The sequence below is a fragment of the Saccoglossus kowalevskii genome, chromosome 22, assembly GCF_978046115.1.
Source record: "Saccoglossus kowalevskii chromosome 22, keSacKowa6.1, whole genome shotgun sequence".
NCBI classification, from domain to species: Eukaryota; Metazoa; Hemichordata; class Enteropneusta; family Harrimaniidae; genus Saccoglossus; species Saccoglossus kowalevskii.
The window spans coordinates 15,113,251-15,257,429 of record NC_140662.1 but is presented as its reverse complement, the minus strand read 5'-3'; the positions used below and the strand labels follow the sequence as shown (position 1 = coordinate 15,257,429).

General features: G+C 35.8%; 2 protein-coding genes and 8 long non-coding RNA genes across 14 annotated transcripts in view; 1 reads left to right on the top strand and 9 right to left on the bottom strand.

Annotated features, from left to right (window-relative positions):
• The window catches only part of LOC146729039 (uncharacterized), a 4,485-nt gene extending 260 nt beyond the window's left edge, over window positions 1-4,225 (bottom strand). The window contains exons 1-2 of the long non-coding RNA XR_014928178.1: window positions 4,141-4,225; window positions 2,628-2,819 (exon numbers count right to left, since the gene is read on the bottom strand). This is a non-coding gene — a long non-coding RNA (uncharacterized LOC146729039). The remainder of the gene's footprint in view (window positions 1-2,627; window positions 2,820-4,140) is intronic.
• Window positions 4,226-8,679: 4,454 nt separating this feature from the next.
• Window positions 8,680-12,885, bottom strand: LOC102809014 (uncharacterized). The gene is made up of 4 exons (XR_438497.3): window positions 12,632-12,885; window positions 11,378-11,557; window positions 10,432-10,509; window positions 8,680-8,811 (listed from the first exon to the last, which is right to left on the bottom strand). It is a non-coding gene; the product is annotated as an uncharacterized LOC102809014 (long non-coding RNA).
• An 11,853-nt stretch (window positions 12,886-24,738) lies between these two features.
• LOC144359873 (uncharacterized) lies at window positions 24,739-26,733 on the bottom strand. Of its 2 annotated transcripts, none has more exons than XR_013422095.1 (3): window positions 26,655-26,733; window positions 25,740-25,906; window positions 24,739-25,007 (listed from the first exon to the last, which is right to left on the bottom strand). It is a non-coding gene; the product is annotated as an uncharacterized LOC144359873 (long non-coding RNA). The 2 variants fall into 2 exon arrangements; XR_014928211.1 differs by lacking the exon at window positions 26,655-26,733 and adding an exon at window positions 26,084-26,105.
• Window positions 26,734-29,726: 2,993 nt separating this feature from the next.
• Window positions 29,727-44,704, bottom strand: LOC144345905 (uncharacterized). The gene is made up of 3 exons (XR_014928292.1): window positions 44,497-44,704; window positions 42,858-43,057; window positions 29,727-30,233 (listed from the first exon to the last, which is right to left on the bottom strand). It is a non-coding gene; the product is annotated as an uncharacterized LOC144345905 (long non-coding RNA).
• A 13,285-nt stretch (window positions 44,705-57,989) lies between these two features.
• LOC146729038 (uncharacterized) lies at window positions 57,990-72,666 on the bottom strand. Its single transcript, XR_014928219.1, has 3 exons — window positions 72,544-72,666; window positions 70,905-71,104; window positions 57,990-58,245 (listed from the first exon to the last, which is right to left on the bottom strand). It is a non-coding gene; the product is annotated as an uncharacterized LOC146729038 (long non-coding RNA).
• A 13,126-nt stretch (window positions 72,667-85,792) lies between these two features.
• On the bottom strand, window positions 85,793-101,352 carry LOC146729037 (uncharacterized). The gene is made up of 3 exons (XR_014928212.1): window positions 101,231-101,352; window positions 99,574-99,773; window positions 85,793-86,292 (listed from the first exon to the last, which is right to left on the bottom strand). It is a non-coding gene; the product is annotated as an uncharacterized LOC146729037 (long non-coding RNA).
• On the top strand, window positions 92,624-96,178 carry LOC144345904 (uncharacterized). Its single transcript, XM_085496099.1, has 4 exons — window positions 92,624-92,749; window positions 93,270-93,356; window positions 94,070-94,271; window positions 96,093-96,178. The coding sequence occupies exons 1-4, from the start codon at window positions 92,624-92,626 to the stop codon at window positions 96,176-96,178; spliced, it is 501 nt and encodes a 166-aa protein (XP_085352225.1).
• A 2,621-nt stretch (window positions 101,353-103,973) lies between the features above and the next one.
• Window positions 103,974-106,254, bottom strand: LOC146729036 (uncharacterized). Of its 2 annotated transcripts, none has more exons than XR_014928241.1 (3): window positions 106,165-106,254; window positions 105,237-105,403; window positions 103,974-104,289 (listed from the first exon to the last, which is right to left on the bottom strand). It is a non-coding gene; the product is annotated as an uncharacterized LOC146729036 (long non-coding RNA). The 2 variants fall into 2 exon arrangements; XR_014928242.1 differs by lacking the exon at window positions 106,165-106,254 and adding an exon at window positions 105,581-105,620.
• A 10,387-nt stretch (window positions 106,255-116,641) lies between these two features.
• On the bottom strand, window positions 116,642-120,375 carry LOC100371626 (uncharacterized). 3 transcript variants are annotated; one of them, XR_013421492.2, is made up of 3 exons: window positions 120,220-120,375; window positions 118,643-118,815; window positions 116,642-116,818 (listed from the first exon to the last, which is right to left on the bottom strand). It is a non-coding gene; the product is annotated as an uncharacterized LOC100371626 (long non-coding RNA). The 3 variants fall into 3 exon arrangements; XR_438423.3 differs by having other exon boundaries at window positions 118,643-118,820; window positions 120,220-120,357; XR_014928171.1 differs by having other exon boundaries at window positions 118,643-118,841; window positions 120,220-120,308.
• An 11,629-nt stretch (window positions 120,376-132,004) lies between these two features.
• LOC102805452 (transmembrane protein 26-like) overlaps window positions 132,005-144,179 on the bottom strand; it is a 12,333-nt gene continuing 158 nt past the window's right edge. Inside the window, exons 1-3 of the mRNA XM_006813211.2 lie at window positions 144,147-144,179; window positions 133,803-133,971; window positions 132,005-132,778 (exon numbers count right to left, since the gene is read on the bottom strand). The exon at window positions 144,147-144,179 is cut by the window's right edge and continues 158 nt beyond it. Coding sequence (XP_006813274.2) covers window positions 132,005-132,778; window positions 133,803-133,971; window positions 144,147-144,179 — 976 coding nt within the window. The remainder of the gene's footprint in view (window positions 132,779-133,802; window positions 133,972-144,146) is intronic.

The following is a 144,179-nucleotide window of genomic DNA, read 5'->3' as shown; positions in this document are numbered from 1 at the left end:
TCTACCGATTTCTTCTAATGTGAATTTTCGTTTTCATCTTATAAAAAGAATCCCACTAGCGATTGTGCACAATAGTAAAGTGTATTTTTATGTGATTATATTGTATGCATATACATAATACATTTACACGAGGCATAGCTTCAAATAATGTATTAGTCAAATAAAGAGTTTTTGTCCCGGGGTTCTTAAATATTGTGGTACAGACGATATTCATTATAGTTATTTTATAAATATTCGCCTAGTGTTTCGATATTCTCCAACACAAATACTGCATTTAAATTTTAACATTTATGTGGTAACTCTGGAATATATTATCCCTAAGTTGTCTCACAATGTACATGTACACATGCATACACACATAATAAAATAAAAATGGAATATAATGGAATGATACCACAGAGTGGGAAGGTGTTGAGACAAAATAAAATATGACATAGAATTAAAATAATGGCTCGATGAATTTTAACGTATTGATGCCTGTCACTTGAGTAAGATCTAAACCATGAGTGAAAAACGTCGGTGCTACCAAAACGACTTTGACCAACCATCCAACCAAGATATCAATAACGATATTAATATTAATATCAACATTATAAAATCTAGCACTTTAAAAAAATTTAAATTTTGCGGTCATATATAGGCATCATTAAATCATTAAGCACTTTAACAACAACTGTTTCAGTAGTAAGAACCCCTTACAGGCAGACTGGAATATTATTTCTGTCGTATTATTTTCATTACGACCCAGTCATTGATTTGCTATCAATCTGTCAATTAATATTGAAACAAAACTCAAATGAAATAGCGGGCAATGGTTTTTAAACAATTAATCAGCGCCAAGGATCTTTTTTAAATATTTTGAAAAAATAATGAGAAGTATGTTTGCAAGGCCTAATGTTGACACTCAATTTCATTGTATTTAAGGAATTGTCAGTAATATGTACTATACTATTTTAAGATATATTCGAACTAAATCTCTCGGTATTTTTATGGGTTGTTTATCGGCGTTTATTATTTATTTCATACAGTATTTTTCATCATAATTTGTATTTTATACACTGGCTACTTTAAATACCGTTTACATTTATATATGACGTTCACAGACAGTCTGCCAATGTAAGTGATACTGGGTATCAATTCATGAAGATAAATCGCAGTGAACATTACGCATAATCTGCCTAGTCTATTCAGCAATGTACTATATGCCTCCGTATTTGTTCACAGTCTAAGAGATTAAAGAAACATTACAGTTTGGCTATATAGTATTTGTCAATATCTTTTGAACATAAAATTGCCGATTTTTTTTGATGTGGTGTAATGTGTTGCATTATTTAGGAGTTGATCTATAAATAACCACATTTTACTAATGATTGGACATCGTTGTTTAGTAACTGATTGACCAAATTTGGTATAATGCTGGTCATATATATTCCAGTATTTCCTATATTATACACATTATATATACAAGCTTATCTTGTACTATAATAAAAATACGTATATAAATATATTTGCCATGTAGTGCAAGCATGAACAATTTGGAAACAAATCAATATTGTTATAACCAATATGACAGCACCTCACAAAATATTTCTACCGATCCATGGAATTATTTCAACATTGAATTCTACATTAAATGTTTTTCACTCTGAATTGTATACCTGAATATTATATTAAAGTGGAAGGGACGTCGTCTGCGCACGTGCGGGAATTGAGTCCCAAGCGACGATAACAACACACGCTAAAACGGGTAGACGCTTGTTTGTAAACAATGACACGCTTTGGCCATATGGCGCATGCGCAGGTGACGACTCCCCCGCTTTAATCTTTTTTATACCATGCGCCATATTTTGAGATTCAATTGTCACAAAAAATGGCAAAATTATTTTCCGTTCTCCATTTATCATTAATATCAGTGTTGCCAATTGTTAACACTCATTGCATATGGTACCACAATTTACTTACATGAACCAATACACTATTAGCTTAACTATATAGTTCTTATTTTCAATTTTGGGTTATTTATAAATAAATTCAATAATATCAAACGGTGTTATTCCCATTTATGATTATATTTCAGATTTGAATTCCCCAAAAATCTTTTCATTTGATGTATTACATGAGTTTTCAAAAATTAAATCATTTATTTACATAAATATGCAAATTAGGTAATTTGACTGTAATTGAAATTGACAGGACTAGCAGAAGAACACTCAGTGATCAGTAATATTAAAAAGTCTGGAAAATTCTGCAATGGAGAGGGGATCACTTATTACTCCCTCAGGGTCATTTTGGTCTGTTTTTCTCAATCAAACCCATCCATTATTACATTCATAGCATTCAAGTGGGCCCATTTGTTATTATATGTATCTGTTTTTTATAGTGCAGTAACTTCTCTATAAGTTGATCTTTCTTTGCTGATATAAGTAAACTGTAATGACATACAAACAGGGGCGATAATCATCGTTTTATAAGAATAATTTGAAGATGATGCAAAACCCATTACATTATGCTGATCAGTTGGTTAAGGAATACAAAAATATATACAATACATTGAAAGGCTTTTTCGAAATGTGTTCTTGTTTTTAATTATATCAGTTTGTTTGACATACAAAACTACAATTACTCACATGAGATTGCTCACTGCTGCTCGGAGGCCCGTTCGTCTTCGTCTTCTTCTCCAACAACCACCACCATCAATGAACATGGCCACAATGAGTAACACGGACAGAAGCAACACTAGTTTCTTCATATTGTACAGACAATGGCACGATGTATGAATAACAGAGATAAACGAACAGTGGCGTTTGGTCTTTGCTTTCCTTTTTATAATGAGACATGTATGGGAATAAAGACATAATAAATATATGATATACAAAATGGCTCGCTTTGACACTGGAACGAGTAGAAAGACTGAACATAGACAACTCACATATGTACAATTTGATAAATCAGTGCCTAATCTCTAAAATGGAATTGTGTTCTGGTATTTAAGTATAGAAGTAACAACTTATACTTTTTACTTCCTTAAACAAACAGAAATCTTTTATAGCCATCTCAAGGTAAATGTGAATATTTATTCTTGGACAGCTAGTATTTTATTAGTTTTCTGAGGTTTATTCCATGATTGTGCCGATTTTATTCTGTGAAATGTGAGTTGATATAATGCTTAACATTATATTTACTTGTCATTACTTCACATATATTTGTAGCTATCATGTTCAGTTGCCTGCTCCTAATAGTTGATGTTGTTGCCTGCTTCTAAATAGGCGTAGCTGATGTTAATCTTGGACAACAACCCCCTACCCTCATCAGTGTGCATGAGATGGGAGCACCCAATAATGAAGCAGGTTGAAGACTGGACGTTCAACCTCATTACACTCACTTGCTGTGACGGTTAATGTTGTTTATTCCCCAGAATTTATGACCAGTTGACATAATGTGCAATAAAAAATATCATGTCTCCATACTTTAAATAAATGAAATATCACAACAGATATATTTTGAAAAAAAAATATATTTTTGAAAGGCCTAATGTTATTCTAGGGATTATCAGTAATCTCTACTATACTATTTTAAGATATGTTATAATTAAATCTCTCTGTATTTTTGTGGGTTGTTTATTTATTTTATAAAATATTTTCATCATGATTTGTATTTAAAGTATTTACACCATTTTCGTAAAGTGAACAATACATTCCCGGCTTTCACACTTTGATGACATGCCATCAACATGACTAGGCTTGTGTGTGGAGACATGATTGTTGAAGCCATTTCATGTGCCCATGGTTATATTGTAAAACTACACAGGGCATATGATACACGCGATTATTCGAAGGTCCAGAATATTGTTTTATTATTGTTACACACATATTAAATCTAACTTCTGGAAAACAGGCATAAAGGACAAAATCAAAATTGTAAATGTTCGACAACTATGAATACCCCCCAAAAACAAACACTTTGATGATTATTTACAATGCCATATGGGTGTATTGTGAGTATCAATCACAGTCATGCGATTTTTTAAGTGATAATAACCCCGTCTGATATTGCAAATAATGCTGAATAAATTAGAGGCGAGCGAACACACATTGACTGAACAACAATTAATATCTAGGAACAAAAATATTGACTGCTTACCTGTTCTATTAAGTCTATTTGTTACCACTCAGTGCTGTGGGATAGCAAAGTAACCCTTATAGTTTCCCTTGATATTAATTATGCATGCAAGCGAATGACGAGTCTCGGTTTTAATGATAGGCGGAGCATGGCTCAGTTCACTTCTTGTTTAGAGGTCTACAAAATAAATGTCACTGATCTATGTGCTTTTTCCACTGTTCGTTCGTGCCCGTGATCAGCAGGTATTTTCAGTGTTTTAACCAGTGACCAACATCAAAGCGTATTTATTTTCACTACGGTCATCGTAGTAGTGAATAAATTGCGCATTGACGTGTCCTTGGAATCCGTGATTGGCTGGTTGCTTCGTGACTTGCATGGAATGTCAATAATTTTCTGTTCAGTATCAGTGGAAAGAAAACATGTAATGTATCGTGAGGGCGTTTACAAGCGTTAATACTTGGTATATTATTATACAATAACGCACACGCAGGCTATGCTAATTAGTTGCTGGAAAATGTCAACAAATTAGTTAATTAATTTTTCGAGGTATCGTAAACATTCATTCTATTGTAATGAGTGAACCTGATTTTATTATGGATATCGCCGAAGAAGACTTGTTCAGTAAACTGTTATCAAATATCCATGGCTAATTAGATCATGCTATACCAACCGCAATCAAATCTAAACTAAACCAAACAACCGATGAAGTCGTAAAATCAAAACTATTTCATAATTTGTTTGAATAGTATATGGCTCTAAATTAATATATTAACTTATAATGATATATATGCATCATAAATATGACTGTAACAGGATCCAAAGATCAATAATAATGTTGTCGTTTGTCGCTTGGTGGCTGTGGTCACTAGTATACAACATGACGAATGCTATTATTAAAGAGTAATACACATCATTCAATGTTATGGAGAATAAACACAGAAAAACGCAATATTACTACGTTTTACTGGGACGATATCACGGGTAAATCATACATATTCAATCGTAGATGACAAATATAAGACATATCATGAAATACGAGGGGGGGTCAATAAGTTCACGACCTCACTATGAAACAAGGGGCGGAACTTCTATTCTGGAGTATAACTTTATACTATACTGTCTTAAGTCACTACCTATGAAAATGCAAATTTAGGTATTCATTAATTAGCACGTGGTGGCCATTTAAAATCAGCAGGTGAGATGAAAATCACAAAATGTATGTGACAGAATCTCGTGCTGAGATCAAGTATCTCTATAAAGAAGGAATGGCTACCAAAGAAATCCACATGGTCACGACACTTGGTCACTGTAAAGAACTGTAAAGAAGTGGGTTGCTAACTTTAAGCGAGGCAAGGAGAGCACGAAAGATGACCAAAGGTCTGGACGCTAAAATTCTGCGACCACGGACAATCAGGTTGAGGCATCCATCGCATGTTAATGAATGACAGACGTGTCACTATCCGACATATCGGGCATTCACAAGGCATCAGTTATTGCGTAGTTCAAAATGTTTTGTCGAACACCTCGTATTTGATTTCAACCAGGGTCCCGCTCTTCTAAACTCGGTGTTCGATATAATCATGTTCATGTTCAGGGAGTATGTTGATACATGTTATTTCAACAGGTGAGAGAAATTATCCATGATAAAGATTATAAGGTAAAGTCACGAAATATTATTGAATGTCTATCTATCAGATCACACATCAACACATAGAGGTGTCCACACAGAGACAACTACTAGAGTTAACTAGCAATCTGAATAGTACAATCTCTTAGATTCTGGTACTATATTCAATGTGATGTGGTTCATTACATTCAAATATCTTTCAATTATATATTATATTATCCTTTCAAATTGTCTTCGTCGCCTGTTGTTTTTATCAATCCATTTGAGAAAACGTAAATGGTCTGAAATTTTCCATACTCATAGTCCCTAAAGTTAAGTGGTGCACCTTTCAATTAATCAGGTGGTTCGGTGACGGGTGTGAACAAGAACAAAGCACGAAGACAGAATATTCCTGCTGTTTAATCATAACATATACTAGTATATTCTTCGTTCTTCTGTTTAAAGTAAACCCCACCCTAATCTTTAAAACGAAGAACAAGGACCACACGTTAATATTCAAATAAATACATTTACATTTTCATTTATCGCTAAGCATGGAATGAGTTGATTTAAATTTATTTGACATTGTCCCAAATCATGTCAATTCGTCTCATACATCTGTGATAGTATTTTTGATGTTTCAAAACTTTTCACTTTGGTAACCGGGATTTGATTGTTCTCCACGTTGGACTCACATAAACACGCAGAAGCTTAATTCGTGTCACATTCGATTCTCCGACTGACTAGAGCTTTTCTTCCCGAGACAGCTTCAAAGCACTTTTATTACTTGTCAACCATTAGAGTATAAGAGACTTTGAGGTTTTGCCTCTAAACAAACAGCCAATCACATGAAGGTTTTACACATCATAATACAATTGATTAATCGTCACTATATTAGGAAAACCACTATCATATTGTCAACGTCAGTTTATATATTTATGGGCGCTAATGGTCTTGTAATAACATTCCACAGTTGACATTAGTATACATCATTAGTTCTGGACTACGACCAAGGTACCGCATAAGTTTGAAATCGCAAACTCATGAGAATGTATCGACTAATCTCAATCAGTCCTGTCATCTGGCCTCATCATTTAACCATTATCAGTAGATGTCATGGCAACCACCATTAAGCCGAAATATAAATCATGATACATCCATGGCGGATAAGTACGTCACATAAGTTTATCATTCTGGTGTATGCACCATGTGTAAATTGTAGTTTACCATAGTGAAATTACCACATTCACTTCCATTCATATCAGATGCAAACTTATGTCGACGTCTATTTTTTTTCTTCGTATTATGTTAAAATTTGTTTTAATAAACACGTGGGTTGTATTCACTCTCATTATCGCCGTTCATTAAATGAGCTAATTTTAAATTATTTGACATTTAATGACATCGTGTCAAATCGTCTCATACATCCATGGTGGACAGCTACGTCGCACATGTTTATGTAGACCGTAGTATAAAATGCTTTCACATAATATTATCTGTATAAAATTGTCACATTCACACACATTCCTATCAGGTGCAAACCTATGCCAATGTATATTTTATCGCAGGCGCATTTTGTCATAATTCATTTTAATACAAACATGGATCGCAGTGGAATAAATCATTCACCCTTATTAGCGCCATTCATGGATCGAGCTTGTTTCAATTTATTTGACACTTCGAAATCTTATCAAATCAGCTCATACATCCATAGTGAATAATATATAGTTGTTTATTAGTCTCCTTTTACACCATGTGTAGGCTGTGGTATAGATGCTTTCACATAACTCAACCCATAGTGAAATAACCACAGTCACTCCCATTCATGTGATCGTGTTAGATATGATAAAACTACCTCAAACAGCCCTCTACAAAAATGTATGAGTATATACATATATACATATTATACATGAACCTAGGGAGAATACTGTGTGAAGCAAATAATTTAACGCATGGTGATACATTGTTAAATCAAACAACTCAGCTCACAATACCCACCTATGTTAATTATCAAATTAAAATTATTTACTTGACATTATCTTAATATGCGTGTTCAGTTGTTTTGCTCGCAATAGCCGTGGTTGATGTTAATATTGGACACCCCCCTATAATATCATGAGTGCGCATGGGGTGGAAACATTACATCACCCAATGATGAAGCAGGTGGAAGCAGGTGGAAGCAGGTGGAAGACTGGACCTTCAACCACATTACACTCACTTCCAACAATGATGGGAATATAGTGTTTTTGCTGTGACGGTTAATGTTGTTAATTCCTTAGAATTTATAAATTTATTTATGAATTTATTTTTGTGAGGCCTAATGTTATTGTATTCTAGGGATTATCAGTAATCTCTACTATACTATTTTAAGATAGGTTCCACTTAAATCTTTCTGTATTTTTATGAGTCGTTTCTCTGTATTTTATACTGTAGTTTTCATTATAATTTGTATTTTGAGTCTAAACATTATTTTCTTAAAGTGAACAATACATTCCCCACTTTCACAAGTTGATAAAAATGCCCACCTACTGTATGTAACATGGGTTTGTATTGATTGAAAATGAATGCTGTATTCTCTTATCAATCTTCCCACAACAGTTGCCATCAATATGTGTAAGAATTCTTTAATGTGCGTGACCTAATCTCAGTGTTCTCAGTTCTCAGTATTCGTACTTTGCAATTCCCTTGTAGAAAACTAATCTTTCGTGGTATAGTTTATTCGGGTAATGTCTGCAAAACCGGATATTAATCCTCGTAACTAATTAAAATAAACTTCTATCTCAAAAAGCCTTGGCTAATTAGATCATGCTATAACAGCTGCTATCGAAACGGCGAAATTTGGGAATCAAAATGATTTTATATTTTGAGACTGTCTATTTGCAAGTATTGTTTATATTAATTCAATCTACCACCACGACTTTAAATAATAACAAAACCAATTGATGCACAAGATGCAGCTTATGAAGCAAGACTTTATTGATTGAATCTACAAACTATACAAGGTAAACGAGGTATGTTTAAACCAATAAAGACATGAGTATTGTTATGGTTCCAAGGCCTGTATCTCGCCTTCACCTCGTTTATCACTGAAAAACAATGACAAATTATTTAGTAATGGATTTTATTTGAATGTAACAGAAGGTTTAATGTTTGTGAATGTATTTGACAAACCTATATCTATGCATGTGAATGATTAACTCCAACAATTTGTATTTGCATAAATATAGCTTCAAATATTTTTTTTCGGTCAAATAAAGATATTTTGTCATGGAAAATTTAATTATTATGGTACACACATAATTCATGACAGTTTATAAATATTCATTGATTGTTTTGATATTCATTAACATAAATACTTCTAGTCTACTTATTCATTTGGTGTAGTAATTTCGGAATATCATACTCATGTTGTTCAACACTTCATGCACACTTGGGCACGACGATGGTATAAAACATCACATTCCTCAATGATACCTAAAAAGGTGTGCACACAATATAAATTTACCTAGGACAGATTTGTAGGGACATCGAATATTAAAAGATGGCTAGGTGAATGTTCCTCATTAATTGTAACGTATTGTTATGTGTGGAAGTGAATGAAATACATCGGTGATACTCAAGCAATTTTTCGACCAATCATTCTCCCAGAAAATTAATCAACTAACAAACAAACAAACAAAAAACAACCAACCAATTCAATTATCAATCAATATATCAATATTTAGAGTTATAAAATCCAGCACATGGAATAAACTAATATCGAAAATGTGTGCATATCCATGGGCATCAAAAAAACATTGTGTATTTCAACAATACGTTCAATACTTAGAACAATTTACCAACAAATTCTTCTCAGTAGGATCCAGTCATTGATTTGTTATTACTCTTTCAATAAATGAGTTTGACTATACTCTGGGGTATCATATAAGAGAGTTTGTATTTCTCCATATCTTTTGAACGATAGATGCAAAAAATTGCCGATGTTTCTGGTGTGGCATAATGCATTAGTTAGGCGTTAATCTATAAATATCAGATTACCTGATGATTACACATATTACTTTTGTTTATGACTGACGCAATTTTGTCTGATGCTGGCCACGTTTGCTTCAGTATTTGTCATACTTTATATAGGATATATCATATTGATTTAGGTTTCGTGATATTTAGTCTATAATTATGTACATTAATTGTATTTTCGGGGGCGTCGCTACGTCACAAGACGTTCCATGTTACTAAGACGCGCAGCACTGTAGCACGAATTTCTATGGGCTCTGCGCGCGCTGTTGAGGAACGCGGAACGCCGAGCGAAGAGCCGGTGAAAATTCAAGAAAACAACAGGAACTCAACTTTGAAGTAATTCTGAACAATGACATTTAAATGCGTTACACACGCATGGGTAATCTTGTTACACTGTTCAGGGGAGTCTTAACAACTATTCCGAAGTACCGTTTTCTGAGAGTTTTCGGCTTTTGTATTCACCGCGATAGTAGCCATGCGGTGAAAAATGCCCGGATGTCCGCCCGAGAATATAATAGTACACCATATGTAGTCTAATATTGATACATTTTTTATATTTGTGTGATTATTGGTCAAGTTTGATATATGATTGATCTTAGGCTGGCCACATTCAGTCAAGGATTCAATCACTTAAGTTCATGCTGCCAAATGCAATAGAAAACATAAGATTATAAGCATTGTTTGCTTACGAGATCAAGTTCTGTCCAGAAGGTAACACAATATCATCCTGGTTTATAAATTGTATTTCGTCATCTTGTTTTTTCTCACTGAAAAACAAAGAAATATTATTAGTGATTGCTTTCATTTGTATATAACATTCTATAATATACTTCTGACAATTTTTGTTATTCATCTCTTGAAAGAAAGTGTAATGTTTGTGTATATATTGCTCATATTTGGGTGATTATTGATCAAGTATCACATCTAATCAAAGATGCTTAGCTTATACACATACATACAAATATTTGCCATGTAGTGTAAACCATGAATGAACAAAAAAAAGGAACAATTTGAAAACAAATCAAATTCAAAAAACACCTCCAAAATTGCGTCTACTGATCCATGGATTGTATTCTATATTATTTCGTTTTTCATTTCATTTAAAGTCTGAGAGTATGTATCTGAATTTAAAACAAATTAAATTATACAAATAAGTTATGGATTTAATGGATTACGAACAACTTTTAATACAAGTTTTAATATTTTTTCAAAACATTATGGAAGATTCAAACAAATTTAAAATACCAAGGTAACTGGCTAATATATATACTGTGTAGTCAGTTTCATGCAATATTTATTACGTTGTTCAATCTGAATTGTAAATGTAAAAAAATATTTTGATCTTAATAACACATATTTGACAGTGTTAATCTATTTCAAGTCATATACATACAAGTTATGCGGCTATCATGCTCCATATTTTTAATTATGCATTGACAACAACAATATCAGTGTTGACAATTGTTAGCAAGCATTGCATAATGGTCCATAGTTAACTGACATGAGCCAATGTACACTATTAGGTCAGAGTCCAGAAATATAATACGCATATATTAAATTTTCTTATTTTAAAATTTAAGTAATTTATGAAATAATATCAAAACGTGTTATACATGAGAAACCACAGTTACTTACACGATGTCGCCCGTGAATGATCGGAAGTTTCGTCGTCGTCCACAAGTACCACCATCAATTAACATGGCCACAATGAGTAACACGACCAGAAGCAACACTAGTTTCTTCATATTGCACAGACAATAGTACGAAGTATGATTAGCAGCGATATACGGACAGTGGTTATTGTTTTTTGCGTTCCTGTTTATAATGAAACATGTATGGGAATAAAGACATAATAGAGATATGACTTACATGTCGGCTCACTTTGACATTAGAGCAAGTAGAACAAACTGACGACTCCTAGATTTACAAGTGTATAAATCAGAATCTAGTCTCTGACATAGAATCATGTTCTTGTATTCAAGTGTAAAACTAGCAAATTATTCTTTCTATTTTCTTACTCAAACAAAAGAAAGTCTATTATAGCCATCTCAAGGTAAATTTGAATGTTTATTCCATGACTGCACAGAAGGTATACTGAGAATTTTACTGTTGTTTATTCTGTTGAATTTATGACGAGTTGACATAATTTGTTGACCTAACAAACATCATATCAGCATATTTTAGCAAACGAACAATATATCATAATATTTTGGGAAAAATAACGAGAAATATGTTTGTGAGGCCTAATATTGTCCCTCAAATTATTTCATTGTATTTGAGGAATTATCAGTAATCCCTACTATACTATTTTAAGATATGTTCTAATTAAATCTCTCTGTATTTTTACAGGTTGTTTATTGTCAAATGTTATTTATTTTATGCAGTATTTTTATTGTAATTTGTGTTGTAAATCATTACATCATTTTCCTAAAATGAACAAAACATTCTCGGCTTTCCCAATTTGATGAACATGCCATCAACATGACCAGGCTTGCGTGTGAACGCATGATTGTTGAATCCAGTTCATGTACCCACGGCAACATTGTAAAACTACACGCGAATATTTGAAGGTCCAGAATATTGTTTTATTATTGCTGCACACATATTAACTTCTGAAAACCCGGTCAGGCATAAATAACAAACTCAAAAATGTAAATTTTCAAAAACTATGAAAACAAGAAAATACGAATAAGTTTTTAGGATTTTTTAAAATGCCATATGGTTGCATTGTGAGTATCAATCACAGTAATGCGATTTTGTCATGTGATAATAACTCCGTCTAATATAACAAATTGCAAATAATGCTGAATAAATTAGATATACACACATTGACTGAACAACAATTAATATTTAGGAACAAATCAACAAGAAAAACGTTTGACTGCTTACCTGTTCTATTGAGTCGATTTGTTAACACAAAGTACCATGGGATAGCATAGTAAAGCCGTCATCTGTAACACGGATCGCTATTGGTTGAATACGGACATGTATATTTTATTCCCTATTCGTCCGTGTCACAGTAAGAGGTTCTCATGCCTAATTTGTTACTATAGTAATTTAAATAAGCAAACGTCGAAGGTGTGTTTAAGAAATGCCGCAGGAATTTCAGCCAGAATTTCAGGCTAGAGGCCTGAGGACTGTTCACTTCTGCACAGTTTCCCTTGATATGAATTATGCATGCAAGCGAATGACGTCACTCGGTTTTAACAATAAGCGGAGCATGGCCCGGTTCACTTCCTATTTAGAGGTCAACAAAATGAAGGTCACGGATAAGGTGGGAAACGATTTCCCAATACTTCCCGTTTAGCTCGTCCACTTTTCACTGTATCCGACTAGTTTCATTGAGGGCGCAGTTCTAGGTGCCAAAGTCAAGAAGTGCGTCAGAGTCGTAGCATACAATATACAATGGATGCACAGCCTGGCTTGTATTCCCTCACCTACCAACCACCCCTTCATTAAAAGCATCGCCGAATCCGCAAAGCAACTGATCGGCAAACCATGATTCACAGCATTGTTGAACTCTTTAAGCATTCTGTTTTTTTACTTGACATCAGAGATTTGTGTACATTTTTACTAGCATTCGCTGGTTTCCTTTGATACAGTAACCTTATAAGCATTAAGAGATTCGTTATGTTTTCTTTAAATCGCATATTGGTACACATGTATTACTTTTAGAGCTTGTAGGAATGATCTGTATAAACAGGACAGTATCGTCAATATTGCTAGCACTGGTAATTCCACTTGGTGCCCAGTAGCAAAGTTGATCCAGTATCTCAGTGTCGTAGGTATCCCTGACGTGTCAGATTATTTTATTTTTAGGCCGTTATATTTATCAAAAGTTGTTTACATGTCAACAGAAATATTAGCTATTCACAAGTAGGAGAAATTATTAAAGCTGCAATCAGCATTGGCGAGGTCCAAGTAGAATTATCAGAAAAGTTAACTGCAGATACTCATTGAAATGGGGTGTTGATACCAATACCCCTGCATAATGAAGTGTAAACATGTTCAATATTTCTTTATATTCAACATCAGCATAACCATGTGACTGATAACAATTTTGGGGGTACAATTAGGGTGTATTGCTTATGCATATTTATGAGGTTACATGATCATGTATGGCCATTTCGTATGTCAGTCACATCTTTTGTTTGATGTCTTCATCATGGCACGGGTTACATGTTCCGTTCTCCAACAGTGTTACAGATATGACAGTTATGCATATTAATGAACTCACATGACCATATATGGTCATCTGTTATTTTAATCAAATCTCGTGTTCAACATTGTCATAATAACACAGGATTCATCTTACTAACTGCACCAGTGTTTGAAACATGACAGTTATGCATATTAATGAGCTTACATGACCATATACGGTCATCTGTCATTTAATCAAACCTCTTGTTCAACATTGTCATAGTAACACAGGATTCATCTTTCTAACTGTAAATGTAATGAGTTAGAAGCCCACACCCCATGGGCGCCCAGCCACAGAACCTAGCCATGTGCCATTCAGTTGAAACAATGTATCTTAAGATTAGAATGCACGTACAAATTTTCACCCCAATCGAACCAATACAATACATGTAATTGCCCATTTCCCGTTTTCACAAAATCCAAGATGGCGGCCAAACCATGTAAAGAATCGAAATTTTATTATTTTTTTCATATAAAGCTATGACCAGACATACATATTTATTTAGTTGATCTGTGGAAGCAATTTTGAGAAACAATTTCCTAAACATTTGATCTTTTTTTCCTATAATCCAAGAATGCGGCCAAATCACGCGACTTATCGAAAATATAATATTTTTCTGATATGCAGCTATGACCAGACATGTTAAATACAAAATCGGCAGTTAATTGATTGAAGCACTAATGAAAAAGAAATGTGCACATTTTTGGTTATTTTTGTTTTATTTGTTTTGTTTGATACAAAATGGCAGCAAAACCACTGGATTAACCACTGGAACATTATGCCAAATTTCATGTCAATCGGTCTGCAAATTTATGAAAAGAAGATTTTTCAACCCAGTCATTGATATTATTTTGTTTTGACAATAAATAAGCGCCAAGGATTGTTTTAAATATGCATTTTACACTAGATTTGAGAGAAATAGGTTTTACCACGGGTTGGGATTAGTAATTTGTTGTCTATAATTATTCACATTGTTTGTGTGTAGTGATACAATATAATTTGTTTACTAGTCAATAATAATGTATTGGTCAAATCGTGTATATTATCGTCCATAATTGGCTGATTATTGAGCATGTTTGTTATATAATTGGTATAAAACTGACTGCATTCCATTCAAAGATTCAATCAAGTTGCATACGTAACAGGGAACATACGTCTAACAATATGAGCATTGTTTACTCACTAGATTACCATTGAACAATTCTCTCTAATAACTATTTTTTCTTCATATAAATATATTTGCCCTATAGTGTCAATCCAAACATGGGCAATCAAAATATGACAGTACCTCCTACAATGTTTCCACTGATCATATTTTTTTGAAATCGGAGTGTGAGACCATGAACTTGTACCTTATTTTATTTACTCTTCTTTATTCCTTTTATTTATCTTGTATGTAACATTATTTTTAAACAAAATATAATGTATGCTGTCCTTTACAAAGTATCAGACTCAATACATTTGATATGATCAGATATTGGAGAAGCGCCCTCAAGTGGTGAACTATTTACAGGCTTCATCCCGATATGGCGTCATTCTATGTAGGTCAGTGTTGTTTTCATAAGCAGATTGAATTCAGAGAACACTTGGATGTAATTTTGAGGATCCCATATCTCATATTTTTCCCAGTTATTTATATTTGTTGATATATGTGTTTAGCTTGTATTCCAATGTATAGCGTACTGTTGTCACTGACAACCCAAATTATTATAGATTTATTTAGACATTTCCGGATGAATGATCTGCTGGCACAGTGATGCCAGGTAGCTAAAATGCATTGGAATGCATGCTTTCTATTCCGAAACTATGATTTTGTGACCATTAAATACATGCATATTTGCAGTGCAGATTTTCCACAACCTGTTAAGTGAGAATTCTTTATTAAAGTATTTTCGGTATTTTTACTTTTGACCTCAATATGGCGTCATTCTATGCAGGATTTGCTATTGGCGATGGCACAAGCCAATAAATAACGTCCATTACCTCCAGACCTCTTGAAGTCCTATGTCCGTTATTTATTTATTTATTTATTTATTTATTTATTTATTTTATCACGTGATCACAGGAAATCTGCAAAAAATCACACAACGCAGTCACATCCCTGAATCTGCACCACACATGGATATATTTCAACATTGTATTCCACAATAAATGTTTTTTACTCGATATGTTGCATGATGTTTTTGATGCATGGAATTGTATACCTGGATGTTGACCAAATTAAATCATATACATTAGTGACAATCCGCAACGTTTTTCTATTGCAAAACATTATACAAGATCTGAAAAAAATGCTCGGATGTAATAGCGTGTGGTAAATCCATGCACACAATGGGCAAATATATACGCAGTTTCATACAGTTTTTTGTATTCGTCCAAAATATCAGTTTCTTATTCAATCTGAATTGTATAGTTAACAAATTCTTTGTTCTTAATAACATATATTTGACACTTTTAATCTATATTATATGAAGTCATGTGCATATGTTTAAAGTATGCGGCTCTCATGCATCATCATTTGAGAACTTAATATTCAACTTAGACTCATGTTCTGGTATTTAATTATAGAACTTGCAACTTATTCTTACTACTTTCTTATTGAATGTTTATTCCATGATTGTACCAGTAGTATTCTGAGAATGCACAGCAAAAATGCTATATTCTCCCTCTCTTCACACCGGGGGTGTTTTGAGGGTGAATATTTGATCTGCTACAATTCGATGCGTTATGGGGAATTATACTTTAATGAAAACAAGACACACGCGAATGCTTTCACATTTATTTTACTGACTGTAATGTGAGCATTAGCCTATTTAGCTAAAAACAACACAGACATTTCTAAGAAAGTTATATTCCTGTTTTTCACAACAGAAAAGAGAGAACAATCTATAATATGCAATGCATAGTAGGTCTCTGGTGTCATTCATTTCGATACGTAACACTCTTCCCCATCTCATTCCTAAATTCATCTTTATAGTCCAGCAGATAAGACCCCAAAAAGCATGGAATTGTTCAAATTGTGATAGAAGCATGAAATTTGGTACAGGTGTTTATTTTGATATGGAGATTCATATTCCATTGAGACCCACCGCAGATCTGGCCTGTGAAGACTGATTTTTGGTGTAAAATATTACATTTTGGTAAAACATTATGATAATAACAAATATATTGTTTAGTAATGTTTAAATTGTAGTACACTCATGAAATTTAGTACATATATACATTTCATATAAAATTTGAACTATCATTGAGCTCACATTTAAAAGCTATCTTTTGGGGCAAAAACATCAAATTTTGCTTCAAAAATATGAAAATAACAATAAATGATTTACATATGTTTAAATCGTTTTAGAACCATACAATATAGTACAGGTATGCACTTATTTCATTGAGAGCAATAGCGGACCTTGTTTGTGATGACTGATTTTTGGTTTTAAAAAATAACATTTTAGTTAAAAAATACAAATACCAGATTTATAACTGCCTTTCGTAATATAGAAGCATGAAATTCGGTACATACATGAATTTCGATGTGGCAGTGCATATGACACTTAAACATGCATTTTACTCTCCTCTGAAAAGTGGGTTTGGGGTAAAATGTGGAGAATAAGAAACTAGATGTGTTTTTTTATAATTGTTCAAGTGTTATAAATTTCATTTGTAAACTTCATCTGTAAATGCAGATTTGTATAGCAATGCGACCTAGGTAGGGGTGCATTGGTGTGCAAATGAGAGTTCCGTGAACAAATCATTGTGTAAGACAAAAAATAACCTGAATATAATAAGTATAAACACCTAGAAATTCACTAACGTTTTTTTTTGACACAAAGTCAATATATAAGCATGTTGGACAATAACATCTTGAACTACTACATGTATATATAGTGAATAATAATAAATATAAACATATTTAAATGAAAACGCAATCCTGGTTGTTCCAAAAATGATGCCATGCAACAAGAGCATTCATATCAGTTCTACAGTTGATTGTGTCATCTTAGCATGACACTATTAATATTAGCGCCATCCAGAAGAAACTGCGCGTGCGCTTAGTTCCCATGGGAAACAGGTTTGTGTTGTAGTCTCCATGTTATCAGACGGATAAGGAAAACCCAGTAAAACAAGAACGTTAATGCACTGCAGGACATTAGTTGGTTGGACAGATTTAGTCCAGAAGTATTCCATGTACATGTATATTGTACCATAACAAATAATTTGGTATATTCTTACTTACTTTTACTTGTAGGTGGAGATACATTTTAAGTTAGATATCACTACATAACTGGAAAGTAAAATGGAACTAGAATCCTGTCCAAGTACAAGTAGCCAGCGAAATAGTCAAGATAGCTCCATCCAGTGGCATGTATGTGTCTTGTGTCAAAAACAGTCAGATGAAAAGTTAATTTGTCAGTCTAACCGCAAAAATAAGCAAGGTTCAGGATACCATACACTGTCTGAGAATTTGTCTGGTTTTCATAAACTAGGAAATGTACCTATGAACATTAATATAGCTAAACTTGATGAAGGTCAAGGAATTGAGGCTACCTTGAGAAGAAATGATGCAAAATGGCACAAGTCATGCTACAATAATTGTAGCACCCTCAAGCTCCAAAGAGCACAGAAACGAAAATTAAGTGAAAGTGTTGTAGCACATGCAAGCCCTGTAAAAACCCGTGCCAGCATGGGATCATGGGTTTCTAGCGGAAATAGGGATACAACAGTGTGTTTTTTCTGTGACGAACCTGGAGGATCCTTACACCGAGCATGTACCCTTGACTTGGACCACAAGGTAAAATGGTGTGCCACAGAATTAGGAGACAGACAGTTATTGGCTAAATTAGCTGCTGGTGACATGCATGCATTAGATGCCGACTACCATTTGAAATGTCTGGTGGCTTTGTACAACCGAGCTAGGCGCAATTGCAAGCAAGCCAAGTGCAATACAAAGCAAACGTTAATGGAAAGTATTGCTTTAGCTGAGATAGCGTCATACATTGAAGAAACTAGGACTAATGGGAAGACACCAGGTTGTCAGACTTGGCGAAACTGTATACTTCGCGATTGGAACAGAATGGGGCTTATGTTCCTAACAGAGTTAACTCTTCAAGACTGAAAGAGCGACTGCTTTCTCAAATCCCCGATCTTAGAGCATATAATGAAGGTAGAGAAGTCATGCTTGCTTTTGAAGAGACATTGGCACAGCTTTGCAATTCGCGCATCTGAACAGATCTGACACAGAAGCCATGTATTTATCAAAGGCTGCTACTATTGTGAGGAGGGAGATACTCAAGAAACAGAAATGCTTTGATGGCTCATTTGACCCTGAGTGTCAACATAATGCAGTATCTGACACATTACTTGCTCCTATAAATTTGATATTGAAAGGACCTGACATACACAATCAGATAGGCAAAGAGAAAGTTGATGCGGCTTTAATATTGTCTCAACTAATCATTTTCAATGCTGTTAATCGAGTGAGATCTCATAGTACACATACCAGGCATCCTGCTGACAAGGAAACTCCTCTAGCCATTTATCTTGCATTAATGGTTCATGCTGAAACTCGAAAGAGAACTCTCGTGGATAAGCTTCATAGACTAGGACTATCAATTTCTTATGATAGAGTTCTTCAGATATCAGCTGACATGGGCACGTGGTTTGTCCACCAAAACTAAAAAAGCAGATATTTACCACTGAAGCAACAGATAATATTGATCATAATTCTAGTTCACGTACATCCAAGGACTCATTTCATGGGACAGCCATCTCTCTAACCCAGCATCCAAGCCAAACATCACAGAGAATAGACAGGCAACTTGTTGTCATCAACCCTGATTTAACAAAACATAAAGGAGTGTCACAGCTTCCAAGATCATATAATGATGTACAACCCGTCTTTCTTGCAAAGGGGAACCAGTATGCACCTATGGTTGATGGTCCAGTAAAACCCCAACCAAATCTTGTTACAGAGGTCCGAAAGTTAGACTATAGATGGCTAGAAAGAGTGGATGAGCTTTTGAAGAAAGATAATCTAGAAGATGGTGATTATGTTTCATGGTCTGCATACAATGCATCAATACAATCATCTTGCTTTAGAACAATAGCTAATACAACATTACTACCACTCTTCCACGAAACTGCACATTCACCAGCAATGATGCTGCACTCAATGAAAGTCATAAAAAACTCAGTGGAATACCTCAACCCTGTACAGACTCCTGTTGTGGTCATGGATCAACCATTGTATGCCATTGGCAAACAAAATCAATGGCATATTACTGACACATATGGGGAAGACAAATACATAGTGATGATGGGAGCACTGCACATTGAAATGACTTCCTTGAAGATGCTTGGGCATTGGTTGGATTGTAGTGGGTGGACAAGTACAATAGTGCAAGCTGCAATCACAACCCCAGGAAAAGCAGATGCAATTTTGAAGGCCTCGCTTGTCACACCTTCTCGCTATGCTCATCAAGTAAGTGCATGTGCACTGTATATCCTACAGAAAAAAGCATATATAGATTCTGTGAAGGCACAGAAGTTCTGTGTTTCACTACGTGAACAGGGAAACAGTCTAAAAACACCCTAACTTCAAATTCTGGTCCACTACTTTAAAGTTTTAGCTTACACTGCTGGATTTTGTAAGGTCGCAAAGAGTGGGTGACTTTTCCTTATATGTTCAAATACTTTCTGAGATAGTTCCATGGATGTTTGCACTGGAAGAGAAACATCCTGCCATTTTTGCAGAGTTCAAGTCTGGAAAGTTTGTTGTAAAGAAAACTCACCATGCTTTCTCATTAATAGCTTTAGACCAAAATCATGAACAAGAGAATGAAGTAATTAAAGGTGATGGGGGAGCTGTTGGTTTGACTGAGAACCCAGCAGCTCTAAGACGCTGGATGATTGCCAGACCAGATGTTGCAAGGGCTGTGAAAGAGTTTGAAGCTACCTTTCTTGCGCCAAAGATAAATGATTTCCATCACCATGAACAGGTTTCAAGTGTGCAAAATGCTTTTGCCAGAGAAGTACATGACCTTGTCTCTGTTATGGAGGAAATGGGTAACCCTTTCACAGAAGATAGCACTGATCTGCTGGTGTTAGACACCAAGGATATTATGCCTGAAAGTGTTGTTAGGTCAATTAATTGTGCCGAGGATTTGGGGCAGTCACAGTATCTTAAATATGTGGATGAGAGACTTCAAAAGTGTTCAACTCCCATCACAGACATAATTTCCAAGAACAGTTTGCCTTTGTTTGGAACCCCACAGAAAACTCGGTCAAGAATGAAAACCCAGATAGCCTCATTAAAGAATGACTGCAATCTTTTTTCCAGATTATATATTGCATGTCAATCCAGAGATGGAAACCTCAAAGAGTTTTTTAAACATGAGAACCATGCCTACCCTCCAGCACTCTCTTCCCAGGGAAAACTACGAATTGGTCATAAATCAGATTTACTTAAGTGTATGGAAATGGATACAGTATCTGACCCTCCAGATGTAGATATGAAAGTAGTAGATGGTGCTGTCATAGTCAACATGCTTCTGCCAGGGAAATGTAAGACATTCGAGGATTATGCAGGATCAGCTTTTCTTCTCCATATTAAGAAAGAAGCACAACCTGTAAAGCGATTGGATCTTGTATGGGATCGATACATTCCCAATAGTTTAAAACAAAGCACAAGAGATACAAGGGGGCATGGTGTCCGTAGACGAGTTTCTGCAACTTCAGTCATTCTAGGAAATTGGATGAGTTTTCTGAGGGTGAATGAAAACAAAACTGAACTTTTCACGTTTTTGGCAATATATGTAACTGATAATACAATAGATGAACTAGAAGTAGTCAGCACTTATAACGAAGATGTTGTTAGTTCAACTCCTATTGATACTATTGACATTGCACCATGCAACCACGAGGAAGCGGACACCAGACTCCTTCTCCATATAGCACATGGAGCAAAGAATGATCACCAAAGAATTATGATAAGAACTGTTGATACCGATGTTTTAGTACTAGGTATTTCACATTTCCACGGGCTAGGCATTCGAGAACTGTGGTTGGACTTTGGTACTGGAAAACATAAACGATACATTCCTGTCCACATAATAACTAATTCATTAGGGTTAGAGAAATGTGAAGCACTTTCATTTTTCCATTCTGTAACCGGGTGTGACACAGTTTCTGCCTTCTCAGGTAGAGGGAAGAAAATGGCATTTGAGACATGGAATGTAGATCCAAATGTGACTCCGATATTTCGTGCACTCTCTAACAGACCAATAACTATATCAGAGGAAGATCTCCAAGCAGTTGAACAATTTGTTGTTTTGCTGTACAGCCGAACACTGCCTCATAGCCAAGTCAACAAAGCCCGTCAAGCCCTGTTTTCTCAAGGTAGAAGATCTATAGAGAATATTCCACCTAGTCAAGCTGCCCTAATAGAACATGAGCTGCATACCAGGCTGGTCATGTCTGGGGACAGGCCCTTGTTCCTATTCAAGAACTTCCCCAGCCCAAGTAACTGGGGTTGAGAATCACCAGACAATTTGTGGATACCAACATGGACTACCTTACCAGAAGCATCCAAATCATGTCATGAACTGATTCACTGTGGTTGCAAACAAACATTCAGAGGTAACTGCAAATATTACAAAGCAAGTCTTCAATGTACTGGACTTTGTTTCTGCGCATGAAATTGTCACCAAGACTGAATTATGATAGGTAATTTGTTTGTTTTGATAATTTTTGACCAAAATGTGATATTTTACACCAAAATAAGTCTTCTTGGATCAGTTACAAGATGGATGAGCCAATGAATTATGAGTCTACATATAAAAGTGTATACCTGTGCAAGATTGTATGTTCTAAATCGATCTAAACTTTTGTTAATCATTTATTGTTATTTTTATGTATTTTGAACCAAAATTTGATGTTTTTGGCCCAAAAGATAGCTTTTAAAGGTAAACTCAACGATAGTTGTAATTTTATATGAATCGTAACTTTGAAATGTATGTATTTACTAAATTTCATAAGTCTACTATGATTTAAACATTTGCAAATTACTTATTTGTTATTTTCAAAATTTTTGACCAGAATGTGATATTTTACACCAAAAATCAGTCTTCATCGACGAGATCCGCGATGGGTCTCAATCGAATATGAATCTATATGTAAAAATGAACACCTGTACCAAATTTCATGCTTCTATCACAATTTGAACAATTATTCACTTATCCGCTGGACTAAAATGTAAATGTCGGAATACTCAAAAAACGAATAAGATTTGATGATTATTTGCGATGCCATATGATCGTATTCTGAGATAACGCACATTGATTGATCAAAAATTAGAAACTAAATAAAAAACACAAATACAAATATTAGACTGCTTACCTGTTGAAAGCATATATAGGGTTGATTTATTATCACACATTATCATGGGATATCACGTTTTGTTTTGTTTTACGGTACAGACCAAAGTTATTGACTTTAACGTGTTTTGTGATTTATCTGTATTTTGAAAACACAATATGGATGACAGCAACACAGACTTTATTGATAATTGTTTTTAAACGTGTGATATCAACATTTAAAGCTAACACAACATACACTTAGTAGACCAGTTACTTCAACCCTTATATCAACCTGCTTTCATAATAACCAACACACAGTTTCTAATATCTGAAAAGTGAAAATCTGTGTAATGCATGGCGGAAACTATGCCCTGTTGGGTGAAGTCTCGGCAAGACTATGCCGTAGTCTGTTTGACTACAAGCCCCACGCCTGTTACATTAAAATCAACCATAAAAAAAACAAGACCCAACACGTAGCCACAAAAAAATTCTATGTATTTAATATATGGAAAACACAAACTACTATGTAATGTTTAATTTTCAATACTCATTAACGTCACCATAAAGTTTGACGAATATGTTTAATGTCTAATAGACAAAGGGCAAATCATCACTGAGAAATACATTTACAGACAAAACCAAAAACACAAAATGTCATAGTAGTCTGTGGATAAAGATGAATTTAGGAGTGGGTGAGTGAAGATTGTATTGTCCTGAAATGTGGCTGGAGACAACTTAGCATTTCCCAACATGCATTGTAGATTATACATTTTACTCTTTATCTGTTGTGTAAAATAATTTCCACATATTGTTACTACCATACAATCGTGAACATAGCTTGATTCGCCTTCATCATGCGTAGTTTTGATTTAAATGTAGTCATTATTTTTTTGAAATTTCAAATGACCGAATTGAAACTATGTAAAAACGTACTATCACTGTCTAAGTTGCCGCTAAATACACCAGTAATTACCCGTTCTTTCAACACGTTTGTCATCTGAATCTAAATTTAGATTTTGTTTTTTGCTGCCATTCTAAGAGTGACCTGGACTATACTACCTCTGGTTGTCATTGGCTCTGCTTTTAATACTGTGAGAGTGTTTCCAAATGTTGTATAATTCACAGGAATTTGCTAACGCATGATAAAACTATCAATCAATCAGTGAAATTTGTATAGCGCTCTCCAATACCAAGTATTGTTCAGAGGCGCTGTACATTGATTGTTGTCAAAGGCTTTGATACATATGTGAGCTAGGGCATAGTAAGTAACACTAATAGGGGCCATGTTGAATCTTGCTCGGTTCTATATGCTGCGCTTGGATGCCTTTGCAGCATATACACCCCTAGCGAAGTAGACATTATAATATGACAGCAAGTTTGTGTTAATGTGCAATGTACAACAGATGAATGGTTACTAATCATTGCTAAAGAACTCATTCAGATTATGATTAGCATAGCATTCATTTAATCCCTCTTCGAAAAATTAGAACATTTCTGAAAGCAAAAGAATGTAATAATATACCGACATGATATCTGTTTTTAAATCTACAATGTTTCTCAACATATAAGGTATATTTATGTTATATAGACCTTTTATTGTTTTCAATTCTCTACTTCTTTAGAGAGTGACATAGTATCATCCTGTTTTTCCGCCTCACACGCTTGTACGTTTGCTTCATCTTCGATGTCCGCGTTTTCATATCTTTTAGAACTGAAAAAGAATTTATTGTTCATACATAGTTTGTAATTTTATTCAACTTTTTTCAATCATAATTCAAGACAAATAAAATGCGAAAATATAGACAACATTGCTATTTTTCTGTAATATTGTGTAGACTGTAATTGTGGAAATTATTATTGAGTATGCATATAAAATAAATTTTTATATAAGTATTTCGAAATATATTACGGAATTTTCTTGTAACTATCAGTTGTTTTCTTGTTTTACCAAATTTCATAATGCAACTTTGAAAGGACTAGACAGACACGGCAATTCGAATCTCTGACGTTATAGCAACATAAATAATATAATTCTGAACGAAAATATTAAGCATACTATAATACGCCTGTAATTTATAACAGTACCATATTCACAGATACCAGGGCGAATCCATGTCGTTCTGTCATATTCTCAACATATTATCTCTGCACTTATACAGTTATTTCCAGGACGTTATGTTGTTAGTCTGTACTGTGACGTACTATTCATATCATATTCATGTGAATTATAATCCAGTGAAATTACAAAATATCACCTCTCTGGTAGGAATAATACAGAGGTCATGCTATTTTTGGACTAAGATAATCGGTTGCTGTTAGAATAATGAGAATTGGTAACATTAATTTAGTAAACTATTGTTTTTCAATTGAAATCGTATCAGCGAACCTGATTTTCTTGTGGATTTAAGTCAAACAGGAATAACACGGGGAGCCATTTACTTACGGGAAATTTAATGGTCTTCGTCGTCTTCTCCTACAATCACCATCATCAATAAACAAAGTCACAATAAGTAACATGATCAGAAGCAGCACGAGTTTCTTCATATTGGAAAATAGTACGATGTAGGAAAAACAATTGCAATGATAGAGTGATTTTGTCTCCCTGCTTTCCTGGATAAAATGATAAATGTACACGAAAGAATACATAATTAACATTACATTAATGTGTTGGCTCTTTTTACATTGAGAACAAACAGCTAGCTAATGCTTCTACATTAGTATTGATTTTTCTTATCGGACATATGTATGTTTCAACGAAAATATGTTTGTTTGGTACAGATTTATTACCGATGTTTGTCAATTTGTGACGATTTGACCCGATCCGACAAAAAAAATGTCGTACTAACGTTCACACCATCAAAGGGGGGTACATTGTCCACTTATTCCACCACTAAAGAGCGCCGTCAGTTGACTAAAGGTTCAAACTAGTAATCAAATCTCAAATCTCTGTGTTTTTTATCGCAATTATTATTGATTTTGAATGGATGTTTTAGTCGTTATTTTTGTTTTTAAGCCTACACATGACCTGCTTCAAGGCATAGTATATTTCTAACGTTACCAAGTTGTCGATGTGCTAAAATACTGGGCCTATGTGTAAATGCATGATTGTGCAAACAGCTGGAACCAGCTCAGGTGAATTTTGTACACCATATGTTCGGAATATTGTATTATCATTTACAATAACTGACACTTGTTTTAAGAAGTATTGTGCGAATCCATACAAATTGCGAACAAACACTATAATACAAATAAAGTCTGCAAATGGTAAATTGCAAACAATACTAAAGAAGAGCAAATTCACATTTTTAACCTTAATCACCTAGAAACAAATCTACTGCAAATAAATTATATTGCTTACCAGTCAACGCGTTATATCGAAATGATTTATTAACACGTAGATCGTGTGATTTATTTACCCTAAGATAGCCCATAATAGCAAATACCTTGTATGTAACACGGCTTTCTATTGGTTGATTATGAATGCGTAGCCTTTATCCGCCTAATATTAATAATTCGTCTCATAAAATCTGCCATAAAGATGTGTAAAACAATGTTTGTGCGGCAACCATTGTCTCCATTCTTAAACGAAATTGTATCCAGATATTCTCGTTGGGCATACGAGAGATGATATGTCGTCAGTGACGCATGGATTGCCATACCCTCGATAGCTGAGGGAGGTCTGACGTACAGAGTGACTTAATTTACTCGTGAATATGCCAAGGTGCTATCTTCCGACCAATGAATGAGTTATATTCACAACATTCGGTAGATGCGGAGAATAAGTGAAGTTGTATGCCATCGACTCAAAGTTCGACTAGTTAATGACATATTCTGTATTGAGGGCAAGATTGTGATTTTGTTTGGCTAAATTCATTGGATTTAGAAGTTAACCTCGTGAAATTATTACCACATAAACTTATGCTTATTCATTGATTTCACCAATTTTATTCTGTGGCCCGTGACTGTCGTTTTTTGTGAGATTTATCACGAGTTGACCTGAGGTCTAACAACGAAAATTTACACCTTCACACCACCTTTTTCACCACTTTGTAATACTACTGATGATCGCCCTCTGTTGACGAATAGATTGAACGTATGCGTAAATCAAAACAAATGAAACTTTCAAAACAAAATTGACCATTTCGTTTTTTGCGAGGCCTAATGCTGGCTATAGATTTTCTTGAATTTGAAAGATCAAAAGGTATCTGCAATTTACTATTTGAATATTCGTCTGAAATAAATATCTTTGAATTTTTTGGGGAAGTATATCAATATTTTTCTTGAACAGTTATATTTCACCATAATTTGTATTTTAACAATCTACTTTGTCTTCTTAAGGTGAACAACACATTCACGAATTTCACAAGTTGGCATCAACATAAATGGCCTTGTGTTTAAATACATTAGTGTAAAAAAGTTGGAGCCTGTTCTGGCGAGCATATGGCAAAACTAATGGTAATTAATCAAATCTCAAGAATATTGTTTTATTATTTGTATACCTATATTACAACTAATTACAGAAACCCATTCAAGGATAAATGTTAATTTCTTAAATATTGAATAATATTTACAATGCCATATTGCCGTATTTTGAACTGAGTATCTATCACAAGATTACGTTATGTGATATTAACTCTGTCTAATATAGTAAATTGCAAATAATGCAGGATAGAAGCGCACATTGACTGACAGTTAAAAATAACATTGAAACAAATTCACAGCAAATATTTTTGAACCTGTTAATAAATGTAACACGGATTTATATTGGTTGAATATGAAAGTGTATTATTATTATTCCTCCCTTGAAAGTTGCCATAATGAGTGCCAGCTTAAGATGTCACGTGTCTTGAATATTACTTTGCTACTGACACGTTTCCTGTAAGTTCTCTGTCGCCCAATACATAACCTGAGGCATTTCGTGCAAATGCCTATTTAGTATACTAACACATACATTAGGCCTGAGGACTGTTGACAGTCTTCGACAGCTACTATGTTATAAACTTACGTCTGCCTGAAATATCCGAATGTTAACATCACGAATGATCCCTTGTAGAATAATTATTGTGATAAAATCGGTCTTCCTGATTACTTGGAAGCATTGAAAATTGCAACATTTGAATGCCGAGAACAAAATATTCACATGATGCAGATGAGACGAGATCGCGATAAATCTGTTTGTGGCACCTAATATTGTGTGCATATACATCTAAACTGTAAATCTTTGATTTCGATGAGGAGAATTCATGTTCAAGGTAATTATTATTATATTCTTAATTCCATGGTTGTAAAACATTCCACCAGCAGGCTAATATATGCATCCTAATGGTTTCGTCTCAGGTTCAGTCATAATGGTTTAACCTTCTCATATCATGTTTCTAGTTACATAACGACTGTCAGCATCCTTTATTCTAGGTTTGTGTCGTATTGCATCAAACCCAGCAAATAGAAGTGTGCATGGAATCATGGAAAGAATCAGTGTGCATTGCCGTGTAATTGCCAGTTCATACATATTTACAACTCTGGAAGGACAATTGGAATCTACCAGGTGTGCTTGGGATTTACATAACAAAGAATGCTTAAGATCTACTGACTTGCCTGCCTGGGGCTGCTGCTGGCAAGACCACATTCTGATTGGCTCATGTGCAAACCCAGGTAGTGTACATGAATCTGGAGCATTCATGCATATAAATAGGCAAGACTTGAAAAGAGTCATCAATTTCAACATTCTGGAACTGTGAGTTATCACCAATGCACACTTCCCTAGGCAATCCGCTGCTTCAGTGAATTTATTCATTGTATTTTTCTGTGCTTTGTTCCTTGTAATTATTTTGAGAGGTATTGAAGCCAGGAGCTTGGTGTATGTGTATTTCATTTCCAGCACTATTGTCTTGTCTACCCCATTGTAGCAGTGAAAGAACCCCCTGTCTAGTGTGAGTTATGTGGGTGCTTCTCTCAATAGCAATAAGCAGGCCTTATACTGTGACAATGATAATGCAATAAAATATTATAAATAATCACCTATTTCGATATTCGTCAACACAACCATTGCAATTATATCCCTCTGCGTTGTTCATTAGCAATGAATATTGATATTTGGCGGACTTTTTTATTGTAATTATATATATAATTTGTTTTGTTTTTAAGTCCTCGCCTTGTTTGCTTCAGGTGAATAATATATTCCTAAGTTGTTGATGCATGATTTCGCAAGCAGCTGAAAACAGCCAGTTCAGTACATCGAATCTCATTGAAGTATTATGACACTATTGGTGTAATAAGTATGGAATAAGTTATGACACATCGGTAACTCAAAATCCACCCGTGGACACGAGTAGGATGATTTCATTGGTACGCAATCCTCGGCACGGCAATTCCGAGACACAGCGTACTGTGCAACACGCATTTCGAAAATACTACTGGAACACGAACAACGTAGTGGAAGAATTGTTTAATGTACTTGACCTAATCTCAATGTTCTATTTAATTTCGTACTTCCATGTAATCCCTTCGTTGAAATATCTGTTATGGCCTAGTTTCCTTAAGTTCTTGTCTGCATATATGGACATTTTCTTCGGACCTCGTCGTAAACGTTTATCTCAAAGAGCCCTGGCTAAATATATCATGCTATAAAAACTTCCATCGAATATTACATTAAACAATACAGTGAAGTCGAGGAATCATGTGAAAATGGTTTTATAATTTGAGACTGTTTGTATAACTAGTTTTACCACTATGACTTAATGTAATAACAACAATAGTTTGTGCATGTTTGTGACAGCATGCAGAATAACAATTGGTATAACAATCTAACATCTATTCAGAATTGACGTGACATGTAGAACGACATGAATATTGTTATCGTTTCAAGATTTTGCCAAAGGGTGACATGGTACTCGTATCATCCTGGTTACCAACTCCAACGTCATCTTGTGTTTCATCACTGAAAAATAAAAAAAAAAGTATTATTAGTGCCGGAATTTATTTGTATGAACTATCAAATCTCAAATATTCTACCGATTTCTTCTGATGTGAAATTTCCTTTTTATCTTAAAAAACGAATCAGACTAGCGATTATGCACAACTGTAAAGTGTATTTATGTGATTATATTGTATGCACATACATAATACATTTACACGAGGCTTGGCTTCAATTAATTTATTAGTCAAAGAGTTTTTGTCATGGTATTCTTAATTATTATGGTACAGACGATTATCATTATAGTTCTTTCAAAAATATTCACCTCATGTTTCGACTTAGATCAACCATCCAACCAAGATATCAATAACGGTATTAATATCAACATTATAAAATCTAGCACTCTAAAACAATAGATATTTTGCGATCATATATAAACATCATTAAATCATTATGTACAAAAACTGTTTCAGTAATGAGAACCCCTTACCGACAGACAAAAATATTACACGGCATGAAATCACGTGTTTCTGGTACGGTTACACAACGGTTACATGGCGGTTTGCAGTAAAACCGCCACATAACCGTCGGACTATGAGGGTGGTATATCCGTAGCGTAACCGTCAGGCGGAATTGCTACGTTTGCCGTCCATTCAGTCCAACCTAAATCAACGGCAATTTCTGAAAAACCACAGATTTCCGTTCAACGTTTATAACGTATACTTTTAAATAACCGCTGATTAAGTTAGACGGAAGAAACGTAAATGCAAACATATATGCCAATTTACGTTGAAACTGAAACAACATATACAGCTGGGTAACCGATCATTACGTGAACGGTTTCCGGCGTATTCTTGTGTTCTTCCACCTCAAGTACGCAGAGTACGCCCATTGTAAATTACATTTTTTTTGACATTTTCCGGGAACTGCCTTATAATATTTATCCTTACATGGTGTGTACAACTGTTGACAATTTTATTGTGCATTAGCCAATATATAAAATTATTCCATATTCGTATATAGCGCCCTCGTACAGCTTGTTTTTAAATTGCTCGTTGAGTACAATTACTCCCGCATCATGATCCCGCCATCAACGACAAACACAGTCTTGGCTTGAAGATGATGTACCCCCAGACGTGCTTAGCTTCAATACATCGCGCTTCTTGTACGTCTTTATTAGATCCAATTTATGACATTTCAAAAATCTAAAAAAAGTCTAGTTGGGCTATGATAGAACGAAGTTCCGTCATATTTTACGTTTTGGAAAAAAACGTGTAAGGTGCTGCACTTGAACTCAGCCAAGACAGCTCACACTTGTTAATACATTGTTTATAATCACGTGTGTTACTTCTACGTGATAAGTGATATTTGTTTTGTCTGATGTGACTGAACTTATAAACATACTGTTGATTAACCTATGATTAAAACACACAATGAATGTTTCTTAAAACCATTACTTTCAAAAAATAGAAAAAAGAGTGTCAGTGTTAGTACATGTATATTGTAGTACGTAATCCTTCTCAGCCAAGTCACTTTCTAGTACACATTAGTGGCGTTCACGTTAGAGATCTACTTGAACGCTCGGCACGAATCGAAATCAGTGGTCGAACCGAAATCGGAAACAGTAGTAATAAATGAAATGAATGCAAACTGTCGTCGGCGATGAATATTCATGTGCTGCAACCGGTATTTTCTTGCAATGCTACATTGACATAAACAAAAAAAATCGATTCTTTTAAGCCGTTCATTGCACGGTGACTCGTAATAAATATTATAATAACAAAATGAATTAATTTCAATATGTTAATTATTGTTTTCATCATATGTGTATCGCTTTCCATGTTTGGGTCAACTAACAGATCAACGAATGACAGCGTGATTTCTGCACGAGCCGAGTGGGTCCCGATGTGGGCCTGGACAAACGTTAACCCAGTGCTGTAATTCTCTCCATATATGAAGGCTAAAAAATGTCGGCACACAATGTGCATGTAATGTCAATGCAATGTGCCTGTTCAAAATCATGGATTATCCGATACATTGATAAAAACTATAATGGTCTAATTTAGGATGTGGATCTACATGCAAGTGCCAACTACGTTGGTTGCTATGAAATATGTGTGGTATAACCAAGATCTGATTGGCCTAGAACCGTATACTATACACAAGTTATAACTGAAAGAGAGAGACTATTCCAATTCCGTCTGAGGGAAAAAAAAACAACGAATAGAAAAATTGTAATTAAAATGTTCGTTGGTAGAAACTACATACATAATGCTTTATCCCGATGCATATTTCGTCGAGAGACCATTTCAAAAGTATGATGTGAATTGGCAGTGCTGAGCACCCTCCCCATAAGAATATAATTTTTTGCTCCACATTTATTGTAATATTACAAATTAAGAAATCCGCTGCAATTAATAGTTGGTGGTTTGGTGATGTTAAATGGATAAGACTCAATTCACACACCAAGAGGTATCATTCTTCAGTTAAGCAATGTGACAGGCTTCAGTCGAATACTGGTGGAAGTTTTGACCTGCTCTTAAAACACGTCTTTTATTCCAAATAAGCGATACGACGACAGAATTGGTTCGGTGCCAGTTGGTAATGAGCTGATAATAATTAGTATTGTGAACACGGCGACGCGTTTTTTCTACATTGTACGTTTAACCATGGAGCTCCATGGTTTAACATACAGCCTTACAGGCTTGCTTGAGCCAAATGGTGGAGTATGACTGAATCCAAGTTGCCGCATCGTCGTACGCCATGGCTCCGGCCTCTTTTACGCGAAGCCTACACAGATTTATTCCGTTGAGTCTTGAAGCGGAAATAAACTCTAGCGGCGAGAATGAGTCTCTGACAATAGTGTACATTAGCTAGCTTTAAGTTTACAGCATTCCTTAGTTGGACAACCAGAATGCATTGTTCCATACAATTACTACATAGCATCCGGTTTAACATCGAGAAAAATTCATTTTTTTCAAGTGTATATGCAGTCTGCTATTCTTTTTTTTTTGTAAATTCTCTCCCTGTTAAACGATTAGACGGGCATAACTTGGCATGTGCCAAGAAGCGGACCCAAACAGTTTGAAGGTTCTCAAACTCATTTCGACGAAGCAACTCATTGCTTCCAGCGTCTTTTTCGTTACACTATTCAATCATGAGAATGTAAAGTATGAATTGGGAGCAAACTGTGACACCAAATCTAGTCGTTGTATTGTTATGCTTCTAAAATATTTTTTTTTAAGTAAAATAATCTAAATAGAAATATTATGTGTATTTTTGTATGTGGAAACATGGCTGGCCCACTCAAAAATATAAAGAAGTGAGGTCTGCAGTTCTTTTTTTTTTATTTTTTTATTTTTTGAAAAAAAATGGTATTTTACAAAGTGTAAACAATAAAACAGTATAAATGGGAAAGGATGTTTTGTCTTAACGTATATATTGGATAATTACGACACCACGATTATCTGGACTACTACATTTATTTTTTATATCGGTCTTAGCAAAGAACCACAAAATGCCAGTACTGAGGATTGATTCCGATATTCTGATTAGTCCACCGTCCACCACATCTCCCTTTGTTCTGTGTCAAAAATTAACGCTGTTTCGTTTGTCATTACTTTGCACAAAATAACGACAAATGTGCAACCATATCAAGTACGAAGTCTAAGCAGGTAGTGTGAATAGATCTGGTGTCGTGGCCTGCGGTGCCAAAACGAAAGAGGCTTCCCCAGGAAAGTAGTTTACACGAACCAGCTCCCTGCACGAACCTAATTCGGGAAAGTAGTGTCACGTGAGTGTATTGGTCTACTGAAAACTCATTTATTTTAGTAAAAACACATCTAGATGTGTTTTATGTTTAAGAATATTACTCAAACATCGTTTTACCTATCGATTTCTTCGTTCGTTATTTTTTCAAAAATCTGCCCACGCTCGCTGCTAGAATCCGCCATTCAGAATTTCCGACCAGAATAAAAAATGACATGGGTCACACCAAGCGAGCTATGCAATAAATTCACGGTAAAATTTATGTTGGATGTGTATCTTTGCACTTCCACTGCCGGCTGACTGACTGAAACATGTCCATGGACACGATTGCCTGCTGTGCGTTTCACTTCCGCCGTATCAAAACAATGAACACGGAGAGGGTTAAGTTGAGAAATCATGTCGATATACTTCATGATTTTGTCCATGTTATGTTCCGTCAGCTGTTCGGAATAGACGTAGTTTTTTATATGAGTAGTCTAAATCTCGCTTGAATGTGTGGTATATGGTTCTTGCGTATGGCAGTGAGTTGGGCGTACAAACACCCTCATCCAACAGCGTTCCTTTCACTTAACTGACATATATTTATTCTGGCCTTCAAAAACTCAGTAAATTCCACTACTTCGGGGGTCGCCTTTGTACGTGTTGACCGGTCGACTTAGAGGTGCGAGTTGATTCCGTTTCCCGAGTGTTTCGACTTTGCCGTGTATAGTACTGATCGACCTCCCAGTCTCATTGCCTAAATATCGCAGCGAAAATCCATTCAGCCTTTGACGTACTATATATGAACACAAACTTGCGCGCAAAAACTTCAACAGATAGAACGTTCCATTATAATTTGGGGGTTGACGCATTTAGTTCGACACTGTACATACAGTGTGTCTTATATTTTGATATATCATACATTGTAATATATGGCAACTTAAATGAAATATTTAAATACATTGAAATTGGGGGTGTAATCATTGATCCGATTTCCAGAACACTTGACTTGTGTGTGTTCCTCGTAATTAGTGAGTGCGACGTCTCCTTTTGGTGTTAGTTTGATCCAGGGGGGGGGATCAAGTAAGATAACGATCTTCAGACGCGCACACCAAAGCAGTCAGCAACTTAGCTGGCAATGTTAGTATTTTGGTCAGGCATGGTTTTGGTGTTCGGAACAATATGTCGATGGCAGTAACAACGTGTTTGAATTATGTGCGGCGATGGGCAATGACCTCGAGAGTTCACGCACTAATATCTAAATAAATTCGTTTTTTTAGTAAACATGTCGCACGTGAAACGCATGAGAAATTTAGTTTCATGTTTACCGATCTTTTACTTTTTAGAATAAATGATACCTACCGTTGTCAAATCAACCAAGAGGCTTGAATCCGGAAGGCTTGATTTTGATTCGAAATTGAGTTAAGCCCTCCACAAAAGCCTGCATTATTTTACTATGTGAAACCACCATATTATCGATATCCAACAACATTTATTATCTTGAATATTAAATTTAAGCCCAAATAATAAACGCTAACAGTATTAGTGAATGCTAGAACAATCTCAATTATGAATTATAAGTTGGAAGACTGAATAGACGTGATGTCACAGCGTCAACCGCAGTGCTTGTCACGATTACGAGATCTTAAAGCGGAAATGATGTAATCGTAGAACGATTCTTAGCTCGTGAAAGCGAAGCAACGTCACAACAGTTATAAATACGCCTGTCGCTATGTTTTCTGTTGGTTGTTGGCTCATCTGCCTCAATTTGTCCGAATATAACGCCTCGAGTGGTGTTGTTTGAAATAACGCTATTTTACAGAGTGGTTTGCGTGGAACGAATTGTCGTATGTTTTAAAATTACGTCAATTAGTCGCGTAAATCCAGGGCCAGAATCCCAGGGCCGACCTGTCGTTCACAAAAATACTCCTGTAGATTCGTGTGCTACAGTAACTCGTGGGTAGACATCATATTTATAAAACAAGATCATGAAATTTTCCCTGAAAATTACATGTTTCTGATGTGGTGTGATGTGTTGCATTAGTTAGGAGTTGATCTATAAAGAACCGCATTTTACCGTCCTACGCAAACCCAGCACACGCCTGACAGATTGATGTTATTTTTCACTTCCTCTGACGATTTATTGTCGGTACCAATCAAATTGCAGGAATGTCATCACATTTATTTGTATGCTGACATAATGTGTAATAAGGTGCTGGCAAATTTCCGTCCAATGTTTATAATCTTGTTGAAACAGGGATTTTTGCCGACAATGCAAACACAACTTTGCGTGATGGTGTTACCATGACCACCAAAATGAATATTCATTGAAACTCATTGCACAAAGGCTTGAACTTTGTGAAATTCGCAGTATCGATCTTGCCGGGAGACAATATTCTGTCAGGTCTCTTGGGTCGACTCACGCCTACATGTCACGCTAACTTTATGGGTGTTTTGTATCAAATTTATTTTCACTGGATATCAACTATTATACATCTGTCCACGTAACACCATAAGTTGCAGCATGCTACAGTTTTGCAGTATGGAATGATTCAGTGTGTAATAGAAACAAACATGGCTGTCGCAGGGTTTGACCGAACTCCACACAAAGGAGTTAGCCGATTCTGTTCTAAACTTTTTGCATTTCGACATTCGAGAAAAAGATGTATAATAATAATGTTATTACAAGGATACCAAAAAGTATGCACTTGGACAGTAAGCTGCATCGACTTTCGCTGCGTGTCGGTCGATACTCTTGGTGTACTGACTTCATGCATACTTTTTATATCATTCCTTCAACAAAAATAGTAAAAATTAATTTCAAGTGAAAATAAAGTATTTTACAGTAGGATATCTTATAAAACATATGTAGGTTTTTGATTATCACAGATGACCGATTCACATATTTGATTAACTACTATTTCATCTCAGTACATAAATACCTCAACAATGAGGCGATCTAATTAATTTTGGGTTGAAATACATCCATAATAATTACCTGATTTGCATAATAATTTACTTATTGTGAACATGATGCAAGAGTACTTCATAAATATGTCTATGACATCATTGATCACCTCTAACACTTTTAAACACATCTGTATAGAGTTTCATGAATTTCTATTGTTTTCACTATCAGATTTAATTGCATTTGTAAATAATTATTCAAAACGGTGTGAAATTCTATATTTTTATATTTGTTTTGTGTTTCAAATTACAGGATTGGTCTGTCGAAGAATTGAAGAAATTATCTGTGACAATCCATGCAATAAGTATGGAACATGATGTTCCTTTTTACAATTTTATTGTTCTGTGAAAATTGACCTCGGGTATTATTATATTGACAATGTTGATGCTGGTTAGTTAATATATTATTTATTGATAATAAACAACATTTAAACAATAATAAATGACCCATAGATTACTCAGAGAACATCCTTCTGTTTGAAAAAGCCTTCTCGTCAAATTTTAGATGAGAATTATAACCTTAAATTTTGCCCAATGTGTTAACTAGTGTCAGAATCATATTCGGCAAATACAGTAACAGTGACATAAAGCCACGTGACATTTATCCACTGAGCAGTATCATGTCATCTCCTAAAGTGCCAAAACATAGCTCATTTAGTGACTAAACAGATTATCTTTATGTAAACTATACATAATCTGAATATTCAAGTCTCATACAATAGTTTCAAAAGGTGTTTTATATCCTCATTTCTAACTATCCCCCCCGTAATGGGACTACGCAAGTTGAATTGAATATTATGCATTTTGTTAGATTGTTGATCTCATTTATCAATCAGACTGCTTTAACATTAATATTTTTGAATAAATTCTTTCGCAGGCTCTACTGTTACATTATGTAATGCTAAGTATGGGGGCGTTGTTGCATACTGGAGCCAGGAAGAAATTAATCCTGCACAACTGAATATGGACAGCAACAACGACCACCATAATTTCTGGAGATCTTCAAGTTTGCCGAAATACAGAGGTGAAGATGAGCGTGTGGCATGCATATAGGAAAAGCCATTGGGTATCTTGACGCAACTGATTTCAAGATTTTCGCCAGATGACTCAATGGTTTTGGATCTTTGTAGTGGCACAGGTAAGCAATTCTTTCAGATTATTACCGGATTCTGCCGTAAATTCGCCCATCCGAAAAATCATCCTGGGCGATTTCACGGCTGGTGGGCCCTTATTTGGGGTTACAAATTTCAAAAAAGTAGGCTCAACTTTCTCCAAAAAAATCACATTAACGAACCTCGTGTGGCAAATACTATTATTTTTTTTCCATTTCGTTAGTGTATTCTAAATGAATTTTCAAATAAAATCGAAGCCAACTGCATTGCTTACGATAGTAGCAAATGATCGATGCAGCGCAATCCGGCCATGCTGTGTTTCACAATTGTTGATTATTACCCAGTAATGATTATATTAACATGCAAAGAATAATTTCGCTGAGTTGTTATAAAAAGCAAATAAATTTCACCATATTTCATAGTAAGCAAATGGTTCTGATCGCATTTTCAATGCTCAATGCTGTAGAAATGAATATCCGCCATGTTTTTGACCTGGGACGTTGTTCTTTAAACTGACAGATCAAATTGCCAATTAACAAATAAAAACGATAGATGATACCAGCTCATTTAAATATGTCAATGTTATTGCACGCAGCTCGGAAGAAATTTGCCGATATTGTGCGATCTTTTGGCTTGTATTTTGACAGGAAAGCGACATAATTTGTTTTTAAACTAAAAAATTAGTTGTTTTCGAAAGATAAACTGACCATTTGAAGAATAATTTAACATTGTTTACAACGATAACAGTTCATTGTCGAAATAAAGCTTACCCATTCACGCTAGTGACTACGGTAACACTATTTTAGACATCAGAAAAGATTAAAATAGCACCTTATAACCTAATAACTGCCGAAAAATCGCCCTTTCGCAATTTCTTTGTCCCATTTTAAAACCTAAACTGCCGTTTAACAGACTTGGGCGAATTTACGGCAGAATTCGGTAGTTCTATTTTCAAACATAGTTTGATACTGAGACTTAAAATTCGCTCTCCTTTGTTGCATGTGCTCGGTACTTTATGTTGGAGACTTATGGTATTGTTTAGTAATTTGATCAACAAAGTCGACATAGCAAAGCTGTTCATATTAATAATTGTCCGTCGTTGTCAACTTAACAAACTCTAAGGAGTCAAAGACTGCACTTCATGCTTGGAATGGAAGATAATTACACCACTGACCCGGAATGAACTATGGATTCAAAATAGGCATGGTTGTAATGGTAATGTTTTATTAGCTCCGCTGTCGACTTTGTCGAGCAGAGCTTATCATATGAGTGATTGTCCGACATCCGTGCCAATGTTTCACTTTTCCGACTTCATATTCATAAATCCAAATCTATTCATATTACCGATATGCTATTTATGACACTTTATGTTCAAAACAGAGGTTCATCAAAATGGTCTACATAATCCATGACAGCGACTCGATTGAAGAGTGGTGGTTATCTCGCAGTGTCGTGTTCGTGTTTGATGCAGCTGGTGATTTTTTAGCTTCGCTATCGACTTTGTCGAGCGGAGCTTGTCATATGAGTGATTGTCCGTCGGCATCTGTCGTCCGTGTCAACTTTTTCGACTTTTTTTTGAAAACTACAAGCCTGAATGTTTTGATACTTGGTGTATATGTACCTCTTAGATTTGTTCATTTCATGATGATATCTTCAATTCTCTAATTTTGGTGAATATTTTAGAAATGTTTGGTGAAAAGTGATATTTTTGAATTCTTGTTAAAAACAGCAAGTTTGATTGATTTGATACTATACATATTGTTCATTTTCTAATGATATCTTCTGTTCTTTAATTGCAATGTGCATTGCTAACAGCGGTTCTATCTCAGCTGACAGACTGCTTGTAATTTTATTTGTTAGTTTGATGGTTTTTCCCTTGCTACGAATTTTAATCTGTTACAATAAACTATTTTGTTATTTTAATATACAGTCTCAGTTAATTACTTGTTACTTTTATTGACTAGATGCTGCTCTCAGTCATGTGGCTTACGTGCCCTCGCATGCCTGGGCGGTTCTGCCACAAAAGCTGCATCCAGTCCATAAAGAATGATAATACTCCCATACCCAGAGGATTTTGTTAAAAAACATGTCTAATGTCAGTGGGTTTTTGACCAAAAACTTTTCATTCACGGCCTTGCATCAGAGGATTAAAACCATTTCGTTCTCATTCCCCCGCACCGAAGGGTTTTCGATCTAAAACTTTTTGCCAGTGGGTTTTCGATCGAAAACCTTTTCATCCTCTCACGGCCCTATAGCAGAGGGTTTTCAATCGAAAAACATTTCTTTCTCTACAGGCTCTATAGCACAGGGTTTTCGGTAGAAAAACATTTCATTCTCTCATGGCCATATAGCAAAAGGTTTTTGAGCGAAAACCTTTTCTTTCTCTACTGGCCCTATAGCAGAGGGGTTTCGATTGAAAAACATTTCATTCTCTCATGTCCCTATAGCAGAGGGTTTTTGAGCGAAAACCTTTCCTTTCTCTACTGGCCCTATAGCAGAGGGGGTTCGATCGAAAAACATTTCATTCTCTCATGTCACTATAGCAGAGGGTTTTCGAGCAAAAATCATTTTGTTTCTCCACTGGCGCTATAGCAGAGGGGTTTCGATCGAAAACCATTTCTTTCTCTACAATAGGCTTTTCTATCTAGCTATAACCATGACTAGTCATGTATAAGTAAAAATGAATGTATATAATAAATAAACAAGAGATAATTTCAAATTATGCTGGGTGCTTTGTAATCTCAATTTTAGAGTCAATATAATCCTGTGTCGCATCAATAATGGTTCGGTTATATTTTCACATTATAATTATGCTCTCAATCGCAATTGGCAAAGACTGATAAAAAGCCGCCTATTTTCAAGAATGTTTTGTGCTCATGAAGAAATCAAGAAAATTGAAAGGTTTCCCAGTCCTGTATTTTAGTACTAGATTGTATATTTCAAGACTTATTTTCACTTTTCAATTGTGGATCATCAAATTGTGATTTCATAGTGTGTTAGAGCAGAAGAAAAAAATATTGCGAAAACACGGTATAATGAGCAAACGTGTATTATTAAAGAACAAACAATAAACCTAAACTTTCTTTCTCACAATTCTATTAAAATCAATGTATTTTTTCTATTCCTTTACATATCCATACCATAGCAAAATCATTATAGAACAATATGTATATTTCGCTTGAAAAAGTGGACAACTGTAAGAATATGTCACGAGAATTAAGAAAATAGAAAAACGCACAAAACCCAAAATAGATGCACAGTTGTTCTTCTTTGTTTAGTAACTGATTGACCAAATATGGTATGTTGCTGGTCATATGTACTCCAATATTTTCCATATTATACACATTAATTGTGTATAGTATATATACAAGCTTAGCTTGGACTATAATGAAAATTCGTAGACAAATATATTTACCATGTGTCAGCATCCTCTATTTTATGTTGTTGTCATATTACCTCAAACCCTGCAAGCAAGACTCCTTTATTTTTTCGTTTTTGTGTTGCAGAAGCCATTGACTGTCGTCAATTATTACATCCTGGAACTGTGAGTTATCACCAATGCACACTTCCCTAAGCAATCCCCTAGTTTAGTGACTTTATTCATTGTACTTTTCTGTGCTTTATTTCTTGTAATTTGAGAGGTATTAAAGCCAGGAGCTTTAACTCGATATTTCATTTCCAGTACTATTGTCTTGTCTACCCCATTCTTGCAGTAAAAGAACCCCCTGTCCAGTGTGAGTTCTGTGGGTAGCCATCTCAATTGCGATAAGCGGGTCTTACACTGCGACACCATGTAGTGCCAGTACATGCATGAACAATTTTGAAACAAAACAATACGGGAGGGTCGTCTGCGCACGCGCGGGAATTGAGTCCCAAGCGACGATAACAACACACGCTGAAACGCAAAGGCTCATGGGTAGACGCTTGTTTGTAAACAATGACACGCTATGGGCATATGACGCATGCGCAGGTGACGAGTACCCCGCTTTAATCTTTTTATACCATGCGCCATATTTTTAGATTCAATTGTCACAAAAAATGACAAAATTATTTCCCGTTCTGCATTTATCATTAATATCAGTGTTGCCAACTGTTAACACGCATTGCATATGGGTCCACAATTTGCTAGCATGAAGCAATACACTGTTAGCTTAACTATATAGTTTTTATTTTAAAGTTTGGTTAATTTATGAAAATTATTTAACAATATCAACCCGTGTTATTCCCATTTATGATTATATTTCAGATTTAAATTCTCCAAAATTCTTTCATTTGATGTATCACATGAGTTTTCGAAAATTAAATCATTTACATAAATATGCAAATTAGGTAATTTGACTGTTATTGAAATTTACAGGACTCCACTCAATGATCAGTAATATAACAAAGTCTGGCAAATTCTGCAATGGAGAGGAGATCTCCTTTCACTCGCTCAAGGTCATCTTGGTTTGTCTTTCTCAATCAATCCCATCCATTATTACATTCATAACATTAGAGTTAATAGGCCCATTTGTTATTATATGCATCAGTTTTTTAGTGCACTATCGTCGCTATAAATTGATCTTCGTTTGCAGATTTAAGTAAATTGTAATGATATACAGAACACGGCCGATAATCATCTTTTTAGTAAGAATAATTTGCAGATTATGCAAAACATATTACACTATGCTGATCAGTTGGTAAAAGAATAAAAAAAATATACAATACATTGAAAGGCTTTCACATTAGTGAATTATGTTTTCGTTGATTTTTTTTTCAACCAAACTGCTTCTTGTTTTTAATTATAACAATTTGTTTGGCATACAAAACTACAATTACTCACATGAGGTTGCCCTCAGCTGCTCGGAAGAAGCCCGTTCTTCGCCTTCGCCTTCGCCTTCTCCAACAACCACCACCATCAATGAACATGGCCACAATGAGTAACACGGACAGAAGTAACACTAGTTTCTTCATATTGTACAGACAATGGCACGATGTGTGAATAACAGCGATAAACAGACAGTGCTGTTGGTCTTTGCTTTCCTGTTATAATGAGACATGTGTGGGAATGATGACATAATAAATATATGACATACAAAATGGCTTTCTTTCACACTGGAACAAGTGGAAAAACTGAACATAGACAATTCACAATGCGATAAATCGTGTTCTGGCATTCAAGTATACAACTAACAACTCATTCTTTTTACTTCCTTAAACAAACAGAAAAAAGTCTTTTATAGCCATCACAAGGTAAATGTGAATATTTATTCTCGAACAGCTAATAATTTATTAGTTTTCTGAGATTTATTCCATGATTGTACCGATTTTATTCTGAAAAATGTGAGTTGACATAATGCCTAACAAAAAATGTCTCTGTACTTTCAAAAACAAATAAAATATCACCATATTTTGAGAAAAATATAACGATTAGTATATTTGCGAAGCCTAATATCATCCCTCAATTTTATTTCATTTAACCCATGGTGGTATATTGTTAATTCAGCTCACAACACCCACCTATGTTAAAATTGATATATTATTTGCTTGACATTACTTCATGTATATGTGTAGTTATCTGAATATACATGTTCAATTGTTTTGTTCGTAATATGCGTAGTTGATGTTAATCTTGGACAATCCCCCCTATACCCTCATGAGTGCGCATGAGGTGGAAGCATTAATTCACCAAATGATGAAGACTGGACTTTCAACCTCATTACACTCACTTCCCACAATGGTGAGAATATAGTGTTTTTGCTGTGACGGTTAATGTTAATTTATGAATACTTGACCAGTTGCCAAATAAAAAAATATCATGTCTCCATACTTTAGAAAATAAATCAAATTCCACTATAATTTGAAAAAAAAAACATATTTTTTGTGAGGCCTAATGTTATTGTATTCTATGGATTATCAGTAATCTCTACTATACTATTTTAAGCTATGTTCCAATTCAATCTTTCTGTATTTTGCGGGTTGTTTATCGACTATTTATTTTATTTTATACAGTATTTTCATCATAGGTTGTATTTCAGTTCTTTACATCATTTTCCTAAAGTTAACAATACATTCTCGGCTTTCCTAATTTGACGAACATGCCATAAACATAACTAGGCTTGTGTTAGAACGCGTGATTGTTGAATCCAATATCATGCGAGCATGGTAACATTGTACAACTACACAGGGCATGGTACACGCGATTATTCGAAGGTCCGGAATATTGTTTTATTATTGTTGCATAAATATTACATCTAATTTCTGGAAACCAGTCACGCATTAAGAATAAACTCAAAAATGTAAGTGTTCGAAAACTATGAATAGTAAAAAACAAATGTCATATGGGTGCATTGTGAGTATCAATCACAGTAATGGGATTTTGTTATGTGATTCAAATTATCTAGAGGCGAGCTAAGACACATTGCCTAAACAACAATTCACATCTATGAAGAAATCCACAAGAAAAACGTTTGACTGCTTACCTGATCTATTGAGTCAAATTGTTAACACTCAGTACCGTGGGATAGCATAGTAAATCCCTCATCTGTAACAAGGGTCGCTATTGGTTGAATACGGAAATGTATCTTTTATTCCCTATTCGTTCGTGTCACCGTAATACGTGTATACTTACCTACGCAGTTGTTGAATGGCGCTGTGCAATATAAATGGACATCGTAGCCTAGACTGTCTACAGTCCCCATGCCTAATTTGTTACTATAGTAATTTATATAAGCAAACGTCGAAGGTGTGTTTAAGAAATGTCGCAGGAATTTCAGCGAAGGCCAGAGGCCTGAGGACTGACGATTTCCCGTTCAGCTCGTCCATGTTTCACAGTATCCGACTAGTTTGATTGAGGGCGTTGTTCTAGATGATAAGACCAAGCAGTGCGTCAGAGTCGTAGCATACAATATTCAATGGATGCACAGCCTGGCTGGTATCCCCCCACCTTCCAACCACCCCTTCATTGAAAGCATCGCCGAGTCTGCAAAGCGACTGATCGGCAAACTGGTTAGCAAAAAGTTGCCAGTATCGGCTTCCATGATTCACAGCATTCTTGAACTCTTTAAGCATTCTGTTTTTTTACTTGACATCAGAGATTTGTGTATATTTTTACTAGCATTTGCTGGTTTCCTTTGATACATTAACCTTATAAGCATCAAGAGATCCGTTATGTTTTCTTTAAATCGCATATTAGTACACATGTATTACCTTTAGAGCTAGTAGGAATGATCTGTATAAACAGGACAGTATCGTCAATATTGCTAGCAATGGTAATTCCACTTGGTGCCCAGTAGCAAAGTTGATCCAGTATCTCAGTGTCGCAGGTATCCCTGACGTGTCGGATTATTTTATTTTCAGGCCTCAAAAGTTGTTTACATGTCAACAACAATCTGTTCACGAGTAAGAGAAATTAGTAAAACTGCAATCAGAAAAGTTATCTGCAGATACTCATTGAAATGGGGTGTTGATACCAATACCCCTGCATAATAAAGTGTAAACATGTTAAATATTTCTTTATATTCAACATCAGCATAACCATGTGACTGATAACAATTTTGGGGGTAAAATTAGGGTGTATTGCTTACGCATATTTATGAGGTTACATGATCATGTATGGCCATTTCGTATGTCAGTCACATCTTTTGTTTGATGCCTTCATCATGGCACGGGTTACATGTTCCGTTCTGCAACAGTGTTACGGATTTGACACTTATGCATATTAATGAGCTCCCATGACCATATATGGTCATCTGTTATTTTAATCAAATCTCGTGTTCAACATTGCCATAATAACATAGGATTTATTTCGAATTCCTGACTGCAACAGTGTTTGAGATATGACAGATATGCTTATTAATGAGCTCACGTGACCATATACGGTCATCTGTTATTTTAATCAAACCCCTTGTTCAACATTGTCATAGTAACACATGATTCATTTTTCTTACTGTAACAGTGCTTGAGATATAACAGTTATGCATATTAATGAGGTTAGAAGCCCCCACCCCATGGGTGCCCAGCCACAGGACCTAGCCATGTGCCATTCAGTTGGACCAATGTATCTCTAAATGCACGTACTAATTTTTACCCCAATCGGACCAATACAGTACATTTAATTGCCCATTTCCCGTTTACACAAAATCAAAGATGGCGACCAAGCCATGTAAAGGATCGAAATTTTATTATTTTTTTCATATAAAGCTATGACCAGACATACATATTTATTTAGTTGATCTGTGGATGCACCTTTGTGGAACAAATGCCTAAACATTTGGTCAGTTTTTTCTATAATCCAAGATGGCGGCCAAACCACGTGACTTATCGAAAATATATTATTATTTAGATATGCAGCTATGACCAGACATGTTATATACAAAATCGACAGTTAATGTTTGTCATTTTTGTTAAAAATACAAAATGACGGCCAAACCACGTGACTAATCATTTGTTTGGGGCTCAAACTTGAAAGAGCTGTGCATGTAGATGGATTATGCCGAATGAATAAATCGATCTGCAACTTTCTTGGAAGATGATTTTTAAAGATTTCACAACCCAGTCATTAATTTGCTATTATTCTTTCAATTATTTAGTTTTAACAATAAATAAGCGCCAAGGATTATTTTAAATATGCATTATACACTAGATTTGAGAGAAGTAGGTTTTACCACGGGTTGGGATTAGTGATATTTGTTCTATAATTATTCACATTAATTATGTGTATTAATACAATATAATTTGTTTACTGGTTAATAAGAATGCATTGGTCAAATCGTGTACATTATCGTGCATAATGGGCTGATTATTGACCATGTTTGTTATATAATTTGTATAAAACTGACTACATTCAATTCCAGGATTCAATCAAGTTGCATATGTAACAGGGAACATACGTCTGACAATATGAGCAATTTTTGCTCAATAGATTACCATTAAAAAAATTCTCTCTAAGAACTATTTTTTCTTTGTCACTTATTCAGATACATCTGACATCTTTCCAGTATGGATATTATACAAATAAGGAAACAATTTAAATCCATCAACATTTACAAAAGCTTAGCTTGTACTATGATAAAATACACATATAAATATATTTTCCCTATAGTGTCAATCCAAACAGGAGCAATCAAAATATATCAGTACCTCCTAAAATGTTTCCACTGATCATCATTTTTTTGAAATCGGAGTGTGAGACCATGAACTTGTACCATATTTTATTTATTCTTCTTTATTCTTTTTATTTATCTTTTATGTAAAATTTTTTTAACAAAATATAATGTATGCTGACCCTTACAAAGTAGCAGACTCAATGTATTTTATATGATCAGATATTGGGGAAGCGCCCTTAAATGGTGAACCCTGTACAGGCTTCAACCCAATATGGCGTTAATCTATGCAGGTCATTGTTGTTTTCATAAGCAGATTGAATCTGCATATATTTACTGTACAACTTTGCCATCCATTGCTGTCCACTACCAGAGTTCAGAGAACACTTGGATGTAATTTTGAGGATCACATATCTCACATTTTTTCCAGTTATTTACATTTGTTGATAGATGTTTTTTTTATGTAACTTGTATTCCAATGTATAGCATACTGTTGTCACTGACAATCCAAATTATCATAGATTTATTTATACATTTCCGGACGAGTGATCTGCTGGCACAAAATACATTGGACTGCATGCTTTCTATTCCGAAACTATGATTTTGTGACCATTATATACATGCATATATGCAGTGCATATTTTCCGCAACCTGTTAAGTGAGATTCCTTTATTAAGGTATTTTTACTTTTGTTCCCAATATGGCGTCATTCTATGCAGGAATTGCCATTGGTGATGGCACAAGCCAATATATACCGTCCATTACCTTCAGAACATTTGAAGCCCTGTATCCGTTATTTATTTATTTTATCATGTGATCGCAGGAAATCTATGACTCATGTTCTGGTATTCAATTATATAACTAGCAATTATTCTTACTACTATTTTTATTGAATGTTTATTCCATCATTGTACCAGTATTATTCTGAGAATGCACAGCAAAAATGCTATATTCTTCCTTTTCTCTCACACGGGGCGTGATTTGAGGTTGAATATTGGGGTGAATATTTGATCGGCTACAATTCGATGCGTTGTAATGCTGTAGATACACTACTTTATACCTGATTTCACTTGCAGTGAAAAATAACTACTTGATTTCAATTAAGCACTAGTTTATATCTACAATAAATTGACCTCTATCAAGTGTATACCACATTATTAGGCATTTAAATACTAAGTAGTTGTAGAACCAAACGCTGACATATATTACGTTCGATTTTACGCATAATGCCGGATCTCGCAGTGAACGGAAAATAGGCGGTTAGAAACATGTTGATGCTAGTACTGTGTTATGGGAATAATACTTTATTGGAACAATACAGACGCAAATGCTTTCAAATTTATTTTAATGACTGTAATGTGAGCATTAGGCTATTCAGCTAAAAACAACACAGACATTTCTAAGAAAGTTATATTCCTGTTTTTCACAACAGAAAAGAGAGAACAATCTATAATATGCAATGCACAGTAGGTCTCTGGTGTCATTCATTTCGATACGTAACACTCTTTCCCATCTCATTCCTAAATTCATCTCTAACCACATACTTTTATGATATTTCGTGTTTTGTTATACCCTAATTGGTATTTGTCTGTGATGTTTTACTCTTTATCTATAAGACGGGTGGTTTGTGTTTGCACAATCCGAAGTAATACAGTAGATAAAATATCTGTTCTTCTTTGTCAAAGATTATGAGTTATTAATGAGTATTTTGTTTTTGCGAGGTCTTGTTGTCCTTCGATTTCGTCGTATTTAAAGGATTGGCAGTTAATGAACTACACTATTGCCACGAATGTCAAACATTAAATCATGTTTATGCTGTATGTCGTGATGGTGGTGTTTTGTGTTTGTCTTACGGCGGTAGATAGACAATGTTGTTTTTGACGATAGATAATTGTTAAATATAGAGTGGCAAGATGTTTCGTTTGGTCAGTACTAGAGAAGCGGACTTTGATAGAACCCGATCTGAATGTTCATGTGATCAAATGTGGATGTCCGATCTTGTAGGTACTACAGTAAGCCATTGAATAATATTGCATCATGGGAGTTTGTGATCTATTCTGGAGGACGTCGTTTTGCCGTTGCTGGCATTATACCAATTTTTACATGTCAACTAATCACGCGTTTGCAAGTAACGTTAGAACAATGCACTGTGTATTGTCATACAAATTAATGTATTGTGATCTACGGAATGTGCATCATAAAGATAATTCTATTGGCCAATTCCGGCCTACTGCAGTTAACGAGTGGGGAAAGTCGCCAGCGAATGACATTCCCGATTTTGGTTCTGAACTGGATGTGCCTTCTAATTTATGTTGCTGGTTACGGATGTGTACTGCGGTGCAAGGGAATCCACCCGGACCACTCTCCTTCTACAAGTTACGAATATTGGACAGGTAAACTCTGTAATTGATTGGTATCGTGCTCGACTGAGTGTGCAGCGTGTATTCTACGACTATAGTGCTTCTGACTGCGTTCTGTAATTACCGTCGTCGCCACAGTTAGCAGAGACTCGCTGGAAAATACACCGTTATCACGCAAAGACCCGTTTTCATCTACTTTGAAGAAACTGTATGTAGGTAGGGCTGTGTCCGATCGCCAGTATATTATTTGCGTCCGTTGTTTGTTATGTATGTTTGTCTCTTAGTTTTATGCATGCATGCAAGATTCTATGTCAGACAATTATTTACATTATCGATTTAGGCATTTCCTTGTAATGGTATAACGTAATCCACTACCCCTTTATATAGAGGGTTTGGCATTTCTTGACCACCCCTTTCCAGTGTGAAAATATTACAATATTATTACTGAATTATATTTCTAGTGTTATATTTTTGTGTAACAACACAACGTGTACCCCACTACCCCTTGTAACGGGTCAGGCATTTCCTGCCCATCTTTTAGGTGTGTGGAATATAGTACGTTGTTTAAACCTTACTCGTGTAGCGTGTACTTGTTGTTTATGTCGCATATAAATTATACAACTGCCTTAAGTTTCGAATTATTAAAGAACCCAGGTCACAGGGGTGTTATGGGTGTCATTTGTTTGGGAAAATGTGAAATCTTAGCTCAACCCAACTAGCACCCTGTGACATGAACTACACTATATTAAGATACATCTGAGTAAAATCTCCCTGTATTTTTTAGGTGTTGCATATCGGTATATTTTGGACAGTAATAATTTGTATTTTTACAATTTTAGTTGCAATCAACATATATGAGCTTGTGTTTGAAAGCATGTGGTTTGTTAAAAATGTTTTCGCCAGTTCAGGCGAGCATGTGCATCAAAATATTGTAAAACAATGTGGAACATTAAGGTAGCGGGACTATTATTTGCTTACTTGTTTTCATCTTCTAATTGTGACCAAATGACTACAAATAGACCCAGGAAAGTATATATTTTTAGAATCGCCAGACTTCAAGCTGTGCAGAGGTGTGTCTGCCATGCCCGTATCTGCATTCTATGACCCGTTACTTAATCAAAGGTGAAAACTTACTTTTTCTGTAAAAAAAATAATTACACATTTATGCTGGCGATAAGAAGTATTTTTTTCACTTTTCCTAGTTGTTCAATAGTCTGGTAAATTGAATGTGTCGGGTTAGTGTTATTCAAGCAACGCGTTTTAAAAAATAGTGTCCTGAATTTCAATTACTGTTTTAGTCGCATTGCCCCCAACTCAAACCACAACTCGTTGGTAAATAATCGATGAAATAGTTTGTCTGGACACATTCAAGTTCCTCTCATTGTCACCTTAAAGCTGTGAAAATTTGGTGTTAATCCGACAATAAGTATACGTTATTTTTTTTAAAGACCTTGTATTTTGAAAAACATAAACTCCTAGAAAACGTCCATGAAGTAACAGCAAAGATTTTCAAACTTGTTTATCGGCACAATCAATTTGTTTTCCCATCAAGGTCTGCTTTAACATGTGTAGGGACATCCAAATGTGTAAGGCTATTGGAAACCAAAAAAATAAAGGAATGGGATAGCTATAATTGGATAAATTCGGCATATGAAAACGCCAAAATCAATGATTTTTTTTCAGTGGCTGTGTGACCTTGTGTCTGACACATTCATATGCAAATGCTAATCTGTGAAACAAACAGGGGCGGAGACAAACCACTCAAATGTTTGGAAACACTCATTGTGTGTCGGATAGCTACTGATAACACATCCTAACATTGCTTTGTCTTGGGTTTATCTTTGAAACTTATAGGCACACAGATTAAACCTGTGTTATTGATTTTGGAAAACACTACTGAGGCTGCCTTGCTTCCATTCAGAAAATCTACATTTTAACCAACTTACATGACATTCTATGTTATGTTGACTTCATCGCATGAAAGTTTATAGTGCATTTCATCAATTAATAAATAAATGTGAAAATCGTAATTTTCAACACAAATAATAGTCTCGCTACCTTAATACACACAAGTAGTTTTAGACTATAGTTTTAATTATTGGTACAGACATATTAACTCGGTTAGGCCAAACAATTCGAGCCTAAAAAAGTCAACGTGAAATGTAAATGTCGGCATACTCAAAAAACGAATAAGATTTGGTGATTATTTACGATGACATATATAACCGTGTTCTGAGTATCCATCACAGTAATCTGATGGATAACGCACATTGATTGGTCAAAAATTAGAAACTAAATAAAAAACACAAATACAAATATTAGACTGCTTACCTGTTAAAGGCATATATCGGGTTGATTTATTATCACACACTTTCATGGAATAGCACGTTTTTTGTTTTACTGTACAGACGATATCTGAAAACACAGTATTGATGACAGGAATGACAAATCTCAACACAGACTTTATTGATATTTTTTTAACGTGTGATATCTTCATTTAAAGCTTGGCAACAAACACGGAACTTAGTAGACCAGTTACTTCAAGTATTATATCAACCTGCGTTCCTAACCAACACAGTTTCTAATATCTAAAAACTAAGGAATATATAGGTATTTATAAGTGAAAATGTATGAAATGCATGGCGGAAACTATAGCCTATTGGGTAAAATCTTGGCATGACTAGGCCGTAGTCTATTTGACTACAAGCCCCACTCCTGTTACATTAAAATCAAACATAAACATTTTGAGATCAAACACATAGCCACAAAAAATATTTTTACTCATTAACTTCACCATAAAATTTGACAAATATGTTCAATGTCTAATAGACAAAGGGCAAATCATCACTGAAAATACATTTACAAACAAAACCAAAAACACAAAATATCATAGTAGTATGTGGATAAAGATGAATTTAGGAGTGGGGTGAGTGAAGATTGTGTTGTCCTGAAATGTGGTAGGAGACAACTTAGCATTTCCCAACATGCATTGTAGGTTATACATTTTATTCTTTTTCTGTTGTGTATAATAATTTCCACATATTGTTACTACCATACACTCGTGAACATAGTTTGATTCGCCTTCATCATGCGTAGTTTTGATTTAAATGTAGTCATTATTTTTTGGAAATTTCAAATGACCGAATTAAAACTATGTAAAAACGTACTATCACTGTCTAAGTTGCCGCTAAATACACCAGTAATTACCCGTTCTTTCAACACGTTTGTCATCTGAATCTAAATTTAGATTTTGTTTTTTGCTGCCATTCTAAGAGTGACCTGGACTATACTACCTCTGGTTGTCATTGGTTCTGCTTTTAATACTGTGTTTCCAAATGTTGTATAATTCACAGGAAATTGCTAACGCACGATAAAACTATCAATCAATCAGTGAAATACGAAGTATTGTTCAGAGGCGCTGTACAATTGGTTGTTGTCAAAGGCTTTGATACATATGAGAGCTAGACCATATTAAGTAACACTAATCGGGGGCCATGATGAATCTTGCTCGGTTCTATATGCTGCGCTTGGATGCCTTTGCATATACACCCCTGACAAAGTAGACATTATAATATGACAGGAAGTCTGTGTTAATGTGCAATGTACAACAGATGAATGGTTACTAACCATTGCTAAAGAACACATTCAGATTATGATTAGCACAGCATTCATGTAATCCCTCTTCGAAAATTAGAACATTTCTGAAAGCAAAACAATTTAATAATATACCGACATGATATCTTTTTTTAAAATCTACAATGTTTCTCAACATATAAGGTATATTTATGTTATATAGACCTTTTATTGTTTTCAATTCTCTACTTCTTTAGAGAGTGACATAGTATCATCCTGTTTTTCCGCCTCGCACGCTTGTACGTTTGCTTCATCTTCCATGTCCGCGTTTTCATATCTTTTATAACTGAAAAAGAAAGTATTATTAGTTGTTGCTTATATTTTGTGTGTACTATCAATTATTACATGTATACCACCGATTACTAGGTCATTTTCCGTGAAATAAAAATAATATCCTTTTACAATATTTCAAGTATAATCATATATATATATATATATATATATATATAAGTTATTGTTCATACATAGTTTGTAATTTTATTCAACTTTTTTCAATCATAATTCAAGACAAATAAAATACAAAAATATAGACAACATTGCTATTTTTCTGTAATATTGTGTAGACTGTAATTGTGGAAATTATTATTGAGTATGCATATAAAATAAATTTTTATACAAGTTTTTCGAAATATATTACGGAATTTTCTTGTAACTATCGGTTGTTTTCTTGTTTTACCAAATTTCATAATGCAACCTTGAAAGGACTAGACAGACACGGCAATTCGAATCTCTGACGTTATAGTAACACAAATAATATAATTCTGAACGAAAATATTAAGCATACTATAATACGCCTGTAATTTATAACAGTACCATATTCACAGATACCAGGGCGAATCCATGTCGTTCTGTCATATTCTCAACATATTATCTCTGCACTTATACAGGAAATTGTACTGTTTTATGTGAATGGTTTTATCATATCTATTTGTTTGCATAATTAGTTTGGTTAGTTATTTCCAGGACGTTATGTTGTTCGTCTGTACTGTGACGTACTATTCATATCATATTCATGTGAATTATAATCCAGTGATATTACAAAATATCACCTCTCTGGTAGGAATAATACAGAGGTCATGCATGCTATTTTTGGACTAAGATAATCGGTTGCTGTTAGAATAATGAGAATTGGTCACATTAATTTAGTAAACTATTGTTTTTCAATTGAAATCGTATCAGCGAACCTGATTTTCTTATGGATTTAAGTCAAACAGGAATAACACGGGGAGCCATTTACTTACGGGAAATATAATGGTCTTCGTCGTCTTCTCCTACAATCACCATCATCAATAAACAAAGTCACAATAAGTAACATGATCAGAAGCAGCACGAGTTTCTTCATATTGGAAAATAGTACGATGTAGGAAAAACAATTGCAATGATAGTGATTTTGTCTCCCTGCTTTCCTGAATAAAATGATAAATGTACACGAAAGAATACATAATTAACATTACATTAATGTGTTGGCTCTTTTTACTTTGAGAACAAACGGCTAGCTAATGCTTCTACATTCGTATTGATTTTTCTTATCGGACATATGTATGTTTCAACGAAAATACGTTTGTTTGCTACAGATTTATTACCGATGTTTGTCAATTTGTGACGATTTGACCCGAGCCGAACAAAAAATGTCGTCCTAACGTTCACACCATCAAATAAAAGATATATTTTTCCACTTAATCAACAACTAAAGAGCGCCGTCAGTTGACTAAAGGATCAAACTAGTAATAAAATATTCCAATATTTCAGCAAACAAAACCATTTGTACAGTAGCAGTATTTCCCGAGGCCTTTTGTAATTTGGGGATTATCAGTTGACTTACATACTATTTTTAGATACATCTAAAATAGGTCTCTCTGTGTTGTTTAACGGCAAATATTATTGATTTTGAATGGATGTTGTTGTCGTTATTTTTGTTTTTAAGTCTATATCTGACCTGCTTCAAGGCATAATATATTTCTAACGTTACCATGTTGTTGATGTGCTAAAATACTGGGCTATACTATGTGTAAATATATGATTGTGCAAACAGCTGGAACCAGTTCAGGTGAATTTTGTACACCATATGTTCGGAATACACACAAACGCTATAATACAAATCAAGTCTGCAAATGGTAAATTGCAAACAACACTAAAGAAGAGCAAATTCACATTTTTATCTTTATCACCTAGAAACAAATCTACTGCAAATAAGTTATATTGCTTACCTGTCAACGCGTTATATCGAAATGATTTATTAACGTGTAATTTATTCACCCTAAGATAGTCCATAATAGCAAATCCCTTGTATGTAACACGGCTTGCTATTGGTTGATTATGAATGCGTAGCCTTTCCGATTAATATTGTAAGTCCACTCATAATATCTGCCATGAAGATGTGTAAAACAATGTTTTCCATTCTTAAACGCGATTGTATCCAGATATTCTCGTTGGGCATACGAGAGATGATATGTCGTCAGTGACGCATGGATTGCCATACCCTCGATAGCTGAGGGAGATCTAACGTACAGAGTGACTTAATTTACTCGTGAATATGCCAAGGTGCCATCAACATAATTCGCCGTGTGTTTAAATACATTAGTGTAAACAAATTTGGAGCCTGTTCTGGCGAGCATATGGCAAAACTAATGGTAATTAATCAAATCTCAAGAATATTGTTTTATTATTTGTATACCTATATTACAACTAATTACTGAAACCCATTCAAGGATAAATGTTAATGTCTTAAATATTGAATAATATTTACAATGCCATATTGCCGTATTTTGAACTGAGTATCTATCACAAGATTACGTTATGTGATATTAACTCTGTCTAATATAGTAAATTGCAAATAATGCAGGATACAAGCGCACATTGACTGACAGTTAAAAATAACATTGAAACAAAATCACACGAAATATTTTTGAACCTGTTAATAAATTGGGTCGCATTATCATGAGATAAGCAAATGTAACACGGATTTCTATTGGTTGAATATGAAAGTGTATTATAATTATTCCTCTCCTGAAAGTTGCCATAATAAGTGCCAGCTTAAGATGTCACGTGTTTTGAATATTACTTTGCTACTAACACGTTTCCTGTAAGTTCTCTGTCGCCCAATACATAACCTGAGGCATTTCGTGCAAATGCCTATTTAGTATACTAACACATACATTAGGCCTGAGGACTGTTGACAGTCTTCGACAGCTGCTATGTTATAAACTTACGTCTGCCTGAAATACCCGAATGTTAACATCACGAATGATCCCTTGAGGAATAATTATTGTGATAAAATCGGTCTTCCTGATTACTTGGAAGCATTGAAAATTGCAACATTTGAATGCCGAGAACAAAATATTCACATGATGCAGATGAGACGAGATCGCGATAAATCTGTTTGTGGCACCCAATATTGTGTGCATATACATATAAACTGTAAATCTTTGATTTCGATGAGGAGAATTCATGTTCAAGGTAATTATTATTATATTCTTAATTCAATGGTTGTAAAACATTCCACCAGCAGGCTTATATATGCATCCTAATGGTTTAGTCTCAGGTTCAGCCATAAGGGTTTAACCTTCTCATATCATGTTTCTAGTTACATAACGACTGTCAGCATCCTTTATTCTAGGTTTGTGTCGTATTGCATCAAATCCAGCAAATAGAAGTGTGCATGGAATCATGGAAAGAATCAGTGTGCATTGCCGTGTAATTGCCAGTTCATACATATTTACAACTCTGGAAGGACAATTGGAATCTACCAGGTGTGCTTGGGATTTACATAACAAAGAATGCTTAAGATCTACTGACTTGCCTGCCTGGGGCTGCTGCTGGCAAGACCACATTCTGATTGGCTCATGTGCAAACCCAGGTAGTGTACATGAATCTGGAGCATTCATGCATATAAATAGGCAAGACTTGAAAAGAGTCATCAATTTCAACATTCTGGAACTGTGAGTTATCACCAATGCACACTTCCCTAGGCAATCCGCTGCTTCAGTGAATTTATTCATTGTATTTTTCTGTGCTTTGTTCCTTGTAATTATTTTGAGAGGTATTGAAGCCAGGAGCTTGGTGTATGTGTATTTCATTTCCAGCACTATTGTCTTGTCTACCCCATTGTAGCAGTGAAAGAACCCCCTGTCTAGTGTGAGTTATGTGGGTGCTTCTCTCAATAGCAATAAGCAGGCCTTGTACTGTGACAATGATAATGCAATAAAATATTATAAATAATCACCTATTTCGATATTCGTCAACACAACCATTGCAATTATATCCCTCTGCGTTGTTCATTAGCAATTAATATTGATATTTGGCGGACTTTTTTATTGTAATTATATATATAATTTGTTTTGTTTTTAAGTCCTCGCCTTGTTTGCTTCAGGTGAATAATATATTCCTAAGTTGTTGATGCATGATTTCGCAAGCAGCTGAAAACAGCCAGTTCAGTACATAGAATCTCATTGAAGTATTATGACACTATTGGTGTAATAAGTATGGAATAAGTTATGACACATCGGTAACTCAAAATCCACCCGTGGACACGAGTAGGATGATTTCATTGGTACGCAATCCTCGGCACGGCAATTCCGAGACACAGCGTACTGTGCAACACGCATTTCGAAAATACTACTGGAACACGAACAACGTAGTGGAAGAATTGTTTAATGTACTTGACCTAATCTCAATGTTCTATTTAATTTCGTACTTCCATGTAATCCCTTCGTTGAAATATCTGTTATGGCCTAGTTTCCTTAAGTTCTTGTCTGCATATATGGACATTTTCTTCGGACCTCGTCGTAAACGTTTATCTCAAAGAGCCCTGGCTAAATATATCATGCTATAAAAACTTCCATCGAATATTACATTAAACAATACAGTGAAGTCGAGGAATCATGTGAAAATGGTTTTATAATTTGAGACTGTTTGTATTACTAGTTTTACCACTATGACTTAATGTAATAACAACAATTGTTTGTGCATGTTTGTGACAGTATGCAGAATAACAATTGGTATAACAATCTAACATCTATACAGAATTGATGTAGAACGACATGAATATTGTTATCGTTTCAGGATTTTGTCAAAGGGTGACATGGTACTAGTATCATCCTGGTTACCGACTCCAACGTCATCTTGTGTTTCATCACTGAAAAATAAAAATAAAGTATTATTGGTGCCGGAATTTATTTGCATGAACTATCAAATCTCAAATATTCTACCGATTTCTTCTGATGTGAAATTTCCTTTTTATCTTAAAAAACGAATCAGACTAGCGATTATGCACAACTGTAAAGTGTATTTATGTGATTATATTGTATGCACATACATAATACATTTACACGAGGCTTGGCTTCAATTAATTTATTAGTCAAATAAAGAGCTTTTGTCATGGTATTCTTAATTATTATGGTACAGACGATTATCATTATAGTTCTTTCAAAAATATTCACTTCATGTTTCGACTTAGATCAACCATCCAACCAAGATATCAACAACGGTATAAATATCAACATTATAAAATCTAGCACTCTAAAACAATAGATATTTTGCAGTCATATATAAACATCATTAAATCATTATGTACTTTAACAAAAACTGTTTCAGTAATGAGAACCCCTTACCGACAGACAAAAATATTACACGGCATGAAATCACGTGTTTCTGGTACGGTTACACAACGGTTACATGGCGGTTTGCAGTAAAACCGCCGCATAACCGTCAGACTATGAGGGTGGTATATCCGTAGCGTAACCGTCAGGCGGAATTGCTACGTTTGCCGTCCATTCAGTCCAACCTAAATCAACGGTAATTTCTGAAAAACCACAGATTTCCGTTCAACGTTTATAACGTATACTTTTAAATAACCGCTGATTAAGTTAGACGGAAGAAACGTAAATGCAAAAATATATGCCAATTTACGTTGAAACTGAAACAACATATACAGCTGGGTAACCGATCATTACGTGAACGGTTTCCGGCGTATTCTTGTGTTCTTCCACCTCAAGTACGCAGAGTACGCCCATTGTAAATTACATTTTTTTTGACATTTTCCGGGAACTGCCTTATAATATTTATCCTCACATGGTGTGTATAACTGTTTACAATTTTATTGTGCATTTGCCAATATATAAAATTATTCCATATTCGTATATAGCGCCCTCGTACAGCTTGTTTTTAAATTGCTCGTTAAGTACAATTACTCCCGCATCATGATCCCGCCATCAACGACAAACACAGTCTTGGCTTGAAGATGATGTACCCCCAGACGTGCTTAGCTTCAATACATCGCGCTTCTTGTACGTCTTTATTAGATCCAATTTATGACATTTCAAAAATCTAAAAAAAGTCTAGTTGGGCTATGATAGAACGAAGTTCCGTCATATTTTACGTTTTGGAAAAAAACGTGTAAGGTGCTGCACTTGAACTCAGCCAAGACAGCTCACACTTGTTAATACATTGTTTATAATCATGTGTGTTACTTCTACGTCAAAAGAGGCGTTACCACTGTGGCACCAATTGATATTTGTTTTGTCTGATGTGACTGAACTTATAAACATACTGTTGATTAACCTATGATTAAAACACACAATAAATGTTTCTTAAAACCATTACTTTCAAAAAATAGAAAAAGAGTGTCAGTGTTAGTACATGTATATTGTAGTACGTAATCATTTCTCAGCCAAGTCACTTTCTAGTACACATTAGTGGCGTTCACGTTAGAGATCTACTTGAACGCTCGGCATGAACCGAAATCAGTGGTCGAACCGAAATCGGATACAGTAGTAATAAATGAAATGAATGCAAACTGTCGTCGGCGATGAATATTCATGTGCTGCAACTGGTATTTTCTTGCAATGCTACATTGACATAAACAAAAAAAATCGATTCTTTTAAGCCGTTCATTGCACGGTGACTCTTAATAAATATTATAATAACAAAATGAATTAATTTCAATATGTTAATTATTGTTTTCATCATATGTGTATCGCTTTCCATGTTTGGGTCAACTAACAGATCAACGAATGACAGCGTGATTTCTGCACGAGCCGAGTGGGTCCCGATGTGGGCCTGGACAAACGTCAACCCAGTGCTGTAATTCTCTCCATATATGAAGGCTAAACAATTTCGGCACACAATGTGCATGTAATGTCAATGCAATGTGCCTGTTCAAAATCATGGATTATCCGATACATTGATAAAAACTATAATGGTCTAATTTAGGATGTGGATCTACATGCAAGTGCCAACTACGTTGGTTGCTATGAAATATGTGTGGTATAACCAAGATCTGATTGGCCTAGAACCGTATACTATACACAAGTTATAACTGAAAGAGAGAGACTATTCCAATTCCGTCTGAGGAAAAAAAACAACGAATAGAAAAATTGTAATTAAAATGTTCGTTGGTAGAAACTACATACAGAATGCTTTATCCCGATGCATATTTCGTCGAGAGACCATTTCAAAAGTATGATGTGAATTGGCAGTGCTGAGCACCCTCCCCATAATAATATAATTTTTTGCTCCACATTTATTGTAATTTTACAAATTAAGAAATCCGCTGCAATTAATAGTTGGTGGTTTGGTGATGTTAAATGGATAAGACTCAATTCACATACCAAGAGGTATCATTCTTCAGGTAAGCAATGTGACAGGCTTCAGTCGAATACTGGTGGAAGTTTTGACCTGCTCTTAAAACACGTCTTTTATTCCAAATAAGCGATACGACGACAGAATTGGTTCGGTGCCAGTCGGTAATGAGCTGATAATAGTTAGTATTGTGAACACGGCGACGCATTTTTTCTACATCGTACGTTTAACCATGGAGCTCCATGGTTTAACATACAGCCTTACAGGCTTGCTTGAGCCAAATGGTGGAGTATGACTGAATCCAAGTTGCCGCATCGTCGTACGCCATGGCTCCGGCCTCTTTTACGCGAAGACTACACAGATTTATTCCGTTGAGTCTTGAAGCGGAAATAAACTCTAGCGGCGAGAATGAGTCTCTGACAATAGTGTACATTAGCTAGCTTTAAGTTTACAGCATTCCTTAGTTGGACAACCAGAATGCATTGTTCCATACAATTACTACATAGCATCCGGTTTAACATCGAGAAAAATTCATTTTTTTCAAGTGTATATGCAGTCTGCTATTCTTTTTTTTTTGTAAATTCTCTCCCTGTTAAACGATTAGACGGGCATAACTTGGCATGTGCCAAGAAGCGGACCCAAACAGTTTGAAGGTTCTCAAACTCATTTCGACGAAGCAACTCTGACATTGCTTCCAGCGTCTTTTTCGTTACACTATTCAATCATGAGAATGTAAAGTATGAATTGGGAGCAAACTGTGACACCAAATCTAGTCGTTGTATTGTTTTGCTTCTAAAATATTTTTTTTTTAAATAAAATAATCTAAATAGAAATATTATGTGTATTTTTGTATGTGGCAACATGGCTGGCCCACTCAAAAATATAAAGAAGTGAGGTCTGCAGTTCTTTTTTTTTTATTTTTTTATTTTTGAAAAAAAATGGTATGTTACAAAGTGTAAACAATAAAACAGTATGAATGGGAAAGGATGTTTTGTCTTAACGTATATATTGGATAATTACGACACCACGATTATCTGGACTACTACATTTATTTTTTATATCGGTCTTAGCAAAGAACCACAAAATGCCAGTACTGAGGATTGATTCCGATATTCTGATTAGTCCACCGTCCACCACATCTCCCTTTGTTCTGTGTCAAAAATTAACGCTGTTTCGTTTGTCATTACTTTGCACAAAATAACGACAAATGTGCAACCATATCAAGTACGAAGTCTAAGCAGGTAGTGTGAATAGATCTGGTGTCGTGGCCTGCGGTGCGAAAACGAAAGAGGCTTCCCCAGGGAAGTAGTTTACACGAACCAGCTCCCTGCACGAACCTAATTCGGGAAAGTAGTGTCACGTGAGTGTATTGGTCTACTGAAAACTCATTTATTTTAGTAAAAACACATCTAGATGTGTTTTATGTTTAAGAATATTACTCAAACATCGTTTTACCTATCGATTTCTTCGTTCGTTATTTTTTCAAAAATCTGCCCACGCTCGCTGCTAGAATCCGCCATTCAGAATTTCCGACCAGAATAAAAAATGAAATGGGTCACACCAAGCGAGCTATGCAATAAATTCACGGTAAAATTTATGTTGGATGTGTATCTTTGCACTTCCACTGCCGGCTGACTGACTGAAACATGTCCATGGACACGATTGCCTGCTGTGCGTTTCACTTCCGCCGTATCAAAACAATGAACACGGAGAGGGTTAAGTTGAGAAATCATGTCGATATACTTCATGATTCTGTCCATGTTATGTCCCGTCAGCTGTTCGGAATAGACGTAGTTTTTTATACGAGTAGTCTAAATCTCGCTTGAATGTGTGGTATATGGTTCTTGCGTATGGCAGTGAGTTGGGCGTACAAACACCCTCATCCAACAGCGTTCCTTTCACTTAACTGACATATATTTATTCTGGCCTTCAAAAACTCAGTAAATTCCACTACTTCGGGGGTCGCCTTTGTACGTGTTGACCGGTCGACTTAGAGGTGCGAGTTGATTCCGTTTCCCGAGTGTTTCGACTTTGCCGTGTATAGTACTGATCGACCTCCCAGTCTCATTGCCTAAATATCGCAGCGAAAATCCATTCAGCCTTTGACGTACTATATATGAACACAAACTTGCGCGCAAAAACTTCAACAGATAGAACGTTCCATTATAATCTGGGGGTTGACGCTTTTAGTTCGACACTGTACATACAGTGTGTCTTATATTTAGATATATCATACATTGTAATATATGGCAACTTAAATGAAATATATAAATACATTGAAATTGGGGGTGTAATCATTGATCCGATTTCTAGAACACTTGAATTGTGTGTGTTCCTCGTAATTAGTGAGTGCGACGTCTCCTTTTGGTGTTAGTTTGATCCAGGGGGGGGGGATCAAGTAAGATAACGATCTTCAGACGCGCGCACCAAAGCAGTCAGCAACTTAGCTGGCAATGTTAGTATTTTGGTCAGGCATGGTTTTGGTGTTCGGAACAATATGTCGATGGCAGTAATAACGTGTTTGAATTATGTGCGGCAATGGGCAATGACCTCTAGAGTTCACGCACTAATATCTAAATAAATTCGTTTTTTAGTAAACATGTCGCACGTGAAACGCATGAGAAATTTAGTTTCATGTTTACCGATCTTTTACTTTTTAGAATAAATGATACCTACCGTTGTCAAATCAACCAAGAGGCTTGAATCCGGAAGGCTTGATTTTGATTCGAAATTGAGTTAAGCCCTCCACAAAAGCCTGCATTATTTTACTATGTGAAACCACCATATTATCGATATCCAACAACATTTATTATCTTGAATATTAAATTTAAGCCCAAATAATAAACGCTAACAGTATTAGTGAATGCTAGAACAATCTCAATTATGAATTATAAGTTGGAAGACTGAATAGACGTGATGTCACAGCGTCAACCGCAGTGCTTGTCACGATTACGAGATCTTAAAGCGGAAATGATGTAATCGTAGAACGATTCTTAGCTCGTGAAAGCGAAGCAACGTCACAACAGTTATAAATACGCCTGTCGCTATGTTTTCTGTTGGTTGTTGGCTCATCTGCCTCAATTTGTCCGAATATAACGCCTCGAGTGGTGTTGTTTGAAATAACGCTATTTTACAGAGTGGTTTGCGTGGAACGAATTGTCGTATGTTTTAAAATTACGTCAATTAGTCGCGTAAATCCAGGGCCAGAATCCCAGGGCCGACCTGTCGTTCACAAAAATACTCCTGTAGATTCGTGTGCTACAGTAACTCGTGGGTAGACATCATATTTATAAAACAAGATCATGAAATTTTCCCTGAAAATTACATGTTTCTGATGTGGTGTGATGTGTTGCATTAGTTAGGAGTTGATCTATAAAGAACCGCATTTTACCGTCCTACGCAAACCCAGCACACGCCTGACAGATTGATGTTATTTTTCACTTCCTCTGACGATTTATTGTCGGTACCAATCAAATTGCAGGAATGTCATCACATTTATTTGTATGCTGACATAATGTGTAATAAGGTGCTGGCAAATTTCCGTCCAATGTTTATAATCTTGTTGAAACAGGGATTTTTGCCGACAATGCAAACACAACTTTGCGTGATGGTGTTACCATGACCACCAAAATGAATATTCATTGAAACTCATTGCACAAAGGCTTGAACTTTGTGAAATTCGCAGTATCGATCTTGCCGGGAGACAATATTCTGTTAGGTCTCTTGGGTCGACTCACGCCTACATGTCACGCTAACTTTATGGGTGTTTTGTATCAAATTTATTTTCACTGGATATCAACTATTATACATCTGTCCACGTAACACCATAAGTTGCAGCATGCTACAGTTTTGCAGTATGGAATGATTCAGTGTGTAATAGAAACAAACATGGCTGTCGCAGGGTTTGACCGAACTCCACACAAAGGAGTTAGCCGATTCTGTTCTAAACTTTTTGCATTTCGACATTCGAGAAAAAGATGTATAATAATAATGTTATTACAAGGATACCAAAAAGTATGCACTTGGACAGTAAGCTGCATCGACTTTCGCTGCGTGTCGGTCGATACTCTTGGTGTACTGACTTCATGCATACTTTTTATATCATTCCTTCAACAAAAATAGTAAAAATTAATTTCAAGTGAAAATAAAGTATTTTACAGTAGGATATCTTATAAAACATATGTAGGTTTTTGATTATCACAGATGACCGATTCACATATTTGATTAACTACTATTTCATCTCAGTACATAAATACCTCAACAATGAGGCGATCTAATTAATTTTGGGTTGAAATACATCCATAATAATTACCTGATTTGCATAATAATTTACTTATTGTGAACATGATGCAAGAGTACTTCATAAATATGTCTATGACATCATTGATCACCTCTAACACTTTTAAACACATCTGTATAGAGTTTCATGAATTTCTATTGTTTTCACTATCAGATTTAATTGCATTTGTAAATAATTATTCAAAACGGTGTGAAATTCTATATTTTTATATTTGTTTTGTGTTTCAAATTACAGGATTGGTCTGTCGAAGAATTGAAGAAATTATCTGTGACAATCCATGCAATAAGTATGGAACATGATGTTCCTTTTTACAATTTTATTGTTCTGTGAAAATTGACCTCGGGTATTATTATATTGACAATGTTGATGCTGGTTAGTTAATATATTATTTATTGATAATAAACAACATTTAAACAATAATAAATGACCCATAGATTACTCAGAGAACATCCTTCTGTTTGAAAAAGCCTTCTCGTCAAATTTTAGATGAGAATTATAACCTTAAATTTTGCCCAATGTGTTAACTAGTGTCAGAATCATATTCGGCAAATACAGTAACAGTGACATAAAGCCACGTGACATTTATCCACTGAGCAGTATCATGTCATCTCCTAAAGTGCCAAAACATAGCTCATTTAGTGACTAAACAGATTATCTTTATGTAAACTATACATAATCTGAATATTCAAGTCTCATACAATAGTTTCAAAAGGTGTTTTATATCCTCATTTCTAACTATCCCCCCCGTAATGGGACTACGCAAGTTGAATTGAATATTATGCATTTTGTTAGATTGTTGATCTCATTTATCAATCAGACTGCTTTAACATTAATATTTTTGAATAAATTCTTTCGCAGGCTCTACTGTTACATTATGTAATGCTAAGTATGGGGGCGTTGTTGCATACTGGAGCCAGGAAGAAATTAATCCTGCACAACTGAATATGGACAGCAACAACGACCACCATAATTTCTGGAGATCTTCAAGTTTGCCGAAATACAGAGGTGAAGATGAGCGTGTGGCATGCATATAGGAAAAGCCATTGGGTATCTTGACGCAACTGATTTCAAGATTTTCGCCAGATGACTCAATGGTTTTGGATCTTTGTAGTGGCACAGGTAAGCAATTCTTTCAGATTATTACCGGATTCTGCCGTAAATTCGCCCATCCGAAAAATCATCCTGGGCGATTTCACGGCTGGTGGGCCCTTATTTGGGGTTACAAATTTCAAAAAAGTAGGCTCAACTTTCTCCAAAAAAATCACATTAACGAACCTCGTGTGGCAAATACTATTATTTTTTTTCCATTTCGTTAGTGTATTCTAAATGAATTTTCAAATAAAATCGAAGCCAACTGCATTGCTTACGATAGTAGCAAATGATCGATGCAGCGCAATCCGGCCATGCTGTGTTTCACAATTGTTGATTATTACCCAGTAATGATTATATTAACATGCAAAGAATAATTTCGCTGAGTTGTTATAAAAAGCAAATAAATTTCACCATATTTCATAGTAAGCAAATGGTTCTGATCGCATTTTCAATGCTCAATGCTGTAGAAATGAATATCCGCCATGTTTTTGACCTGGGACGTTGTTCTTTAAACTGACAGATCAAATTGCCAATTAACAAATAAAAACGATAGATGATACCAGCTCATTTAAATATGTCAATGTTATTGCACGCAGCTCGGAAGAAATTTGCCGATATTGTGCGATCTTTTGGCTTGTATTTTGACAGGAAAGCGACATAATTTGTTTTTAAACTAAAAAATTAGTTGTTTTCGAAAGATAAACTGACCATTTGAAGAATAATTTAACATTGTTTACAACGATAACAGTTCATTGTCGAAATAAAGCTTACCCATTCACGCTAGTGACTACGGTAACACTATTTTAGACATCAGAAAAGATTAAAATAGCACCTTATAACCTAATAACTGCCGAAAAATCGCCCTTTCGCAATTTCTTTGTCCCATTTTAAAACCTAAACTGCCGTTTAACAGACTTGGGCGAATTTACGGCAGAATTCGGTAGTTCTATTTTCAAACATAGTTTGATACTGAGACTTAAAATTCGCTCTCCTTTGTTGCATGTGCTCGGTACTTTATGTTGGAGACTTATGGTATTGTTTAGTAATTTGATCAACAAAGTCGACATAGCAAAGCTGTTCATATTAATAATTGTCCGTCGTTGTCAACTTAACAAACTCTAAGGAGTCAAAGACTGCACTTCATGCTTGGAATGGAAGATAATTACACCACTGACCCGGAATGAACTATGGATTCAAAATAGGCATGGTTGTAATGGTAATGTTTTATTAGCTCCGCTGTCGACTTTGTCGAGCAGAGCTTATCATATGAGTGATTGTCCGACATCCGTGCCAATGTTTCACTTTTCCGACTTCATATTCATAAATCCAAATCTATTCATATTACCGATATGCTATTTATGACACTTTATGTTCAAAACAGAGGTTCATCAAAATGGTCTACATAATCCATGACAGCGACTCGATTGAAGAGTGGTGGTTATCTCGCAGTGTCGTGTTCGTGTTTGATGCAGCTGGTGATTTTTTAGCTTCGCTATCGACTTTGTCGAGCGGAGCTTGTCATATGAGTGATTGTCCGTCGGCATCTGTCGTCCGTGTCAACTTTTTCGACTTTTTTTTGAAAACTACAAGCCTGAATGTTTTGATACTTGGTGTATATGTACCTCTTAGATTTGTTCATTTCATGATGATATCTTCAATTCTCTAATTTTGGTGAATATTTTAGAAATGTTTGGTGAAAAGTGATATTTTTGAATTCTTGTTAAAAACAGCAAGTTTGATTGATTTGATACTATACATATTGTTCATTTTCTAATGATATCTTCTGTTCTTTAATTGCAATGTGCATTGCTAACAGCGGTTCTATCTCAGCTGACAGACTGCTTGTAATTTTATTTGTTAGTTTGATGGTTTTTCCCTTGCTACGAATTTTAATCTGTTACAATAAACTATTTTGTTATTTTAATATACAGTCTCAGTTAATTACTTGTTACTTTTATTGACTAGATGCTGCTCTCAGTCATGTGGCTTACGTGCCCTCGCATGCCTGGGCGGTTCTGCCACAAAAGCTGCATCCAGTCCATAAAGAATGATAATACTCCCATACCCAGAGGATTTTGTTAAAAAACATGTCTAATGTCAGTGGGTTTTTGACCAAAAACTTTTCATTCACGGCCTTGCATCAGAGGATTAAAACCATTTCGTTCTCATTCCCCCGCACCGAAGGGTTTTCGATCTAAAACTTTTTGCCAGTGGGTTTTCGATCGAAAACCTTTTCATCCTCTCACGGCCCTATAGCAGAGGGTTTTCAATCGAAAAACATTTCTTTCTCTACAGGCTCTATAGCACAGGGTTTTCGGTAGAAAAACATTTCATTCTCTCATGGCCATATAGCAAAAGGTTTTTGAGCGAAAACCTTTTCTTTCTCTACTGGCCCTATAGCAGAGGGGTTTCGATTGAAAAACATTTCATTCTCTCATGTCCCTATAGCAGAGGGTTTTTGAGCGAAAACCTTTCCTTTCTCTACTGGCCCTATAGCAGAGGGGGTTCGATCGAAAAACATTTCATTCTCTCATGTCACTATAGCAGAGGGTTTTCGAGCAAAAATCATTTTGTTTCTCCACTGGCGCTATAGCAGAGGGGTTTCGATCGAAAACCATTTCTTTCTCTACAATAGGCTTTTCTATCTAGCTATAACCATGACTAGTCATGTATAAGTAAAAATGAATGTATATAATAAATAAACAAGAGATAATTTCAAATTATGCTGGGTGCTTTGTAATCTCAATTTTAGAGTCAATATAATCCTGTGTCGCATCAATAATGGTTCGGTTATATTTTCACATTATAATTATGCTCTCAATCGCAATTGGCAAAGACTGATAAAAAGCCGCCTATTTTCAAGAATGTTTTGTGCTCATGAAGAAATCAAGAAAATTGAAAGGTTTCCCAGTCCTGTATTTTAGTACTAGATTGTATATTTCAAGACTTATTTTCACTTTTCAATTGTGGATCATCAAATTGTGATTTCATAGTGTGTTAGAGCAGAAGAAAAAAATATTGCGAAAACACGGTATAATGAGCAAACGTGTATTATTAAAGAACAAACAATAAACCTAAACTTTCTTTCTCACAATTCTATTAAAATCAATGTATTTTTTCTATTCCTTTACATATCCATACCATAGCAAAATCATTATAGAACAATATGTATATTTCGCTTGAAAAAGTGGACAACTGTAAGAATATGTCACGAGAATTAAGAAAATAGAAAAACGCACAAAACCCAAAATAGATGCACAGTTGTTCTTCTTTGTTTAGTAACTGATTGACCAAATATGGTATGTTGCTGGTCATATGTACTCCAATATTTTCCATATTATACACATTAATTGTGTATAGTATATATACAAGCTTAGCTTGGACTATAATGAAAATTCGTAGACAAATATATTTACCATGTGTCAGCATCCTCTATTTTATGTTGTTGTCATATTACCTCAAACCCTGCAAGCAAGACTCCTTTATTTTTTCGTTTTTGTGTTGCAGAAGCCATTGACTGTCGTCAATTATTACATCCTGGAACTGTGAGTTATCACCAATGCACACTTCCCTAAGCAATCCCCTAGTTTAGTGACTTTATTCATTGTACTTTTCTGTGCTTTATTTCTTGTAATTTGAGAGGTATTAAAGCCAGGAGCTTTAACTCGATATTTCATTTCCAGTACTATTGTCTTGTCTACCCCATTCTTGCAGTAAAAGAACCCCCTGTCCAGTGTGAGTTCTGTGGGTAGCCATCTCAATTGCGATAAGCGGGTCTTACACTGCGACACCATGTAGTGCCAGTACATGCATGAACAATTTTGAAACAAAACAATACGGGAGGGTCGTCTGCGCACGCGCGGGAATTGAGTCCCAAGCGACGATAACAACACACGCTGAAACGCAAAGGCTCATGGGTAGACGCTTGTTTGTAAACAATGACACGCTATGGGCATATGACGCATGCGCAGGTGACGAGTACCCCGCTTTAATCTTTTTATACCATGCGCCATATTTTTAGATTCAATTGTCACAAAAAATGACAAAATTATTTCCCGTTCTGCATTTATCATTAATATCAGTGTTGCCAACTGTTAACACGCATTGCATATGGGTCCACAATTTGCTAGCATGAAGCAATACACTGTTAGCTTAACTATATAGTTTTTATTTTAAAGTTTGGTTAATTTATGAAAATTATTTAACAATATCAACCCGTGTTATTCCCATTTATGATTATATTTCAGATTTAAATTCTCCAAAATTCTTTCATTTGATGTATCACATGAGTTTTCGAAAATTAAATCATTTACATAAATATGCAAATTAGGTAATTTGACTGTTATTGAAATTTACAGGACTCCACTCAATGATCAGTAATATAACAAAGTCTGGCAAATTCTGCAATGGAGAGGGGATCTCCTTTCACTCGCTCAAGGTCATCTTGGTTTGTCTTTCTCAATCAATCCCATCCATTATTACATTCATAACATTAGAGTTAATAGGCCCATTTGTTATTATATGCATCAGTTTTTTAGTGCACTATCGTCGCTATAAATTGATCTTCGTTTGCAGATTTAAGTAAATTGTAATGATATACAGAACACGGCCGATAATCATCTTTTTAGTAAGAATAATTTGCAGATTATGCAAAACATATTACACTATGCTGATCAGTTGGTAAAAGAATAAAAAAAATATACAATACATTGAAAGGCTTTCACATTAGTGAATTATGTTTTCGTTGATTTTTTTTTCAACCAAACTGCTTCTTGTTTTTAATTATAACAATTTGTTTGGCATACAAAACTACAATTACTCACATGAGGTTGCCCTCAGCTGCTCGGAAGAAGCCCGTTCTTCGCCTTCGCCTTCGCCTTCTCCAACAACCACCACCATCAATGAACATGGCCACAATGAGTAACACGGACAGAAGTAACACTAGTTTCTTCATATTGTACAGACAATGGCACGATGTGTGAATAACAGCGATAAACAGACAGTGCTGTTGGTCTTTGCTTTCCTGTTATAATGAGACATGTGTGGGAATGATGACATAATAAATATATGACATACAAAATGGCTTTCTTTCACACTGGAACAAGTGGAAAAACTGAACATAGACAATTCACAATGCGATAAATCGTGTTCTGGCATTCAAGTATACAACTAACAACTCATTCTTTTTACTTCCTTAAACAAACAGAAAAAAGTCTTTTATAGCCATCACAAGGTAAATGTGAATATTTATTCTCGAACAGCTAATAATTTATTAGTTTTCTGAGATTTATTCCATGATTGTACCGATTTTATTCTGAAAAATGTGAGTTGACATAATGCCTAACAAAAAATGTCTCTGTACTTTCAAAAACAAATAAAATATCACCATATTTTGAGAAAAATATAACGATTAGTATATTTGCGAAGCCTAATATCATCCCTCAATTTTATTTCATTTAACCCATGGTGGTATATTGTTAATTCAGCTCACAACACCCACCTATGTTAAAATTGATATATTATTTGCTTGACATTACTTCATGTATATGTGTAGTTATCTGAATATACATGTTCAATTGTTTTGTTCGTAATATGCGTAGTTGATGTTAATCTTGGACAATCCCCCCTATACCCTCATGAGTGCGCATGAGGTGGAAGCATTAATTCACCAAATGATGAAGACTGGACTTTCAACCTCATTACACTCACTTCCCACAATGGTGAGAATATAGTGTTTTTGCTGTGACGGTTAATGTTAATTTATGAATACTTGACCAGTTGCCAAATAAAAAAATATCATGTCTCCATACTTTAGAAAATAAATCAAATTCCACTATAATTTGAAAAAAAAAACATATTTTTTGTGAGGCCTAATGTTATTGTATTCTATGGATTATCAGTAATCTCTACTATACTATTTTAAGCTATGTTCCAATTCAATCTTTCTGTATTTTGCGGGTTGTTTATCGACTATTTATTTTATTTTATACAGTATTTTCATCATAGGTTGTATTTCAGTTCTTTACATCATTTTCCTAAAGTTAACAATACATTCTCGGCTTTCCTAATTTGACGAACATGCCATAAACATAACTAGGCTTGTGTTAGAACGCGTGATTGTTGAATCCAATATCATGCGAGCATGGTAACATTGTACAACTACACAGGGCATGGTACACGCGATTATTCGAAGGTCCGGAATATTGTTTTATTATTGTTGCATAAATATTACATCTAATTTCTGGAAACCAGTCACGCATTAAGAATAAACTCAAAAATGTAAGTGTTCGAAAACTATGAATAGTAAAAAACAAATGTCATATGGGTGCATTGTGAGTATCAATCACAGTAATGGGATTTTGTTATGTGATTCAAATTATCTAGAGGCGAGCTAAGACACATTGCCTAAACAACAATTCACATCTATGAAGAAATCCACAAGAAAAACGTTTGACTGCTTACCTGATCTATTGAGTCAAATTGTTAACACTCAGTACCGTGGGATAGCATAGTAAATCCCTCATCTGTAACAAGGGTCGCTATTGGTTGAATACGGAAATGTATCTTTTATTCCCTATTCGTTCGTGTCACCGTAATACGTGTATACTTACCTACGCAGTTGTTGAATGGCGCTGTGCAATATAAATGGACATCGTAGCCTAGACTGTCTACAGTCCCCATGCCTAATTTGTTACTATAGTAATTTATATAAGCAAACGTCGAAGGTGTGTTTAAGAAATGTCGCAGGAATTTCAGCGAAGGCCAGAGGCCTGAGGACTGACGATTTCCCGTTCAGCTCGTCCATGTTTCACAGTATCCGACTAGTTTGATTGAGGGCGTTGTTCTAGATGATAAGACCAAGCAGTGCGTCAGAGTCGTAGCATACAATATTCAATGGATGCACAGCCTGGCTGGTATCCCCCCACCTTCCAACCACCCCTTCATTGAAAGCATCGCCGAGTCTGCAAAGCGACTGATCGGCAAACTGGTTAGCAAAAAGTTGCCAGTATCGGCTTCCATGATTCACAGCATTCTTGAACTCTTTAAGCATTCTGTTTTTTTACTTGACATCAGAGATTTGTGTATATTTTTACTAGCATTTGCTGGTTTCCTTTGATACATTAACCTTATAAGCATCAAGAGATCCGTTATGTTTTCTTTAAATCGCATATTAGTACACATGTATTACCTTTAGAGCTAGTAGGAATGATCTGTATAAACAGGACAGTATCGTCAATATTGCTAGCAATGGTAATTCCACTTGGTGCCCAGTAGCAAAGTTGATCCAGTATCTCAGTGTCGCAGGTATCCCTGACGTGTCGGATTATTTTATTTTCAGGCCTCAAAAGTTGTTTACATGTCAACAACAATCTGTTCACGAGTAAGAGAAATTAGTAAAACTGCAATCAGAAAAGTTATCTGCAGATACTCATTGAAATGGGGTGTTGATACCAATACCCCTGCATAATAAAGTGTAAACATGTTCAATATTTCTTTATATTCAACATCAGCATAACCATGTGACTGATAACAATTTTGGGGGTACAATTAGGGTGTATTGCTTACGCATATTTATGAGGTTACATGATCATGTATGGCCATTTCGTATGTCAGTCACATCTTTTGTTTGATGCCTTCATCATGGCACGGGTTACATGTTCCGTTCTGCAACAGTGTTACGGATTTGACACTTATGCATATTAATGAGCTCCCATGACCATATATGGTCATCTGTTATTTTAATCAAATCTCGTGTTCAACATTGCCATAATAACATAGGATTTATTTCGAATTCCTGACTGCAACAGTGTTTGAGATATGACAGATATGCTTATTAATGAGCTCACGTGACCATATACGGTCATCTGTTATTTTAATCAAACCCCTTGTTCAACATTGTCATAGTAACACATGATTCATTTTTCTTACTGTAACAGTGCTTGAGATATAACAGTTATGCATATTAATGAGGTTAGAAGCCCCCACCCCATGGGTGCCCAGCCACAGGACCTAGCCATGTGCCATTCAGTTGGACCAATGTATCTCTAAATGCACGTACTAATTTTTACCCCAATCGGACCAATACAGTACATTTAATTGCCCATTTCCCGTTTACACAAAATCAAAGATGGCGACCAAGCCATGTAAAGGATCGAAATTTTATTATTTTTTTCATATAAAGCTATGACCAGACATACATATTTATTTAGTTGATCTGTGGATGCACCTTTGTGGAACAAATGCCTAAACATTTGGTCAGTTTTTTCTATAATCCAAGATGGCGGCCAAACCACGTGACTTATCGAAAATATATTATTATTTAGATATGCAGCTATGACCAGACATGTTATATACAAAATCGACAGTTAATGTTTGTCATTTTTGTTAAAAATACAAAATGACGGCCAAACCACGTGACTAATCATTTGTTTGGGGCTCAAACTTGAAAGAGCTGTGCATGTAGATGGATTATGCCGAATGAATAAATCGATCTGCAACTTTCTTGGAAGATGATTTTTAAAGATTTCACAACCCAGTCATTAATTTGCTATTATTCTTTCAATTATTTAGTTTTAACAATAAATAAGCGCCAAGGATTATTTTAAATATGCATTATACACTAGATTTGAGAGAAGTAGGTTTTACCACGGGTTGGGATTAGTGATATTTGTTCTATAATTATTCACATTAATTATGTGTATTAATACAATATAATTTGTTTACTGGTTAATAAGAATGCATTGGTCAAATCGTGTACATTATCGTGCATAATGGGCTGATTATTGACCATGTTTGTTATATAATTTGTATAAAACTGACTACATTCAATTCCAGGATTCAATCAAGTTGCATATGTAACAGGGAACATACGTCTGACAATATGAGCAATTTTTGCTCAATAGATTACCATTAAAAAAATTCTCTCTAAGAACTATTTTTTCTTTGTCACTTATTCAGATACATCTGACATCTTTCCAGTATGGATATTATACAAATAAGGAAACAATTTAAATCCATCAACATTTACAAAAGCTTAGCTTGTACTATGATAAAATACACATATAAATATATTTTCCCTATAGTGTCAATCCAAACAGGAGCAATCAAAATATATCAGTACCTCCTAAAATGTTTCCACTGATCATCATTTTTTTGAAATCGGAGTGTGAGACCATGAACTTGTACCATATTTTATTTATTCTTCTTTATTCTTTTTATTTATCTTTTATGTAAAATTTTTTTAACAAAATATAATGTATGCTGACCCTTACAAAGTAGCAGACTCAATGTATTTTATATGATCAGATATTGGGGAAGCGCCCTTAAATGGTGAACCCTGTACAGGCTTCAACCCAATATGGCGTTAATCTATGCAGGTCATTGTTGTTTTCATAAGCAGATTGAATCTGCATATATTTACTGTACAACTTTGCCATCCATTGCTGTCCACTACCAGAGTTCAGAGAACACTTGGATGTAATTTTGAGGATCACATATCTCACATTTTTTCCAGTTATTTACATTTGTTGATAGATGTTTTTTTTATGTAACTTGTATTCCAATGTATAGCATACTGTTGTCACTGACAATCCAAATTATCATAGATTTATTTATACATTTCCGGACGAGTGATCTGCTGGCACAAAATACATTGGACTGCATGCTTTCTATTCCGAAACTATGATTTTGTGACCATTATATACATGCATATATGCAGTGCATATTTTCCGCAACCTGTTAAGTGAGATTCCTTTATTAAGGTATTTTTACTTTTGTTCCCAATATGGCGTCATTCTATGCAGGAATTGCCATTGGTGATGGCACAAGCCAATATATACCGTCCATTACCTTCAGAACATTTGAAGCCCTGTATCCGTTATTTATTTATTTTATCATGTGATCGCAGGAAATCTATGACTCATGTTCTGGTATTCAATTATATAACTAGCAATTATTCTTACTACTATTTTTATTGAATGTTTATTCCATCATTGTACCAGTATTATTCTGAGAATGCACAGCAAAAATGCTATATTCTTCCTTTTCTCTCACACGGGGCGTGATTTGAGGTTGAATATTGGGGTGAATATTTGATCGGCTACAATTCGATGCGTTGTAATGCTGTAGATACACTACTTTATACCTGATTTCACTTGCAGTGAAAAATAACTACTTGATTTCAATTAAGCACTAGTTTATATCTACAATAAATTGACCTCTATCAAGTGTATACCACATTATTAGGCATTTAAATACTAAGTAGTTGTAGAACCAAACGCTGACATATATTACGTTCGATTTTACGCATAATGCCGGATCTCGCAGTGAACGGAAAATAGGCGGTTAGAAACATGTTGATGCTAGTACTGTGTTATGGGAATAATACTTTATTGGAACAATACAGACGCAAATGCTTTCAAATTTATTTTAATGACTGTAATGTGAGCATTAGGCTATTCAGCTAAAAACAACACAGACATTTCTAAGAAAGTTATATTCCTGTTTTTCACAACAGAAAAGAGAGAACAATCTATAATATGCAATGCACAGTAGGTCTCTGGTGTCATTCATTTCGATACGTAACACTCTTTCCCATCTCATTCCTAAATTCATCTCTAACCACATACTTTTATGATATTTCGTGTTTTGTTATACCCTAATTGGTATTTGTCTGTGATGTTTTACTCTTTATCTATAAGACGGGTGGTTTGTGTTTGCACAATCCGAAGTAATACAGTAGATAAAATATCTGTTCTTCTTTGTCAAAGATTATGAGTTATTAATGAGTATTTTGTTTTTGCGAGGTCTTGTTGTCCTTCGATTTCGTCGTATTTAAAGGATTGGCAGTTAATGGACTACACTATTGCCACGAATGTCAAACATTAAATCATGTTTATGCTGTATGTCGTGATGGTGGTGTTTTGTGTTTGTCTTACGGCGGTAGATAGACAATGTTGTTTTTGACGATAGATAATTGTTAAATATAGAGTGGCAAGATGTTTCGTTTGGTCAGTACTAGAGAAGCGGACTTTGATAGAACCCGATCTGAATGTTCATGTGATCAAATGTGGATGTCCGATCTTGTAGGTACTACAGTAAGCCATTGAATAATATTGCATCATGGGAGTTTGTGATCTATTCTGGAGGACGTCGTTTTGCCGTTGCTGGCATTATACCAATTTTTACATGTCAACTAATCACGCGTTTGCAAGTAACGTTAGAACAATGCACTGTGTATTGTCATACAAATTAATGTATTGTGATCTACGGAATGTGCATCATAAAGATAATTCTATTGGCCAATTCCGGCCTACTGCAGTTAACGAGTGGGGAAAGTCGCCAGCGAATGACATTCCCGATTTTGGTTCTGAACTGGATGTGCCTTCTAATTTATGTTGCTGGTTACGGATGTGTACTGCGGTGCAAGGGAATCCACCCGGACCACTCTCCTTCTACAAGTTACGAATATTGGACAGGTAAACTCTGTAATTGATTGGTATCGTGCTCGACTGAGTGTGCAGCGTGTATTCTACGACTATAGTGCTTCTGACTGCGTTCTGTAATTACCGTCGTCGCCACAGTTAGCAGAGACTCGCTGGAAAATACACCGTTATCACGCAAAGACCCGTTTTCATCTACTTTGAAGAAACTGTATGTAGGTAGGGCTGTGTCCGATCGCCAGTATATTATTTGCGTCCGTTGTTTGTTATGTATGTTTGTCTCTTAGTTTTATGCATGCATGCAAGATTCTATGTCAGACAATTATTTACATTATCGATTTAGGCATTTCCTTGTAATGGTATAACGTAATCCACTACCCCTTTATATAGAGGGTTTGGCATTTCTTGACCACCCCTTTCCAGTGTGAAAATATTACAATATTATTACTGAATTATATTTCTAGTGTTATATTTTTGTGTAACAACACAACGTGTACCCCACTACCCCTTGTAACGGGTCAGGCATTTCCTGCCCATCTTTTAGGTGTGTGGAATATAGTACGTTGTTTAAACCTTACTCGTGTAGCGTGTACTTGTTGTTTATGTCGCATATAAATTATACAACTGCCTTAAGTTTCGAATTATTAAAGAACCCAGGTCACAGGGGTGTTATGGGTGTCATTTGTTTGGGAAAATGTGAAATCTTAGCTCAACCCAACTAGCACCCTGTGACATGAACTACACTATATTAAGATACATCTGAGTAAAATCTCCCTGTATTTTTTAGGTGTTGCATATCGGTATATTTTGGACAGTAATAATTTGTATTTTTACAATTTTAGTTGCAATCAACATATATGAGCTTGTGTTTGAAAGCATGTGGTTTGTTAAAAATGTTTTCGCCAGTTCAGGCGAGCATGTGCATCAAAATATTGTAAAACAATGTGGAACATTAAGGTAGCGGGACTATTATTTGCTTACTTGTTTTCATCTTCTAATTGTGACCAAATGACTACAAATAGACCCAGGAAAGTATATATTTTTAGAATCGCCAGACTTCAAGCTGTGCAGAGGTGTGTCTGCCATGCCCGTATCTGCATTCTATGACCCGTTACTTAATCAAAGGTGAAAACTTACTTTTTCTGTAAAAAAAATAATTACACATTTATGCTGGCGATAAGAAGTATTTTTTTCACTTTTCCTAGTTGTTCAATAGTCTGGTAAATTGAATGTGTCGGGTTAGTGTTATTCAAGCAACGCGTTTTATAAAATAGTGTCCTGAATTTCAATTACTGTTTTAGTCGCATTGCCCCCAACTCAAACCACAACTCGTTGGTAAATAATCGATGAAATAGTTTGTCTGGACACATTCAAGTTCCTCTCATTGTCACCTTAAAGCTGTGAAAATTTGGTGTTAATCCGACAATAAGTATACGTTATTTTTTTTAAAGACCTTGTATTTTGAAAAACATAAACTCCTAGAAAACGTCCATGAAGTAACAGCAAAGATTTTCAAACTTGTTTATCGGCACAATCAATTTGTTTTCCCATCAAGGTCTGCTTTAACATGTGTAGGGACATCCAAATGTGTAAGGCTATTGGAAACCAAAAAAATAAAGGAATGGGATAGCTATAATTGGATAAATTCGGCATATGAAAACGCCAAAATCAATGATTTTTTGTCAGTGGCTGTGTGACCTTGTGTCTGACACATTCATATGCAAATGCTAATCTGTGAAACAAACAGGGGCGGAGACAAACCACTCAAATGTTTGGAAACACTCATTGTGTGTCGGATAGCTACTGATAACACATCCTAACATTGCTTTGTCTTGGGTTTATCTTTGAAACTTATAGGCACACAGATTAAACCTGTGTTATTGATTTTGGAAAACACTACTGAGGCTGCCTTGCTTCCATTCAGAAAATCTACATTTTAACCAACTTACATGACATTCTATGTTATGTTGACTTCATCGCATGAAAGTTTATAGTGCATTTCATCAATTAATAAATAAATGTGAAAATCGTAATTTTCAACACAAATAATAGTCTCGCTACCTTAATACACACAAGTAGTTTTAGACTATAGTTTTAATTATTGGTACAGACATATTAACTCGGTTAGGCCAAACAATTCGAGCCTAAAAAAGTCAACGTGAAATGTAAATGTCGGCATACTCAAAAAACGAATAAGATTTGGTGATTATTTACGATGACATATATAACCGTGTTCTGAGTATCCATCACAGTAATCTGATGGATAACGCACATTGATTGGTCAAAAATTAGAAACTAAATAAAAAACACAAATACAAATATTAGACTGCTTACCTGTTAAAGGCATATATCGGGTTGATTTATTATCACACACTTTCATGGAATAGCACGTTTTTTGTTTTACTGTACAGACGATATCTGAAAACACAGTATTGATGACAGGAATGACAAATCTCAACACAGACTTTATTGATATTTTTTTAACGTGTGATATCTTCATTTAAAGCTTGGCAACAAACACGGAACTTAGTAGACCAGTTACTTCAAGTATTATATCAACCTGCGTTCCTAACCAACACAGTTTCTAATATCTAAAAACTAAGGAATATATAGGTATTTATAAGTGAAAATGTATGAAATGCATGGCGGAAACTATAGCCTATTGGGTAAAATCTTGGCATGACTAGGCCGTAGTCTATTTGACTACAAGCCCCACTCCTGTTACATTAAAATCAAACATAAACATTTTGAGATCAAACACATAGCCACAAAAAATATTTTTACTCATTAACTTCACCATAAAATTTGACAAATATGTTCAATGTCTAATAGACAAAGGGCAAATCATCACTGAAAATACATTTACAAACAAAACCAAAAACACAAAATATCATAGTAGTATGTGGATAAAGATGAATTTAGGAGTGGGGTGAGTGAAGATTGTGTTGTCCTGAAATGTGGTAGGAGACAACTTAGCATTTCCCAACATGCATTGTAGGTTATACATTTTATTCTTTTTCTGTTGTGTATAATAATTTCCACATATTGTTACTACCATACACTCGTGAACATAGTTTGATTCGCCTTCATCATGCGTAGTTTTGATTTAAATGTAGTCATTATTTTTTGGAAATTTCAAATGACCGAATTAAAACTATGTAAAAACGTACTATCACTGTCTAAGTTGCCGCTAAATACACCAGTAATTACCCGTTCTTTCAACACGTTTGTCATCTGAATCTAAATTTAGATTTTGTTTTTTGCTGCCATTCTAAGAGTGACCTGGACTATACTACCTCTGGTTGTCATTGGTTCTGCTTTTAATACTGTGTTTCCAAATGTTGTATAATTCACAGGAAATTGCTAACGCACGATAAAACTATCAATCAATCAGTGAAATACGAAGTATTGTTCAGAGGCGCTGTACAATTGGTTGTTGTCAAAGGCTTTGATACATATGAGAGCTAGACCATATTAAGTAACACTAATCGGGGGCCATGATGAATCTTGCTCGGTTCTATATGCTGCGCTTGGATGCCTTTGCATATACACCCCTGACAAAGTAGACATTATAATATGACAGGAAGTCTGTGTTAATGTGCAATGTACAACAGATGAATGGTTACTAACCATTGCTAAAGAACACATTCAGATTATGATTAGCACAGCATTCATGTAATCCCTCTTCGAAAATTAGAACATTTCTGAAAGCAAAACAATTTAATAATATACCGACATGATATCTTTTTTTAAAATCTACAATGTTTCTCAACATATAAGGTATATTTATGTTATATAGACCTTTTATTGTTTTCAATTCTCTACTTCTTTAGAGAGTGACATAGTATCATCCTGTTTTTCCGCCTCGCACGCTTGTACGTTTGCTTCATCTTCCATGTCCGCGTTTTCATATCTTTTATAACTGAAAAAGAAAGTATTATTAGTTGTTGCTTATATTTTGTGTGTACTATCAATTATTACATGTATACCACCGATTACTAGGTCATTTTCCGTGAAATAAAAATAATATCCTTTTACAATATTTCAAGTATAATCATATATATATATATATATATATATATATAAGTTATTGTTCATACATAGTTTGTAATTTTATTCAACTTTTTTCAATCATAATTCAAGACAAATAAAATACAAAAATATAGACAACATTGCTATTTTTCTGTAATATTGTGTAGACTGTAATTGTGGAAATTATTATTGAGTATGCATATAAAATAAATTTTTATACAAGTTTTTCGAAATATATTACGGAATTTTCTTGTAACTATCGGTTGTTTTCTTGTTTTACCAAATTTCATAATGCAACCTTGAAAGGACTAGACAGACACGGCAATTCGAATCTCTGACGTTATAGTAACACAAATAATATAATTCTGAACGAAAATATTAAGCATACTATAATACGCCTGTAATTTATAACAGTACCATATTCACAGATACCAGGGCGAATCCATGTCGTTCTGTCATATTCTCAACATATTATCTCTGCACTTATACAGGAAATTGTACTGTTTTATGTGAATGGTTTTATCATATCTATTTGTTTGCATAATTAGTTTGGTTAGTTATTTCCAGGACGTTATGTTGTTCGTCTGTACTGTGACGTACTATTCATATCATATTCATGTGAATTATAATCCAGTGATATTACAAAATATCACCTCTCTGGTAGGAATAATACAGAGGTCATGCATGCTATTTTTGGACTAAGATAATCGGTTGCTGTTAGAATAATGAGAATTGGTCACATTAATTTAGTAAACTATTGTTTTTCAATTGAAATCGTATCAGCGAACCTGATTTTCTTATGGATTTAAGTCAAACAGGAATAACACGGGGAGCCATTTACTTACGGGAAATATAATGGTCTTCGTCGTCTTCTCCTACAATCACCATCATCAATAAACAAAGTCACAATAAGTAACATGATCAGAAGCAGCACGAGTTTCTTCATATTGGAAAATAGTACGATGTAGGAAAAACAATTGCAATGATAGTGATTTTGTCTCCCTGCTTTCCTGAATAAAATGATAAATGTACACGAAAGAATACATAATTAACATTACATTAATGTGTTGGCTCTTTTTACTTTGAGAACAAACGGCTAGCTAATGCTTCTACATTCGTATTGATTTTTCTTATCGGACATATGTATGTTTCAACGAAAATACGTTTGTTTGCTACAGATTTATTACCGATGTTTGTCAATTTGTGACGATTTGACCCGAGCCGAACAAAAAATGTCGTCCTAACGTTCACACCATCAAATAAAAGATATATTTTTCCACTTAATCAACAACTAAAGAGCGCCGTCAGTTGACTAAAGGATCAAACTAGTAATAAAATATTCCAATATTTCAGCAAACAAAACCATTTGTACAGTAGCAGTATTTCCCGAGGCCTTTTGTAATTTGGGGATTATCAGTTGACTTACATACTATTTTTAGATACATCTAAAATAGGTCTCTCTGTGTTGTTTAACGGCAAATATTATTGATTTTGAATGGATGTTGTTGTCGTTATTTTTGTTTTTAAGTCTATATCTGACCTGCTTCAAGGCATAATATATTTCTAACGTTACCATGTTGTTGATGTGCTAAAATACTGGGCTATACTATGTGTAAATATATGATTGTGCAAACAGCTGGAACCAGTTCAGGTGAATTTTGTACACCATATGTTCGGAATACACACAAACGCTATAATACAAATCAAGTCTGCAAATGGTAAATTGCAAACAACACTAAAGAAGAGCAAATTCACATTTTTATCTTTATCACCTAGAAACAAATCTACTGCAAATAAGTTATATTGCTTACCTGTCAACGCGTTATATCGAAATGATTTATTAACGTGTAATTTATTCACCCTAAGATAGTCCATAATAGCAAATCCCTTGTATGTAACACGGCTTGCTATTGGTTGATTATGAATGCGTAGCCTTTCCGATTAATATTGTAAGTCCACTCATAATATCTGCCATGAAGATGTGTAAAACAATGTTTTCCATTCTTAAACGCGATTGTATCCAGATATTCTCGTTGGGCATACGAGAGATGATATGTCGTCAGTGACGCATGGATTGCCATACCCTCGATAGCTGAGGGAGATCTAACGTACAGAGTGACTTAATTTACTCGTGAATATGCCAAGGTGCCATCAACATAATTCGCCGTGTGTTTAAATACATTAGTGTAAACAAATTTGGAGCCTGTTCTGGCGAGCATATGGCAAAACTAATGGTAATTAATCAAATCTCAAGAATATTGTTTTATTATTTGTATACCTATATTACAACTAATTACTGAAACCCATTCAAGGATAAATGTTAATGTCTTAAATATTGAATAATATTTACAATGCCATATTGCCGTATTTTGAACTGAGTATCTATCACAAGATTACGTTATGTGATATTAACTCTGTCTAATATAGTAAATTGCAAATAATGCAGGATACAAGCGCACATTGACTGACAGTTAAAAATAACATTGAAACAAAATCACACGAAATATTTTTGAACCTGTTAATAAATTGGGTCGCATTATCATGAGATAAGCAAATGTAACACGGATTTCTATTGGTTGAATATGAAAGTGTATTATAATTATTCCTCTCCTGAAAGTTGCCATAATAAGTGCCAGCTTAAGATGTCACGTGTTTTGAATATTACTTTGCTACTAACACGTTTCCTGTAAGTTCTCTGTCGCCCAATACATAACCTGAGGCATTTCGTGCAAATGCCTATTTAGTATACTAACACATACATTAGGCCTGAGGACTGTTGACAGTCTTCGACAGCTGCTATGTTATAAACTTACGTCTGCCTGAAATACCCGAATGTTAACATCACGAATGATCCCTTGAGGAATAATTATTGTGATAAAATCGGTCTTCCTGATTACTTGGAAGCATTGAAAATTGCAACATTTGAATGCCGAGAACAAAATATTCACATGATGCAGATGAGACGAGATCGCGATAAATCTGTTTGTGGCACCCAATATTGTGTGCATATACATATAAACTGTAAATCTTTGATTTCGATGAGGAGAATTCATGTTCAAGGTAATTATTATTATATTCTTAATTCAATGGTTGTAAAACATTCCACCAGCAGGCTTATATATGCATCCTAATGGTTTAGTCTCAGGTTCAGCCATAAGGGTTTAACCTTCTCATATCATGTTTCTAGTTACATAACGACTGTCAGCATCCTTTATTCTAGGTTTGTGTCGTATTGCATCAAATCCAGCAAATAGAAGTGTGCATGGAATCATGGAAAGAATCAGTGTGCATTGCCGTGTAATTGCCAGTTCATACATATTTACAACTCTGGAAGGACAATTGGAATCTACCAGGTGTGCTTGGGATTTACATAACAAAGAATGCTTAAGATCTACTGACTTGCCTGCCTGGGGCTGCTGCTGGCAAGACCACATTCTGATTGGCTCATGTGCAAACCCAGGTAGTGTACATGAATCTGGAGCATTCATGCATATAAATAGGCAAGACTTGAAAAGAGTCATCAATTTCAACATTCTGGAACTGTGAGTTATCACCAATGCACACTTCCCTAGGCAATCCGCTGCTTCAGTGAATTTATTCATTGTATTTTTCTGTGCTTTGTTCCTTGTAATTATTTTGAGAGGTATTGAAGCCAGGAGCTTGGTGTATGTGTATTTCATTTCCAGCACTATTGTCTTGTCTACCCCATTGTAGCAGTGAAAGAACCCCCTGTCTAGTGTGAGTTATGTGGGTGCTTCTCTCAATAGCAATAAGCAGGCCTTGTACTGTGACAATGATAATGCAATAAAATATTATAAATAATCACCTATTTCGATATTCGTCAACACAACCATTGCAATTATATCCCTCTGCGTTGTTCATTAGCAATTAATATTGATATTTGGCGGACTTTTTTATTGTAATTATATATATAATTTGTTTTGTTTTTAAGTCCTCGCCTTGTTTGCTTCAGGTGAATAATATATTCCTAAGTTGTTGATGCATGATTTCGCAAGCAGCTGAAAACAGCCAGTTCAGTACATAGAATCTCATTGAAGTATTATGACACTATTGGTGTAATAAGTATGGAATAAGTTATGACACATCGGTAACTCAAAATCCACCCGTGGACACGAGTAGGATGATTTCATTGGTACGCAATCCTCGGCACGGCAATTCCGAGACACAGCGTACTGTGCAACACGCATTTCGAAAATACTACTGGAACACGAACAACGTAGTGGAAGAATTGTTTAATGTACTTGACCTAATCTCAATGTTCTATTTAATTTCGTACTTCCATGTAATCCCTTCGTTGAAATATCTGTTATGGCCTAGTTTCCTTAAGTTCTTGTCTGCATATATGGACATTTTCTTCGGACCTCGTCGTAAACGTTTATCTCAAAGAGCCCTGGCTAAATATATCATGCTATAAAAACTTCCATCGAATATTACATTAAACAATACAGTGAAGTCGAGGAATCATGTGAAAATGGTTTTATAATTTGAGACTGTTTGTATTACTAGTTTTACCACTATGACTTAATGTAATAACAACAATTGTTTGTGCATGTTTGTGACAGTATGCAGAATAACAATTGGTATAACAATCTAACATCTATACAGAATTGATGTAGAACGACATGAATATTGTTATCGTTTCAGGATTTTGTCAAAGGGTGACATGGTACTAGTATCATCCTGGTTACCAACTCCAACGTCATCTTGTGTTTCATCACTGAAAAATAAAAATAAAGTATTATTGGTGCCGGAATTTATTTGCATGAACTATCAAATCTCAAATATTCTACCGATTTCTTCTGATGTGAAATTTCCTTTTTATCTTAAAAAACGAATCAGACTAGCGATTATGCACAACTGTAAAGTGTATTTATGTGATTATATTGTATGCACATACATAATACATTTACACGAGGCTTGGCTTCAATTAATTTATTAGTCAAATAAAGAGCTTTTGTCATGGTATTCTTAATTATTATGGTACAGACGATTATCATTATAGTTCTTTCAAAAATATTCACTTCATGTTTCGACTTAGATCAACCATCCAACCAAGATATCAATAACGGTATAAATATCAACATTATAAAATCTAGCACTCTAAAACAATAGATATTTTGCAGTCATATATAAACATCATTAAATCATTATGTACTTTAACAAAAACTGTTTCAGTAATGAGAACCCCTTACCGACAGACAAAAATATTACACGGCATGAAATCACGTGTTTCTGGTACGGTTACACAACGGTTACATGGCGGTTTGCAGTAAAACCGCCGCATAACCGTCAGACTATGAGGGTGGTATATCCGTAGCGTAACCGTCAGGCGGAATTGCTACGTTTGCCGTCCATTCAGTCCAACCTAAATCAACGGTAATTTCTGAAAAACCACAGATTTCCGTTCAACGTTTATAACGTATACTTTTAAATAACCGCTGATTAAGTTAGACGGAAGAAACGTAAATGCAAAAATATATGCCAATTTACGTTGAAACTGAAACAACATATACAGCTGGGTAACCGATCATTACGTGAACGGTTTCCGGCGTATTCTTGTGTTCTTCCACCTCAAGTACGCAGAGTACGCCCATTGTAAATTACATTTTTTTTGACATTTTCCGGGAACTGCCTTATAATATTTATCCTTACATGGTGTGTATAACTGTTTACAATTTTATTGTGCATTTGCCAATATATAAAATTATTCCATATTCGTATATAGCGCCCTCGTACAGCTTGTTTTTAAATTGCTCGTTAAGTACAATTACTCCCGCATCATGATCCCGCCATCAACGACAAACACAGTCTTGGCTTGAAGATGATGTACCCCCAGACGTGCTTAGCTTCAATACATCGCGCTTCTTGTACGTCTTTATTAGATCCAATTTATGACATTTCAAAAATCTAAAAAAAGTCTAGTTGGGCTATGATAGAACGAAGTTCCGTCATATTTTACGTTTTGGAAAAAAACGTGTAAGGTGCTGCACTTGAACTCAGCCAAGACAGCTCACACTTGTTAATACATTGTTTATAATCATGTGTGTTACTTCTACGTCAAAAGAGGCGTTACCACTGTGGCACCAATTGATATTTGTTTTGTCTGATGTGACTGAACTTATAAACATACTGTTGATTAACCTATGATTAAAACACACAATAAATGTTTCTTAAAACCATTACTTTCAAAAAATAGAAAAAGAGTGTCAGTGTTAGTACATGTATATTGTAGTACGTAATCATTTCTCAGCCAAGTCACTTTCTAGTACACATTAGTGGCGTTCACGTTAGAGATCTACTTGAACGCTCGGCATGAACCGAAATCAGTGGTCGAACCGAAATCGGATACAGTAGTAATAAATGAAATGAATGCAAACTGTCGTCGGCGATGAATATTCATGTGCTGCAACTGGTATTTTCTTGCAATGCTACATTGACATAAACAAAAAAAATCGATTCTTTTAAGCCGTTCATTGCACGGTGACTCTTAATAAATATTATAATAACAAAATGAATTAATTTCAATATGTTAATTATTGTTTTCATCATATGTGTATCGCTTTCCATGTTTGGGTCAACTAACAGATCAACGAATGACAGCGTGATTTCTGCACGAGCCGAGTGGGTCCCGATGTGGGCCTGGACAAACGTCAACCCAGTGCTGTAATTCTCTCCATATATGAAGGCTAAACAATTTCGGCACACAATGTGCATGTAATGTCAATGCAATGTGCCTGTTCAAAATCATGGATTATCCGATACATTGATAAAAACTATAATGGTCTAATTTAGGATGTGGATCTACATGCAAGTGCCAACTACGTTGGTTGCTATGAAATATGTGTGGTATAACCAAGATCTGATTGGCCTAGAACCGTATACTATACACAAGTTATAACTGAAAGAGAGAGACTATTCCAATTCCGTCTGAGGAAAAAAAACAACGAATAGAAAAATTGTAATTAAAATGTTCGTTGGTAGAAACTACATACAGAATGCTTTATCCCGATGCATATTTCGTCGAGAGACCATTTCAAAAGTATGATGTGAATTGGCAGTGCTGAGCACCCTCCCCATAATAATATAATTTTTTGCTCCACATTTATTGTAATTTTACAAATTAAGAAATCCGCTGCAATTAATAGTTGGTGGTTTGGTGATGTTAAATGGATAAGACTCAATTCACATACCAAGAGGTATCATTCTTCAGGTAAGCAATGTGACAGGCTTCAGTCGAATACTGGTGGAAGTTTTGACCTGCTCTTAAAACACGTCTTTTATTCCAAATAAGCGATACGACGACAGAATTGGTTCGGTGCCAGTCGGTAATGAGCTGATAATAGTTAGTATTGTGAACACGGCGACGCATTTTTTCTACATCGTACGTTTAACCATGGAGCTCCATGGTTTAACATACAGCCTTACAGGCTTGCTTGAGCCAAATGGTGGAGTATGACTGAATCCAAGTTGCCGCATCGTCGTACGCCATGGCTCCGGCCTCTTTTACGCGAAGACTACACAGATTTATTCCGTTGAGTCTTGAATCGGAAATAAACTCTAGCGGCGAGAATGAGTCTCTGACAATAGTGTACATTAGCTAGCTTTAAGTTTACAGCATTCCTTAGTTGGACAACCAGAATGCATTGTTCCATACAATTACTACATAGCATCCGGTTTAACATCGAGAAAAATTCATTTTTTTCAAGTGTATATGCAGTCTGCTATTCTTTTTTTTTTGTAAATTCTCTCCCTGTTAAACGATTAGACGGGCATAACTTGGCATGTGCCAAGAAGCGGACCCAAACAGTTTGAAGGTTCTCAAACTCATTTCGACGAAGCAACTCTGACATTGCTTCCAGCGTCTTTTTCGTTACACTATTCAATCATGAGAATGTAAAGTATGAATTGGGAGCAAACTGTGACACCAAATCTAGTCGTTGTATTGTTTTGCTTCTAAAATATTTTTTTTTTAAATAAAATAATCTAAATAGAAATATTATGTGTATTTTTGTATGTGGCAACATGGCTGGCCCACTCAAAAATATAAAGAAGTGAGGTCTGCAGTTCTTTTTTTTTTATTTTTTTATTTTTGAAAAAAAATGGTATGTTACAAAGTGTAAACAATAAAACAGTATGAATGGGAAAGGATGTTTTGTCTTAACGTATATATTGGATAATTACGACACCACGATTATCTGGACTACTACATTTATTTTTTATATCGGTCTTAGCAAAGAACCACAAAATGCCAGTACTGAGGATTGATTCCGATATTCTGATTAGTCCACCGTCCACCACATCTCCCTTTGTTCTGTGTCAAAAATTAACGCTGTTTCGTTTGTCATTACTTTGCACAAAATAACGACAAATGTGCAACCATATCAAGTACGAAGTCTAAGCAGGTAGTGTGAATAGATCTGGTGTCGTGGCCTGCGGTGCGAAAACGAAAGAGGCTTCCCCAGGGAAGTAGTTTACACGAACCAGCTCCCTGCACGAACCTAATTCGGGAAAGTAGTGTCACGTGAGTGTATTGGTCTACTGAAAACTCATTTATTTTAGTAAAAACACATCTAGATGTGTTTTATGTTTAAGAATATTACTCAAACATCGTTTTACCTATCGATTTCTTCGTTCGTTATTTTTTCAAAAATCTGCCCACGCTCGCTGCTAGAATCCGCCATTCAGAATTTCCGACCAGAATAAAAAATGAAATGGGTCACACCAAGCGAGCTATGCAATAAATTCACGGTAAAATTTATGTTGGATGTGTATCTTTGCACTTCCACTGCCGGCTGACTGACTGAAACATGTCCATGGACACGATTGCCTGCTGTGCGTTTCACTTCCGCCGTATCAAAACAATGAACACGGAGAGGGTTAAGTTGAGAAATCATGTCGATATACTTCATGATTCTGTCCATGTTATGTCCCGTCAGCTGTTCGGAATAGACGTAGTTTTTTATACGAGTAGTCTAAATCTCGCTTGAATGTGTGGTATATGGTTCTTGCGTATGGCAGTGAGTTGGGCGTACAAACACCCTCATCCAACAGCGTTCCTTTCACTTAACTGACATATATTTATTCTGGCCTTCAAAAACTCAGTAAATTCCACTACTTCGGGGGTCGCCTTTGTACGTGTTGACCGGTCGACTTAGAGGTGCGAGTTGATTCCGTTTCCCGAGTGTTTCGACTTTGCCGTGTATAGTACTGATCGACCTCCCAGTCTCATTGCCTAAATATCGCAGCGAAAATCCATTCAGCCTTTGACGTACTATATATGAACACAAACTTGCGCGCAAAAACTTCAACAGATAGAACGTTCCATTATAATCTGGGGGTTGACGCTTTTAGTTCGACACTGTACATACAGTGTGTCTTATATTTAGATATATCATACATTGTAATATATGGCAACTTAAATGAAATATATAAATACATTGAAATTGGGGGTGTAATCATTGATCCGATTTCTAGAACACTTGAATTGTGTGTGTTCCTCGTAATTAGTGAGTGCGACGTCTCCTTTTGGTGTTAGTTTGATCCAGGGGGGGGGATCAAGTAAGATAACGATCTTCAGACGCGCGCACCAAAGCAGTCAGCAACTTAGCTGGCAATGTTAGTATTTTGGTCAGGCATGGTTTTGGTGTTCGGAACAATATGTCGATGGCAGTAATAACGTGTTTGAATTATGTGCGGCAATGGGCAATGACCTCTAGAGTTCACGCACTAATATCTAAATAAATTCGTTTTTTAGTAAACATGTCGCTCGTGAAACGCATGAGAAATTTAGTTTCATGTTTACCGATCTTTTACTTTTTAGAATAAATGATACCTACCGTTGTCAAATCAACCAAGAGGCTTGAATCCGGAAGGCTTGATTTTGATTCGAAATTGAGTTAAGCCCTCCACAAAAGCCTGCATTATTTTACTATGTGAAACCACCATATTATCGATATCCAACAACATTTATTATCTTGAATATTAAATTTAAGCCCAAATAATAAACGCTAACAGTATTAGTGAATGCTAGAACAATCTCAATTATGAATTATAAGTTGGAAGACTGAATAGACGTGATGTCACAGCGTCAACCGCAGTGCTTGTCACGATTACGAGATCTTAAAGCGGAAATGATGTAATCGTAGAACGATTCTTAGCTCGTGAAAGCGAAGCAACGTCACAACAGTTATAAATACGCCTGTCGCTATGTTTTCTGTTGGTTGTTGGCTCATCTGCCTCAATTTGTCCGAATATAACGCCTCGAGTGGTGTTGTTTGAAATAACGCTATTTTACAGAGTGGTTTGCGTGGAACGAATTGTCGTATGTTTTAAAATTACGTCAATTAGTCGCGTAAATCCAGGGCCAGAATCCCAGGGCCGACCTGTCGTTCACAAAAATACTCCTGTAGATTCGTGTGCTACAGTAACTCGTGGGTAGACATCATATTTATAAAACAAGATCATGAAATTTTCCCTGAAAATTACATGTTTCTGATGTGGTGTGATGTGTTGCATTAGTTAGGAGTTGATCTATAAAGAACCGCATTTTACCGTCCTACGCAAACCCAGCACACGCCTGACAGATTGATGTTATTTTTCACTTCCTCTGACGATTTATTGTCGGTACCAATCAAATTGCAGGAATGTCATCACATTTATTTGTATGCTGACATAATGTGTAATAAGGTGCTGGCAAATTTCCGTCCAATGTTTATAATCTTGTTGAAACAGGGATTTTTGCCGACAATGCAAACACAACTTTGCGTGATGGTGTTACCATGACCACCAAAATGAATATTCATTGAAACTCATTGCACAAAGGCTTGAACTTTGTGAAATTCGCAGTATCGATCTTGCCGGGAGACAATATTCTGTCAGGTCTCTTGGGTCGACTCACGCCTACATGTCACGCTAACTTTATGGGTGTTTTGTATCAAATTTATTTTCACTGGATATCAACTATTATACATCTGTCCACGTAACACCATAAGTTGCAGCATGCTACAGTTTTGCAGTATGGAATGATTCAGTGTGTAATAGAAACAAACATGGCTGTCGCAGGGTTTGACCGAACTCCACACAAAGGAGTTAGCCGATTCTGTTCTAAACTTTTTGCATTTCGACATTCGAGAAAAAGATGTATAATAATAATGTTATTACAAGGATACCAAAAAGTATGCACTTGGACAGTAAGCTGCATCGACTTTCGCTGCGTGTCGGTCGATACTCTTGGTGTACTGACTTCATGCATACTTTTTATATCATTCCTTCAACAAAAATAGTAAAAATTAATTTCAAGTGAAAATAAAGTATTTTACAGTAGGATATCTTATAAAACATATGTAGGTTTTTGATTATCACAGATGACCGATTCACATATTTGATTAACTACTATTTCATCTCAGTACATAAATACCTCAACAATGAGGCGATCTAATTAATTTTGGGTTGAAATACATCCATAATAATTACCTGATTTGCATAATAATTTACTTATTGTGAACATGATGCAAGAGTACTTCATAAATATGTCTATGACATCATTGATCACCTCTAACACTTTTAAACACATCTGTATAGAGTTTCATGAATTTCTATTGTTTTCACTATCAGATTTAATTGCATTTGTAAATAATTATTCAAAACGGTGTGAAATTCTATATTTTTATATTTGTTTTGTGTTTCAAATTACAGGATTGGTCTGTCGAAGAATTGAAGAAATTATCTGTGACAATCCATGCAATAAGTATGGAACATGATGTTCCTTTTTACAATTTTATTGTTCTGTGAAAATTGACCTCGGGTATTATTATATTGACAATGTTGATGCTGGTTAGTTAATATATTATTTATTGATAATAAACAACATTTAAACAATAATAAATGACCCATAGATTACTCAGAGAACATCCTTCTGTTTGAAAAAGCCTTCTCGTCAAATTTTAGATGAGAATTATAACCTTAAATTTTGCCCAATGTGTTAACTAGTGTCAGAATCATATTCGGCAAATACAGTAACAGTGACATAAAGCCACGTGACATTTATCCACTGAGCAGTATCATGTCATCTCCTAAAGTGCCAAAACATAGCTCATTTAGTGACTAAACAGATTATCTTTATGTAAACTATACATAATCTGAATATTCAAGTCTCATACAATAGTTTCAAAAGGTGTTTTATATCCTCATTTCTAACTATCCCCCCCGTAATGGGACTACGCAAGTTGAATTGAATATTATGCATTTTGTTAGATTGTTGATCTCATTTATCAATCAGACTGCTTTAACATTAATATTTTTGAATAAATTCTTTCGCAGGCTCTACTGTTACATTATGTAATGCTAAGTATGGGGGCGTTGTTGCATACTGGAGCCAGGAAGAAATTAATCCTGCACAACTGAATATGGACAGCAACAACGACCACCATAATTTCTGGAGATCTTCAAGTTTGCCGAAATACAGAGGTGAAGATGAGCGTGTGGCATGCATATAGGAAAAGCCATTGGGTATCTTGACGCAACTGATTTCAAGATTTTCGCCAGATGACTCAATGGTTTTGGATCTTTGTAGTGGCACAGGTAAGCAATTCTTTCAGATTATTACCGGATTCTGCCGTAAATTCGCCCATCCGAAAAATCATCCTGGGCGATTTCACGGCTGGTGGGCCCTTATTTGGGGTTACAAATTTCAAAAAAGTAGGCTCAACTTTCTCCAAAAAAATCACATTAACGAACCTCGTGTGGCAAATACTATTATTTTTTTTCCATTTCGTTAGTGTATTCTAAATGAATTTTCAAATAAAATCGAAGCCAACTGCATTGCTTACGATAGTAGCAAATGATCGATGCAGCGCAATCCGGCCATGCTGTGTTTCACAATTGTTGATTATTACCCAGTAATGATTATATTAACATGCAAAGAATAATTTCGCTGAGTTGTTATAAAAAGCAAATAAATTTCACCATATTTCATAGTAAGCAAATGGTTCTGATCGCATTTTCAATGCTCAATGCTGTAGAAATGAATATCCGCCATGTTTTTGACCTGGGACGTTGTTCTTTAAACTGACAGATCAAATTGCCAATTAACAAATAAAAACGATAGATGATACCAGCTCATTTAAATATGTCAATGTTATTGCACGCAGCTCGGAAGAAATTTGCCGATATTGTGCGATCTTTTGGCTTGTATTTTGACAGGAAAGCGACATAATTTGTTTTTAAACTAAAAAATTAGTTGTTTTCGAAAGATAAACTGACCATTTGAAGAATAATTTAACATTGTTTACAACGATAACAGTTCATTGTCGAAATAAAGCTTACCCATTCACGCTAGTGACTACGGTAACACTATTTTAGACATCAGAAAAGATTAAAATAGCACCTTATAACCTAATAACTGCCGAAAAATCGCCCTTTCGCAATTTCTTTGTCCCATTTTAAAACCTAAACTGCCGTTTAACAGACTTGGGCGAATTTACGGCAGAATTCGGTAGTTCTATTTTCAAACATAGTTTGATACTGAGACTTAAAATTCGCTCTCCTTTGTTGCATGTGCTCGGTACTTTATGTTGGAGACTTATGGTATTGTTTAGTAATTTGATCAACAAAGTCGACATAGCAAAGCTGTTCATATTAATAATTGTCCGTCGTTGTCAACTTAACAAACTCTAAGGAGTCAAAGACTGCACTTCATGCTTGGAATGGAAGATAATTACACCACTGACCCGGAATGAACTATGGATTCAAAATAGGCATGGTTGTAATGGTAATGTTTTATTAGCTCCGCTGTCGACTTTGTCGAGCAGAGCTTATCATATGAGTGATTGTCCGACATCCGTGCCAATGTTTCACTTTTCCGACTTCATATTCATAAATCCAAATCTATTCATATTACCGATATGCTATTTATGACACTTTATGTTCAAAACAGAGGTTCATCAAAATGGTCTACATAATCCATGACAGCGACTCGATTGAAGAGTGGTGGTTATCTCGCAGTGTCGTGTTCGTGTTTGATGCAGCTGGTGATTTTTTAGCTTCGCTATCGACTTTGTCGAGCGGAGCTTGTCATATGAGTGATTGTCCGTCGGCATCTGTCGTCCGTGTCAACTTTTTCGACTTTTTTTTGAAAACTACAAGCCTGAATGTTTTGATACTTGGTGTATATGTACCTCTTAGATTTGTTCATTTCATGATGATATCTTCAATTCTCTAATTTTGGTGAATATTTTAGAAATGTTTGGTGAAAAGTGATATTTTTGAATTCTTGTTAAAAACAGCAAGTTTGATTGATTTGATACTATACATATTGTTCATTTTCTAATGATATCTTCTGTTCTTTAATTGCAATGTGCATTGCTAACAGCGGTTCTATCTCAGCTGACAGACTGCTTGTAATTTTATTTGTTAGTTTGATGGTTTTTCCCTTGCTACGAATTTTAATCTGTTACAATAAACTATTTTGTTATTTTAATATACAGTCTCAGTTAATTACTTGTTACTTTTATTGACTAGATGCTGCTCTCAGTCATGTGGCTTACGTGCCCTCGCATGCCTGGGCGGTTCTGCCACAAAAGCTGCATCCAGTCCATAAAGAATGATAATACTCCCATACCCAGAGGATTTTGTTAAAAAACATGTCTAATGTCAGTGGGTTTTTGACCAAAAACTTTTCATTCACGGCCTTGCATCAGAGGATTAAAACCATTTCGTTCTCATTCCCCCGCACCGAAGGGTTTTCGATCTAAAACTTTTTGCCAGTGGGTTTTCGATCGAAAACCTTTTCATCCTCTCACGGCCCTATAGCAGAGGGTTTTCAATCGAAAAACATTTCTTTCTCTACAGGCTCTATAGCACAGGGTTTTCGGTAGAAAAACATTTCATTCTCTCATGGCCATATAGCAAAAGGTTTTTGAGCGAAAACCTTTTCTTTCTCTACTGGCCCTATAGCAGAGGGGTTTCGATTGAAAAACATTTCATTCTCTCATGTCCCTATAGCAGAGGGTTTTTGAGCGAAAACCTTTTCTTTCTCTACTGGCCCTATACCAGAGGGGTTTCGATCGAAAAACATTTCATTCTCTCATGTCCCTATAGCAGAGGGTTTTTGAGCGAAAACCTTTCCTTTCTCTACTGGCCCTATACCAGAGGGGTTTCGATCGAAAAACATTTCATTCTCTCATGTCCCTATAGCAGAGGGTTTTTGAGCGAAAACCTTTCCTTTCTCTACTGGCCCTATAGCAGAGGGGGTTCGATCGAAAAACATTTCATTCTCTCATGTCACTATAGCAGAGGGTTTTCGAGCAAAAATCATTTTGTTTCTCCACTGGCGCTATAGCAGAGGGGTTTCGATCGAAAACCATTTCTTTCTCTACAAGAGGCTTTTCTATCTAGCTATAACCATGACTAGACATGTATAAGTAAAAATGAATGTATATAATAAATAAACAAGAGATAATTTCAAATTATGCTGGGTGCATTGTAATCTCAATTTTAGAGTCAATATAATCCTGTGTCACATCAATAATAGTTCGGTTATATTTTCACATTATAATTATGCTCTCAATCGCAATTGGCAAAGACTGATAAAAAGCCGCCTATTTTCAAGAATGTTTTGTGCTCATGAAGAAATCAAGAAAATTGAAAGGTTTCCCAGTCCTGTATTTTAGTACTAGATTGTATATTTCAAGACTTATTTTCACTTTTCAATTGTGGATCATCAAATTGTGATTTCATAGTGTGTTAGAGCAGAAGAAAAAAATATTGCGAAAACACGGTATAATGAGCAAACGTGTATTATTAAAGAACAAACAATAAACCTAAACTTTCTTTCTCACAATTCTATTAAAATCAATGTATTTTTTCTATTCCTTTACATATCCATACCATAGCAAAATCATTATAGAACAATATGTATATTTCGCTTGAAAAAGTGGACAACTGTAAGAATATGTCACGAGAATTAAGAAAATAGAAAAACGCACAAAACCCAAAATAGATGCACAGTTGTTCTTCTTTGTTTAGTAACTGATTGACCAAATATGGTATGTTGCTGGTCATATGTACTCCAATATTTTCCATATTATACACATTAATTGTGTATAGTATATATACAAGCTTAGCTTGGACTATAATGAAAATACGTAGACAAATATATTTACCATGTGTCAGCATCCTCTATTTTATGTTGTTGTCATATTACCTCAAACCCTGCAAGCAAGACTCCTTTATTTTTTCGTTTTTGTGTTGCAGAAGCCATTGACTGTCGTCAATTATTACATCCTGGAACTGTGAGTTATCACCAATGCACACTTCCATAAGCAATCCCCTATTTTAGTGACTTTATTCATTGTACTTTTCTGTGCTTTATTTCTTGTAATTTGAGAGGTATTAAAGCCAGGAGCTTTAACTCGATATTTCATTTCCAGTACTATTGTCATATCTACCCCATTCTTGCAGTAAAAGAACCCCCTGTCCAGTGTGAGTTCTGTGGGTAGCCATCTCAATTGCAATAAGCGGGTCTTACACTGCGACACCATGTAGTGCCAGTACATGCATGAACAATTTTGAAACAAAACAATACGGGAGGGTCGTCTGCGCACGCGCGGGAATTGAGTCCCAAGCGACGATAACTACACACGCTGAAACGCAAAGGCTCATGGGTAGACGCTTGTTTGTAAACAATGACACGCTATGGGCATATGACGCATGCGCAGGTGACGAGTACCCCGCTTTAATCTTTTTATACCATGCGCCATATTTTTAGATTCAATTGTCACAAAAAATGACAAAATTATTTCCCGTTCTGCATTTATCATTAATATCAGTGTTGCCAACTGTTAACACGCATTGCATATGGGTCCACAATTTGCTAGCATGAAGCAATACACTGTTAGCTTAACTGTATAGTTTTTATTTTAGTTTTTAGTTCTGTGGGTAGCCATCTCAATTGCAATAAGCGGGTCTTACACTGCGACACCATGTAGTGCCAGTACATGCATGAACAATTTTGAAACAAAACAATACGGGAGGGTCGTCTGCGCACGCGCGGGAATTGAGTCCCAAGCGACGATAACTACACACGCTGAAACGCAAAGGCTCATGGGTAGACGCTTGTTTGTAAACAATGACACGCTATGGGCATATGACGCATGCGCAGGTGACGAGTACCCCGCTTTAATCTTTTTATACCATGCGCCATATTTTTAGATTCAATTGTCACAAAAAATGACAAAATTATTTCCCGTTCTGCATTTATCATTAATATCAGTGTTGCCAACTGTTAACACGCATTGCATATGGGTCCACAATTTGCTAGCATGAAGCAATACACTGTTAGCTTAACTATATAGTTTTTATTTTAAAGTTTGGTTAATTTATGAAAATTATTTAACAATATCAACCCGTGTTATTCCCATTTATGATTATATTTCAGATTTAAATTCTCCAAAATTCTTTCATTTGATGTATCACATGAGTTTTCGAAAATTAAATCATTTACATAAATATGCAAATTAGGTAATTTGACTGTTATTGAAATTTACAGGACTCCACTCAATGATCAGTAATATAACAAATTCTGCAATGGAGAGGGGATCTCCTTTCACTCGCTCAAGGTCATCTTGGTTTGTCTTTCTCAATCAATCCCATTCATTATTACATTCATAACATTAGAGTTAATAGGCCCATTTGTTATTATATGCATCAGTTTTTTAGTGCACTATCGTCGCTATAAATTGATCTTCGTTTGCAGATTTAAGTAAATTGTAATGATATACAGAACACGGCCGATAATCATCTTTTTGGTAAGAATAATTTGCAGATTATGCAAAACATATTACACTATGCTGATCAGTTGGTAAAGAATAAAAAAATATACAATACATTGAAAGGCTTTCACATTAGTGAATTATGTTTTCGTTGATTTTTTTTTCAACCAAACTGCTTCTTGTTTTTAATTATAACAATTTGTTTGGCATACAAAACTACAATTACTCACATGAGGTTGCCCTCAGCTGCTCGGAAGAAGCCCGTTCTTCGCCTTCGCCTTCGCCTTCTCCAACAACCACCACCATCAATGAACATGGCCACAATGAGTAACACGGACAGAAGTAACACTAGTTTCTTCATATTGTACAGACAATGGCACGATGTGTGAATAACAGCGATAAACAGACAGTGCTGTTGGTCTTTTCTTTCCTGTTATAATGAGACATGTGTGGGAATGATGACATAATAAATATATGACATACAAAGTGGCTTTCTTTCACACTGGAACAAGTGGAAAAACTGAACATAGACAATTCACAATGTGATAAATCGTGTTCTGGCATTCAAGTATACAACTAACAACTCATTCTTTTTACTTCCTTAAACAAACAGAAAAAAGTCTTTTATAGCCATCACAAGGTAAATGTGAATATTTATTCTCGAACAGCTAATAATTTATTAGTTTTCTGAGATTTATTCCATGATTGTACCGATTTTATTCTGAAAAATGTGAGTTGACATAATGCCTAACAAAAAATGTCTCTGTACTTTCAAAAACAAATAAAATATCACCATATTTTGAGAAAAATATAACGATTAGTATATTTGCGAAGCCTAATATCATCCCTCAATTTTATTTCATTTAACCCATGGTGGTATATTGTTAATTCAGCTCACAACACCCACCTATGTTAAAATTGATATATTATTTGCTTGACATTACTTCATGTATATGTGTATTCGTAGCTATCTGAATATACATGTTCAATTGTTTTGCTCGTAATATGCGTAGTTGATGTTAATCTTGGACAAACCCCCCTATACCCTCATGAGTGCGCATGAGGTGGAAGCATTAATTCACCAAATGATGAAGCAGGTTGAAGACTGGACTTTCAACCTCATTACACTCACTTCCCACAATGGTGAGAATATAGTGTTTTCGCTGTGACGGTTAATGTTAATTTATGAATACTTGACCAGTTGCCAAATAAAAAAATATCATGTCTCCATACTTTAGAAAATAAATGAAATTCCACTATAATTTGAAAAAAAACAAACATATTTTTTGTGAGGCCTAATGTTATTGTATTCTATGGATTATCAGTAATCTCTACTATTCTATTTTAAGCTATGTTCCAATTCAATCTTTCTGTATTTTGCGGGTTGTTTATCGACTATTTTTTTTATTTTATACAGTATTTTCATCATAGGTTGTATTTCAATTCTTTACATCATTTTCCTAAAGTTAACAATACATTCTCGGCTTTCCTAATTTGACGAACATGCCATGAACGTAACTAGGCTTGTGTGTGAACACGTGATTGTTGAAGCCAATATCGTGCGAGCATGGTAACATTGTACAACTACACAGGGCATGGTACACGCGATTATTCGAAGGTCCGGAATATTGTTTTATTATTGTTGCATAAATATTACATCTAATTTCTGGAAACCAGTCACGCATTAAGAATAAACTCAAAAATGTAAGTGTTCGAAAACTATGAATAGTAAAATACAAATGTCATATGGGTGCATTGTGAGTATCAATCACAGTAATGGGATTTTGTTATGTGATTCAAATAAACTAGAAGCGAGCTAAGACACATTGCCTAAACAACAATTCACATCTAGGAAGAAATCCACAAGAAAAACGTTTGACTGCTTACCTGATCTATTGAGTCAAATTGTTAACACTCAGTACCGTGGGATAGCATAGTAAATCCCTCATCTGTAACAAGGGTCGCTATTGGTTGAATACGGAAATGTATTTTTTATTCCCTATTCGTTCGTGTCACCGTAATACGTGTATACTTACCTACGCAGTTGTTGAATGGCGCTGTGCAATATAAATGGACATCGTAGCCTAGACTGTCTACAGTCCCCATGCCTAATTTGTTACTATAGTAATGTATATAAGCAAACGTCGAAGGTGTGTTTAAGAAATGTCGCAGGAATTTCAGCGAAGGCCAGAAGCCTGAGGACTGACGATTTCCCGTTCAGCTCGTCCATGTTTCACAGTATCCGACTAGTTTGATTGAGGGCGTTGTTCTAGATGATAATACCAAGCAGTGCGTCAGAGTCGTAGCATACTGTATTCAATGGATGCACAGCCTGGCTGGTATCCCCCCACCTTCCAACCACCCCTTCATTGAAAGCATCGCCGAGTCTGCAAAGCGACTGATCGGCAAACCGGTTAAAAGAAGTTGCCCGTATCGGCTTCAATGATTCAGTGTTGTTGAACTCTTTAAGCATTTCCTTACTTGACATCAGAGATTTGTGTATATTTTTACCAGCATTTGCTGGTTTCCTTCGATACAGTGACCTTGTAAGCATAAAAAGATCCGTTATGTTTAAATCGCATATTGGTACACATGTATTACCTTTAGAGCTAGTAAGAATGATCTGTATAAACAGCGCTGCATGGTCAATATTGCTGGCACTGGTAATTCCAATTGCCCAATAGTGAAGTTGATCCAGTATCTCAGTGTCGTAGGTATCCCTGACGTGTCAGATTATTTATTTTTAGGCCGTTATATTTCTTAAAGGGTGTTTGCATGTCAACAAAAATCTTAGCTATTCACGAGTAAGAGCAATTATTAAAGCTGTAAGCAGCATTGGCGGGGTCCAAGTAGAATTGTCAGAAAAGTTATCTGCAGATACTCATTGAAATGGGGTGTTGATACCAATATCCCTGCATAATGAAAGTGTAAACATGTTAAATATTTCTTTATATTCAACATCAGCATAACAATGTGACTGATAACAATTAGGGGTATAATTAGGATTTATTGCTTATGCATATTTATGAGGTTACATGATCATGTATGGCCATTTCGTATGTCAGTCACATCTTTTGTTTGATGCCTTCATCATGGCACGGGTTACATGTTCCGTTCCGCAACAGTGTTACGGATATGACACTTATGCATATTAATGAGCTCCCATGACCATATATGGTCATCTGTTATTTTAATCAAATCTCGTGTTCAACATTGTCATAACATAGGATTTATTTCCTGACTGCAACAGTGTTTGAGATATGACAGATATGCTTATTAATGAGCTCACATGACCATATACGGTCATCTGTTATTTTAATCAAACCCCTTGTTCAACATTGTCATAGTAACACATGATTCATTTTTCTTACTGTAACAGTGCTTGAGATATAACAGTTATGCATATTAATGAGGTTAGAAGCCCCCACCCCATGGGTGCCCAGCCATAGGACCTAGCCATGTGCCATTCAGTTGGACCAATGTATCTCTAAATGCACATACTAATTTTACCCCAATCGGACCAATACAGTACATTTAATTGCCCATTTCCCGTTTACACAAAATCAAAGATGGCGGCCAAGCCATGTAAAGGATCGAAATTTTATTATTTTTTTTCATATAAAGCTATTACCAGACATATATATTTATTTAGTTGATCTGTGGATGCACCTTTGTGGAACAAATGCCTAAACATTTGGTCATTTTTTTCTATAATCCAAGATGGCGGCCAAACCACGTGACTTATCGAAAATATATTATTATTTAGATATGCAGCTATGACCAGACATGTCATATACAAAATCGACAGTTAATGTTTGTCATTTTTGTTAAAAATACAAAATGACGGCCAAACCACGTGACTAATCATTTTTTTGGGGCTCAAACTTGAAAGAGCTGTGCATGTAGATAGATTATGCCGAATGAATAAATCGATCTGCAACTTTATTGGAAGATGATTTTTAAAGATTTCACAACCCAGTCATTAATTTGCTATTATTCTTTCAATTATTTAGTTTTAACAATAAATAAGCGCCAAGTATTTTTTAAATATGCATTATACACTAGATTTGAGAGAAGCAGGTTTTACCACAGTTTGGGATTAGTGATATTTGTTCTATAATTATTCACATTAATTGCGTGTATTAACACAATATAATTTCTTTACTGGTCAATAAGAATGGATTTGTAAAATCGTGTATATTATCGTCCATAATGGCCTGATTATTGATCATTTTTGTTGTATAATTTGTATAAAACTGACTACATTCAATTCCAGGATTCAATCACGTTGCATATGTAACGAGGAACATACGTCTGACAATATGAGCATTTTTTGCTCAATAGATTACCATAAAAAAATTCTCTCTAATAACGATTTTTTCTTTGTCACTTATTCAGATGCATCTGACATCTTTCCAGTATGGATATTATACAAATAAGGAAACAATTTAAATTCATCAAAATTTTTAACAGCTTAGCTTGTACTATGATAAAATACACATATAAATATATTTGCCCTATAGCGTCAATCCAAACATGGGCAATCAAAATATGACAGCACCTCCTAAAATGTTTCCACTGATCATAATTTTTTTGAAATCGGAGTGTGAGACCATGAACTTGTACCATATTTTATTTACTCTTCTTTATTCCTTTTTATTTATCTTTTATGTAACATTTTTTTAACAAAATATAATGTATGCTGATCCTTACAAAGTAGCAGACTCAATGTATTTTATATGATCAGATATTGGGGAAGCGCCCTCAATTGTTGAACCCTGTACAGGCTTCAACCCAACATCGCGTCAATCTATGCAGGTCAGTGTTGTTTTCATAAGCAGATTGAATCTGCATATATTTACTGTACAACTTTGCCATCCATTGCTGTCCACTGCCAGAGTTCAGAGAACACTTGGATGTAATTTTGAGGATCACATATCTCATAACTGAAAAAGAATGTATTATTAGTTGTTGCTTATATTTTGTGTGTACTATCAATTATTACATAAAGACCACTGATTACTAGGTCATTTTCCGTGAAATAAAAATAATATCGTTTTACAATATTTCAAGTACAATCATATATATATAAGTTATTGTTCATACATGGGTTGTAGAATACAATACATAGTTTGTAATTTCATTCAACTTCATTCAATCATAATTCAAGACAAATAAAATGCAAAAATATAGAGAACATTGCTATTTTTCTGTAATATTGTGTAGACTGTAATTGTGGAAATTATTATTGAGTATGCATATAAAATAAATTTTTATACAAGTTTTTCGAAATATATTACGGAATTTTCTTGTAACTATCGGTTGTTTTCTTGTTTTACCAAATTTCATAATGCAACCTTGACAGACACGGCAATTCGAATCTCTGACGTTATAGCAACATAAATAATATAATTCTGAACGAAAATATTAAGCATACTATAATACGCCTGTAATTTTACAGTACCATATTCACAGATACCAGGGCGAATCCATGTCGTTCTGTAATATTCTCAACATATTATCTCTGCACTTATACAGGAAATTGTACTGTTTTATGTGAATGGTTTTATCATATTATATATATTTGTTTGCATAATTAGTTTGGTTAGTTATTTCCAGGACGTTATGTTGTTAGTCTGTACTGTGACGTACTATTCATATCATATTCATGTGAATTATAATCCATTGATATTACAAAATATCACCTCTCTGGTAGGAATAATACAGAGGTCATGCTATTTTTGGACTAAGATAATCGGTTGCTGTTAGAATATTGAGAATTGGTCACATTAATTTAGTAAACTATTGTTTTTCAATTGAAATCGTATCAGCGAACCTGATTTTCTTATGGATTTAAGTCAAACAGGAATAACACGGGGAGCCATTTACTTACGGGAAATTTAATGGTCTTCGTCGTCTTCTCCTACAATCACCATCATCAATAAACAAAGTCACAAAAAGTAACATGATCAGAAGCAGCACGAGTTTCTTCATATTGGAAAATAGTACGATGTAGGAAAAACAATTGCAATGATAGAGTGATTTTGTCTCCCTGCTTTCCTGAATAAAATGATAAATGTACACGAAAGAATATATAATTAACATTACATTAATGTGTTGGCTCTTTTTACTTTGAGAACAAACAGCTAGCTAATGCTTCTACATTCGTATTGATTTTTCTTATCGGACATATGTATGTTTCAACGAAAATATGTTTGTTTGGTACAGATTTATTACCGATGTTTGTCAATTTGTGACGATTTGACCCGAGCCGAACAAAAAATGTCGTCCTAACGTTCACACCATCAAATAAAGGATATATTTTTCCACTTAATCAACAACTAAAGAGCGCCGTCAGTTGACTAAAGGATCAAACTAGTAATAAAATATTCCAATATTTCAGCAAACAAAACCATCTGTACAGTAGCAGTATTTCCCGAGGCCTTTTGTAATTTGGAGATTATCAGTTGACTTACATACTATTTTTAGATACATCTAAAATAGGTCTCTCTGTGTTGTTTAACGGCAAATATTATTGATTTTGAATGGATGTTGTTGTCGTTATTTTTGTTTTTAAGTCTATACCTGACCTGCTTCAAGGCATAATATATTTCTAACGTTACCAAGTTGTTGATGTGCTAAAATACTGGAACCAGTTCAGGTGAATTTTGTACACCATATGTTCGGAATACACACAAACGCTATAATACAAATCAAGTCTGCAAATGGTAAATTGCAAACAACACTAAAGAAGAGCAAATTCACATTTTTATCTTTATCACCTAGAAACAAATCTACTGCAAATAAGTTATATTGCTTACCTGTCAACGCGTTATATCGAAATGATTTATTAACACGTGGAACGTGTAATTTATTTACCCTAAGATAGTCCATAATAGCAAATCCCTTGTATGTAACACGGCTTGCTATTGGTTGATTATGAATGCGTAGTCCACTCATAATATCTGCCATGAAGATGTGTAAAACAATGTTTTCCATTCTTAAACGCGATTGTATCCAGATATTCTCGTTGGGCATACGAGAGATGATATGTCGTCAGTGACGCATGGATTGCAATACCCTCGATAGCTGAGGGAGATCTAACGTACAGAGTGACTTAATTTACTCGTGAATATGCCAAGGTGCTATATTCTGACCAATGAATTAGTTATATTCACAACATTCGGTAGATGAAGAATATGTGAAGTTGTATGCCATCGACTCACAGTTCGACAAGTTAATGACATATTCTGTATTCAGGGCAAGATTGTGATTTTGTTTGGCTAAATTCATTGGATTTAGAAGTTAACCTCGTGAAATTATTACCACATAAACTTATGCTTATTCATTGATTTCACCGATTTTATTCTGTGGCCCGTGACTGTCGTTTTTTGTGAGATTTATCACGAGTTGACCTGAGGTCTAACAACAAAAATTTACACCTGCACACCACCAAAATATGTGCAAGCCTACCTTTTTCGCCACTTTGTAATACTACTGATGATCGCCCTCTGTTGACGAATAGATTGAACGTATGCATAAATCACAACAAATGAAACTTTCAAAACAAAATTGACCATTTCGTTTTTTGCGAGGCCTAATGCTGGCTATCGATTTTCTTGTATTTGAGAGATCAAAAGGTATCTGCAATTTACTATTTGAATATTCGTCTGAAATAAATCTCTCTGTTGCTTTTTGGGAAGTATATCAATATTTTTCCTGAACAGTAATATTTCATCATAATTTGTATTTTAACTATCTACACTGTCTTCTTAAGGTGAACAATGCATTTACGAATTTCACAAGTTGTCATCAACATAATTCGCCGTGTGTTTAAATACATTAGTGTAAAAAATGTTGGAGCCTGTTCTGGCGAGCATATGGCAAAACTAATGGTAATTAATCAAATCTCAAGAATATTGTTTTATTATTTGTATACCTATATTACAACTAATTACTGAAACCCATTCAAGGATAAATGTTAATGTCTTAAATACTGAATAATATTTACAATGCCATATTGCCGTATTTTGAACTGAGTTATGTGATATTAACTCTGTCTAATATAGTAAGTTGGAAATAATGCAGGATACAAGCGCACATTGACTGACAGTTAAAAATAACATTGAAACAAATTCACAGGAAATATTTTTGAACCTGTTAATAAATTGGGTCACATTATCATGAGATACGCAAATGTAACACGGATTTCTATTGGTTGAATATGAAAGTGTATTATTATTATTCCTCCCTTGAAAGTTGCCATAATCAGTGCCAGCTTAAGATGTCACGTGTCTTGAATATTACTTTGCTACTGACACGTTTCCTGTAAGTTCTCTGTCGCCCAAATACATAACTTGAGGCATTTCGTGCAAACGCCGATTTGGTATACTAACCACATTGTCACACGCAACTTAATGTTACCGTAATTGGTATAGTACAGGTGTGATGGTTCAAATACCAAAATGGCAACAGTAACAGAAAGACTTCCCTGGCGGCGATGATAAAATACGAACACGGAACCAACAGATGAGGTTTCAACTGGTACTGGTATTATTATACTCTGCAAACATCAAGTACAATAACGCGGTAAAACTCCACTACTCCAATAACTAGATACTTAAACTCCAATACAATTCAACGAGATCTCCGATCTGAACTCAGTGCTGAACAACTCCCCTATATATACCCACCCTGTCTGTAAATATTGAAGATAATATTTGGTAATCGTAGTCCTAAATAACTATTAAAAATAGCTAGACGTTTCGAGCAATGGCTCTTTATCGATAGCATAGAAGCAAGTGTGATAACGTACAGGTAGAACATTGGAACGTAAGAACGCGCATGAACTATAAGTTAGAATCACAAAAAATTCCACAATAGAACAAATAGAACTGATTTCCGTAACCAGGCGAGGATTTTATGTGATTATTTCAGAAAACGGGGTTATCCTCGTAATGTCACTGGGAAAGCATTGGCCAAGGTTGTGTCAATGTCAAGAACTGATTGTATTGGTTCTACGGTTTCCCGTGACAATCAGGATCGTGTAATTTTGGCACTTACGTACCACCCTTTAAATGTCAGGATTAAAAACATTATGTACAAACATTTTCACATTTTACAGACCAGTGAGGAGACAAGTTCTACGTTTCCACTAATGCCTACTACTGCCTGGCGCCGTGACACTAATTTAAGGAGGTTATTGGTGCATACGGGTGAAACAGGAGACCCTGAGAAATATGGTTCTGTCCCGTGTAATCGTCCTAGGTGTAATACTTGTCCTTTTATTACAGACACTAATCGTGAATTTGGTCCCAAGGGAGATGTTGAGGTCAAATATCCGTTCAGTTGTATCACTATGAATGTTGTATATTGCATTTCATGTATTAGATGCGGGAAACTTTATATTGGTTCTACAGTTCGTCGACTGGGTGATCGGTTTGCTGAGCATCTACGGCAAACTAGACAGAAAAAATCGTTATTATCCGGTTTCACTTCATTTTAATTCTAGTGGACATAATATTACAGATATGTCTATTTCTGGTGTATGTGTTGTCAATGGCAACGAAAATCAGCTCAGGCGTGTAGAGGAGGAAACTATATTCCGCCTTGGAACTAAAGAACCCCATGGTATTAACAAACAGTTCAACTCATTTGTTGAGCTCACTACCTAAGGCGCGTTATTTGTTCTATTGTGGAATTTTTTGTGATTCTAACTTATAGTTCATGCGCGTTCTTACGTTCCTATGTTCTACCTGTACATTATCACACTTGCTTCTATGCTATCGATAAAGAGCCATTGCTCGAAACGTCTAGCTATTTTTAATAGTTATTTAGGACTACGATTACCAAATATTATCTTCAATATATCATACTTATCAGTCCGAGCAGCGTTTATTTATTTATAAACTACTATTACTGTCTGTAAATAGACCATTACATCAGCATACATAATGAGTCTGGAACTTACTACCAATTTCTAGAATGTTCCATTACCTTCTATTGCCTCCTACAGTGTTCTATTACCTATTCAACCAGTTCCTAAACAAAATCTAGAATATTCCACCCAGACACAGTACGGTTCTAGAACATTCTCAGTGACACGGAAGTGGTACATAAGTCGTATACGACATGCCTCCCCTCTCAAGAATATTATAACATATAATATTACATGACTAGCAACGACGTCAATAATACGAATACGATAACAATTTCAAATAAAACAACAATACAACATATCAAATCGAACTGAATAAAGCTCCGAATAAATTCGAAAATCACATACAGTAGAATATAATAAAATATGAAATACAGTCATAAACGAATAACATTCTACTATACTGTTCAAAAGTTCCTCAGTCCATCAATCTACTCAGGTAGTCCGCTACCATATTGTCCCGTCCAGGAATATCCTCAACACGATAATTATATCCTTGCAGAGTCATCGCCCATCTCATCACTCGGTCATTTGCAAACTTGGCTTTATCCAGGTAAGACAATGGTTTATGATCCGTCTGCAAAATGAACTCCACACCGGCTAAATATAGGCGAAATTTATTCACGCCCCATACAATGGCTAAACATTCCCTTTCTACAGTTGAATATTTCTTTTCTGCATCGGATAACTTCTTACTTGCATAAGCAACTGGATGAAGCTTCTCACCATGATTCTGCATAAGTACTGCTTCAATTCCTACCTGAGACGCGTTCGTCCGCAACACAAATGGTTTTTGTGGGTCTGGCAACTTCAAAATTGGTTTGCCCAATAAGTATTCCCGCAAAGTTTTATATGCTTTCTCCTGGGCATCTCCCCATACAACTTTGTTGGATTGTCCTTTCCTTAGTAGATCACTCAGGGGTGCTGCAATAGTTGTGAATAAGGGGATGTGGTCTCTGTAGTAATTGACCAGCCCAAAGAATGATCAGACACCTTTCTTGGTCGCTGGTCTTTGCGCTTCTCGAATTTTGTCCATGTTGTCGTGACTCGAACTCACGCAATTGTGTCCAATTTCATGACCCAGGAATTCTACTGACATTGCACCCAGAACACACTTGGATGGTCTAGCTGTTATGTCCGCTGCCCTTAGTCTTCGTAACAACTCAGATAATACTTGAACATGCTCATCCCAGCAGCTTGAATAAACTATCAGGTCATCTATATAGCTTCCAACCCCCTCCATACCTGACAATAATTTCCTGATTCCCCGCACCAGAGTAATCCCGAATACTTCATTCCAAATGGCATCCTTAAAAATTCATAAGTTCCATCGGGAGTAACAAATGCTGTCTTTGGTATATCTTCTTCAGCTACTGGTATCTGCAAATTACCCTTACTTAAATCAATTTTTAACAGGAATTACTATTATGTAGCCTCTGAAATATGTCCCCTGTTGTTACCATTGGCTCAGGGTCGGTTACAGTGACCTTATTTAATTTCCTATAGTCTACACATATGCGATTCGATCCATCTTTCTTCTTTACAATCACCACCAGTGACGCATAGGGTGATGTAGACTTCCTGATTACTCCCATTTTTAACATATCTTCAATATCTTGCCTAAGGTTCTCCCTTATTGCATATGGTAGTGAGTATGGCTTAGATCGTATTGGTGTATCATTTGTCAGGTCAATCTGATTATCTTGGTCTTTCCTGGCAAGTCAGTAAACACCTTATAAGTATTGACTAAACCCACCAGTTCTTTTCTCTGGTGTTCTGTCAGGTCTGTACCAATTTGAACATCTTTACCTGACTCCTTTGGTTTACAAGTTCCTAACTCTAGAAGATCATCTTCGTCTACAGCATTCTCTTCATCTGACTCGTTGCACCCGCTGTAGCTGCGCGCACAGTATTCATCAAGTCTATGGCCGTATTTGGTGAGTAACTTGTCTCACTTCCATCTGGTTGAGGTAACGCCTCCCGCTCAACATACAACTTTACATGATATGTCTTCACTTTGTCACCTACCCTCACTCGATAATCGTTTTCGCCTATTACATGCTCCACCACATAAGGACCCTTCCACTGCATCAATAGCTAGTTGTTGTCAGTTGGCAGCAAAATTAACACCTTATCTCCTTCCTTAAGCACTCGCTTCTTCGTTTTACGATCATAGTAACACTTGTATCGGTTCTGTGCCTTTTGTAATTCCTCTCGAGCAATCTCTAAAGTCTGTTCTAACCGATCTCTCAACTCAAACACATACTGGTAACTATTAACTATCTCAGGAGTATCGCTTTCTTTGGTCCATAACCCTTTAAGGATCTTCATTGGGCCTCTAACCGTTCGACCATATAATAGCTCAAATGGGGAAAAACCAGTTGACTCCTGTGGTACCTCTCTATATGCGAAGAGTAAAGCACTAATATACCAATGCCATTGCCTTGGTTGTTCATGGCACAACCGCTTTAACATCTTTTTCAAAGTACCATTAAACTTTTCCACCAGTCCATTACAAATGCGGTGATAGGCGTAGACATCAGTCTCTTAATGCTGAGCAATCTTGATACTTCTTGCATACATTCTGACACAAACTGAGTCCCCATGTCACTTAGTACTTCTTCTGGAACCCCCAATCGGCTATAAAAGTCAATCAACGCCTCGGCTACAGTCTCCGTATCTATATTTTTAAGTGGAACTGCCTCTGGATACCGTGTAGCATAGTCCACCATAGTTAAGATGTATCGATGACCTCTGTCACTGGCTGGCGTAATTGGTCCAACCAAATCTATAGCCACATGCTTGAATGGCATATCAATTAAAGGCATCTTACCTAAAGGGGCCTTCACAACTGATCCCTTTGATACAGTCCTCTGGCACACATCACACGACCTACAAAAGCTGGTAACATCTTGATGTAGCCCAGGCCAATAAAAGCTAGTCACAATCTGGTCTTCTGTCTTCTTTATCCCCATGTGTCCACCAAATATTGAATCATGGGCAATCTCCATATCACGAGTCCTCAACAGTTTCGGCACAACCACTTGACGTACCATCTTGCCTCCTGGAACTGAACGATCCTGAAACACACGATATAGCAAGCCTCCATATACCTGGAACTCGGTTGTATGGTGCCCTCTCACTTCTGGTTCTCTCATATTATAATATTTCTTCAACGATGTGTCTGCTTGCTGCATCTCGATTAATTTGTCTTTTGTTACATGTGCTCCAGTCTTTACATCACACACTTTGAGCGGCTTCACCTCACTTGCGCTCTGGTTGTTACTGCTCCACTCACATTCCACACTGGATCCGGGTCATCTGGTGGTCTTGCTCCGGGCACATTCCCAACAATTAACTCATAGATTGGGTCCTGCACACATAATGCTTTAACCATGCCTCTCAAATATGGCGTATCACTTTCCACAATGGCGACTGGAACCCTTCTTACAGTACGATCAATCATCAATATATGACCCATCTTTTTTGTATACTGGTCATCTGGTACCAAGCTCTTCTTGACTATAATACCATTACACCCAGTGTCTCTCAACATGGTCGCAACTGTGTCACCAACCTTCCCTTGACCCACAGGCAAAGTCCTGTCCTCTACAACGCCACTCCGTTCCATACACGCACCATTCACAACCTTTAACTGCTCCCCCGATGCTAACAACTTCTCAATCGTTTTAGGCACATCACTGTCAATTTGAACAGCACAGCTAGCACTGATATTAGACTCCTCTTTAACCACTGCAGCTGCACCAGTAGTAGTGCTGGGTTTGACACTCTTTCTTTCTTGACCCTTGTGTTGTCCACTACGGCAGAACTTAGCCACATGTCCTATGTCACCACACTGAGGGTACTGTTTACCTTTGTCATGGTTGACATCAGTAATGTGGGATGGACATTGTGCTGCTTGATGACCAACACCCTGACATACATAACACTGGATACTACTACCCTGTCCCACATCAGTATTTCTAATGGCAGTCTTATTATCGTTACGCTTCACCTGGTCCTTCGTGGATAACTGTCGACCACATGCCACTAGATACTGCTTTGCTATTACTGCCAACTCATCTAAATCTTTGGGTGCTCTTTCTTTAAGATAAACTGCAAGATCTCTTGTACAGGCACCAATAAACTGCTCCTTCACCATCAAGTCGGTAACACCATCATATCTTGCTGTAGTGCCTGACAACTCAACCCATTTAGCAAAATAATTCTTAAGCCGCACAATTAACTGGTCAGGACTCTCGGAACTTTCAGGTTTAATTTCACGGAATCGCTTCCTGTACCCATCCTCTGTGAAATTGTATCTTGTCAATAGCGGCACCTTCACACGATCGTAGTCAACTGCATCAATGTCGGACATCCTGGAATATACTTCCAGTGCTCTACCAGTCAACAGCGCACTCAATTTTGTGGCCCATCCATCTCTATGCCAACTCGCATTCATTGCAAACCTCTCAAACCGCAATAAATAACTATCAAGTTCGTCCTTACCATCAACAAATGCAGGCAACTTTGGTGACTGTGCATCACTGACCACATTTCGTTGACCGCCAAAATCAGCCTGTTGGAACCCCGGCATTGCTGCTTGAAGCTCTAATCTCCTCAACTCAAATTCTCTTTCCTTTTTTCGCTGTTCTGCTTCCGCTTCCAGTTGTAACTTTTCCTTTCTTTCCTCAATCTCAATTTTCCTTACCTCTGCTTCCCTTTCCTTTTCTCGCTGTTCTGCTTCCGCTTCCAGCAGTAACGTTTCCTTTCTTTCCTCAATCTCCATTTTCCTCACCTCTACTTCTATTTCCATTTTTGCCTTTCTCTCTTCCCTCGCCGCTTGTCTGTCAGCCTGCTGAGAACTCAATTGCTCCAAAATAAATTTCCTTTTGTCTTCTCCAGTCATTCCCAGTTCATCCGCCCATTCCATCAACTCTTGTTTCGACATATCTTTCATCTCGCTGGCCATGTTGTCTTCTATATGTCTTCACTGTTCCCGGACGAGCCCCCAGATGTCACACGCAACGTAATATTACCGTAATTGGTATAGTACAGGTGTGATGGTTCAAATACCAAAATGGCAACAGTAACAGAAAGACTTCCCTGGCGGCGATGATAAAATACAAACACGGAGCCAACAGATGAGGTTTCAAATGGTACTGGTATTATTATACTCTGCAAACATCAAGTACAATAACGCGGTAAAACTCCACTACTCATATAACTAGATACTTAAACTCCAATACAATTCAACGAGATGTCCGATCTGAACTCTGAACAACTCCCCTATATATACCCACACTGTCTATAAATATACCATTACATCAGCATACATAATGAGTCTGGAACTTACTACCAATTTCTAGAATGTTCCATTACCTTATATTGCCTCCTACAGTGTTCTATTACCTATTCAACCAGTTTCTAAACAAAATCTAGAATATTCCACCCAGACACAGTACGGTTCTAGAACATTCTCAGTGACACAGAAGTGGTACATAAGTCGTATGCGACACACATTAGGCCTGAGGACTGTAGATAGTCTCTGATAGCTACTATGTTATGAACATAGTTCTGCCTGAAAGACCCAAATGTTCCCTTGCGGAATAATTATTGTGATAAGATCGGTCTGCCTGATTACTTGGAAGCTTTGAAAAATGCAACATATAAATACCGAGAAAAAAATATTTACATGATGCAGATGAGACGAGGTCGGGTTGTGGCACCTAATATTGTGTGCATATACATCTAAACTATAAAGTTTTGATTTCGGTGAGGAGAATTCATGTTCAAGTTAATTACTATTATATTCTTAATTCCATGGTTGTAAAACATTCCACCAGCAGGCTATTATATGCATCTGAATGGTTTCGTCTCAGGTTCAGCCATCAGGGTTTAACCTTCTCATATCATGTTTCTAGTGATATAAAGACTGTCAGCATCCTTTATTCTATGTTTTTGTCATATTACCTCATTGAATAGCAGAGTGTATGGAATCATGGAAGGAAACGGTGTGCGTTGCCGTGTCATAACTGTAATAAAGGTGATTGACAGGTCATACTTGTTTTCAACTCAGGAAAGACAATTGGAATCTACCAGGTGTGGTTATGATTTGCATAACAAAGAATGTGTACGATCTACTGACTTGCCTACGACAGCTGCTGGCAAGACCACATTCTGATTGACTCATGTGCAAACCCAGGTGGTGTACCTGAATCTGGGCCATTCATGCATATAAATAGGCTAGACTGAGGACAGTTGTGGTTGATCATTTCAACTGAGTACCCTTTGTGTTGTTGCTGCGATATTGTGAAACAAGTGATACAGGCTACAATCACCATTCTGTGAGACTTCTATCAACTGATCTGCGATCTCCTGCTTTCAGTGGTGCCCCCAGAATAACCGCGTTCCTCTGCAAGCAAGACTCCTGTATTTCTTCGTCATTGTGTTGCAGAAGCCATTAACTGTCATCCATGTCTGCATCCTGGAACTGTGAGTTATCACCAATGCACACCTCCCTAATCAATCCCTTATTTTAGTGAATTTATTCATTGTATTTTTCTGTGTTTTGGTTCTTGTAATTATTTTGAGAGGTATTAAAGGAAGGATCTTGAACTTCATATTTTGTTGTATGTGTATTTCATTTCCTGCACTATTGAAAGAACCCCATGTCCACTGTGAGTTCTGTGGGTGCTCTTCTCAATAGCAATAAGCAGACCTTACACTGTGACAATGATAATGCAATACATTATTATAAATATTCGCCTATTGTTTCGATATTCGTCAACACACGCATTGCAACTAAATCTCTCTGCGTTGTATATCAGCAATTGATATTGATAATCGGCAGACGTATTTTTTATTGTAACTTGTTTTCTAAGTCCCCATCTTATTTACTTCAGGTGAATAATATATTCCAAAACAATATATTCCTCAGTTGATGCATGACCAGTTCAGTGCATCGAATATTGTGACACCTATGATGTAATAAGCATGGTATAAGTTATGAAACATCAGTAACTGTTAATCATCTGGTGTGTCTTAAATTTTGTATATGTGCCATTAGTTTACATGAAGTGAGTGAAAACTTTTAACAGATTTGATATCCACGCGTGGACACGAGTAGGATGAGCGTATTTTGCAACATGTATTTAGAAAATAGTACTTGAACTCGCATAACGTAGTGGGTATCACCGAAGAAGAATTGTTTAATGTACTTCACCGAATCTCAATGCTCTATTTAATTTCGTAATTCCTTCGTTGAAAGTATTTGTGGAATAGTTTATCGTCTGCATATACTTTGTATTACTAGTTCTACCACTATGACTTAAGGTAATAACAACAGAAGTTTGTGCATGTTTGTGACAGTATGCAGAAAATAAAGCAAGGCTTTATTGGTATAACAATCTAACATCTAAACAGAATTGACGTGACATGTAGGACGACATGAATATTGTTATCGTTTCAACATTTTGCCAAAGGGTGACATGGTATCATCCTGGCTTCCACCTCCAACTTCATCTTGTGTTTCATCACTGAAAAACAAACAAAAATATTATTAGTGACGGAATTTATTTGTATGTACTATCAAATCTCAAACATTCTACAGATTACTTCTTTTCCATCTTATAAAAAGAATCCCACTATCAATTGTGCACAACTGTAAAGTGTATTGTTATGTGATTATATTGTATGCATACACATACTACATTTACATGAGGCATAGCTTCAAATAATTTATTAGTCGAATTAAATTTTTTGGCAAGGAATTCTTAATTATTGTGGTACAGACGATATTCAATATAGTTTTTTTTATAAATATTCACCCAGTGTTTCAATATTCGTCAACACAAATACTGCATTTAAAGTTTAACATTAATGTGGTAACTCAGGAATATGCTATCCCTAGATTGTCCTACAATGTGCATATAAACATACATACACATAATAAAATAAAAATGAAATATCATATCGACTAATTAATTATGAGTGGGAAGGTGTCGAGAATAGACATAGAAATAAAATAATGGCTTGAGTAAGATCTAAACCATGAGTGAAAAACATCGGTGCTACCAAAACTACTTTGACCAACCATCCAACCAAGATATCAGTAACGATATAATTATTAATATCAACATTATAAAATCTAGCTCTCTAAAAAAATTGAAATTTTGCGGTCATATATAAACATCATTAAATCATTATGCACTTTAACAAAAACTGTTCCTGTACTAAGAACCCTTACTAGTGGCAGCCTGGAATATTATTTCTGTCGTATTATTCTCATTACGACCCAATCATTGATTTGCTATTAATCTGTCAATTAGTATTTTTTCCAAATATATTCGAACTAAATCTCTCTGCATTTTTTTGAGTTGTTTATCGACAATTATTATTTATTTCATACCGTATTTTTCATCATAATTTGTATTTTATACACTGGCTACTTAAATACCGTTTAAATTTATATATGTCGTTCACAGACAGTGTGCCATTGTAAGTGATACTGGGCATTACTTTATGAAGGTAAGTCGCAGTGAACATTACGCATAATCTGCCCAGTCTATTTAGCAATGTAGTATATGCCTCCGTATTTATTCACAGTCTAAGAGACTAAACATTACAGTTTGGCTAGACTCTGTGGTATCATATGAAGGATTCTCCATATAGTTTGGACATAAAATTGCCGATGTTTCTGATGTGTTGCATTAGTTAGGAGTTTATCTATAAATAACCACATTTTAATACGTATATAAATATATTTGCCATGTAGTGCCAGTACAGGCATGAACAATTTGGAAACCAATCAATATTGTTATAACTAATATAACAGCACGTCACAAAGTGTTTCTACCAATCCATAGAATTATTTCAACTTTGAATTCTACATTAAATGTTTTTCACTCTGAAATTGTATACCTGAATATTATATTAATCTTTTTTATATCATGCGACTTATTTTGAGAGCCAATTCTCACAAAACAAATTTCCCCGTTCTGTATTTACAATGCTAATATCAGTGTTGCCAACTTTCAATTTTGAATAATTTATAAAATAAATTTAACAACATCAAACCTTGTTATTCCGATTTATGATTGTATTTCAAATTTAAATTCTCCAAAATTCTTTCATCTGATATATTACATGATGTTTTCGAATCATTTATTCACATAAATATTCAAATTAGGTTATTTGACTGTAATTGAAGTTTACAGGACTACATTCAGTGATCAGAAATATAACTAAGTCTGGCAAATGCTGCAATGGGGAGGGGATCTCTTATTACTCGCTCATATCAGAGTCATCTTGGTTTTTGATTATATCAATTTTGTTTGACATACAAAACTACAATTACTCACATGGGGTCGCCAACATCTACTGGTATTTGTCTTCCCCAAAACCAACCACTACCACCATCAATGAACATGGTCACAATGAGTAACACGGAAAGAAGCAACACTAGTTTCTTCATATTGTACAGCCACTGGCACGATGTGTGAATAACAGCGATAAACGAACAGTGGTGTTTGGTCTTTGCTTTCGTTTTTATAATGAGACATGTATGGGAATAAAGACATAATAAATATATGATATACAAAATGGCTCGCTTTTACACTGGAACAAGTAGAAACACTGAACATATACAACTCACATATGTACAATTTGATAAATCAGTGCCTAATCTCTAAAATGGAATCGTGTTCTGGGTTCAAGTATAGAAGTAACAACTTATACGTTTTACTTCCTTTAACAAACAGAAGTCTTTTATAGCCATCTCAAGGTAAATGTGAATATTTATTTTTAGACAGCTAATATTTGATTAGTTTTCTGAATTTTATGATTATGATTGTGCCGATTTTATTCAGAGAAATGTGAGATGATAGAATGCTTAACAAAACATGTCTGTATACATTCGAAAAAACAGATAAAATATCGCCATATTTTCGAAAAAAATAACGAGTAGTATATTTGCTAGGCCTAATATTATCCCTCAATTTCATTTCATTCATCCCATGTTAAATCGAACAATTCAGCTCACAACACCCACCTATGTTAAAATTTATAAATTATTTACTCGACATTATTTCACATATATGTGTAGCTATCATGTTCAGGTCCCTGACCCTAATAAGCGTAGTTGATGTTAATCTTGGACAACACCCCCCCCCCCCCACTCTCACGAGTGTGCATGAGGTGGAAACATTAATTCACCCAATGATGAAGCAGGCTGAAGACTGGACGTTCAATAAAAAAATAAAAAAATATCATGTCTCCATACTTTAAATAAATGAAATATCACAACCAGTTTATTTTGAAAAAAAAAAATTGTGATGCCTTCTGTTATTCTAGGGATTGTCAGTAATCTCTACTATACTATTTTAAGATATGTTCGAATTAAATCTCTCTGTATTTTTTTAGTTTTTTTTTTTAGTTTTATTTTATACAGTTTATTTTATACATAATTTGTATTAAAAGTATTTACACCATTTTTGTAAAGTGAACAATACATTCCCGACTTTCGCACTTTGATGACATGCCATCAACATAACTAGGCTTTGTGTGGAGGCATGATTGTTGAAGCCAGTGCATGTGACCATGGTTATATTGTAAAACTACACGCGATTATTCGAAGGTCCAGAATATTGTTTTATTATTGTTACACACATATTAAATCTAACTTCTGGAAAACAGGCATAAAGGACAAAATCAAAATTGTAAATGTTCGAAAACTGTGAATACCAAAAAAACAAACACTTTGATGATTATTTACAATGCCATATGGGTGTATTGTGAGTATCAATCACAGTCATGCGATTTTTTAAGTGATAATAACCTCCTCTAATATTGCAAATAATGCTGAATAAATTAGAGGCGAGCGAACACACATTGACTGAACAACAATTAATATCTAGGAACAAAAATATTGACTGCTTACCTGTTCTATTAAGTCTATTTGTTACCACTCAGTACCGTGGGATAGCAAAGTAACCCTTATAGTTTCCCTTGATATTAATTATGCATGCAAGCGAATGACGTGTCTCGGTTTTAATGATAGGCGGAGCATGGCTCGGTTCACTTCTTGTTTAGAGGTCTACAAAATAAATGTTACTGATCCATGTGCTTTTTTCACTGTTCGTTCGTTCCCGTGATCAGCAGGTATTTTCAGTGTTTAAACCAGTGACAAACATCAAAGCGTATTTATTTTCACTACGGTCATCGTAGTAGTGAATAAATTGCGCATTGACGTGTCCTTGGAATCCGTGATTGGCTGGTTGCTTCGTGACTTGCATGGAATGTCAATAATTTTCTGTTCAGTATCAGTGGAAAGAAAACATGTAATGACTCGTGAGGGCGTTTACAAGCGTTAATACTTGGTATATTATTATACAATAACGCACACGCAGGCTATGCTAATCAGTTGCTGGAAAAATATCAACAAATTAGTTAATTAATTTTTCGAGGTATCGTAAACATTCATTCTATTGTAATGAGTGAATCTGATTTCATTATGGATATCGCCAAAGAAGACTTGTTCAGTAAACTGTTATCAAATAGCCCTGGCTAATTAGATCATGCTATACCAACCACAATCAAATCTAAACTAAACCAAACAACCGATGAAGTCGTAAAATCAAAACTATTTCATAATTTGTTTGAATAGTATATGGCTCTAAATGAATATATTAACTTATAATGATATATATGCATCATAAATTTGACTGTAACAGGTTGCAAAGATCAATAATAATGTGGTCGTTTGTCGCTTGGTAGCTCTGGTCACTAATATACAACATGGCGAATGCATTGATGACAAAACTATTATTTAAAAGTACTACACATCATTCAATGTTAAGGAGGATACAAACAGAAAAACGCAATATTACTACTTTTTACTAGGGATGATATCACGGATAAATCATACATACTCAACCGTAGACGATAAATATAAGACATATCATGATATTCAACAACCCCACATCCTCGCACGTAAACCGACTGATGGCGCTATAACTAGAAACTCGTCTATTATATATATATATATATTGTCCAACAACATAAATGTCGTATATACAAAAACACAAACAAACTGAGAAAATGTCTAACATCATTGAGAGTGCTGGCAATAAATCAACGCCGTTATTATCACCCATACAAGTTGTAAAGGGTCAGAAATGCAGGCTGTTCACAAACCATACAGCGGGTTATACAAATCACTTCTATACGAGGTGACCTAAACGTTAGATCTCAATAAAATTGAACTTTAGTCCAGAAACCCGTCATCAAACTGTCTTCTACACAAACTATAGTTCGTTCCGTTACAGCGTCTTAAATGTGGAGTATGTTTGGGGTATGTAAACACCCCCCCCCCCCATGCAATTTTTCTCATAGCTAATATTTTGACGTTGACTTTGTTGTGCGGCTTCACAAGAGTACAATAAATTTTGAAACCGAAATTCATTGTTTTGGGTAGCGGAAACCATGAAACAACTGATTTTGACAAGAAAATTTCGAAATATATTTAGAATAATTCAAAACGAAATGTATTCTATACGCACACAAATGATAAATTTCATAATTGCCAATTACACAAGAATAATGCAGAAAAGGGAGAAAATTCGCTTTATTCTCTATATATTTGCATTTTAATTGTCTTGATTGAGGCCGAAGCAAGCTGAATGAAATTACAAACTATGTAGTGTGTTCGACAACTCATGTCTGAACAATAACTTTATTAATTATGATTTTTCTTGATTAAAATAATGCTAAAATACTGAATGTACGATACTGTATTTTTCAGTTTGACATTTGTTAAATTCATATTTGAATATAGGATTGTTTGAATATTTGGTCATTTGAATATAAAATCATTTGAATATAGGATCACTTGAATATTTCGGCATTTGAATATAGAATCATTTTAATATTTGGGCATTTGGATATAGAATCATTTGAATATAGAATCCTGAGAATATTGGGCAATTTGGATATTTGGATATAGAATCATTCGAATGTAGGATCATTTGAATATAGGATTCTTTGAATATTGGTTCATTTATATATAGGATTAATTGTACATTTGGTAATTTGAATAAAAAAATATTCGAATATAGGTTCATTTCAATATTTGGTCATTTGAATAAAGGATAATTTTTCATAGACACTGTTTACCTTCAGTTGACTTGCATGTGAATTGGGGAATCAGTTAATTTTCGGAACCATCGTTTTATTTAGGTTTTTGTGACGCAGTGGCAGCATGATTACTGAACCATAATTCACAAAATATAGAAAGAAAAAACAGAAACGGTGTCTATCAACATTCGAATCTTATCACTCAGAGAGGTCAGGTTTTTTGGAACATTATTGAACATTCTCACGTATAACTGTGAAGTTCCATCAACATAATTCATGTACAACATGTACGAGCGATTATAGACTTATTATATATCATATTGCATATAAATAGCAAAGAAACAAAAACAAGGGAAAATCAGTTATAAAAAAACTTTGTTTAAAGAGTTAATTAAAACGCTTGTTGAAAACGCACGCGAAATGTGCTTGTTTGAATGAACACAGAAGCCCCAGGTTGTCTATTACGCCCAATTCACTACTGTCGAGCTATGTGTATGTTCAATGGTCACACGCAATGAATCACGTGATACGATCTATGTGGACACGCGAAGGATAATTAATTGCTCTGGTATAAACAACTGACCGTTGAGACAATCACATGGCGTGACGTTGAATTTATGGGCGTATTTTATGTATTCTAGAATTATTCCTTCAGCCACCAAGATGTTCACTGCTAGTCGCATTTTACCACATGTCGGGAAGTGGACAGTTCGACATCAGAGCCGGCAACTGTCATCGACTGGTCCGGTGTATGTCCGTGCCGCCTTCGTTCATCGTGAACTGCTTGACACGCATGGAACAAAACCTGGTAGGTTGGCAGGTAGAGAATGGCTTCCCGGTGCATCAAGCCCAGATAATAGATTTCCTGAATTTATCTCCCCGCCGTCAAAAAACTTTCCGGCCGTGTACGAGGCAAAATACACGGATACATCTATCCCGCCTTCTGACTGGGCAAAGGTTGCTAAAGAGGTCATCGACGCCAACCTTACAGAGTATGGCGCCATTTTATTCCGAGGTATGCCGATCAACGGAGGCGATAGGTTTTCTCAGTTTCTGGTTGATTTAGGGTATGAGACGATGGGCTACGAAGGAGGGCTTGCTGTCCGTCAGAAGGTGGCGCCAGGGGTGCTTACAGCTAGCGACGACTTGCCAGAGGTCACTATACAGCCGCACAACGAGATGGGGTACAGAAAAACATTCCCCAAAAAGGTGTGCTCATTAATCAAATTGTTATAGCAGTCCTGTTAGTCAATTTTCGTTTCAGACAAATAGTCAGCTATAAATAGAATGCAAGCAGTTAGCTCTCTTTACTGCCCTCTATGGGCGAAGCTGATTGGATGAAGAAAATCAAGCGCCATTTTGGGTTTCTAATGTTCTTAAAAATTAATGAAAACTTAAAACTGAAATAAGTGTAACTGGTTTGTATAAGCCAACTTCATCATAACACCACGTTTTAGGATTGGCCATTACAAACTCTGGGGCGATAGCAGAATTGAAAAAAAATCCTGCAGTGATCATTAACAGATCATTCATTACTGAAAAAATAGCAGAAATCTAAGTGGCAGAAAAAAAAATACTTTTTACAGTTTTCCTACCGTCGCCCCATCTATTAGTTCACCCCTTGAAGCCGCAACTTCTTATTGCGCACATCCCCGCCCGTTCCCTCCCAGTAACCACGCAAGAATGGATAGTGTGTCGTTCTTTATTCCTAATTGCAATACCTTGTCTGCACATTATTGGCACGTTATGATCCCCGATCATCAGACCGGCGCGACAACCACAGGCAACAACGAAAATAGATCACCGCACCACCGGTGATTGTGGTCGGTGCCTGGAGAACGGTGATCTGGGTAGGTGGAGATCGAATACGATAGCATAGATATAATTAGACGTTATATTTCTCACGTTCAAAATGTCCTCAAACTGAGTATAGTATTGCGAAAGTATGAGGGAATGCGGCTGGAAGCACACCAGAATAAACCCAACGGTGAATATCGCAAAGATCGCGATATTTGAAATTATTATACATTTTGTATCTGTTGCAACGAGTCTGATTGGTCGTTAACTTTGTTATCGTGTCGAATCGGATACGACCTCCACCATACACGAACACACTTACCACACATTTTCGTAGATAGAGGGACAAACGGATACGAAACCGTGCGAGCGGACAATGCGATTGCCTATATAATTTAGAATTATTCATCCCGATATAAGTTTACGTAAAATGCTATTATAACTTTTGTTGGAAAGATAAACAAATAACCAACAATCAAATTCTTGTTGCGATGAAATACACGTAAAATCCATTTTAAACAACAAGCCATAGGCTTGCAATCAGTTGTGGTAAACCAAATTGTGCTCATTCATTCATTCATTGATTACTAGCTCGCCAGAATCACACACTGTTTTTGTTTGCAGTTGTTTTTCTCCTGTGAGATTGCCCCGGAACCTGGCTGTGGCGGTGAGACTGGCATTACCAGAGTAAAAGACATTGAAGCCAAACTAAAACCCGAAGTTAAAGAGAAATTTCGCAAACTAGGAATTAATTATCACTTTTACTTGCACTCTATAGAGAACAGTAGATACAAAAGCTGGCAGGAGGTGAGATATTAGATTCTTCATCATATTATGATAGATATAATTTAGATAAAACGCAAATCTTACTGTTTACATCATTTGAAATTTATTTATTTATTTATTTATTTATTTATTTCTAATACTTTCAGACATTCTTCACTGAGAATAAAAGTGATGTTGAAAAGTACATGGATAGAATGAATTACGAACACAAATGGCAGGATGATGGCGCTGTTTCATATTGGTACACTTTACCAGCATTCACAAAGCACCACAAAACCGGTCAGTGCCACAAAGTCGCACGTCTTATTTGTTATATTGTTCATCAAAAAAAAAATCCTGTTTCAGGTTAACCACATGCGTTCTCGTGTTAAACACCGTCACCAGACACGTGATATTTTAGCTCCAGCTCATCTAAAAATACAACCTGGTCTGCATATATTCTGGCTTGGCAATTTACTAGTGGTCATATACTCTTGTTACTCTTTTACAGGAGAAGAGCTATGGTTCAACCACGTGCACCGACACCATTCTACGAACCTCGCCGAGCATCCAAAATATGCCGACGAGCCGGATTTACCTCCTTTACGCTTTCCTTATCACACAGGGTATGGCGACGGAACTGAACTTGAACCGGAAGTACTACAGCATCTCCGTGACGTCATCTGGCAGGTTTCCGTCGGTTTCCAATTGCAGAAGTCAGACATCATTGTCTTTGACAACATGCTAGTTCAACACTCCAGACTTGGTTTTACCGGGAAGAGAAAATTGCTGGCTGCCATGACTACTGATTAAACCGAGTGTGCAGCAAATTAATAATGTCCGTCACGATAACGACATCTTATTAAAATAGATCTAGACTGAGCATATAAGGTTGAATCTCAGCGGGAAATTTTGTTTTCTGAGTTATTCGTTCCAATTGGACATCTTCATAAACAACTAATCTAATACAATGTAATGCAAATGGCCGTCATGATCGTGAGAAGTTATGTCTCTTCAAGTCGGTCTTGAAAAAAACGTGTGAACAGGTTAAAATGGTCGCTTTGCCTTAATTTAAATCGATTTAGAAGAGGGTTTTTATTAAAGCGGGAGGGTCCTCCCTCGCGCATGCGCGAGAATTGAGTCCTAAGCGACGATAACAACACACGCGAAAAACGCATGTGTTGGTGACGACACCCCCGCTTTAAAGTTATGCGGTTATCCTCTAACTCCCAGAGTGTACGCATATACGCCATTTAGTGGTGACGTATGATCCATACGACATAACTATCATGGCAATAAGCTGGAGCTCGGACTCAGTGATGGATTTTCCTTTTTCTGAGGCAGATTTGTTGACCAACGATCAATTCTGACTTTTTTTTTTTTTTACCAACGATCGATTAAAGGGCGGTAGTCGTCGCGCCAAGCATGCGCGAGATATGGGGATCATATAAACAAAGATGGCGACTTTGATTGTGCAGATCAACGAGTACGAGCTGAGACGTTACCAAGCTTTAATTAGGTATTTTCAGGTAATTGGAAGGTATAAAAGTCACCGGCGGTAAGTAGTGCAAGTCGCGCCTAGGTCAAACCTCATACTTGTGATTTCAATTAGAAGAGCGCATTGGAATGTGGGAAAATCATTGTTTATCGACACAAATGTCGCACACACGCAGCGCGACGACTACCGCGCTTTAAGTTCTCTGATTTGACCGATTCTTGCTCTGCCTCCCCCCCCCCTATTCCAGTCGCTTGAAAGATAGGTAAAGTGTTGTCCCCAGACGCAATGATCCCGGGACACGCCGTAGGCGGCAGTATTTTCATGCGAGGTCAATTTTGGATCACCAGGTCATTCCTAAACGCAGACGTAGACGTAGACGAGAATCAATTTTGGGTGCCAGAAATCAACCAAAGACGCTTATTTGGGTATAATTTGCGCTGTCGAGACAACGTTCAGGTTAATAAAATAAGATTGACGACGTTTTCCCAGGAGAAAAAAGTGAATTATTTGTTGAAAATAGCGGAGAAAAACTGATACGCACAAATCGTGACGTCGACTCTACACATGCAATGCAGCGTCATGGAAATTGTCTACAGTACACGTACACGCATCTTTCGATGACGTAGGTTATTTTTCTAGCCAGCCCAGGACGCGGCCGTACAAACATTGTACTAATAATAGAAGGTAAGAGCTCTTGCCCTTTTTCCACAAATTTTAATATGTTCTTAACAATTGCTTTACCTATAAAACTCCGCACACCATGCTGTGATCATTCAGTGTTTTGAACTAAACGACTCATCGCTTAGCAAAGCCGATTTTCAGGATTTATTGGCACATAATGTCATGAATCAGGGAATCTAATGGCCAAAAATAAATCGCCAAATATTGCATCGTACATAAATGATGACAGCGATTTACTAGGCCTATGGCCTGTGAACTCATATGATTTGTGCAATGTGCACATGCACGTTGCGGCTAGTAAAAATTACCTAACCTAGCGGTCCTTCACGCCACAGTTGTCACGATGCATCTCAATAAAATAGCATCTAAAACCAAAATAAGGCTGATATGTGTAAATACTTGTACATTAGTCTGGTCTATGCAGCCAGCAATAATGAAATTGCAAGAATGGCATTGGCAAAATGATGACCTCGGATGTAGCCATGTCTAGTGCATGGATATGATTTTTAGTCGTCGCCCACTAATGTAATGTTATAGTGTATATGAAGTATGTGATCATGATTAATCATTTGTGACCACGCCATTGATTATATAGGCTACCACACACTGTATAACAACAATTTTATTAACTCATAACAACCTACTGAAGGAGGTTAAAGGTTACAACAACAACAAAAATTACAGATACAAATTAATCAAATTACAATGGCTAATAGTTTAAAGACAACCAAAAACATACTAAATTGCAAGAAACAACAAGAGCTGCAATGTGTACATCAAAATAGCTCTTATCATGCTTGTGATGTTGCTATTGTAGATAAATGGCCACAGCAGGAATGTACATAACTGTCATTTATTAGTCAGAAACTGATAGGGGCAAATTCCTTGTACTCACTACATACACATGTACATCAGTGAAAGTTTTGCTGTCACCAGCTGCCATTTTTGAAATGGTGCCATCGATCAACAGTTCATGCCACTCACCTCAACCTTAAACAATGACATGTGTTGTCATTTGTTAATAAGGCCAAATTTTATTTTTATGGAAATGAGTTACCTTTTTCTAAAATAAACAAGCTGATATTAATATCATCATGTAAAAAAACAATTGTTTAAAATGATTGTATTTGATGTAGACTGGACATGTTGGGGAAAAAATAAATCTAAAATTATAAAATCCCTGCCTAACTACCCACTATCTTTTACCCTAATACTGGAAACACCAAATTTGGTTTTCATTGGCCTTATAATGGTTTGAGATCTTTTCAACATGGTCCACATAAATAATGAGGGATAAACTGGTATTCTGCACAAACAGGTCCATGCATTTACATTCTATGTTTTTGATGCTGACTCATTAACAGCCCTGTCATTGGTAATACCAGGATTTTACTCCTTATAGCATGTGTGTGGGCTGTCTTATGCAACCTAACAATGCTGTCTTTGCACATGGTCAATTCACTTGGGTTATATGTCCGATGGCACATTGCCATTGCCATGTGTTAAATTCATTACTTTTACGAGTTATATCAGTCTGATGGGGTACAATTACATTTGATATAGTCTCTTTGCACCTACTTTATTTACGATTCATTCTGAATGGACAGTTCCATGAACATACGATACCCTAAAAGTAAGGGGGTATATTTGTACAACACCCTGTAACTTTGCATGATATGGGTCTATAATACTGTCTTGTAAACAGTTAACTACTGGTTTTGTACAGTTTATTGTTGCTTCATATATACAGACAACAAGATATAATACTTTTGGCAATATGACTACTACCAAATTGGTTGTTGGTGGTGATACCTATCATTTTGGTCTTCCGTCAACACTTGTGTGCTTTTGCACCATGAGTCGTTTCTTGCACATCATACCAGATTTAATCATGACATTAATTTACCTCATTATATGTTAATGTGCATAACCTGTGTTTATTTTCAATGAGAGGACGCTTGAATGCACGGCAGTGCTTTCAGCATCCTATCGCCAGTTATTTACAATGTGCCTCAAGATTTAATTATGGAAGTCCAATCATTTCCAAAGCATTGTCTATTTCAACAATGTTCTTCCTATTGAACATTCCTCTACTCAACACCTTACTCAAATCATTCATTACCTTTATATAATCTTTACCACTTACTTGTTTTTTATTTTCTTTCAGGCGAGATAATTCAACCATCACCTGTACCTCCTACTGGTTAAACTTGACAATTATTTTTACTTTATTTTTACTCGAATGTTTTTTTTTTAAACTTGTTGTTTATTGTTGGTTTAAATAAAAAATAAAAACTTTATTATTTCCTTGTTCATTACAGACGATTATTTTATTCACACTATTTTTACATGGTTGTCTTCCAACTAGTCATGCTAGTGATGTCTAATAGCAACTGGCCAAATTACAATCGAGTGGTGGGTGGGTCACAGTCAAGTACAAATAAGCCATTCACTGCCAAAGAACAAATATAATCATTTTTTCCGATCAAGTACTTTAACCTCCCCTCTTGATTCAAATGACATAACCAAAAGACTTAAGACATCACCTACTTCCTATAACACACACCATATTCACATAATTGTTCATACATGTATACATTATCACAGCAAAATCAATTCCATAAATTTACCAATGGCTCAAGCAAATCATTTGCCCATATTAACTATAGCCTCTTTTGTAAGCCATCTAATACTTGTGGCTTGTGTTTCAATTACATAACGTTAGTCCGAAAATGTCAGCTTCTATTTTTTGAACACTCAGGAAAAACAGAATCCCATTATCAAAGTCACGTTTATATTGCGCTGGTCCCGCTAACTCTGGGTAGGTACTTACCCATAATTGTCGACTTATCCTGGGATATCTTGGCAGAAGAATGGGACACGCGACCAGTCCTAGTTTATGTTCTAAGGTTGTGATTCGTTAACGTGGCATTTGTTCTACGAATATTTTCTGATGAGCGGGCGGCATTTTGTATATCAGATCGCCACCAAAGGTGAAAGTATAAGAATGTTTCGTTTTTAACCGGTACTATTTAAAATTATATATACCTACATGAATGTATGTAAGCTGCAATAAAAACCAAAGCTGTCTATTCTTTTGTTGTAATGAAATTAAATTACGTCATACCCAAATATGGTTCTGTCCAAAAGCTTCTTATCCTTAGCGTAGTGATTTTTGTGCTGGACACAAGACCGGTTAAATCGTGTTGGCAAATACGCTATAGAAAATCAACATCGAGACCAGAACCACTGACCCAAGAGTATTCACTTACTAATTCGATTTGGAACACTGGTTAAGATTAATGTGAGGGTGTGAGTTTGACCGGGTCTGGTTGACACAGTATAGCGAATATAAATTTCCATGGCGGATGGGTCCCAAAGATAGATATTGTTTTCGCGGCAAATGTATATGGTTACCACTTGTACTTATAATAGACGAACACAAGAAGAGAACCACGGGAGAGACTCCGAAATTGTAATATTGAAATCTCAATAATTGCCAGTTTATTCAGGTCACTGTGAACATTCTTCTACCATATCGGCCTCCGCCACAGACCAAACCAGTGGTTTGTCCGCCTGGATAACTAAAAAAAGCTCTGGACTCATATTCATGAAGGATGGGTTGCCCATAAAACTAGATCCGGTTGCCATGAAAACAGTATTGTTTTGTATTTTTGTCTGTGAGCGGGATAACTGAAAACGTTGTGGGTGACATCTAAATTTTTTTGGAAGTGACCCATATCCGGAGAGAGAGCCATTTTGAGAGCAGCTGTACTATTATAAAGGAAAGTACTTTGCAGCTGTGAAGGACGGTTGCGCTCTTGGAGTGCCTTCTAGTTTAATTATCATTTCATCGCCATGAAACTGTATTCATGGTGAAAGCGGAATGACTTCATTGGCAGTCTCGAATATAATGTCGTACATACCTAGACTGACTATTCGGAGGTCAGATGTTTTGGGATAGTATGTATAGTACACAAGGCGAACGTTGGAGATATTAATAGACCATTGCAAGATCTCGCATGATTATAGCAGAGTGTTACATTTTTGCAATAACAATAAGTTTTAAATGGTAAGATACTAATGCAAAGGTATGTTTACAAAAAGGGGTATAATGTTACGCTTCCAAAGAAAAATTGTCATTATTTGATTGTTATTTATTTAAAATTTATTGATATTTTCATTTAAACGAACATCAAGTAGATTCTCAACAAAAAATCATTCTTAGCTTAATAGTATAATATATAATGGTCATATTCTGTACATCCCAACCTTCAAGGCGGAAAAGTCGAAATTATACGAAAAAAATAACTACGCTCGCTATAACAGTGATGTAAGTATGACAGGAAAATCTTTTTTGTCAAGTGTTTCCCAATGTTCTAAACTCATTTTAAGCAAGATCTTGTTAGTGGCTGGATATTCTATGAACTCTATATATTTTCCCGCCAAAAAAATTGTCTCTTTGTTTATTCTACTTTGTAATTTTTCAATATTTTATTTGTTAATTTTGTGCTGAATTGACATTAGTTGTAGATCTCAACATTTCAGATAAAATATAGAAGCCAACTATACAAGTTTAGGCGGCACGAAATTTTGCACGCGGGGACGAGATCTGCTTACCTACCTCGCACCGAAAGCGCGACCTTACCTAGGGGGTTGCGGGGCATGCTCCCCCTTAAAAAATTTAAATCTAGACTCTCTGAAACGCTAAGTTTTTTTCCAGGGAAACAAATTCGAGTACCTGCTCGCGTTATTTGTTTTTTCATTAATTTGATCAAACATTTCACTCAATGAAATCAATAATTTATGGTGCCAAAATTTACATAATCTTAATTTGCCGCGTTCCCTTTTAATCAGTGTCGACAGTACGATGCACATTTCCATATTTATCTCTTCGTAAATTCTCTAACGATTTAAGAACTCTTCGCTTTTCCTCGCTCTTTGACACCAACATGAACGACGACATGTCAATAACATTCTTTCGAGCTGCAGCGGCCATGATGTTCGACCTCTCGTATTTATCCTTCATTCTCGTTGCGCCAGTAACTGTCATCAATGTAACAGGCTCTGAACGTTTAGGCCGTGAGTGCCTTTCCACCCGAAGTACAATGAGTCTGTACATTTGCAGTAGGACAACAAGTAAATTTTTGCACGTGAAAAATACCATCATTTGGCTGTCAATATGGTAGTGCACTAAAAGGTACATCCGGGTACTCAAGTAAGGCCCGTCTTGCATAATTAGTGTCATCATAATCGCCCAAACTTCCGTTTCGCAGCAGTGACATCCGGTGGTTGCGATGACAGGTGTGGTTGCCACCCGTGTTTTGCGTACTTTTATGGCTGTGAGCACAAAGCAAAACTGTAATAAACTCCACGACCACACGCCCATCAACATCAAAATCAAAATCTTATTGCATTTAACTTGATTCTCCTTTAGGGCCTCAGTTGAAAACTCCAAGATGTCGGCAGCTATTCCAATATAGACCAATAGCAATTGCGATAGCTGGTCACGTGTTATTTCTCCTTTTGGGAGGATCCATCTTCCTACAATGAGTAGTCCTAATAATAGTTGTTGCATTGCTAACACCCAATCATTGCTTCTAAACGAGATCGGCAACTCAACCTGTAAATCGAAACATGACATGAATATCAAGTACCCATAATTCATCATGGCGTTGTCCCGTTCTTTAATATTTACATGTCATGGAGATATTCGTAGTTTTTGATAACTCTACGCTTGGTGGAATAAGACACTGCTATAAAAGAAACGAACAAGCATGCTGACGTATAACGCAAGCCTGTTGGATGAAATGAATATGCAATGACATCACATGACACCGCAGTTGAAAATCTTAAAGCGGGAGGGTCGTCACCTGGACACGCGTGGGAATTGAGTCTCAAGCGATGATAACAACACACGCTAGAACGCAAAGGCTAATGGATAGACGCTTGTTTTTAAACAGTGACACGCTATGGCCGCTTGACGCATGCGTAGGCGACGACTCCCCCGCTTTAAAACAAAACACAGAATTATCAAAGAAAGAGACAGTACGATATACAATACAACAGTCTTATTAAGATAATAAATCACGACAGGTTCAACTAAAGTGGGTTAAAATACGACGATGTATTTACCATTAGACACTCTGTTGAGAAACATCCGAATGCTACTACGTACATGTATACTCGGGAGCTTTAAAAGAGTTTAGACTGAAATCTCGTTGAGAGCGAGAGGGCACGATATTTGATTTTGTAAAGAGGTGATTTAATGAAAGTCTAATTGAGGAGCAAAACTAGTATTGCAGGTTTCTTATTCTTAGCGAGATTATGGCGGCCATTTTTGTTTAAGGTCTATTGTTGTTGTTGTTTTTTTCATTGTGAAACACCAGAACTAGTATTATAGTATTTGTCGATATTCACTGAACATTTCCTAACATAGTGCTATGAGAAAATAAATTTTTAAATAGTGAGTCCTCGCTAAAATATTTGTTGGCACGTTGACCAGAAACATAATTTCGTGTTCATGCCTAATACGAAATATGGAATGGTACATTTTCCGTTCATAGTATATCAGCTGTTATCCACTTGAATCTTAGCTAATTAGCTTGACCCTACGATGTATGAAATACGTAACAATGTCCTCTTACCCCATTAGAAGCAACGAGGCTTTCGTACTTATCAAAAATATTGATTTCCGAACAGTTTGCCAAACCGTGGGTGTCTCGATAAACAAGACGTTTCTCCATATTTTCCAGTTCTAATATCCACATGCACGGTAGAACACATCCAAGATAAAATAGCACACTGGGACAGAACCTGCAATGTAATATTATTCAAAGTTATAAACATACACTATTTGCATCGAACATACACCTATATATGTCTTATGTTTGTCCGTCCGTCCGTCTGTCTGTCTGTCTTATGTTTGTCCGTCCGTCCGTCTGTCTGTCTGTCTTATGTTTGTCCGTCCGTCCGTCTGTCTGTCTGTCTTATGTTTGTCCGTCCGTCCGTCTGTCTGTCTGTCTTATGTTTGTCCGTCCGTCTGTCTGTCTGTCTTATGTTTGTCCGTCCGTCTGTCTGTCTTATGTTTGTCCGTCCGTCCGTCCGTCTGTCTGTCTTATGTTTGTCCGTCCGTCCGTCCGTCTGTCTGTCTTATGTTTGTCCGTCCGTCCGTCCGTCTGTCTGTCTTATGTTTGTCCGTCCGTCTGTCCGTCCGTCTGTCTGTCTTATGTTTGTCCGTCCGTCCGTCCGTCCGTCTATCTGTCTTATGTTTGTCCGTCCGTCCGTCCGTCTGTCTGTCTTATGTTTGTCCGTCCGTCTGTCTGTCTTATGTTTGTCCGTCCGTCCGTCCGTCTGTCTGTCTTATGTTTGTCCGTCCGTCTGTCTGTCTTATGTTTGTCCGTCCGTCCGTCCGTCCGTCTGTCTTATGTTTGTCCGTCCGTCCGTCCGTCCGTCTGTCTTATGTTTGTCCGTCCGTCCGTCTGTCTTATGTTTGTCCGTCCGTCCGTTCGTCTGTCTTATGTTTGTCCGTCCGTCCGTCCATCTGTCTTATGTTTGTCCGTCCGTCCGTCTGTCTTATGGTTGTCCGTCCGTCTGTCTTATGTTTGTCCGTCCGTCCGTCCGTCTGTCTTATGTTTGTCCGTCCGTCCGTCTGATGTCTGTCTTATGTTTGTCCGTCCGTCTGTCTGATGTCTGTCTGATGTCTGTCTTGTGTCTGTCTTGTGTCTGTCTTGTGTCTGTCTTGTGTCTGTCTTGTGTCTGTCTTGTGTCTGTCTTGTGTCTGTCTTATGTCTGTCTTATGTCTGTCTTATGTTTGTCTTATGTCTGTCTTATGTATGTCCGTCCGTCCGTCCGTCCGTCCGTCCGTCCGTCCGTCCGTCCGTCCGTCCGTCTGTCTGTATGAGGAGTATCCTGTGGCCGTATTTTCACAAGCGGGGCTCTGCTCTCGTGGTACACATTGCTACTTTTCATACTTGCCCTTCATCTCCTGGTTACCTTCGTGGTTTTGGTGCAGATGCTGCCGCACAATAGGCATGTGATAAAGAGGTCCGGCGATAACGCGTGATATTGCTGGAAGCGCTCGAAAAAATACCACCATTGTTTCTCGCAATACTATGAGGTTTTTACGAGGATACTGCAAAGTATGCACGAAGACAGTACAGCAGCAGTATCGACCGCGTACTGTATGTGTGCATACTTTGCAGTATCCTCGGATTGACCTTATTATTATACGGCTCTTCCTCCCAGGAATACATCAGTGGAATGCCGAAAACCATAACATTTAGAACAGATTTAGCTTTTTTGTGTGGAGTTCCGGTCAAATCCTGGGGGCAGCCATGTTTCTTTTTATTATTAGAAGACCCTTACGCGCGTAATCGTTCCATATTTGGAATTCGCGTTTTCTAATATGGTAGGATGAAAATACCCAGTGCAATACCGCGCAATTACGGCACGCTGTAACTTATGGCGTTACAGTGACAGATGTATAATGTGTATATGAGACCCATATCTCAAGCATGCGTGGCGCCACGACCACCGCCCTTTAAGGTAGCGAGAAGGGAAATGTTTTTTCTTGATTTTTCAAAAAATAATAAAAAAATTACTGTAGTCCTTGGTACGTCATCCTAGCATTTCAAAAGATCGAAATTTCGGAAAGACGCTGCTCAAATTAGCGTTTTAAAAGCTAACACACATAACCACAACTGCCGTTTCGTGGATATTTGCATAATGTTTATCTTTGAGACGGATTAAATGATAACTACATAGGCACGTGACTAATTTGCATAGTTATTCTATGGTGGTATTATTTAAATTACATAACCAGAGCATTCAACAATAATTATAAGGTGCCAAACTTTACATTGAAAATTCAGGTCATGCAACAACTACTAATAATAATCTCAATATCGGAAGGGACTATTTTGTTGAATTTGTTGCGTATCAGACAGTACAATTTTATTCCGTGGCAAACGATTTCGAGCACGTCAAATGCATACGAGGAGTTATGCTGTGATAATTATATATTTGGAGGAATATTCTATCAAGTCTGGCTACGAACGAGGATAAACTAGATGGACAAATAAATGACCTACTCTGACCGAAATATCACGTGACTCTAAATTACGTTACCATATTTTCAAACGATACAAGGAAAAAGACGCGAAAATTAGAGAATAGATTAAAATAAAAAGAGATAAACAACACACACGTAAAAGCACAAACAAAACAATATTCTAAGCACGTATGCGTACGTAAACACTCCAGATACGTATTCCTAAGAAAATTGTCTGTCAATGTTGACCTGCACGGCCTCTCCATACACTCATCACAAGTTGTGAGACGTTGACGTAAATACAAATTGTTTTTAAAGGCCCCTTAGCAGCTTGTAATACAAAATAGTAATTTCGACACATGCTCAAATCAGCCCACACAATCTGTTAACACAAAAACAGTTATGAGGGTCGTGACATTCGACTTGAAATCAAGCAGGCAGCAAAGAAATCAATTTAAACTATCATTAATTGACGTGGGTAGCGTCAAATTAAGACGCCCCGGGAATTCATATTTTAATAATGTGCAATAGTTAAATTATTAAACTCTACGATATTTTTATAGGAAAAATTATGGACTAAATGAGGTTAATTCCAATATTACATTGAGTGTAATAACACACAGTCATCCTTTATTTTTGCTTTAACTGATATCATGAACTAAATACGTATTTGCGCACCATATAATACGAAGTATGCACGAAGCAGTACAGCGCTATTGACCCGCGCCTAGCGAACATCGGCAACACGCTGTTGATGTGTTGACCCCACGCGTCTTTGATGCATATTTACCCCAGTGTTGAGAAACAAGGGGTAATAGCTGGGAACTTGAAACACGTGTATCTCATTGAAGCCAACAGGCCATTTCAAGGTCATAGTATGCGTTTATTGTGTATTTCTATAATATACAATACAACTACATTGGGAAAATGGCCGACACGTTCAAAAATTGACATACATGTTTCCAATGCCATTCACAACACTTTTGAGGTCAAAGTTATACTGATAAATATATATTTATGTTTTAATTTCTGTATAATTACAGAGGCGCGCCTTTTCGGATGAAAGGTGAAGATCACAGTATTGATTTATTTGTTTTCAGCATTGAGCTACAAGTTAAATAGCTAGGAACTTATAACTTGACACACAGGTTCCCTATGTAACCCACATGAGACAAAATGTCATAGTATATATGATCGCCATAATATCGTCACTGCTTTTAAAACATATCACAAATGTTACTGCTATTTGTGATCCCAATATTAACATTTTAAGGTCAAATGTTAAGGTAAGAGTCTATACATTTATGTATTACCTGAACTGTAACTTTAAGAGTTGATATGAATATTGCAGAAATCTATCACAAGTTGGCATTTTCTGTGAGTTGTGCGAGCTATCTAGTGTGTTTCCAAAAGACCTATCCTGCAAAAAATCGAATCCAGCTACCATCGAATTCAAATTGAGGTGTTGGGTTGTCACCCGAACACACGTGTGAATTGAGTCCAAGGCCACATAGACAACGCGCGCCAGAAACGGAGAGGTTCATGAATAGACGCTTGTTTTCTCTTGGACTGCTGGCGCTTCCTTGATTATATACACGATTGTTCCGTTGGCACAATGGACACATCAGTCCCTAAATAAGTGGTTACTTCAGTAACGGTCACGTTTATCACAAAATACGAACAATGAACAAAATGTGGTTTCCGGATTATGAAGCCTTTTTTTTAAAATGTGCGGTCGCTTGATGAACATTTTTCCCAGATTTCGTAAAATCATTTTAAATAAAATATTATGAAATATCAACATATCACACAACATTTTTATCACAAAATAACACCCACAAAAGTTGTGTCTTACTTTGTCAACAACGTGTAACAAATAGGAAAAGTTCATTGACCCCAAAAATTAAGAAAAATACATAGAAATAAAAAAAATGTTGCTCATTTTGACAGCAAAAATTAATTGTTTCTAAAAACGAATCTTCGAACGAGGCTCAAGTTGTTGCCGTTATCTACCCCCACAGAAGCTTGTAAAAAATATTAAAAGAGTATATTATGAATGACTACTGATTGAAATGCGTCACATGTACGTCCCGCTCTTCGAAATTGGATTTAGTAGTATCAATTATATATTAACTGCCATTCGAGTTTATTTCGTATTCTAGTAAGCTGAGCCCAGCACAGTTCTGAACCAGTAAATCCGCATTTTGTACATTATTTTACTGTTTATATAGAGCTAGAAAAATTCTTTTCAATCAAACCTGGATAGTTCGATACAAGGCAGACTTCGCCATAACTGTTTTGGGGGCAATGCAAAGCTTATTAGAATATTGTAGCCGATTGGCTATCCAGCCCCAACAATCGGACCAATCAGAGAGCTTATTTTTTGATTCTGTCTTGCATATATACTCAGACTCAACTGCTGCTTTACAATGCATGTAAGTTGGATAAGTAATGCGACACATGTATATACTATCATAATCGAATATTCAAATTAACGATTCACAAATGTTTGCGTGAAATGTGTTAGATACAGCATACGCACGTCACCAAGCATTCATATAAAATACAAATAATTAGAATTCGTTACGTGTTTGTTTCCCTTCGATATTTGTATTGGATTTAGTAGTAGCAATTATATAACAACAATTCGTGTTCATTATTCATTCTAGCCAGTTACATTGCATCTTTAATTGTTTATCACTGTCCAATTCAGTAGCAGACACGAAACGCTGTAACCATCCAGGATGAATGGCGATCAAATCGAACTGATAACTCAATTCCAGAATTTTCTAAAAATATGTCTGAATATATACTGAAAAGCAACTCTTCAGTTCAGTTCTGACTATCGTGAGCACTGACGTTCAATTGCGTGACTTTCAAACATCGGGACCGAAACATTTGGTGTTCTACACAGTGCAAAATGTTTTGCTTGAATTGCATTGTGAGGGAATATTTATTTACATTCTGTTTATTGTGAAATATAGAACGAATTAAATTAAAGTTTGTTGTGTGTGTTCGATACAAATGTCTCTCCTGTCGGTCTTTCAGAGCGCCAATATCACATATGTAATTGGCCAATCAAACAAAATATCTGAGCAATGTGTATAATCAGGGATCGCGCTACCCTTGATTTGACAGCACGCAGTACGAACAGTTGGTTATCTCGACGTTTTCCGAAGGTAAACGTGAAAAAAAGATTATCATTTTGATTTGACATTTTCACTACAGTCTTTTACAACAATTAATTAACGGAATTAAAACATATTATCGTTATATCGACCGCCTGTGTCACTCATGAATGTAAATATTTCACGAAACCTGTCGTAACTTTGTTTATACCTCATTATGTATGCAATAAGCATCATGTGATAAAATATATTTGCAATTCCATCATTTAGACCGTCTATAATAGGTTCTACAAGGAAAAAATTTTGTTTTAATGGTGGTCCATATAAACACACTAAATATGCTCACGCAGCACTGTGTCCGTATTGCTCGGCTTGGCGTTTTGTGTATTCAAATATTTTGTAATAGTGTTTGTATATATATTTGTTTATCAATTAATTAATTTAATAAAATTAGCTCATTCCAAAGTTCACTCCACGCTGTACATACTTATTGCTCGTGTATTTACGCCACAAATTGTGCAATATCTCGTGGTATGCCAAACTTCAGAGGAGGGGGAGGGTTGTTGCTTTGAGGACCCGCGCGCTTTCCATCGCTGCGCTGGGTCACTTAGAGGAAAGCTCAATCAAATAGCACTGAACGACCATATTTTCATCATTTTGTCTCAAAGAATCGGCAAACTATTAATTTAGAATTAGTTTTCACGATGTTCACAGTGCTCAACAATATCGATCTAGATGTTATCCCCAATCATATTGCCATTTGCTGGCTAATCCCTTTGCACACGTACAAAACGCTTAGTTTCTGTAATTTCGAAATCGACAAAGATATAAGTACACTGCATTCCATGCATTATATTCATTTAGTGCACGTGGTCTCAGGGGAACTGTGATAGCTACTTCACTAAATTGATCATTTTATTGAAACGAAAAGCGCAACTAGATCTGAGCGGAGCGGAAGGAAGTACAAATTTCCATAATGAAGTTTCTCTGGGGGGTAGTTTAGTCTCGGCAAAAAAAGTACATCTGAGGGTGAAGTCTGTCGACATTATGATATGATGTAGTGAAATATAGATTAGTTACTGCATTTCTCTTTGGCCACCTAAACTTGTCCATTGTGAGATCTCGTCTGCTGCGTGAAGGTTTGCCGCAAAAATCGAACGATTTGATTTGTGAATGTGAATTTCTTTTTGTATAGCTCGGAATGCCGAATTTTAGGAGGGAAATATTGCGTTGAGATACCCTTACGCCATCAAAAAATGACCATCATATTTGGTGTGAAAATACCCAAAAGGTATTTCGCGTTTATCGAATCCCGCGCGATGCTTTGACATCACTACTGCGCTATGATCTTTGTTTGTCCTGATTACAGTCGATTTCACGCATAACACGGGGTAAAAGGGAAATGGTGTATTCCAATATGCAATCCCTCTGACTAGTTAAAGGGACTGGCTTTTAGTAGCTCGAATCGGAAAATAATTTTTAAAAAAATAATAAAAAATAGACACACTATATATATATATATATATATATATAAGCAGCTAATACAAATTTGCACATACATTCTAACTACGTTTATCTGTGTTGTAGAAGCCATTGACTGTCATGAATTTCCACACCCCCGAACTGCACCAATGCACACTTCCCTAGGCAATTTAGTGAATGTATTCATTGTATTATTCCGAGGTGCTTTGTTTCTTGTAAATAGTTTGAAAGGTCTTAAAGCCAAGAGCTTTAACTTGATATTTTGGTGTATGTGTATTTCATTTCCAGCACTATTATCCTGTCTACCCTATTCTAGCAGTGAAAGAAACCCCCTGTCCAGTTTGAGTTATGTGGGTGCATCTCTCAATAGCAATAAGCAGGCCTTACACTGTGACACTATATTTCGATCAGGTAAACTCAAACATATTTTTGGAATAATTATTCCTCTTGACAAACTAAACTCGTACGTATTTCTCTAATATGAATTCGTTGATCAACTAAACCAATGAGTATGATTTCTCTAATATGAATTCATTGATCAACTAAACCAATGAGTATGATTTCTCTAATATGAATTCATTGATCAACTAAACCAATGAGTACGATTTCTCTAATATGAATTCATTGATCAACTAAACCAATGAGTACGATTTCTCTAATATGAATTCATTGATCAACTAAACCAATGAGTACGATTTCTCTAATATGTATCCCTTTTGACCGTCTAGACTCATACGTATTTTTGCCTTCCGTACGTAGTTTTTACTTGAAGTCTTTGCATATCATTGACCTAATTATCGATTTGTATATCAATTAGCCAATTTTAAGCATATTCATTCTTTTCCAAGTACCATTCAACATATTTCGCCTTGGTAATTAGATAGGTTTTCGGTGGCAACCGTGCATATCAATGATCGAATTTGCATATTAATCAGCCAAACTATTTGTTCTTGAGGACTAACATATATCGATGAATATTTATACATGGATGGTGCAATCCGGTCATATTAATTAACTTATTTGCATCTCAATATCTCGATATCTCAACTACTCATCAGATTTCAATGAAACTTGGTACATAGGTGCTCTGGGATAAGCCATATACATGTTTGGCTCAGGGTTAAATTTGTGCTTAATAACTACCCAATTTGCATAAATTAACAAGTTTATAGGTATTCCACATATATCTTGAGTACCAGTCATAACAATTCAATGAAACTTGGTATGTATGTGCTCTAGTATAAGCCATATACATGTTGCCTTAAGGTTAAATTAAACATCACCGCCCCACTAAAGTGTGTTCCATTAGTTCTGCACTGTATGTTTTTGAAGGAAGATTATGTCCGCTTTTTTCTGCAGTTTTTTTAAAAGGCGATTCGCGTGTTTTTTTTTTTAAGAGACAGCACTCATGTGGTTATCACTCATTGACATACTTTATGTGGGAAAGGAAATGTACTAAGTGAAAACGAGATAAACACATGTAACACAGTCTGATGAAACATATACAACAGAATCCTGTACCTGGACGCAAATGACATACAAATATCTGACGAAGATAGTGCGCCCAGAGATGCTTAGTATTTAGAATACTCAATCCTCGCATAAAACTGTCAAATGAAATTAACAGCGGTGTATCTTTGACTTACTACATTCTGTCTATATAATTGTCCGTCAATGAAAAGTTTACTATTTCTAAACTAATCAGTAGCACCGTCTTCGTACGCCCAGGACATAATAGATTTCAGTTCCCATTTTCCTTTCTAGGCTGGCGCGACATAAATCGTTCGTAACGAAGATGTCGTTATTAACCAAAGCCTCATTTGCGTCACACTGTATCGTTAAGGACGGTAACGAAATTGTGCCTAATAGTAAGTTACTAGTTGACTCTAGTTAAATATAGAAAGTAACTTGTCCACTCCGGTTAATAACAATGAATTGGTTGGGACGGAGTCTTCTCCTGTATGAATAACACTTATACTCGTGCATGTATGCATTCAGTAGAAATCGATCTACTATTTCTGGGGGGGGGGGTATGTGAAGTAATTATACAAAGGAATTGTAGGCGGAACGACAGGGAAATAGAACTTAATTAAGAAGTTGAAGTTTACTTATTGTCATGCAATTGTAGATGCAGATCTGTTGTTAAGTTAAATAGTAATTTCTACAATTCACAATATCAAGTTATTTCCATTTAAGTAGTCCCTGGGTGGGTGGAGGACGCTATGGAAATCCCACACTCAATGCCATCGAATTGAAACACCTATCTGACAGAAAAGTAGTATTTTTTTTATATTTCCGACGTTATAATGAGTTGCAGACCTCGGCCACGATATATTCTGAATTCAAACATTGTCTTTATCGATTGCAATTGACTACGTGTACGAGAATAGGCACTACGTGATTGCATGCCAATCATAAAACAGAAACCTCAAATTTGGACGTTTTATTTGCTGAAATTTGAGCGACAGCAAATCCCATATTATTAAGCCAAAACAATGCTTAATGTATTTCCTACATTTAAATAACACATTTGGGCGCCAAAGTCAAAATCGTCTGCTTTCAACAACAACAACAAAAATGTTATCAAAGTCTAACCAAGTCTAAACCTATCCAAGGTCAATTTGGTCAATACTTAACGTTGAAATGACAGAAAAATATGTTGCATCAACATTTTGGCGGACAAATAGGGCGCTCAAAACTTAGATTGCTTGGCGATTCTAACAAAATGACGTAATGCATACTGAGTATACTCTATTCCAGGATGTAATAAGGGTTAATACATACGGGAATCTATTATCTTATCACGTAAGATTCTACAAAACTCAAATTGGTTTATCTGGAATGAGTTCACTACTTATATGCATCAAATTTGACTTGCACAATGTTAGTTCGCGCAGCTGTGTTTGTGTATTTTCTGTTCTTGAAAAATGCAGTATGAACACATTTGTTTGTCTCTGCTAGACATTTATGTAAACTAGATTCTGATAAGGTTTTGTTCGTATTTTATTAGTTGGAGCATTGGACACTGCAAACGTGCATGCGCTTTGAAAATTTGGTACGTATTATTAAATCTAATAACCTTTGGAAAGTACAATACTCTGTGAAACGAATAGTAACTGTTGTGAGCGTTATCTCAACGACTTAGTCATTCAGCGTACATTGGAATGTATGTACTAACTACTGTAGAGCTCGATTTGATTTTACTGAAAACCACTATGACGCGTTTTTGTCGTGGAACGCCTGGCTTTCTTGGTCATAAAGTGGAGACAATATCGTTGCATCTATGTACAGGTATACTCGCATTCTGACACTCACTCATCAATACGTACCATTTCCACTCCTCGCCGTGTCTTAGTTTCAGC

What these genes read in the sequence shown, in the direction of transcription:
- LOC144345904 (XM_085496099.1), top strand. Translation starts at nt 92,624, where the DNA reads ATGGCTGTCGCAGGGTTTGACCGAACTCCACACAAAGGAGTTAGCCGA. An exon ending in TATTACAAGGATACCAAAAA is followed by an intron (nt 92,750 to 93,269) that starts GTATGCACTTGG and finishes TTCAAATTACAG; the next exon opens with GATTGGTCTGTCGAAGAATT. An exon ending in TTCCTTTTTACAATTTTATT is followed by an intron (nt 93,357 to 94,069) that starts GTTCTGTGAAAA and finishes GCATGCATATAG; the next exon opens with GAAAAGCCATTGGGTATCTT.